The sequence below is a fragment of the Rhinoraja longicauda genome, chromosome 21 (genome assembly GCF_053455715.1).
Source record: "Rhinoraja longicauda isolate Sanriku21f chromosome 21, sRhiLon1.1, whole genome shotgun sequence".
Classification (NCBI taxonomy): domain Eukaryota; kingdom Metazoa; phylum Chordata; class Chondrichthyes; order Rajiformes; family Arhynchobatidae; genus Rhinoraja; species Rhinoraja longicauda.
In genome coordinates this window covers 36,120,576-36,239,425 of record NC_135973.1, presented here as the reverse complement: position 1 = coordinate 36,239,425, position 118,850 = coordinate 36,120,576, and the positions used below count along the sequence as shown (strand labels likewise).

Below are 118,850 nucleotides of genomic sequence, written 5' to 3'. Positions count from 1 at the left end.
AACACTCACAGCTCAACTACCTCTCCTCACAGCCTCTCCCTTGCATTCTTTCTCACAATTTCCCACTCTTCGGCATAAGATATATCCTCTTCAGGAAATATGGTTTCCTCCGCACACATGTCCCCTTCATTTCTGTGTGTAGGAAAGAACTCCAGATGCTGGTTTAAATCAAAGGTGGACACAAAATGCTGGAGTAACTCAGTGGGGCAGGCAGCATCTCTGGAGAGAAGGAATGGGTGTCGTTTCGTGTCGAGATCCTTCTTCAGTCTGAAGAAGGGTCTCAACCTGAAATGTCACCATTCCTTCTCTCCAGAGATGCTGTCGGCCCCGCTGAGTTACTCCAGCATTTTGTGTCCCCTTCATTTCTCACGGTTCTGCTCTCGTCCCTCTCTCTCCCCACGCCACAATACAACAATGATCAAATTCCGCACTGTAATTTCTTACCTTTCTACTCTACCAGCCACTGCATACAAAACGTAATTCTCTGACATTTCTGCCACCTTTAACGTGATCCCGTCAGTCTAGCATCATTCGACTCTGCCTCCTCTCTGGTACACTCGCATCTTTCTTTAGTCAGTTACCACATCTATATGCAACACTCAGGCTGTGGTTGATTCAATTATGTGCATAGTTCTAGCACAACCTTGTGTTTTAGATTTAGAGATACAGCGCGGAAACAGGCCCTTCGGCCCACCGAGTCCGCGCCGCCCAGCGATCCCCGCATAATAACACTATCCTACACACACTAGGGACAATTTTTACATTTACCCAGTCAATTAACCTACATACCTGTACGTCTTTGGAGTGTGGGAGGAAACCTGAAGATCTCGGAGAAAACCCACGCAGGTCACGGGGAGAACGTACAAACTCCGTACAGACGGCGCCCGTAGTCAGGATCGAACCTGAGTCTCTGGCACTACATTCGCTGTAAGGCAGCAACTCTACCGCTGCGCCACCGTGCCGCCCACTGTTCTACTCCTTGGTCTTATAAAGCTTCCCCAAATGCATTACCTCACATTTTCACCAGTGAAATAACATTTGCCACTTTCCTGCCTAAATGAACAAGACCAACTATATCCTCCCCCACTCCACATTCAACTGAACAGCCAGCTTTTGCATCATCCACAGCTATTTGGCCATTAATGGCCAACAAGAAAATCTATCAATAATAATAAAGAGTACTTGCATGTTTCTACAGATGCCTGGATAAACCTCTATAAAAGGATCATAATAGGCTCACTGAAGCTTATAAAGACATTGATCAGTGAATCTTTGCCAACTCAGAGTAGAATATTCCCGTGTAGGAAGGAACTGCAGATGCTGGTTTAAAACGAAGATAGACACAAAAAGCTGGAGTAAGTCAGCGGGACAGGCAGCATCTCTGGAGAAGGAATGGGTGACGTTTTGGGTCGAGACCCTTGTCTGAAGGGTCTCGACCCGAAACATCACCCACTCCTTCTCTCCAGATGCTGCCTGGCCCGCTGAGTTACTCCGGTTTTTTGTGTAGAACATTCCTCACTGGCTATCAAAGCTATTCTGTGAGTGTAACCAGCACCCTATGCTGAGACAACCCCAGAGCTGTCTAACTACTGGGAACCTCTGGGAGAACGAGTGCCATGCTGGAACAAGTAGCCTCAAGGGATCTTGAATCAACTGGGCTTTGCAACTATCTTAAAGGCTTCAACTCCACTGATAGCAGGTACCTAGAATGCCAAATCTATTTGCCATGTAAATGTCCCTTGCGGCTCAATCTTCCAGCATGTAGAAGTTTCATACGTGACAGAGAAAGGTACACATAAATAACAGATCACTTTCATTGTTGGGTTGGCAAGAGCCCGTTTCTGTGCTGTATACTTCGGTAATTCACGTTAAATGATGTTTCAGCATATTGGCTTGCACAGAATGTCACAATTCAGCTGCTGTGAGATTGCAGTAAGCAGGTGAAAATATACTTGCAAGACTGCAGTGAGAGCACATTTAAATTCAGATACCATAAACTTTATTATTCATTCATCATGATTTGAAAGATTTACATTTTACACAATTGTCAAAAATAAATGCAGTACCATAATATACCACATGTTTTGATGCCTTGCACCTATTTTTAAGGTTGTCATATTTATACTTACCATAAATACTTAAATAAGAAAGCAACAGTTCCTTAAAGAAAAATGTTCAAATCTACAAAATGAAGTATATGAAAATACTCATTTATACAAAACTCTTATAAACATATGCCAGGTGCCAACTTAAAAGGATTTTGCATTCAAGTTAAACAGTTTGTGTAACATCTCGAACTTGGGTGTAAACAGGGAAATAGAAATGAAGCTACAAGACACCAGAGTCCTTTGCCATTTTGTAGAAGCTTCCTTTTCTACGAATAAGATTTGGTATGGTATCAAACTCCACAATCTGGCCCCTGTCCAGAACCAGAACCCTGCAAAAACAAAAAGATAATGTTCAAAATCTCACAAAAACACAACCATTAAAACATTGCCAATTTCCCCACTTTTAGAGTTACCCAATGCAAACATAATTTCACATCTTCATATCAAACCTTAAACTGTATCCATATTTGTGAGACCGACACAAGAAAACCAAGACAAAAACAAAATGTTTCTTACTGTTACAAATATGGCTTAAGGATCACTCACTTACACACATGGGCTGTTAATCTGTGGAGAATCTCAACCTTAGCACCATCACACAGTCCCAAAGAGTCTGTGATTCAGCACTGGACAAACCATTGTGCTCAAAAAGGCCAGATTAGGAACTGCCGATGCTGGTTTAAACCAAAGATCAATACCAAACTCTGGAGTAACTCAGCAGGACAGGCAGCATCTCTGGAGACAAGGAATGGGTGACATTTCAATTCGTAACCCCGGCATTCCCTCTCTCCAACCCTCCCCCAGCAAAGTCGCACCAGCTTCTCGTTTTCACCCAACAAACAGCAATAAATGGCCTGTTTTATCACCATGACCTTTTTTGCATATCTTTAATTCATAATTCTTTATCTCTCGACATCATCGTTTTATCTTTCATTCCCCTTATCCCTAACTAGTCTGAATAAGGGACTTGACCCGATACGTCACCCATCCCTTCTCTCCAGAGATGCTACCTGTCTCGCTGAGTTACTCCTGTGTTTTGTGTCTATCTAAGATTAGTCCTGTGATGGGGAGGACAATATACCTGGGCTGTGGTGAGCACACTTCAGCACAAATGTGTTTTAATTGTCTAGAAATATTTTTAAAGTTGCAGTCTTTACACAAAGTTGAATGTGTTGAAACATCCTGAAACATTGTTTGAATAAATGTGGCTGTCAGGGGAATGACTAAGTCTGGAAGTTTTTTCACTCATCTTGCTAGTCCAACTTTATTGACATCCAGTTCTTCTTGCCAGTGGTTTTCTTGGAAGACTTGGATGGGAGAATCCTTCCAGGTATGGAGTGGGCATCACCAGTTTTTTTATACATCTTATAAACATTCATGTCAGAAGAGCAGAATTAGGCCATTTGTCCCATCAAATCTACTCTGCCATTCAATCACGGCTGATCATTATTTTATGTTTTAGAGATACAGCGCGGAAACATGCCCTTCGGCCCACCGGTTCCGCGCCAACCAGCTATCTCCGCACATTAACACTATCCTACACCCACTAGGGACAATTTTTACATTTACGAAGCCAATTAACCTACAAACCTGTACGTCTTTGGAGGGTGGGAGGAAACCGAAGATCTCGGAGAAAACCCACACAGGTCACAAACTCCGACAGACAGCACCCATAGTTTGGATCGAGCCCGGGTCTCCGGAACTGCATTCGCTGTAAGGCAGCAACTCTACCGCTGCGCCACCGTATCATTCCCTCTAAACCCTATTCTGTGTTTTCCCAATAACCCTTACTAATCAAGAATCTATCAATCTCCGCCTTATAAATACCCAATGCCGGCCTCCATAGCAGCTGGTGGAAATGAATTCCACAGATTCACCATCCCCTGACGACATGAATTCCTCTTCATCTCTTTTCTAAAGGTACATCCTTTTATTCTGAGGCTCTGCCCTCGGATCCTGGACTTTCCCGCTAGTGAAAACATTCTCTCCACATCCACTCTATCGAGGCCTTTCACTATTCATCAAGTTTCATTGAGGTCACCCTCATTCTTCTAAACCAGCAAACAGAGGCCCAGTGCCTTCAGACACTCATCATAACCTAATCATCCACGGGATCATTCTCGTAAACCTCCTCTGGACCCTCTCCAAAGCCAGCAAATCCTTCCTCGGATTAGCGGCCCATAACTGCACACAATACTCCAAATGCGGTCTGACCAGTGCCTTATAAAGCCTCAGCATTACATCCCTGTTTTTATATTCTAGTCCTCTCTAAATAAATGTTAACATTGCATTTGCCTTCTTCACTAGCGTTCTCCCCGTAACCTGCATGGGTTTCCTCTGAGATCTTCGGTTTCCTCCCACACTCCAAAAACGTACAGGTTTGTAGGATAATTGGCTTGGTAAATGTTTAAAAAAATGTCCCTAGTGGGTATAGGATAGTGTTAATGTGTGCTGTATCTCTAAACTAAATTAAACTTGCAAACTTTTGGGAATCTTGCACCAGCACTCCCAAGATCCTTTGCACCTCCAATAATAACTTACAGAATGAATCACTTGAAAAATCAATTCCACTTTTGAAAATAAAAGGGCTTTCTTCTTTTTCAAGTTGCCATAAAGATTTTAGTTAGAAATACAGCACAGAAACAGGCTCTTTGGCCCGCCGAGTCTGTGCTGACCAGTGATCCCCGTACACGAGCACTATCTTACACACTAGGGACAATTTACAATTTTTACCCAAGCCAATTAACCTACAAACCTGTACGTCTTTGGAGTGTGGGAGGAAATCGGACCAACTGGTGAAAACCCACGAGGTTTCAGCGAGAACGTACAAACTCCGTACAGACAGCACCCGTAGTCAGGATCAAACCCAGGTCTCTGGCGCTGTAAGGCAGCAACTCTACTGCTGCGTCACTGTGCCACCTAAATTAACGTTATATGCCTTTGTGATGACATTTTAAACAATCACTGGAGGCACAAAAGACTGCAGATGCTGGAATCTGGAGCATTAAAAAAATAGCTGGAGATACTCAGTGGGTCAGACAGCATCTGTGAAGGGAAATCTCTGGTCAATATTTTGGATCAAGGTCCTTCATCTGGACTGGACAATCACTGGATGCACAGACCATTGTCTTTTAACATCCCCATATTCTATCCTCGGGAGGTAGTATAAATGTGGTTGTACACAAGGACCAGTTTCTCCAACCTTCCCCGACAACATGGCTGAGATTCCAACAAGTCAATGGGAATATTGATGGCTTGAATTAACCCACTTTTCTGTTGACAAATTATTCAATAATTTGAATTAGTTATCTTCTAAGTAATTAAGAATTAAACAATGGGTATGATTTACCCTGATTAAGCCATGTTGATTTTGAGAATGTTACCAAAATTCGCTTAAGAAATGGAGTGAAATTTTTCCTCAAACTGATCTGCCAAGGTGGCACCGACTCCCATAGGTTGCAATCGCAACCTGTTCCTTCAGCAGGCATGAAGAACCTCACAAGAAAGCAGTATATTTCTTCAAATACAGGTACTCCCCAGATTACGATGGTTCGTCTTGCGATAGTTCGCCTTTGCGATGGTGCAAAGCCAGGAACCCGTAGCGAGCCGCCGCTCGCTTCCGGACACGTGATCGCGCGTTTTCAATGGATTTCGACTTACAATACTTTCGGTTTCTAATGGGTTTTTCTGAACGGAACCCCATCGGAAGCCGAGGAGTGAGTGCCTGTATGCAGCTAATTGCAGGTGATACATGGTGCTGAAGAGGACGTGTTCTTTATCCTGAATGACTTTATACTTCCCATCAAATTAGTCAAATTGGACAATATGCCATGTGCAATCACCCAGTACATAAAAATCACATCATGCTAAATTACCGTGTATAATCCATTATGGTGTTGATACGATGTGCTATTGTGAGGACAGTGCATTGATCAAACTGGTTTCTTATTGTTGACTGGATGAGTTTGTCAGTTTCCAGATCTACAGCAGCTGTGGCTTCATCAAGAACTAGGACTTTAGATTTCCGAAGGAGAGCTCGTGCTAAACAAATCAGCTGTCGTTGTCCAACACTGAAAACACAAAATAGTTAGATCTTTAACAGGAAAAAAAACTGCAGATGCTGGCTAAAATCAAAGGTAAACACAAAATGCTGGAGTAACTCAGCAGGTCAGGCAGCATCTCTGGAGAGAAGGAATGGGTGACATTTCGGATCGAGACCCTTCTTCAGACCTGAAGGGTCTTGAGCCGAAACATCACACATTCCTTCTCTCCGGAGATACTGCCTGACCCACTGAGTTACTCCAGCATTTTGTGTCTAGTTACTTTGCTTTTCGTTCCAGAGTCCCACAAAAAATAAATCAGTATTCCTAATCCTGAATTAGCCATACTTATATAACTGGTGCTAGACACAAAAAGCTGGAGTAACTAAGGCACAGGCAGCATCTCTGGAAAAAAGGAATGGAGAAACATTTCGGGTCGAGACCCTTCTTCAGACTGAGTCAGGGGAAAGGGAAACGAGAGATTTAGATGGTGATGTATGCGATGGCTGATGGGGTGAAGGGTGAGGACTAGGGGGACTCTGTCTCTGTTGTGACTAGGGGGAGGGGGAGCAAGAGCAGAGCTGTGGGGTACCGAGGAGACACGAGTGAGGGCCTCATCAATGATGGGAGAGGGGAACCCCCATTCCCTAAAGAATAAGAACATCTCAGATGTCCTGGTATGGAACACCTCATCTTGAGCACAAATGCGGCGTAGACGGAGGAATTGTGAGTAGGGGATAGAGTCTTTGCAGGAAGCAGGGTGGGAAGAAGTGTGGTCCAGATAGTTGTGGGAGTCAGTGGGTTTGAAATAGACATCAGTCGATTATACCTTTACAGCTAATGCAGCGCCGGAGACTCAGGTTCAATCCTGACTACGGGTGCTGCACTGTAAGGAGTTTGTACGTTCTCCCCGTGACCTGCGTGGGTTTTCTCCGAGATCTTCGGTTTCCTCCCACACTCCAAAGACGTACAGGTATGTAGGTTAATTGACTGGGTAAATGTAAAAATTGTCCCTAGTGTGTGTAGGATAGTGTTCATGTACGGGGATCGCTGGGCGGCGCGGACTTGGTGGGCCGAAAAGGCCTGTTTCCGAAGGTGGGCCGAAGGGCATGATATGATATGATATACAAATGGTGAGTATTGTCATGGCGTTGAACTCCCACAATTTATCCCACAGGGGATGGAAACAGGAGGTGTAGAAAAAAACTGCAGGTGGTGGTTTAAATCGAGGTAGACACAAAATGCTGGAGTAACTCAGCATCTGATGCTGCCTGACCTGCTGAGTTACTCCAGCATTTTGTGTCTACCTTTGATTGAAACAGGAGGGTCAAGTCAAGTCAAGTTTATTTGTCACATACACATAGAAGTTGTGCAGTGAAATGAAAGTGGCAATGCCTGCGGATTGTGCACAAAAAATTACAATTACAGCTTAAAAATTAAAATTAATACCGAAAAAAAAAATGTAGTCCCTGGAGTTATAATAGTTAACAGTCCTGATGGCCTGTGGGAAGAAACTCCGTCTCATCCTCTCCGTTTTCACAGCGTGACAGCGGAGGCGTTTGCCTGACCGTAGCAGCTGGAACAGTCCGTTGCTGGGGTGGCAGGGGTCCCCCAAAATCGTGCTTGCTCTTGATCTGCACCTCCTGATGTATAGGACCTGCAGGGGGCGAGTGTAGTTCCCATGGTGCGTTCTGCCGAACGCACTACTCTCTGCAGGGCCATCCTGTCCTGGGCAGAGCTGTTCCCAAACCAGACTGTGATGTTGCCGGACAGGATGCTCTCTACAACCCCAGAATAGAAGCATGAAGGATCCTCAGAGACACTGAATTTCCTCAGGTGGACATTAATTAGTGAAAGGGGCAGAAAGGGGGGGGGGGGGGGGGGGGGAGGGAGGGGGGCAGAGGGGAAGGAAGCAAAAAAAGAGCAGGGAAGTAAAACAGACTGGACAAAAGGGTTGAAATTGGAAAATCCAATGTTCATACAATATAGACCACATAATCAGAATAATGCCTGTATTAGAGGGTGTTAGCTACAGGGATAGTCTGGACAGCCTGGAACACACTATCAGGGGTAGTGGTTGATCTTCTTGGATAGGTAATTCCTCTGGGTGAAGAAATTTGTCATCCCTATCTGGAATCGCCAACCGCATATTTTGAGACTGTGACATTCGTGTCTTGGCAATCAGCCAGGGCAGCTGACAAATGTTGATTTCTTTAATTTCAAGTAACTCCTGCATTCCCTCCCCCATGTAAACTACCTAGATGGAACATGATGCGTACCTTCTTGGTTCCCCCCGACCCTAGTCGTCTTACTACGTAGTTCCAATGTTAGCATCCTTGTCTCCCTCCTGTTAGCAAATCTTTCCCAGCCAGGAATGAGCCATTATGGACCACCCCTCCTGAGGTCATCTGTTGCCAGCCCTGATTTATTCTGGCCTTTTCTCGCCTCCAGTTACCCCCCCCCCCCCCCCCCCCCCCCACCATCTTTCGTTCTGAAGAAGGGTTCCGACCCTAAACATCACCCATTCCTTCTCACCAGAGATGCTGCCTGACCCGTTACACTCAGCCTTTTGTACCCATCTTCAGTATGAACCAGCACCTGCAGTTCCTTCTTATACAAACATCCCCGTTTCTACGCTGTCAAGCTCAGAGTGATTTTGTACATTTCAATGTGATCAAGATTTATTTTGCCCTTTTTGCACCCCTCAACCCATTACCTCTTGACAGATTGATCCTAACTTGCTCAGTTTTGTTTACATCGTCCAAATTGATGAAATAATGAATCAGAAATTCCCGTTGTGTGTTGAAGCACAAGAAACAATGCTGCCTTCATCTCAAAATTGTTCCACAGGCGAGAGAATGATAGAAATCAGTCTTGGTGCAAAACACTGTTCAAAACCTCGTGATTGATAAGTCCACTTTCTGATCATTTTGGGGGCTTGAGTGGTGAAGCATAGGATTGCAGCAGATAGGATTCTCAGTAGGATGGACTGGTATTAACTGGGTGAAAGTGCAGGACCAATCTCGGCTGGAATCTAACCCATTCAGCTACGTTTAGCTCTCATGAAATCTGTGCTGCATCGTTGCACATCTTATGGAGTCAGACATGAAAGTGCGGACTTAATCACATTTTTCAAGTCTGACTGGGAAGGCTGCCCTCTGAGCCTACACCAGCTTAAATTGGCTTTAGACCACAACACTTTTTGATTTGAATGGAAAAGGGACTGCTATGAAGTACAATTTCCTTTTCTAATTCAGTTGATTTAAAGCTATTTAGCCACCTTGGATGTGTTAAAATATTATAAGCACCAGGCCAATTTAATCTGTGCCGAAATATTTTTGAAGTTGGGACATGTTTAAACCTTCAATTTAAATGCCAGCTCGTTGACTTGGGGCGGGGGGGCGGAGATGCTAGATTGTCTGAAGCACTCGAACACCTTGAGGTCCTGTACCACGCTGGGCCTCTCTGACCAGCTGCAAGCCAAGTTCTCAGCAGAAAACAATACCTGGGTGCCTGTTGCAAGGTTAAGTGTGTGCAAAGGGCATTCAACTAGTGAGCTCAAGGTCTGCAGAAGTTCTCAACCTACTCTCATTATCACAGCTGGTCACAAAATCCCACATTATTATCCATAATTATTTTTTAATTTAAAAAGCAGAATTAGCAAAGTGATTTGTTTGATGGTATTAACCGATTTTATGATTTTGCACATGCTTATTTTTTGTATTTTATTACCATTGCAATCATTTATATTTTACCTCAGGTTCTCTCCTCCTTCAGAGCATTCATGATTCAGTTTGTTTGGAAGACCAGACACAAATGTATTCAGGTGGGCCAGTTCCAGAGCGCTCCATATTTCCTCATCAGAGTACTTATCAAAGGGGTCCAAGTTCATTCGAAGTGAACCCGAGAACAATATTGGGTCCTGGCAATTAATTACATATGACACTTGATTACTGAAAACTCTATGGTATGACATTTTCAAATTTTAGATTGAAAACATAAACTCCAAAATGTTCAATTGCCTACCTGAGGTATAATCGTGATCTGAAACCTGAGATCATGTAGGCCTATTTGTGTAACGTCAATTCCATCAATGACTATTTTTCCTTCAGCTGGTTCAATTATTCTAAATAGACCAAGTGCAAAAGACGATTTCCCAGCTCCTGTTCTTCCTACTATTCCAATCTATTAGAAAAATATTTACAGGATAGTTAGTGAAATCAATAGCACATCTGGTCGCGAAGGCTAGAGTGACATACTGATCATATCATCATATATATACAGCCGGAAACAGGCCTTTTCGGCCCTCCAAGTCCGTGCCGCCCAGTGATCCCCGTACATTAACACTATCCTACACCCACTAGGGACAATTTTTACATTTACCCAGCCAATTAACCTACATACCCGTACGTCTTTGGAGTGTGGGAGGAAACCGAAGATCTCGGAGAAAACCCACGCAGGTCACGGGGAGAACGTACAAACTCCTTACAGTGCAGCACCCGTAGTCAGGATCGAACCTGAGTCTCCGGCGCTGCATTCGCTGTAAAGCAGCAACTCTACCGCTGCGCTACCGTGCCGCCCAATATTCTAATATTCTGATATTCTAATACTATCCCTGGACAATACAGCTCACTCCCTCCATGACACACTGGTCAACCTGAGGAGCACCTTCAGCAACAGACTGGTTCCACTAAGCAGCACAGAACGCCACAGGAGATCCTTCTTTCCTGTGGCTATCAAACGACAACTCCTCCCCCTTCTGTCGTGGGGTAGACTGACCCCCCCCTCCCACCCAATCTTTGCACATCCCCAATCCTTTCCACTCAGCACTTTAATTTCATGTTTCACATATCTTGTGTTTTATGACTGTTGGCAGATCAATTTCCCTCCTGGGATAATTAAAGTGCTATCGTATCATATTCTTAGCAGTAGCTCAATAAGGCAATGTTCACATTCAAAATACACGTTATGTATTTGCACTGAGATTGCATATTAGGCTCTTCATAACACAAAGTGACTGATTCTAACATGTGTCAGTTATGGTTTGAGTAGCACGGTGCAGAAACAGGCCCTGCAGCCTGCCAATGCAAACCAAGGAGCCCCATCTATACTAGTCCAACCTGCCCGCATTTGATCCATATCCCTCTAAACTTTTCCTATCCATGTAACTATCCAAATATCTTCTAAATATTGTTAGGGTACCCGCTTCAACTACCTTCTCTGGCAGCTCATTCCATATATCCACCACCCTCCGTGTAAAATTGTTGCCCCTCAATTCCTAGTAAATCTTTCCCCCTCACCTTAAACTTATGTCCTGCGTTTCTTGATTCCCCTACAACGAGTAAAAGACTCTGTGCATCTCCCCTATCTATTCCTCTCATGATCTTCAACCCTCTATAAAATCTCTTCTCATCCTCCTACATGTCTGTACGGAGTTTATACGTTCGCCATGACCACGTGGGTTTTCTCCAGTTTCCTCACATATTCCAAAGATGTACATATTGGTCAATTGGCTTCTGTAAATTGCCCTTGTGTAGGATGGAATTAGTGCATGGGTAATTGCTGGTCGAGTGGACTTGGTGGGCCAAAGGACCCGTTTCCACACTGTACCTCTAAACTAAACATCCTTGTAAATCTTCTCTGCATTCTTTCCAGCTTAACATCATCTTTCCTATAGCAGGGTAGCAAGGGCCTTAAACAGTTGTAACATAACATTCCAACTTCTATATTCAAAACCCTGACTGATTAAGGCCAATGTGCCAAAAGCCTTCTTGACCACCTTATCTACCAGTGATGCCCATTTCAAGAAACTATGTACCTGCATTCGTAGATTCCTCTGCTCTGCAACTCTCCCCAAAGCCCTGCCATTTACTGTGAAGGTCCTGCCCTGGTTAGATTTCCCAAAATGCTGCACCTCACAATATCAGCATCTCATTTTCACCAATATTTAGATAGCTTTAGATTTGTTATAATTTACAGGAATCAGCAAAAGGGCAAAATTAGTTGCCCGGGGAAAATTTATAACAAGAACAACATTTGACAAACATAATTAGAAAAGCTCTTCCAAGTAATTATACACATGAAAAAAAATTGCTAGTCATAGTCATCAATTGATAGCCTGCAGTTTGGTGACAATGAAATGACATCTACAATCAATGGAGAGTTCAGCATAAGCATCACCTCAGACAAATTTCACAATTACTTAGGTGTATTGGTTATAATTTTTGTTCTCACTAACCTTTTCTCCTCCATTTATAGATATAGTAATGTCCTTCAAGGCCAGGTCAAGATCGGTTCTGTACCGCAAGCCATAATTTAGAAATTCAATATTTCCTTCCGAAGGCCAGGCTTGAGGGGGACGATTACTTTTAATAATCCAATGTGCCTAAGTAGAATAAAACATATTTACTTGGACAGTTCCAACTGCAATATATATTCTTACGCAACATATTATTTCTGAAGAATCTCTGTGCAATAAAAACAGAAAATGCTGGAAACATTCAGCAGGTCAGGCAACAGGGAATCAAAGGGTGATACAGTGTGGAAACAGGCCCTTCGGCCCAACTTGCCCACACTGGGCAACATGTCCCAGCTACACTAGTCCCACTTGCCTGCGCTTGTGATGAGATGAGAGGTAGTCAAGGGTTCTGTGCACCGTGGCACAAGGGCAACCACGTGCAGAATGGCTCATCATTGGAGGAAATTACTTAGGAACTCAAAGAATAAACCGTGTCCTGACAGGAGGCAGGGCTTGAAGAAATGTAGTTGAGGTAATGTGAGAGGATGTGGGCTTTGAGTACACCCTCTAATTTGTTCTAACATGGGAAGGGGTGCCCATTTTGGGAGTCTGCTATAAGCCATGCAATGATTTTTCCCATCCACAGTTGCTGGCTGAGTGCAACCAGGGTCACACTACTGGAAATATTAGTCTGGGAGAGGACATTTGCATTGACTCAATGTCCTTCTGTGAATGTGGAGGATTTTGTGGACAACTGATGATATTTTGTCAGGCCCTTTGGCGGCCTTCGGGAGGTGGACCAGATTTCAGGAGCATGCAGGAGAGTGGGGATTACAGTCGCCTAGTAAGCCACAGGTTTTGTGCCAGGTCTGAGATCTTGAAACAGCCTTTTCCACAAGAGACCAAATGTTTTGCTGGCACAATGAGGGCACATTGATATGTGCTGCCGCCAGGAGGCAGCTGCCAAGGTATGGGAAGCAGTAAACATTCTGTAAGCAGACGATACCACCCGGATATCAAACAATGACAAGACCGACTGCAGAAAGGAGATCGAGAACCTTGCAACCTCGTACCAAGACAACCTCCTCTCCCTCAAATTCAGCAAAACAAAGGAGATTGTGATTGACTTCAGGAAGTGAAACTTTACATATACCCCCGTAAATGGTGATGGCACCAAAACAGAGATGATGGAAAGCTTCAAGTTCTTAGGAATAAATATCAACAGCAATTTGTCCTGGACCTGCCACATTCTAGCCATGGCCAAGAAAGCACACAGGCACCTCTACTTCCTTAGAAGGCTTAGGAAGTTCAACATGTCCCACCAACTACAGATGCGCTTTTATTGGGAAGCATCACAGCCTGGTTTGGGAACTGCTCCATCCAAGACCACAAGAAATTCCAGAGAGTCGTGGACGTAGCCCAGACCATCAAACAAATCAACCTCCCTTCCATGGAAGGCCACCAGCATAATCGAGGACCCATCTCACTGCAATCACTCCCTCTACTGTATCTCTTGCCTGATGGGAGAGGGGAGAAGTTTGAAAACTCATACCTCCAGCTGCAGGAATAGTTTCTTCCCAGCTAATAGGCAACCAAACAGTTCTCCCATCAGCTAGGGTGCAGTCCTGACCTCCCATCTACCTCAATAGAGACCTTTGACCAATCTTTAATCAGACTTTATCTTGCGCTAAAAGTGAGGAGGTATAAGGGCAGGTGTTGCATCTCCTGCGGTTGCAGGGGAATGTACCAGGAGAGGGGGTGGTTTGGGCGGGAAGGGATGAGTTGCGGAAGAAGTGGTCTCTGTGGAAGGCCGAATGAGGTGGGGATGTTTTGTGGGAGATATGATTTGTGGTGAGATCACGTTGGAGGTGACGGAAATGTCTGAGGACGAGGTGATGAATGCAGAGGCTGACGGGATGAAAGGCCAGGACCAGAGAAACTTTAACCTTTAACAAGTGTTCTGCGAGAGCAGAATTATAGGACACAGAGGAGACACGTGTGAGGGACCCATCTATGACAGAAGGGAGGGTGGGTGGAGGGAAGCAACGTTCACCGAAGAATGAGTTCATCTTGGATGTCCTCGTATGGGGAGTCTCATCTTGGGAGTAGATGTGGCAGAAATGGGGGGTTGAGAGCAACGGATAGCATCTTTGCACGAGGCAGAATGGGAAATTAGCCCAGTTATCTGAACACCATTTTTTCCCACTCTGCCTCTTGCAAAGACACTATCCCCCATCAGGGAACAACCAAAGGTCAACTATTGCTGGCCCTGATTTATCCTGTTCTTTTCTTGCTTCCCCCCTACAATCAGTCTGAAGAAGAGTCCAGACCCAAAACGTCACCTATCCATTTTCTCCAGAGATGTGACCTGACCCGCTGAACTATTCCAGCATTTTGTGTATATCTTTGTTATAAACCAGTATTTGCAGTTCATTTTTATTCTTTATTCTAAAGTAGGCCATCCCCTTGTTAATCCTTAGTGCACAAATTCATCCTCTGCTCCAATAGCAGCTAATTTGGTTTGCTCCATTCACAGAATTATTATATTACCTGATGTACATCTCAAATTCTTGATTTATACTCTGCCCGGTGTTTGTATTTCTGTTTGAAACCCACAAACAATTCCCACCATTTCATGTGTAGGAAAAAACTGCAGATGCTGGTTAAAATCAGCCTGAAGAAGGGTCTCGACCCAAAACGTCACCCATTCCTTCTCTCCCGAGACGCTGCCTGACCCGCTGAGTTACTCCAGCATTTTGTGTCCCACCATTTCATTTGATATTTTGCTGTTGCTCAACTCCACTCAGACAGATTCTACTGTACTTTCTTCAGATACAATCCCTCCTCTCTGCTACCTTTCCAATTCTTTAACATCTAAACTACTCCAACCTTTTATCATTTTGCTCCCCTCTTCCACACAAATCCTGGTATATTTCATGTCATTGGAGCAGAATTTGGCAATTCAGCCTGTCGAGTCTACTACGCCAATCAATCATGGCTGATCTATCTTTCCCTCAACTCCATTCTCTTGCCTTCTCCCCTATAAGGGCTATTAATCATACCTATTTCTTTCTATTTGATTCAGCAATTCACCCTACCACTCCTTATTACCATTTCCTTACGGCAACTCATTTTTATAAATCAAATGTTTGATGCATACATTAGATTCTCTCCCAAAAAATCTACAGGTATGTATTTTGTAAATGCAGATAACAGAATGAACGCAGGCTTGCTATCCACTCAAGCGTGACGCCAGGAGAACACGCAAAACATTTCTTATCTTTCAATTTTAATCTTACCTCTTTTGGAGTATCAAAATACTGTTGTACTCTTTCCACTGCAACAATATTAGTTTCCACTTCTGATGTCATGCGTACCAGCCAGTTTAATGTCGCAGTTATCTAAACAATAACGAGACAGGTTTAGGACTAGGAACAGTCATTCACCCACCAATTGACGCAATGGACAACCTGTACAGTTCCATTAATCCACTTGTATCTTGTATCTTGTGGTCATCACTTCCGAAGAGACCACCAGGGACTATATTGGAAGTATCCTATACCCACTAGGGACAGTTTTTAACACTATCCTACACACACTAGGGACAATTTTTACATTAACAAGCCAATTAACCTACATACCTGTACGTCTTTGGAGTGTGGGAGGAAACCGAAGCTCTCGGAGAAAACCCACGCAGGTCACGGGGAGAACGTGCAAACTCCGTACAGACAGAACCCATAGTCAGGTTGGAACTCGGGTCTCCAGCGCTGCATTCACTGTAAGGCAGCAACTCCACCGCTGTGCCACCGTGACCCCATTCCATATCCTTTGATACCCTCACAAAATGATAATCTATCAACGCTCATCTTTGAAGATTATTTTGGGAGAGTCCAAGATTTTACTTCGTTGCCATATAAATATTAAAGACCAGAAATATTTTTTTAAAACCATGTTTGAATACAAGACAATACAAAATGATAATGGCGTCAATACAGCAAACCATCGTGTTAATGGACCCCTTTATAATGGATTGTGGTTATAACAGCCGGACCTGTTGGCACGACCCCGGCTCGCAAGGTGCATCAGCGAGCTCTTCTTCACCGTCTGCACGGTCCAGTTGACGCAGCTGTTACAGCCCCTGGTGACAGCGCTTTCTGCAGGCTGCCATCACCAATAGGACACGCCCGGTCACCATGGGGTTCCCTCCCCTCTCACCAGATGCTACTTCTTCCCATTGCTCATCACTTTGTCCACCGGCCTCCATCCTCCCCACCTTCTCCCACCACTCTGTCCACCTGCACTCCTCCCTCCCCTGGAGTAGCCGACATCCGCCGCCTTGGAAGATGTCGGTGACGGCGGGGTACGAGGAGGATGCAGGGGGTAATGTGGGGCGTGGACAAAACGATGGGTGAAAGGGGAGGGGGCAGCCACGGTGACCAAGCGCATCCTGACTGTAGCGGTGGCCTGAACAGTGTCCTGTCGTGAGGCTACAACGTAACAGCCGTGTCACCCAGTGAAGGAGGACTTGCGAGTGCAGACCAGTGACATAGTTCTAGTTTTAAGGTAAAACGACACAAAGTGTTTTAGTTTTAGGGATACGGCATGGGAACAGGTCCTTCAGCCCACTGAGTCTGCACCGAACAACGATCACCTCTACACTAGTTCTATCGTACACCCTGGGACAATTTACAGAAGCCAATTAACCTACAAACCCGCATGTCTTTTGGATTTGGGAGAAAACGGAGCACCCAGAGAAAAGCCACGCAGTCACAGGGAGAACGTACAAATTCCGTACAGACAGTACCCACAGTGTTACAAGGGAACAGCTTCAAGGATCTGACTAGTAGAAAAAAGGAACACTCGACAGTTCAGTTACAAATCAGTTTTATTGGCACGAGAGAGAACAAAAGCAATACTTATCTCGGTATGCGCAGGGGGCCATTTTACAGCAGCACACCTCCCTCTCTCGGCCTTGGTGCCAACCCAGCCCATCGGTGAACCCCTCTCGTCAAGAACTAACTCATGACTTACTGACGCCTGCCTTTATACGGGCAGAAATCAGTCATTGAAATGACCGCAGGTAAGTCTTGGCCAATAGCGCTGCTTCCAAAATCAAACTACAACCAATGGCAGGGGACTGCATCCGAGCAAGGCACCCCCCCGGGAAACAAAGCGCTATCAGCTGCAGACTGGCGTATAAAGCAATACACAGTGCTACAGACTTGGCAGGTAAAGGTAATACACACGGCGCTGCTGGTTTGGCGCGCAAGGTTTTAAACAGAGCGTTGTCGGTTTAGCGCGTGGGAATTTAAACAAAGAGCTGTCGGCTGCAGCGCTATGGGCTTTAAACACAGCGCTATGGGCTTTAAACACAGCGCTATGGGCTTTATACACAGCGCTATGGGCTTTAAACACAGCGCTATGGGCTTTAAACACAGCGCTATGGGCTTTAAACACAGCGCTATGGGCTTTAAACACAGCGCTATGGGCTTTAGACACAGCGCTATGGGCTTTAAACACAGCGCTATGGGCTTTAAACTCAGCGCTATGGGCTTTAAACACAGCGCTATGGGCTTTAAACACAGCGTTATGGGCTTTAAACACAGCGCTATAGGCTTTAAACACAGCGCTATGGGCTTTAAACACAGCGCTATGGGCTTTAAACACAGCGCTATGGGCTTTAAACACAGCGCTATTGGCTTTAAACTCAGCGCTATGGGCTTTAAACACAGCGCTATGGGCTTTAAACACAGCGCTATGGGCTTTAAACACAGCGCTATGGGCTTTAAACACAGCGCTATGGGCTTTAAACACAGCGCTATGGGCTTTAAACTCAGCGCTATGGGCTTTAAACACAGCGCTATGGGCTTTAAAATTCTCGTATAACACAGTCAGGATCGAACCCATGTCTCTGGCACTGTAAGGCTGCAACTCTACCACTGTGGCACCAAAATGTGCTGGAGTAATTCAGCAGACGGATTCAGTCTGAAGAAGTGTTCCAAGGTCCATTATCCATGTTCTCTAGTGGTGCTGCCCAACCTGCTGAGTTACTCCAGCACTTGGTGCCCTTTTAATGTATTAATCATCTGCAGTTTTTGGTCCCACTATATATCTTACGCGATTATAGCAGACAATCAGCAATAACGAACACCATTCCCTTCCCCTCCTCCCCATGGTCAGTTGTACCGAGGGTTCACCGTATTACATACACCTCAAACACCTGTATTACAATTTCCAAACATCTGTATGACACAATTTCCAAACACCTGTATTACACAATTACTAGAATTTCCAAACACCTTACTCTCAATAAAACTAAATTACTAACAAGATATTGTAGACTATATAGTTAGGCAATAAAAAGATCTCTGTAATCTTTTGTTACTGAAAGTTTGTATGTGATCGTGTTTGATTACTAAGAGTCTATTTTCATTTTCCTACTTGCTGAAGTACATTAAATTAATTCTTTTCATTGCATATTAGGAACTCTAGATCCTTTCAAAAAATATTCTGACATTGCATAGTATCACGTTAATAGAACAGCAGTCTCCTTGTATTTTGCAAAGAATAGCTTGTCGTTGACATGACAACATTTGCATTATCCAAAAGGCTCATGTCAAAAGTGTAACAGAATAGTCTTTCTGGTGTTTTGAGTCCAAGAAATAAATCACCATCCAAAGCAAGGCAGGATCATCACGTACACTGTGGTTTATGTAAGACATTGTAGCTGGAGAGGCCAGTGTGTCCCTTGAGGCTGTTTCACCGTTCAAGCAAGGCTGATCTTCTAACTTTGCATATCTTTCATTCATTTGTCCTGTATCTCTCTATATCACCGTCTATATCTCTCATTTTCCTCTCCCCGACTCTCAGTCTGAAGAAGGGTCTCGACCCGAAACGTCACCTATTCCTGTTCTCCAGAGATGCTGTCTGACCTGCTGAGTTTCTCCAGCTTTTTATGGAAATATGACATTTAGCTCCCCCAACCAAATCATTGATAAAGACTGTACATATGAGTCATAGTGTGGAAACAGGCCCTTTGGCCCAACTTGCCCACACCGGCCAGCAATGTCCCAGCTACACTAATCCCACCTGCCTGCACTTGGTCCATATCCTTCCAAACCTGTGCTATCCATGTACCTGTCCAACTGTTTCTTAAATGTTGGGATAGTCCCAGCCTCAACTACCTCCTCTGGCAGCTTGTTCCACACACCCACCACCCTGCAGAACTTAGCCATAATCTGTCAAGGTTACATTCCATCGTCGAGAACAAGATCCCCTCTAAATCATTCAGCCACATGCTATTGGCAATTATAAATGGACTGCGCATGTGGCATTACCAACAGTGCCCAGAACCAATGAAAAATATAAGTATACAAGGCAACTTTTAAATTGTAACACATTTAAAAGTTTAAATGTGTTACAATTATGACCGAGGTATAACAATTTTAAGCAAGTCTACTTTTACTAACCTGTAAGGCATATGAAATGGATAGACCAACGATGCCTGGACTGACTGTGCTCCTGGAAGCCACAGCAAAAAGGGCAGCAAAAAATACAATGAAATTGCCAACCAATTCCAGTCTCACAGCCAACCACCTAGTGGGACAAGATAAGAACACTTAATGTAACTATTCATGGCATCCATTATACTAGCTTTGGTGGCCCCTCCCCAGAGACCTAGAACTTTCCATTGTGGGCAGTCAGTGCAATTGAGTATAATAAGAATCACTAACCCTCATAAAATTTGGTTTCAAAATCAAGACTAACTGAATTGAAGCATGCAAGGAGGGCCTCTCAATGATTACAAGTACTGACTTTCCAATAAAAGTATATTGCTGCAAATAAACCGAAAAGCTACATTGTTATACTACCTGTTAGCAACAATACTAGGGTAATATGCTTTTTGGTTTTCATCCACTCTGGAGTCATTACGGTCTATAAAACGATCTTCTTGTCCAAAAGCACGGATGACACTGACTCCAAGCAAGGTTTCATTGAAGTTTGAAAAAATGGGTGATCGGCTAGCTGACTCCAATCTCTTCAGCTGACGGGAAGTAGCAACATAGTATCTCTGAAGAAATAAAAAATGGTCAGGACTTAAATTTTTCTTTCCCAAACACAACAAACACCAATTCAACAAAGGCACACATTTAACCATATAACCATATAACAACTACAGCATGGAAACAGGCCTGTCCGGCCCTACCAGTCCACGCTGACCATTCTCCCTGACCTAGTCTCATCTACCTGCACTCAGACCATAACCCTCCAATCCCCTCCTATCCATATACCTATCCAATTTACTCTTAAATAATAAAATCGAGCCAGCCTCCACCACTTCCACCGGAAGCCCATTCCATACAGCCACCACCCTCTGAGTAAAGAATTTCCCCCTCATGTTACCCCTAAACTTTTGTCCCTCAATTCTAAAGCTATGTCCCCTTGTTGCAATCTTCCCCACTCTCAAGGGGAAAAGCCTACCCACGTGAACTCTGTCCGTCCCTCTTAAAATTTTAAAAACCTCTATCAAGTCCCCCCTCAACCTTCTACGCTCCAAAGAATAAAGACCCAACCTGTTCAACCTCTCTCTGTAGCCTAAGTGCTGAAACCCAGGCAACATTCTAGTAAATCTCCTCTATACCCTCTCCATTTTGTCGACATCCTTCCTATAATTTGGCGACCAGAACTGCACACCATACTCCAGATTCGGCCTCACCAATGCCCTGTACAATTTTAACATTACATCCCAACTTCTATACTCGATGCTCTGATTTATAAAGGCAAGCATACCAAACGCCTTCTTCACCACCCTATCCACATGAGATTCCACCTTCAGGGAACAATGCACAGTTATTCCCAGATCCCTCTGTTCCACTGCATTCCTCAATTCCCTACCATTTACCCTGTACGTCCTATTTTGATTTGTCCTACCAAAATGCAGCACCTCACACTTATCAGCATTAAACTCCATCTGCCATCTTTCAGCCCACCCTTCCAAAAGGCCCAAGTCTCTCTGTAGACTTTGAAAATCTACCTCACTATCAACTACTCCACCTATCTTAGTATCATCTGCATATTTACTAATCCAATTTGCCACACCATCATCCAGATCATTAATGTAAATGACAAACAACAGTGGACCCAACACAGATCCTTGGGGTACTCCACTAGACACTGGCCTCCAACCTGACATACAATTGTCAACCATTACCCTCTGGTCTCTCCCATTCAGCCATTGTTGAATCCATCTTGCAACCTCACTATTAATACCCAACGATTTAACCTTCTTAATCAACCTTCCATGTGGAACCTTGTCAAATGCCTTACTGAAGTCCATATAGACAACATCCACAGCCTTGCCCTTATCAATTTCCCTGGTAACCTCTTCAAAAATTTCAAAGAAGAAACTCTAATGGGGTAATGCCCATAGATCTTGCTTTAAAACATGGGATCTTCAAATGTTTCCTCACCAACACTCGTATAATATCGAGCAATATCCAGTTCTTACAATTTATAAAAATAGATTACAATGGTGTATGAAGGATCAAATGTTGTTAAAAGTTTGCCCTAAAACAACAGCATTGCTCAACTCCACATTTCAAAAATTTAAAAGAAATCTTGTGAAGGAATATGAGCGTTATTCAGTTCCTCAAACACGCCCCACTTGATACGCCGTGTTCCTCTCAAGCTTTCCACGTGCCTTTAAGAGCCACGATGCTTGTAATTCCCATAAAAGTGCACAAGAATGCCAAAACTCCAAGCTTCCTGACGAGAACACCAGCAATTTCCCACCTGCATTCTGCAGAAATCCTCATCATGACCGATAGTTGAGCAAACACTTCTAGCAATCCTTCAGCAGTTACACTAGGCAATGCAAGTGGGCAGTAACACCATCATTTCAAAAGGCGAGGAACAGCTAGTCTTAAGTAATTTGTAATTATATCAAGTTTGGTAGCTTTTACATTTTTTTTAAACATTTAAAATATCAGAAAATCCTGAAAGAATGCTCAATTTTCAGATTTTGACTGCTTCTGAATATTCACAATATAGACAAATTGTTTGACAATTGTCCGAGTAATACTCTTTATCTAGCTGTTAAACAAGTCACCCTACATTGTGAATAGCAATTATGTCAGCAGCCTATCCTAATCACTAATTATTCATAACTTGTTGCCAATAGAACAGCTTTCCAACCCTGAAAACACATTTCCAGCCATCAAAAAAAAAAATCTGAGGCTTTACATTAAAAATAAATTTGTACACACTACAGCTAATAAGTACTATACAATGCAATACTGAATGAATCTTGGAGATATACTCTGATGCAAACCAATATTACGCACAGCTTGTCATGAATACTAACCTGCACAATAATGTACAGAATCCCCAGTGGTGGGATGATCACTGCAGCTAATGGCGTGGCTATCAAAATCACCACACAAGCTGCGACAACATTGAACAGTGATCCCAGGAACATTTTGATCACCATTGGAAGCACCGTGTCTATTGTATCAATGTCTTTGGCGAAGCGGTTTACCAAGTTGCCACTCGGAGTTTGCTCGAAAAAGCTCATTGGTGACGTCAGCACATCATACAGCACATGAACATGGAGATAGCGAGAGGCTGTTATCCCTCCCATGCTCATCATCAACGAAGCAATTAGCACAAAAACACCTAGAAAGTTAATAAAAACTAGTTTGTTGCAAAACCAATATGCATATGGTGCTTATAACATAGATAACTTGCCACGGCTATTCAATATGAAAAGAAGCAAACAAACTCAATCCAAGGAAACATTAGGGAGAGGCAAAGTCTGATCAAACAGATTTTAAAAGGACAGGGAAATGGAAAAGCTGAAGAGATGATGGCAATAAATTCAGGAACAATGTCCAAGCCATGGTTAGAATGGCAAATTCAGGAACAAGGTCCAAGCCACGGTTAGAATGGCAAATTCAGGAACAAGGTCCAAGCCATGGTTGGAATGGCAAATTCAGGAACAAGGTCCAAGCCATGGTTGGAATGGCAAATTCAGGATTACAGAATTAAAAACCCCTACAAAATATTGACCACGATAGACATGATAAAATTATGGAGTATCTGAAATCTGAGGCACTGGCAGGTCATGGCCAAATGCAAAACAGCAAAGAGAAAGTTAACAGGGTCTTTGTACTGGGCAGGAATTCAGGTGTTTCTAGAGGGTGCAAGAGAGAGGCCAGTTGGTCGTTCCGGGCACCATGTTATAGGAAAGATGTTGTAAAACTGGAAAGGGTACAAAGAAGATTGACCAGTGTAGGCAAGTTGGGCTGAAGGGCCTGTTTCCACACTGTACCACTTTATGACTCTATGAGGAAGAAGCTGGAATGAGAATTTGTATAAGCAAATCAAAGGGCAAGTAGTTGGCAACTTGGGCGAACAGCCTGAACAAGATAAAAGATATACTAATTTACAAAATATGGTCGCTATTCTACCATGTAATCCAATTTTGCACAATACATTTCAAAAGCAAATAGTCAATGCACTGTTCACAATGATATAGAAAAAGTATTAATTTTTAATTCTGAATGTACTGAGCTACTTCAGGCTTTAAAGCACACTACACCTTTTTGGTTCCATGCAATAAATCCCTTTAAAAAGACATTTTCAAATAAAATTCATACCTTAGAAGCAACAATTCATCAAATCTCTATTTGTGGTGGTTGCAATAACCCACCTTCAATCCCAATGTTCTTTGATTACAATACATGACAAACCTCAAACTCTCAAAATGAATAACTTTCTGATGTTACTTCACATTATCACAAATCAAAGGTACATTACAAACCTTGAATTATTCCAAGTGCACCATACACTCCCAATCTGAGTGGGGTGCGCAGTTGGGTCCCATTAACAACTGGATCATCTGTCCATAAACTCAGCCAGTAGTTAGAGGACAAGGACGCTATATGTTGGCAGAGATAGAAAAGAACAATCCAGAAACAAATGCAGACTCCGATGGCTGTCACATAGGTCCAGAAAACTCTGAATTTTACCTGAATTTTAAATAAACATAGTCAACACATAGTACAAAATAATACAGCCATACTTACCAACCGACTTTCATTAGCAAACATATTACCCTCAGCCTCTTCACTCTAGTTATTAACATTAATTGTAAATAGATACAGTCCCAGCACTAATCCTTAAGAACACAATCTGAAAATGACCCATTAACCCCCACACCAGGTCTACCTTTTCCAAACCTAATAGTCTCTTCCTATGGTAATATGTCACTCTGAAACCCACAAGGCAACTTTTGCAGTAATATTTGTACCACCTTACTGGAGGACTTTTGAAAATTCAAGTTGAAAATATCCACAGGGTCCATTTTCTCACCTTGCTTGTTATATTTCCAAAAGAATGGTATCCTTATGCAAGACCTTGTTATCCCAATCCAAATCACATTGTTTTTTAAACAAAGTACTTTCTTATTAAAGTACTTTTTTTAAAGTACTTTAATAATGAAGGACTCACCCTAGAGTCAACGATATACAAAGGTACTCCCCATACTTCTTTTCTGAGGATAGTGACTAGGAAGTAGCTCCATTTTAGCTCGATTTTACAATACCAGAAAGTTGTACATTTATGTGCAGGATAGTTTTTTGCAGCAATACGTAGAGGTACCTACCAGAGAAGGGGCAGTGTTGGACCTCCTGTTGGGAAATGAGACGGGTCAGGTGACGGAGGTATGTGTTGAGGAGCACTTTGGGTCTAGTGATCACAATGCCATTAGTTTCAATATAATTATGGAGAAGGTCAAAACTGGACCAAGGGTTGAAATTTTGGATTGGAGAAAGACTAATTTTGAGGAGATGAGAAAGGATTTAAAAGGAGTGAAATGGGACATTTTGTTTTATGAAAAGGATATAATAGAGAAATGGAGGATATTTAAAGGTGAAATTTTGAGAGTACAGAGTCTTTATGTCCCTGTTCGGTGGAAAGGAAAGAATAATAATTTGAAAGAGCCGTGGTTTTCCAGGGAAATTGGAAACTTGGTTCGGAAAAAGAGGGAGATATACAATAAATATAAGCGGCAGGGAGTAAATGAGGTTCTTGAGGAATATAAAGAATGTAAAAGGAATCTTAAGAAGGAAATTAGAAAAGCGAAAAAAAGATATGAGGTTGCTTTGGCAAGTAATGTAAAAGTAAACCCCAAGGGGTTCTACAGATATGTCAATAGCAAAAGGATAGCGAGGGATAAAATTGGTCCATTAGAGAGTCAGAGTGGACAGCTATGTGCTGAGCCGGAAGAAATGGAGGAGATATTAAACAATTTCTTTTCTTCGGTATTCACCGAGGAGAAGGATATTGAATTATGTGAGGTAAGCGAAACAAGTAGAGTAGTGATGGAAATTATGAGGATTAAAGAAGAGGAGGTATGGACACTTTTGAAAAATATAAAAGTGGATAAGTCTCCAGGTCCTGATAGGATATTCCCTAGGACATTGAGGGAAGTTAGTGCAGAAATAGCAGGGGCTATGACGGAAATATTTCAAACGTCATTAGAAACGTGGATGGTGCCGGAAGATTGGCGCATTGCGCATGTTGTGCCTTTGTTTAAAAAAGGTTCTAAAAGTAAACCTAGCAATTATAGACCTGTTAGTTTGACGTCTGTGGTGGGAAAATTAATGGAAAAGATACTTAGGGACAATATATATAATTATATGGATAAACAAGGCCTGATTAGAAACAGTCAACATGGATTTGTGCCTGCAAGGTCATATTTGACTAATCTTCTTGAATTTTTTGAAGAGGTTACCAGGGAAATTGATAAGGGCAAGGCTGTGGATGTTGTCTATATGGACTTCAGTAAGGCATTTGACAAGGTTCCACATGGTAGGTTAAATCGTTGGGTATTAACAGTGAGGTTGCAAGATGGATTCAACAATGGCTGAATGGGAGATACCAGAGGGTAATGGTTGACAACTGTATGTCAGGTTGGAGGCCAGTGTCTAGTGGAGTACCCCAAGGATCTGTGTTGGGTCCACTGTTGTTTGTCATTTACATTAATGATCTGGATGATGGTGTGGCAAATTGGATTAGTAAATATGCAGATGATACTAAAATAGGTGGTGTAGTTAATAATGAAGTAGAGTTTCAAAGACTTGGGCCTTTTGGAAAGGTGGGCTGAAAGATGGCAGATGGAGTTTAATGCTGATAAGTGTGAGGTGCTGCATTTTGGTAGGACAAATCAAAATAGGACGTACAGGGTAAATGGTAGGGAATTGAGGAATGCAGTGGAACAGAGGGATCTGGGCATAACTGTGCATTGTTCCCTGAAGGTGGAATCTCATGTGGATAGGGTGGTGAAGAAGGCGTTTGGTATGCTTGCCTTTATAAATCAGAGCATCGAATATAGAAGTTGGGATGTAATGTTAAAATTGTACAGGGCATTGGTGAGGCCGAATCTGGAGTATGGTGTGCAGTTCTGGTCGCCAAATTATAGGAAGGATGTCGACAAAATGGAGAGGGTACAGAGGAGATTTACTAGAATGTTGCCTGGGTTTCAGCACTTAAGCTACAGAGAGAGGTTGAACAGGTTGGGTCTTTATTCTTTGGAGCGTAGAAGGTTGAGGGGGGACTTGATAGAGGTTTTTAAAATTTTAAGAGGGACGGACAGAGTTGACGTGGGTAGGCTTTTCCCCTTGAGAGTGGGGAAGATTCCAACAAGGGGACATAACTTTAGAATTGAGGGACAAAAGTTTAGGGGTAACATGAGGGGTAATTTCGTTACTCAGAGGGTGGTGGCTGTATGGAATGGGCTTCCGGTGGAAGTGGTGGAGGCAGGCTCGATTTTATTATTTAAGAGTAAATTGGATAGGTATATGGATGAGAGGGGATTGGAGGGTTATGGTCTGAGAGCAGGTAGATGAGACTAGGTCAGAGAGAGTGGTCGGCGTGGACTGGTAGGGCCGAACGGGCCTGTTTCCGTGCTGTAGTTGTTATATGGTTACTCCAAAATATTAACTGTCCGCAGATACTGGTTGAATAATTTAATGATTATCAATTATATTGTAAATTTCCAATATCCAACGATTGAATTACTATTCCAGTTTTTAGGCAATGGATTAAAATTGACTAATGTCAGACTGATTTGCTGATACTCATTTTCTTCCATGCTCCCTTTTTAAACACTAGCTCCTCTGATGGCAAGCCTATAACCAAATTTATTTTTTTAAGTACTACAGCTTGTTTTTTCCACCTCTGCTTCTCAGAATGTGGGATACATTATATCCAACTTTTAAACTTGCCAAACCCCTTAAAATGTCCCCTGAACATTTTGGGAAAAGAGATACAGCATGGAAACAGGCTCTTCGGCCCACCAAGTCAACACTATCCATCGACCTTCTACTCACGCTACTTCTACGTTATCCCACTTTCTCATTCACTTCTTATACTTGTTGTGAAAATTCCTTAATATCCATGGGCTTTGGAATTGGGAATTTTCTTTTAATAGGAACATTATTGTTCTGAACATGCAACAATATCCACCCTAACTTCCAGAGACCTCACGTACCACTGAGGCACCCATTTCCAATCCACTTCTGCTAAAACCTCTCAGTCTACCAAACTGGGACTTACGCCATTTAGTATGCCAACTGTTGATCTTTTTTTTTTTAAAGGGGTGCCATATCTAACAATTCTATGTACTGATTCCCAATATGCTCATCCACTGGGACTTGATTACATAAGGCATCTTGGTCATTACAGATGAGTTGGACCAAAGGGCCTGTTTCCATGCATGTAACTCTATCACCATGAGAGTATGGCTAAAGAACTGGTAGCTTTTTTGAAATAACCAAGTTTAGCGAGGGCATTGTTATGGACTTTAGTACAGCATTTGGCAAGGTCCTGTATAGTAGGTTGGTCCAGAAGGTGAAAGCACCTTGGTAACTGGAGGCAAAATTGGCTTGGTGACAGTAGGAAGAGGATGCTTTTCTGATTGGAAGTCCGTGACTAGTGGTGTACCGCAGGTATCAGTATTGAGACCCTCGTTGTTTGCGATTTATCTTAATATCATATCATATCATATCATATATATACAGCGCGGAAACAGGCCTTTTCGGCCCACCAAGTCCGCGCCGCCTAGCGATCCCCGCACACTAACACTATCCTACACCCACTAGGGACAATTTTTACATTTACCCAGCCAATTTACCTACATACCTTAACATTTGGAAGTGAATGCAAGAGATGTGTTTAGGTATTGTGGAATGCGAGGAAGTTTGCCTCAGGCTACATCAGGATAAACAATCGGATGGAGAATTGCCGACCATCGGCAGATTGAATTTAGTTCTGACAAGTAGGAGGTAAAGCATTTTAGGAAGTCAACTAGGTTAAAAAATATACAGTAAAAGTAGGGCACTAAGGAACGTTGTTGAATAGGGAGACAATGGGCTTCAAGCCCATTGTTTCCAAACGAGCCAACACAGGTAGATGGGGTGGTGAAGGCAGCAAATGGCACGCTTTCCTTCATAGGTGGAAGCATAGAAATTAAAAAAGAGACAGTGCTGGAGTAACTCATTGGGTCAGGCAGTATCTCTGGAGAACCTGGATGGGAGACGCCTCAGTCCTGGCACACAATACTCCACATGCAGTCCTGGTCACCACTCTTTTGGAAGGATGTGGCTGCACTGGAGAAAGTGCAGAAGAGATTCACCTGGATAGGCAAACTCGAATCACAAAGAGGAGAATGGATAGGCTGGGCTTGTTGCAGTGGAGCGAAGGAGGCAGAAAGGTGACCTGAGAGAGGTATACAAAATTATAAGAGGTATAGATACTGCACAAATAATCTTTTTCTCGTGGTAGGGGTATCAAAAGCAGAGGGAAGATCATTGAAAGGAAACTTTTTTGTTTACATAGTGGTTAATACTGGAGCACTACCATGGGAGGTTATGCAATCACTACAGTCAATTTAAATCGGCTCGCGTAGAGAAGGATGAATAAAGATGCTGGCATGGACATGTTGAGACGAAGGGTGCATTCCTGTGCTGTGTAGCTTCAGTACTACAGGATTTAAGTCAGTGTTACACAGCTATTCCTGACAAGCGACTTCATGATTTTTTCTTTCAATCATTCCATGCATCTGAACTAGATCACAACAGAAAACCAGCATATAAACCCACAATGTCACCCTTTCACCTTGTTTTTCCATCAGAGCCAGCTTAGATATGCAGAAATAGAAACCAGAGCTCTGCTGACAAATCCTCATAATGACAAACGAACATAAATGCAAACAAAGGAATAAAAGGGTGTCTTGTTACCACCATGTTATCCTCATAAAATAGAAAGGAAATACGATGGTTTCTAAATATTAAACTATTCTCGCCCCCCCCCCCCTTCAAGTGTAAAAAGTTCACAATGTTATCTTCATAAAACTTCAAGACCAAAGCGAACCTGGATATTTAGTGTTGGAAAGGATACCAATTGGTGGGGTTATTATTGACAACATGAAAAAGGAACTGAAGGCTGCAAGGATGAAGGAGGAAACAGAGAACAATTATAATTATGCCAAAATACTGATGTGACATTCGCAGGCCCAGTGGCACTTGCTTGGTGGATTTTCCAGACTATTGGATGTTGTTTTATTAATACCCCAACACATTTTAAATTTACTTTTTAAAAAGTATTACAGTAAAATTTATAGTGAGGCAGGTAAAAATCTAAAGGGACCAAACAAACTGCTGGAGGGACTCAGCGGGTGAGCAGCGTTGGATGGGGGAATGTAATTGTTGACCTTGAGTCAAGAACCTGCATCAGGGCTAAACCTGAAATTCGTTCTCCTCCACAGATGCCGTATGTTCCTGCTGAAATCCTCCAGAAGATCTTTTTGCTCAACATTCTGGCATCTGCGTCTCCGGTGTCTCTAAATTAAAGGTATACATGGGACACAGGGTCCCAGCGGGTGGGAAGGGAGCATGGTAAATGTGACTTGGTGAGCCACGTGCCAAAACATCCGGATTTCCGAATGGTTGGATAGCAGATTGTGTGGTAGATCTGAGGAAGTATGGGGGGGTTTCAGTTGTACAGTCAAAAATACCATTCAGGATTATTTGCAATATTCCATTCACTGTACACAGCAACATCAGTATAAGTTATAACCATTTCCTTACCCTACCAGTCAGAGCTTTGTCAGCCTCTGTTAGTTTCACAACAGCTACTTTTTTTTCTGTTTTTCCAGGGTCTTCCACTTTTAAATCATTTTGCTGCTCTGAATGTGTTGCTTCCTGATCATTAGACTGGATGGTTGATTTGCTACTGAAGGAATTAAGAGAGAAAGAAATAATTATACATTGAAGATGGAGTCTGAAGAAGGGTCCCCATCCAAAATAGCACTTATCCACATTCTCCAGAGATGCTGCCTGACCCACTGAGTCACTCCAGCATTTTGTCTCTTTTTTTGTAAATCAGCATCTGCAGTTCTTCGTTTATACAATGAAACCCTTGTGGCTATGTGTCACAAAATAAAAGAGGATTTGATTACATTTAATGGAATATGCAGTTGTGATTTTGAAGTTAAGATTTTGCAGTTAAGATTTTGAATCTTAACATATCGTATTGCTGGACAGTTACAATAGTCTCATATGCAAGGTCTGACAAACCATGGCTCATTGAAATGTATTCAGTCATAGAGTGATACAGAGTGGAAACAGGCCCTTCGGCCCCACTTGCCCACACCGGCCAACATGTCCCAGCTACACTAGTCCCACCTGCCTGCGCTTGGTCCATGTCCCTCCAAACCTGTCATATCCAGTCCTTTATTTCCTTTAGCTACACAACTGGCCTGCAGCAATATTTCACTATTTTTTTAACATTATGTATTAACTCGAATCAGTCACTTAGAATGCACCTTGCATTTGAAGAGCATCAGGTTAACATGTACCTTCAACTTCAGTGAGGCACAGTGCTCGTGTTTATGAAGCATAGAAAAATGAGATTTTAATCAAAATTTTACATACAATTTTAATTTCCTTCATGATTCCAAGGCATAATAGGGTAGATTTTTTTTTTTAAGAAAAGTGAAAAAGGGGTCTAGTAGACAGACAATCTTACTTTTTAAAAAAGGTGACAAATTCAGGAACAGAAGTCCGTGAATAGAACCATAGATATCCATGGTACAGATTTGACCTATGCTGGCCAAATGGGCCTTTTGGGTGCATGCCATGTCCTCGTTGAACAGGTTTGTGTTCTTTAAATGATGCCCCACTTCCTGCGTAAAATGATTGTCTATGCCTCCACCAGCCTCAGAGAAGGCAAGTTCCAAACCTCACTCAATAAAAGCAAAATGTCTTCCCCAATTTTCCCCACTAATCCTTCCACCATGTTAATTCATCATACTCCTTGGCTATTGACCGCTGCTAGAGGAAAGAAATGCTTTCCCTTTCTAGCTTCCCAAACATTATGCGTGTCAATTAAATTACCCATCAATCTATTTTATTTGAAACTCTCAGATTAACCAGTCTCTCTTCACAACTCGGGGCCTGCCCAAATCTTCTTCAAACCCTCCAGAACTACCGCAACTTTCCCGTGGTGAGCTGCCAAAACTATACGCCAGGGAAGTACTGGTTAAAATCTGTGCCAAGAATAATACTGACATTTTCACTGAAAATAATAATTGAAAACAATCTGAAAAACAATTTTGAAAAAAATCACATGATCAACTTTACTCGATCTTTTTGAAGTGCAGCAGTAGGGAAAAAAATAAGATGAAAGGAAGGCTTCAAAATAAGAGTGTGTAAAGATGCATGACAGCAGTCATGCAGTTGGATGGGTGGCAAACTGGGTCCAAAATAAAAACTGAGGCAGAAGTTAAGTGGTCATACACAATGCAAAAGATGGAAATGGCATTCCACACAATCAGTGCTAGGATCACCATCACTCACACTATATTTAATGATTTGGACCCAGCAATCAAAAGTACATATTCCATTTTTTGGATGTGCTGTGACAACTCACAATTAAGGCTGCAGAAAGTACATGCATCGCAAGTAAAAATCAACATAGAGAATGGCGAGATGGAACTTCTTGCTGGAAGACAAGGAAAACCACATACTACAAGGAAACTAACAGCTCCAGAGGAATATAAAACACAAAAGGATCTAGTGGCATATGTTTGCACATACCCTGTATAGAAAGCAAAGGTTGGCAAAGTCAGAAATAGTGCAAAGCTCATTTCTGAGAGTATCGCCCTCAAGGTCTGAACTTTGCAAATGCAGGAGAAAAATAAGAGTAGCAAGATTGCTAGTAGACAGACAATCGTATTTTGCTACCCCTCACGGGCTACTTGAGAAAATATGTTTTATATTGAAGGTGTATAAAGAAAAAAGGAATTGGCAGGTGCAAGGAGACATTGGAGGAAGCTTGTGTGGAGCACATACAGCATTATAAATATGATGGGCCAGATGCCCCGTTTAAAATCTTCAGATGCCTTGTTTGTATTCATCATTGCCCATGCTCCATTAATATTACATAATTTGTAACACTGATTATTGTGCAAGTATTTAAAGGAAGATGATGAATAAGTTAGACAGCAAATTAGGAAATTTCAAACAATTAAAAAGGATGTTACACTAAAATACAAATTTGAAATTAAGTTTATGTTCCGTATGGATTAATTACTAAAAATGCAACCATACCCGGAGAGGAAACTGAACAATGTCGATGGTATATTCGGCATCTTTAGTGCTGAGGCATCTAAGCAAGAGTATGAAAAAGGTAGAAAATTAAATATTAACCATCCTACTGTGAAACAACGGTGGAGATTATTATGATTTCATGCAGCTCAAAAACCATGTTGGTTTGTCATCAAATTAAAGTCTGAATCAATTACACCTTACAACATACTAAACGACTCAACTTTAGTGAGTTTATAAAGTTTACAAATAGGATTAGTTTTATAATCCCATCCTTCTCCTCCACCACATGTTTCTATGATCACTGGTCGACATAAACTCAGTGGGCCGAAGGGCTGTTTCCATGTTGTATCTCTAAACTGGGAGTGGATTCAATAGACAATAGGTGCAGGAGGAGGCCATTTGGCCCTTCAAGCCAGCACCACCATTCAATGTGATCATGGCTGATCATTCACAATCAGTACCCCGTTCCTGCCCTCTCCCCATACCCCCTGACTCCGCTATCATTAAGAGCTCTATCTAACTCCCTCTTGAAAGCATCCAGAGAACTGGCCTCCACTGCCTTCTGAGGCAGAGAGTTCCACAGATTTATAACTCTGACTGAAAGAGTTTTTCCTCATCTCCGTTCTAAATGGCCTACCCCTTATTCTTAAACTATGGCCCCTGGTTCTGGACTCCCCCAACATTGGGAACATGTTTCCTGCCTCTAGCGTGTCCAATCCCTTAATAATCTTATATACTTCAATAAGATCCCCTCTCATCCTTCTAAATTCCAGTGTATACAAGCCCAGTAGTTTACTGTCACGTGTACCTAGGTACAGTGAAAAGCTTTTTGCGTGTTAACCAGTCAGCAGAAAGACGATACATGATTACAACCAATCCATTTACAGTGCATAGATATATAAGGGAATAACGTTTAGGGCAAGGTGAAGCCAGCAAAGTCCGGTCAACGATAGTCCAAGGGTCATCAAAGAGGTAGATAGTAGTTCAGCACTGCTCTCTGGTTGTGGTAGGATGATTCAGTTGCCTGATAACAGCTGGGAAGAAACTGTCCCTGAATCCAGCGGTGTGCGTTTTCTCACTTCTATATCTTTTGCCTGATGGGAGAGGGGAGAAGAGGGAGTGGCCAGGGTGCGGCTCGTCCTTGATTATGCTGCTGGCCTTGCCGAGGCAGCGTGAGGTTTAAATGGAGTCAAAAGAAGGGAGGATGGTTTGTGTTGCGTCCACAATTTGCTGCAATTTCTTGCGGTCCTGGATGGAGCTGTTCCCAAACCAAGCTGTGATGCATCCTCATAAAATGCTTTCTATGGTGCATCTATTGCAATTGTAATATAACATCCCGACTTCCATACCCTGACTGGTGAAGGCCAATGTACCAAAAGCCTTCTTAACCACTCTACCCGTGACGTCACTTTCAAGGACCTAGGTACCTGCACTCCTAGGTCGCTCTGCTCTACGACATTCCCCAGGGCCCTGCCATTCACCTTGGAGATCCTGCCCTAGTTTGACTTCCCAAAATGCAACACCTCACACTTATCTGCATTAAACTCCATTAGCCGTTCCTCAGCCCACTTGCCCAACTGATCAATATCCTGCTGTAATTTTTGAATACAATCCTGGCTATCTGCGATACCATGCACTTTGGTGTCACCTGTAAATTTAGTAGCCATGCCTTGTACATTTTTGTCCATATTGTTGATACACAATACTAACAGTAATGGACTCAGCACAGATCTCCGAGGCACACAACTAGTGACAGGCCTCCAGTCTGAAAAACAACCGTCCACCATCACCCTCTGCTTTCATCTGTATTCAGTTGGCTAGCTCTCCCTGGATCCCATGCAATCTAACTTTCCAAGGCAGCTTACCATGCGGAACCTTAACATTAGGAATTAACGGGTCCCTTTTAGAATGGCAAGCAGTGACTAGTGGGGTGCCGCAAGGCTCAGTGCTGGGACCGCAGCTATTTACAATATATATTAATGATTTAGATGAAGGAATTAAAAGTAACATTAGCAAATTTGCAAATGACACAAAGCTGGGTGGCAGTGTGAACTGTGAAGAGGATGCTATGAGGATGCAGGGTGACTTGGACAGGTTGGGTGAGTGTGCAGATACATGGCAGATGCAGTATAATGTGGATAAATGGGAGGTTATCCCTTTGGTGCCAAGAACAAGGCGGCAGGTTATTATCTGAATGGTGTCAGATTATAAAAATGGGAAGGGCAACGAGATCCGGGTGTCCTTGTACATCAGTCACTGAAAGTGAGCATGCAGGTACAGCAGGCAGTGAAGAAAGATAATGGCATGTTGGCCTTCATAACGAGTACAGAAGAGGTCCTGCTGCAGTTGTACAGGGCCCTGGTGAGACCACACCTGGAGTATTGTGCATAGTTTTGGTCTCCAAATTTGAGGAAGGACATTCTTGCTATTGAGGGAGTGCAGCGTAGGTTCACCAGGTTAATTCCCGGGATGGCGGGACTGTCATATGATGAAAGAGTTACCACCAGGAGGTGCCACACGATGACTGCCTCACCAACGGTCTGTCTTCGCTTTTTTCCTTCTTTGTGTTTTTAGTTTGTTGTAAAGTGTATGTTTTAGTTTATCTTTAGTTTAGTATTATGTGTGGGGGGTGGTGGGGGAAACTTTTCTTATCTCTTTCCTCGACGGAGATGCGAGTTTTTCCTTGGGGTCGTATCTCCGCCTTCACTGCAGCCTAACATCGTGGAGTTAGCGGCCTCTTGTTTGGGACTTCTAGGGACTTTGGGACCGCGTAGCCTGCGGACTTTAGCATATTGGAGCGGGCGACCCCTTTGCCAGAGCTCGGCCTTTGGTGCTCCAACCTGCGGGAGCTGCGGACTTTAACATCATGGAGCTCGCAGTCCCTGGTTAGAGGCCGACATCGGGGACTCCAAGCCGCAGGAGGAGCTTCAACCGTCCCGATGCGGGAGCTTAGACTGCCCCGGCGTGGCTCAATCGCCGTCTGCGGATGGTTCGACTCGCACGACTGCAGGAGGGAAGAAGATAAGACTTTATTGCCTTCCATCACAGTGTGGAATAGGGAGGAGCCGCCGTGATGGATGTTTATGTCAAATTTTTATGTAGTTGTGTGTCGTGTTGCTTTTATGGTATGACGGTATGGCAAACCAAATTCCTCAGATGTTGCAAAACATACTTGGCTAATAAATTACGATTATGATTATGAAGAATGGAACAACTAGGCTTGTATTCACATGAATTTAGAAGGATGAGAGGGGATCTTACAGAATCATATAATTTTTTAAGGGATTGGACTCGCTAGATGCAGGAAACATGTTCCCGATGTTGGGGGAGTCCAGAACCAGGGGCCAAAGTTTAGAATAAGGGGTAGGCCATTTAGAACTGAGATGAGGAAAAACTTTTTCACACAGAATGTTGTGAATTTGTGGAATTCTCTGCCACAGAAGGCAGTGGGGGCCGATTCACTGGATGCATTCAAAAGAGAGTTAGAAAGAGCTCTGACGGCTAGCGGAATCAAGGGACATGGGGAGAAGGCAGGAATGGGGTACTGATTGTAGATGATCAGCCATGATCACATTGAATGGCGGCGCTAGCTCGAAGGGCTGAATGGCCTCTTCCTGTACCTATTTTCTATGTATCTATGTAAATGCCTTGCTGAAGTCCATATCAACAGCATCCATGGCTTTGCTTTTTGGTTACTTGTCAACCTTTTTGGTTACATCTTCAAAAGCTCAGAATACTAAAACATGATCTCTCATGTACAAAACCATGCTGACTAATCGGCAAAAGTAACTTGAGGCTGGTTGTTGCTTGCAACAATTATTTGATTATATTCACCTGGAATTTTGTGTGCAGTTTTGGTCTCCTAATTTGAGGAAGGACATTCTTGCTACTGAGGGAGCGCAGCGTAGGTTCACCAGGTTAATTCCCGGGATGGCGGGACTGACATATGATGAAAGAATGGATCAACTGGGCATATATTCACTAGAATTTAGAAGGATGAGAGGGGATCATATAGAAACATGTAACATTCTTAAGGGATTGGACAGGCTAGATGCAGGAAAAATGTTCCCAATGTTGGGAGAGTCCAGAACCAGGGGTCACAGTTTAAGAAGAAGGTATAGGCCATTTAGGACTGAGATGAGGAAAAACTTTTCCAACCAGAGAGTTGGGAATTTGTGGAATTCTCTGCCACAGGAGGCAGTGGAGGCCAATTTTCAGGATGTATTCAAGAGAGTGTTAGATATAGCTCTTGGGGGCTAACAGAATCAAGGGATATGGGGAGAAAGCAGGAACGGGGAACGGATTTTAGATGTAGACACAAAATGCTGGAGTAACTCAGCGGGTCAGGCAGCATCTCTGGAGAGAATGAATGATGTTTCAGGTCGAGACCCTTCATCAGACTGATGTCAGGGGAGGGGGCGGAACAAAGTTAGAATGTAGTCAGAGACAGAAAGGCGAGTGGGAGAACTGGCAGGGGGAGAACTGGCAGGGGGAAGGGATGGAGAGAGAAAGCAAGGGCTATCTGAAGTTAGAGAAGTCAATGTTCATACCGCTGGGGTGTAAACTGCCAAAGCGAAATATGAGGTGCTATTCGTCCAATTTGTGCTGGGCCTCACTCTGACAATGGAGGAGGCCCAGGAGAGAAAGGTTAGATTGGGAATGGGAGTGGGAGTTGAAGTGCTGAGCCACTGGGAGATCAGGTAGGTTAAGGCGGACTGAGCGGAGGTGTTCAGTGATACAATCGCTGAGCCTGCGCTTGGTCTCGCCGATGTAGAGAAGTTGACACCTGGAACAGCGGATACAGTAGATGAGGTTGGAGGAATGCAAGTGAACCTCTGCCTCACCTGGAAAGACTGTTTGGGTTCTTGGATAGAATCAAGGCGGAAGGTAAAGGGACAAGTGGTGCATCTCCTGCGGTTGCTGGGGAAAGTACCTGGGGAGGGGGTGGTTTGGGTGGGAAGGGACGAGTTGACCAGGGAGTTGTGGAGGGAATGGTCTTTGCTGAAAGTTGAAAGGGGTGGAGATGGGAAGATGTGGTCAGTGGTGGGATCCCGTTGGTGGCAGTGGAAATGTTGGAGGATAATTTGTTGTATGTGACGGCTGATGGGGTTTGGATTGTGTTCGATCTGAACTATCAAAAAGCTACAAGATATTTTATGATGCAAATCGTAAGTATAATCAAATCATTGAAGAACCAGCCTCAAATTACTTCTACTGAATGCATTGATATTTACAAGCAGTGATCTGTTTTGGAATCACAAGGTAAACAAAGATTACTCTTAACCAGAATAAGAGCGAAGATATAACACAGCAGGCTGCAACATCTGGTGATTGGAGGCTACATGTGGTCATGTATCAAAATTATCTATGACCCGATTGATCTATGGCACACAACAAACTAACACTGAGTCAAAGTACTTTTCAACAGATACTCAGAATGTTTTCAGGCCTGCTGTACAAGCACACTAGTTATTTTTTTTAAATATAGTAAAAATGACATACTTCATTGGAGCACTATCAAACAACATAATAATGTAATAAATCTTTCACACAAGTGCAGGAATATAATGCCACCCACTACCATGTAAAACCTCTCAGTTTCTCAAGGGAGATCTTGGAATTGTACCCTGCTGGACCCAGACTACATTTGTAAAACTTTCAAGAAAGGCAGTTTTGAAATGTTTTTGCACAACACAATGGACATTTGCAGCAACTCACTGTCATTCTCTGTTGGCACATGCATTTGCAGGAATTCTGAAAACGCTCCTTTTTGCTCTAAAAGTTCCTTGTAGGTGCCAGACTCCGAAATCTTCCCATCAACCATCACCAAAATCCTATCCATTTGAGGCAGGAAACTAATACCATGAGTCACAAGCACGCGGGTCTGTAAAATTAATGCGACCAATTTGCATTAAATAACTGGTGCCTTGGGGGAGGGAGTGGGATTTAAAGTGTTTACAATATGTTTCTGATGTTGCTTACCTTGCCATTCAGCAAACCTTTGGGTCCAATCACTTTATCAAAGATATGACGACCAACATGCGCATCAACAGCAGAGAGTGGATCATCCAAAAAATACACTGCATTATTATTGTAAACTGCTCGAGCAAGACTCACCCTCTGCTTCTGTCCCCCTGACAAATTTACACCCTATTGGAGGAAATAAATAATTCAATGCATTCAATTGATTTGATCTTATTTATACAGGTCCAGCAATGGTTAGACAAGAGTACACACATGATCATGGTTCTTCTATTGAACCAAACTGCAATTTCCCCAAAGTTTCCAATACACTTTTTTATTGGAAACAGGTTGCTTCAGAAAAGGTTAGACATAATTTAATCAATAAAAGCCCCGATCAAACCTTTCCATTCTCAGTTACATATAAAAAAATAATTAACATCAGCAGCTCCGACCCAAGGCCACACCAGGACAACGGGCTTTAAGGCCATGATTAGACGAGATTAAGAGCTTTAAAACATGGAAGGGTCAAGATGGCATCAGGAATGTGGTTACTGTCAGTGTAAGAGGAATCTACTATTCTCATACCACAATCATTACACTCTGGTACTTATGATTGTGCGATGTACAGTAAGATTTGACCGATTTGTGTGCAAAGGTTTCACTGTCTGACAATAAAGTACAATTTGACAATAAAGTATAATTGAACATTTCATCACATTCAGCATTTCAAAAAAATTAATCGAGTATTAAATAGAGCAAGAAGAAAACCTACATCAGAAATACTCAAAATAAAGACAATGCTCACATTATTCTCTACACGCTAAACCTTTCTGCCTCAAGTTCCCTGCAAATATGACATTTGATACACTTAAATAGATGGCAGTCTGTTCAATGCAAATTTCACTTCCTGTTGTGCTTCTGCTACCCTCCAAATAAGACAATTAAAATTTGATGCAGGATATGTGACAAAAGCAGGTACAAATTAATTTGCTCTGGTCAAGTATGGACATTTGAATGGAACAAATGTATCCATCAGCAGGTTTGAAGAGTTGAATGACCATTTCCTCATATATACATACAAAAATGATTGTCATAGAAGTTTCACAATATATTTCTTATCATTAAATATTTAGCAGATACAATCATAATCCATTAATATACAATTTCATGATGATGCAAAAGTGGTTTCCATCTGCAAATATTTTTTTACAGTGGACAATTTTAAATATGATTACCAATTTATAAAACAAATTGTGCATACTCGACCTTTTCTCCTATTTCGGTTTCATCTCCTGCAGGCAAAACCTCCAGGTCAGGCAGCAGTGCACAGCTCTCAACCACTATTTTGTACCACTCTTCCGCTAATTCCTCACCAAAGAGAATGTTGCGTTTTAAAGAAGCATTCTGAATCCAGGCTTGCTGTGGAACATAAGCCACTGACCCCTGCAAATAAACTAAATCATCAGTCATTTTCAACTTTTTTTTTCAGATTCCATGTAATCCATAAGAATTTTTTTTTTTAAATAGCAAATTAGTTTGAAAGATATGCTAGTTCAACAAGCTTGTTGGTTGATTCCATCCAAGATTTTACAGCCCTCTAAAAGGTCATTGATGGTGTATTGGAGGGTGTGGGGTGACCTTGCAGAAATCTCTCAAATCTAAATAGGTTTTAAATCTATATGCTGAAGGTGTGAGGGGAAAGATATGAAGGGGATCCAAAGGTCAACTTTTCCCCACTGGGAAAAGGGTGGTGCATACACAGAACTAGAGGCTCAGGAAAGTACAATTTTGATATTTAAGACTTTTATACAGGTACATGAATAGAATAGGTTTGGAGGGATATGGACCAAGCACAGGCAAATGTGACTAGCTTGGTTAAACAATTTGCTCGGCACAGAGGAGTTGGCCCAAAGGACCGTTGCCCTACTGCATAGCTCTATGACCAAGCATTGGAAAAGCTGAACGGTAAAAAAAAATCAATTAGTCCCAGATGCTCGTAAGCCATGCTTTGGTGAGAAAATGATTTAAAAACCAGTTAGCCAAGCTAAATAAAATTCTCGCTGAATGTGGTACAGGACAGATGATTGTCTTCATTCATGATCATAAATGATAGAAACATAGAAAATAGGTGCAGGAAGAGGCCACTTGGCCCTTCGAGCCAACACCGCATTCATTGTGATCATGGCTGATCATTCACAATCAGTAACCCGTGACTGCCTTTTCCCCAAATCCCTTGATTCCACTAGCCCCAAGATCTATCTAACTCTCTTTTAAATTCATCCAGTGATTTGGCCTCCACTGTGGCAGAGAATTCCACAAATTCCACGAATTCCACAAATTCACAGCTCTCTGGGTGAAAAAGTTTTTTCTCACCTCAGTTTTAAATGGCCTCCCCTTTATTCTTAGACTGTGGCCCCTGGTTCTGGACTCGCCCAACATTGGGAACATTTTTCCTGCATCTAGCTTGTCCAGTCCTTTTATAATTGTATATGTCTCTACAAGATCCCGTCTCATCCTTCTAAACTCCAGTGAATACAAGCCCAGTTTTTCCAATCTTTCCTCATACGATAGTCCCGCTATCCCGGGGATTAACCTCGTGAACCTATGCTGCACTGCCTCAATAGCAAGGATGTCCCTCCTCAAATTAGGAGACCAAAACTGCACACAATACTCCAGATGTGGTCTCACCAGGGCACTGCACAACTGCATAAGGACCTCTTTAACGCTGTGGTAAAAGCCAGCTTCTTCCAACTTCATACCATAGCTAAAATAAAACCTTTCCTCCAATTCGACGACACTGAAAAAATCATTCACACTTTCATTTCCTCCCGCCTAGACTACCGCAACTCCCTATACACTGGGATCAGCCAATCATCCCTGTCCCGCCTGCAACTGGTCCAAAACGCCGCAGCGAGACTCCTGACGGGTACCCGTAAAAGGGACCACATCACCCCGATTCTGGCCTCTCTCCACTGGCTCCCTGTACGGTACAGAATCAACTTCAAGCTCCTCCTATTCACATATAAAGCCCTAAATGGACATTCCCCTCCCTACATCAAAAATCTTCTAACCCACCTCTCTAACTCCAGGTCCCTCAGGTCGGCCGACTTGGGGCTACTCAATATCCCGCGGTCTAGGCTTAAGCTCAGGGGTGACCGCACTTTTGCGGTTGCAGCTCCTAGACTGTGGAACAGCATCCCTCTCCCCATCAGAACTGCCCCCTCCATCGACTCCTTTAAGTCCAGGCTCAAAACCTATTTCTACTCCCTAGCGTTTGAGGCCCATTGAGGAGGCGCTGTGAACTGTTTTGTATGTGCTGTTATGTTTGTGTGCTACTGTATGTTTCATTTTTTCCTTAGTACCTAAACAGATGTACAGCACTTTGGTCAACGTGGGTTGTTTTTAAATGTGCTATACAAATAAAATTGACTTGACTTGACTTGACTTGACTCCTACACTCAAATCCTCTCGTTATGATGGTCAACATACCATTCGCTTTCTTCACTGCCTGCTGTACCATATCATATCATATCATATCATATATATACAGCCGGAAACAGGCCTTTTCGGCCCACCAAGTCCGTGCCGCCCAGTGATCCCCGCACATTAACACTATCCTACACCCATTAGGGACAATTTTTATTTTTTTTTAACATTTACCCAGCCAATTAACCTACATACCTGTACGTCTTTGGAGTGTGGGAGGAAACCGAAGATCTCGGAGAAAACCCACGCAGGTCACGGGGAGAACGTACAAACTCCTTACAGTGCAGCACCCGTAGTCAGGATCGAACCTGAGTCTCCGGCGCTGCATTCGCTGTAAAGCAGCAACTCTACCGCTGCGCTACCGTGCCGCCATACCGTACCTGCATGTTTATTTTCAGTTACTGGTGTGCAAGGACACCCAGGTCTCGTTGCACTTGCCCTTTATCTAATCTGACACCATTGAGATAATAATCTGCCTCCTTGTTTTTGCTGACAAAGTGGACAACCTCACAAGTGGATAACCTCACATACTCAATAACCCACGTCTGTAGTCGCTTTTTTGCTCTGGTTTATTTTCACCCATATGTTTAGACCGTAATGGTGTATCCTTATTGTTTTGATGTGTTTATGCTCTATTCTTAATTATTAACTGTATGTTTGTGTTGTCATTTGTGAGTGGAGCACCAAGGCACATTCCTTGTATATGCATACTTGGCCAATAAACCTATTCATTCATTCATTTATCTATATTATACTCCATCTGCCATGCATCTGCCCACTCACTCAACCTGTCCAATTCACCCTGCAACCTCCGAACATCCTCTTTGCAGTTCACACTGCCACCGAGCTTTGTGTCATCTCCAAATTTGCTAGTGTTACTTTTAATTCCATCATCCAAATCATAAGTATATATTGTAAAAAGTTGCGGCCCCAGCACCAAGCCTTGCGGCACTCCACTCTCCACTGCCTGCCATTCTGAAAAAGACCAGTTTATTCCTACTCTTTGCTTCCTGTCTGCCAACCTATTCTCTATCCATGTCAATACCCTACCCCCAATACCATGTGCTCTAATTTTGCACACTAATTTCCTGTGTGGGACCTTATCAAAGACTTTCTGAAAGTCTAGATACACTACATCCACTGCCTCTCCTTCATCCATTTTACTTGTCACATCCTCAAAAAATTCCAGAAGATTAGTCAAGCAGGACTTCCCCTTCATAAATCCATGCTGACTTGGACCAATCCTTTTACTACTACCCAAATGTGCCACTATTACTTCTTTAATAATTGACTCCAGCATCTTCCCCACCACCGATGTCAGACTAACTAGTCTATAATTCCCTGTTTTCTCTCTCACTCCTTTCTTGAAAAGTGGGTAACATTAGCTACCCACCAATCCACAGGGAACTGATCCTGAATCTATAGAACATTGGAAAATGATCACCAATGCATCCACGATTTCCAGAGCCACATTCTTGAGTACCCTGGGATGCAGACCATCAGGCCCTGGGGATTTATGAGCCTTCAGTCCCATCAGTTTACCCAATACTATTTCTCACCTAATGCAAATTTCTTTCAGTTCCTCTGTCTCACTAGATCCTCTGTCCTCTAGCACATCTGGGAGATTGTTTGCGTCTTCATTAGTGAAGACAGAACCAAAGTACCTGTTCAACTCTTCTGTCATTTCCTTATTCCCCATAATAATTTCACCTATTTCTCCCTTCGAGGGACCCACATTTGCCTTTACTAATCTTTTCCTCTTAACATACCTAAAGAAGCTTTTACTATCCTGCTTTATATTCTTGGCCAGCCTACTCTTGTACTTCATCTTTTCAGCCCGTATTGCCCTTTTTGTTACCTTCTGTTGTCCTTTGAAAGTTCCCCAATCCTCTGGCTTCCTGCTCTTTGCTATGTTATACATCTTTTCTTTTAGTTTTATTCCATCCCTAACTTCCCTTGTCAGCCACGGTTGCCCCTTGCTCCCCTTAGAATCTTTCTTCCTCTTTGGAATGAAATGATTCTGCATCTCCTGGATTATGCCCAGAAATTCCTGCCATTATTTCCTCTTTGTCCACAGGCTTTTGAAATCTTTTGACAAAGTTACAGACTGAGAACAGAACGGAAAGGCAAGTTAAATAAAAGGAAGGTTTGAATGATGGAGAACACCGGGACCATTGCAATTCACAAATCTACAAGAATGATTTGCATTTAAGAGCATGAAACCCTAGCAATATCTGCAAATGAGAAAAGAAAACTCAAACAGTAACAATGCAGATGCAATTTTATACAAAAAATCTTGCAAACTGGGCAGTTAATTAATAGAATTGCAAGATGTATATATCAAATAGGAAAAAATAAAAATGCCACAGAAAGGGGCAAAAAAGGCAAATTACATAGAATAACAGGGATTGAAAGGAGTGAACAAAAAGGACCTGAGACATTTAAACTAATGAATGGATTGCACAGGGTAAATGTAGAGAAAGTCCTTCGAAAGATGGAAAAATGTTAAAAGCATGGGATCATTCAATGAAGATACGAATAAATCCAAAATGGAAATCATAATGTGTCAGAATATGGAACTTGTTACCCTAGGAAATATTGAATGAAACAACTTTGATGTTTTCCAAAGCAAATCACATGAGAACATGCTAAGAGGACTAAAGGAACATTGAAGATTATGATAACGTAGATTAAATGGGAGATTATGGTTTATGTGACACAGCACAGCAGAGTTTAGTTGCCTAACATGTTGATGTTTCACATGCTATCTAATTCTATTTGAAGGTATCCCAAACCAAAAATCAAATTTCCAATTGCAAAAAATGTTTGAAAATTCATGTAAAAAATAAAATGTATACACTAATAAAATAATAACAAATGCAGTTAATTCCGCTATTTTAACAGCAGGGGGTGAGAATTAATATTATAAAATTCAAACTGCACCCACAGCAACATGCTACGAATCTGTATTCTAGCCAAGTCAAGTCAATTTTATTTGTATAGCACATTTAAAAACAACCCACGTTGACCAAAGTGCTGTACATCAGTTCAGGTACTAAGAACGAACATACAATGGCACACAAACATAACAGCACATACATAAACAGTTATTCTTATTATTATCCTTCTAATGAGAGATTACTTGGTCAAAACACATCCCTCCACAATTATTGAATAAGCTCCATCTCCTGCCACTGAAAACATTAACTAGCCACCTCCAAGTTGTCTCACCCTGCCCCCACACAGGGTGAGTTCATCAAAATAGAAAGGTCCCACTTAGCCAACTTAGAACTTGGATGCAAAAATAGGAACCCAAGTATGTAGGGATTTCTGCTGAAGTTTTACTACTGCTAGAACAATAAACAGCCCTCTGCTTGTCCAGTCTTGTCGGTAACCAGGGGACCAGTACTTGTCGGTAACCAGCCAAGTCTTCAATGGCAGGTATACACTAATAACCATATAACAATTACAGCACGGAAACAGGCCAGTTTGGCCCTTCTAGTCCATGCCGAACACTTTCTCCGACCTAGTCCCATCTACCTGCTCTCAGACCATAACCCTCCAATCCCTTCCCATCCATATACCTATCTAATTTACTCTTAAATAATAAAATCGAGCCTGCCTCCACCACTTCCACCGGAAGCTCATTCCATACACCCTCTGAGTAAAAAAGTTACCCCTCATGTTACCCCTAAACCTTTGTCCCTTAATTCTGAAGTTATGTCCCCTTGTTTGAATCTTCCCCACTCTCAAAGGGAAAAGCTTACCCACGTCAACTCTGTCCGTCCCTCTTAAAATTTTAAAAACCTCTATCAAGTCCCCCCTTAACCTTCTGCGCTCCAAAGAATAAAGACCCAACCTATTCAATCTCTCTCTGTAGCTTAAGTGCTGAAACCCAGGCAACATTCCAGTAAATCTCCTCTGTACTCTCTCTATTTTGTTGACATCCTTCCTATAATTTGGCGACCAGAACTGCACACCATATTCCAGATTCGGCCTCACCAATGCCTTGTACAATTTTAACATTACGTCCCAACTTCTATATAATGAACCAATTATAAACCTGGTGGTGTGTACCTGGAGGGGTACATGTATAGGTTTTTCAGAATCAGCCATGACTTTACCCCGACTTTATAATGAACATATTATTTAGTTTTGTTTCGAGATACAAGGCGGAAACAGACCCTTCGGCCCATCGATTCCACGCCGACCAGCAATCACCCAGTACACTAGCACTATCCTACACATTAAGGAGAATTTACAAAAGCTGATTAACCTACAAACCTGTTTGCCTGGAGTTTGGGAGGAAACTGGAGCATCCAGAGAAAATCCACACAGGTCACAGGGAGAACGCACAAACTCCAAACAGTCAGCACCTGTAGTCAGGATTGAACCCAGGTCTCTGGTGCTGTAAGGCAGCAACTCTACCATGCCACCCCTTATCTTGCAGTTACTTCAGATCCAAAGAAAATGTGCATGTTTATCTTCCTAAATCAACTCCCATGAAAAGATTCACTCAAGTCTTGGGCAAATGACTGCAGAAGAGCAGTTATAAATTATTTTTAAAGTAATATTACATGAAGAGCAAATCATTTTCTTCTTGGGATTAAGGATGACTTGTTTCCCTTTGTGTTTTGGGGTTCTGAGGTGAACAGCGAGTCCAATGTGGAAACTGCAGATTTTTCCACAAATGAGGCAGGAGGCACTTAATGGGATGGACAAGTTGTTTGTTTGTGAGGTGATGTGCTCTTTCTACCAATGATGAAGGTATCGGATATGCTCCAGGTTCATGGCTTCAGGGATCTCAACATCTTGACTGTTCCTTCCCCACTTCGAGCAGTCAAGGAGTCAGTGGGGATGTTGCACTTTTTCTACGAAACGTTGAGCACATCCCTCAATGTTATTTTTTATCTGTTGATAAATACCCTCTAACAGTAGAGTTTGGCACTATGTATGCAAACACCATGGTCTGCAACTAGGTCCTCAATGTAGGGAACCTTTTACTTTTCTTGCAACTACCCGACCATATCAAGAGCATCCTCTGTAACCCACTGAATGGCAAAATTACCAGTTAAGAGCATAAAATCAATAATTGAAGCCTAATCCAACATATGTAGGCAACAAAACCAAATAACAGTCTCCATTCTAATATCCAGTCCTCAGGTTAAGATTATCTTTTCACTTTTCATTTTAGCCTCCTTTCCATTTGTAAATACAAATAGAATAGAATGACATTTTACCTTAACAGCAACATAGCCTTCCATTTTCTCCATTTCTCCGAGCAACGCCGAGAGTAGGGAAGATTTCCCACATCCAACAAGTCCAACAACAGCTATGAGAGTGCCTTCAGGAATTTCTACACTAATACTGTGGAATAGAGAATGGAAATAGAAGCTTATGAATTAAAAAACAAAAAGGTAATTACAGTGGCAAACAGTAAACTTGTCAAGTATATTTGATCCAAGCCTGTCCAATTAGTTTTCCTTGTTACAATTGACTGACTTAAATTTAATTCACAAATATAAAGGGGCAATCAGTTTCCCACCAGGAGGTAGTGCAGTGCAGTGGCACATCCAAACTCATGTTCAAACTCTTTGACAATGCCACTGCAGAGTTGTAGATGTAGCCTAGCCCATCACACAGACCAGACTTCCCACCATTGAATACAAATACATTACATGTTACCAAAAGCAGTCTACGGTTTGTACCTCCTGAATAAAATATGAATCAGGGTCAGTGTTTATAACTGTAATTGTTGGGAATGTTGCCCAACCCAATCAGATAATTTGAAAACAATTGATAGCAGTATTCAATGCAATTCAATCTTCACTAAGCAGCAATTTGAATGAATATAACTTTTGAATGCCATCTCTAATAAAACTTCAAATCATGTTGAAATGCTACATCTGAAGATGAAGTCCTTTCCCTGCAACCTCCCCCATCCTCCACCACCCATACACTGAAATCAAAATTACCGTACAAAGACTCCATTGTACTTTATGGTTGTTTAAGCACCAATTATTATGAAAGGCTAAAAGCATTTTTGTGTTTGAAGGAACATAGTGTAGTGCATGATCGCAATTGACAGTGTTGTCTGCCAAGCACTGTTCAGTTACACAATACTTAGAATAGTCTTAGGTTTCACCCCCAGCTATTATCTAAAAAGAGAGCATATCATTTATGTTTCAACTCCGCCAAGGTCAGAGTTGAACCTGACCTTGGCGGAGTTGAAACATAAATGATATGCTCTCTAAAAAACAAAAAAGTGATTACAGCGGCAAGCAGTAAACTTGTCATGTATATTTGATCCAAGCCTGTCCAATTAGTTTTCCTTGTTACAATTGACTGACTTAAATTTAATTCACAAATATAAAATTTGTGAATTATATTTTATATTCTCAAATAAAATATTTTTATCAATATAAAATAAAGGTCATACAGCAGTACAGATTATTCTAAGAAGATAAATACAGGAGTGTCCATTTGAACAATCTAAATTAATATGGATTATGAAACTCAGATTAACTTCCACAGAAGGAATGTAACGTTTCCTTGTTCAAGGTGACAGCTCGTCATGGATAATGTATACTGGTGTTGCCCACAATCACCTCATTCCAATAAAGTGAGTAATTAATTAAACCAAGGTTAGGGAAGTTTGTTACAAACGTACAGAGCTAAGTGAGGCCACAGTTGCAAGTACTTGCACAGTTCTGGTCTGCCTCCCCAGGTTAGCTGGAATAACATTAGAGGCAGTCCAAAGGGGATTCACCAGGCTAATTCTTGGGTTGGCCCATCAGGAGGGGCTAAACAGGTTGGGCCTGTATTCTTTAGTTTGGAAGAAAACTGGACAATCTTAAAGGAAATATATAAATCCTAAGAGGGCATGACAGGTAGATATAAAATGCTTTCACTGATGGGAGAAACTCAAACAAGGGTATAACGTCAAGATAAGGGGTTAGTTTAAAGCCAAGGTCTAGAGAAATGTCTTCTCAAGGTATCGGGTGAATCTCTAGAGTGGTGGAGAAATATTAGAAATATTGAAAGAGGAGGTTTACCTCTGCTTGTACTCCATTTTAAGATTTCATGCCAAATTTAAAAAACTCAGCAGCAACTTACATAGAAACAAAGATCCATTCTTTTATCAGATGGTTCCCTGGATAGGCCAAAAAGAGCAGTATTTGTCTCTCAACCACCTATTCCCAACACAATCTTCAATCCTCCTTGCACACTACCAACCCACCTAAAAACATAATTTCTTCAGCAAAATCTTTTACATAAATATTTTACACATAATTAAACACTCATTTGGAAAAGAAAACAATTGAATTGCAAAACCACAAATCTGGAAATCATTTTCAAAAAAATAATAACATTGCATTATCAAACAAAGTATTTTTGTTTCTTACTTATTAAGGCATGGAGGATCTTCTCTGGACCAACTGAAAGTTCCATTGTACACAATGATACTGTTCAATGCTATTTAGAATAAAATACAATTAATCTTTCATACAAATAATTTGTTACTCTTTAAGTCTTTCACTATGGTCTCATTTTGGATCTTGTTAATTTATATGCTGGCTTATTTTAGCCAGGACATTAATGACAATACAAACACTAAACCACTGTTTAGTTGATAAAAAAAGTAAAATATGCCAAATGTACAATCAAAATGGTTGACAATCTTATTATGGTATAGGAATTCTAGGAAAGCAGCTTTGGTTGTACATAATGGAGTTTACAGAGTACTATCTTTACATATCTGCTGTGCTGTTGCAGGTAAGAATTTAATTGTTCCATTTCAGGGCATATACATATCAGGGCACTCGTGAATCGTGATGTGAAATGAAACGACGTTACTTAAAAGATGTCGATTGATTAAAGCTCTTTAGAACATGGAGTACATAAATATACTGCGTAAAAAGCAAGTTCTCTCTTTTTAGATTAAACTTTTTATAAAGAAAAGATCAACTTTGGGAATAAGTCTTTTAACAAAAGGGTTTGCACACAATTTCTAGTCAAAGAGGATTATGCCATTTGATTTTTAACCTTAAAAGACATGACTCATTTATTCCAAAAATCATCAATAAAACATTTTTTTTCCATTTGCTTTGGGGAGAGTGCCAATAATAAAACAACTTCCTAAACTTGCACATCTAAATCATAAACACAAGATTAAAAAGCATGCGCAGGGATTTTTTTTTTTTTTTTTAAATCGCCATTTCTTACTGTATTATGTTTTCCAATTGTAAGTCCATGCAATTGGACCATTTAGCAGTTAAAATTGCAAAACTAATCTTGAATTGACAGGATAAATAAATAATTCATGTTCCTTGCATGTTCAAAAAAGGGAATGATCATTTTGAGCCAGCATTTTGCACATTTAATACTGGAACGTTGTAATAAAATTTGCAAGATGCCAAGCTGAGAGCCTTACTTCATTGTTCATATAGGATAGTCCCTTCCTACTTACAGCCTGGGTTGAATTGCCTGTCCACAGCATCTAGGTCCAGTTCGTCATGAGAGAGAAATGTCTCCAGACGGTCCAAGGAAACGCTTGCCTGAAAACAAAATAATGAAATAGATTTTACATGTACCAATTTGCAACTGTGAAAGATAGCTTTCATAGAAACATAGAAACATAGAAAATAGGTGCAGGAGTAGGCCATTCGGCCCTTCGAGCCTGCACCGCCATTCAATATGATCATGGCTGATCATCCAGCTCAGTAACCTGTACCTGCCTTCTCTCCATACCCCCTGATCCCTTTAGCAAAAAGGGCCACATTTAACTCCCTCTTAAATATAGCCAATGAACTGGCCTCAACTACCTTCTGTGGCAGAGAATTCCACAGACTCACCACTCTCTGTGTGAAGAAATGTTTTCTCATCTCGGTCCTAAAAGACTTCCCCCTTATCCTTAAGCTGTGATCCCTGGTTCTGGACTCCCCCAACATCGGGAACAATCTTCCCGCATCTAGCCTCTCCAACCTCTTAAGAATGTTATATGTTTCTATAAGATCCCCCCTCAGTCTTCTAAATTCCAGCGACTACAAGCCTAGTCTATCCAGTCTTTCTTCATATGAAAGTCCCGCCATCCCAGGGATCAACCTGGTGAACCTTCTCTGTACTCCCTCTAAGGCAAGAACGTCTTTCCTCAGATTAGGAGACCAAAACTGCACACAATACTCCAGGTGCGGTCTCACCAATGCCCTGTACAACTGCAGAAGAACGTCCCTGCTCCTAAACTCAAATCCTCTTGTTATGAATGCCAACATACCATTCGCTTTCTTCACTGCCTGCTGCACCTGTACGCTTGCTTTCAATGACTGGTGCACCATGACTCCCAGGTCACGTTGCATCTCCCCTTCTCCTAATCGGTCACCATTCAGGTAATACTCTGCTTTCCTGTTCTTGCCGCCAAAGTGGATAACCTCACATTTATCCACATTATATTGCATCTGCCATGCATTTGCCCACTCGCCTAATCTATCCAAGTCACTCTGCAGCCTCCTAGCATCCTCCTCGCATGTAACACTGCCACCCAGCTTCGTGTCATCTGCAAACTTAGAGATGTTGCATTCAATTCCCCCGTCCAAATCATTAATATACACTGTAAATAACTGGGGTCCCAGCACTGAGCCTTGCGGTACCCCACTAGTCACTGCCTGCCATTCCGAAAAGGACCCGTTTATTCCTACTCTTTGCTTCCTGTCCGCCAACCAATTTTCTATCCACCTCAACACTGAACCCTATGAAGCAAACTTTAATATAGCTCAACCACGTTTTAGCACAAATTAATAGGATTAATAGAAAGTCTGGAGTTGCATTTTCCACTCAAGAATCTTTTGAGAACTTCTCGCTTGAAAAACGCACAAGTGGAAAGTCGTGGGAATCTTAGACACACATCAGCCTGGATAGTGTCATTTAACTATTCAGTTTAGGTCTCAAAACATTTACGGGATTTAGAATGTAATTTCTTTGTAAAATGGGTGGAAATGAGATGTGTGCACTTGGATTATTTAAAAGGGTCATAAACATTTTCATTACACAAAATCATCATGAATCTATCTAGCTCACAGAGAAGCGATTCGAACGAAACTACACTTTCCAGATATTGGTCCACAAGCTTGTGTATAGTACTTCAAGTATATTATTCAATCATCACATCCAAGTACATTTTAAATACAAAGTTTATATCTATAATTATGCAATGAAACCCAGACTTCTATCAGTACCTGGGGAAAAATATGTTTTCCCAGTCCACATTATCCTAACCTATCCATTCTTGCTGCAGATAAAATTTGCCAACCATGTCATCCTGCTCAAGTCTGACTTTAGGAATTTTGCCAAGTTCTTAAAAAGTCAATGCTGGACCAGGAGAAACATTCACGAAAATCCTCTAAAAATCGGTGCCCTATTTGCAAATTTATCAACACAAAATATATTTACATTTATTATATATTTAATAGGTTTATAAATAATTATCTAATTATTCATATTAAAATATATTTATATTAGAAGGGTTTCAATCTACCTGTACCAAACTGCTAATGACCATGGGTAGCATGTTGAGCGGAAATCTGAGAATGTTAAAAAGCGCCAGAGAAACAAAAGCTTTCTGAGCATCCAACACATTCTTCTCATCGATAAGCACATATACTCCAAATGTACATAAAGCAACCTATTCAAAATGAAGAGAAAGCACATTGTAATCATTTTTTAAACGTATAACGCACAGAAGTAAAGAACCCAACTATGGAAAAAAATTAAATACAGGAATCATAGGCATGAATTTAATATAATGACAATCTAATATTGTCACAATAATATCAAACACTAGAATATTTCAAGTTAGAGTAAATTTTACTTCACTGCTTAGGATATCATGAGTTAAACCTTATTGCCATTTGTAATTGTTAGTCGACTTATGCAACTATACAATTACACTACATTGAAACCAGCAAACACTAATTTATGTTGTCCCTCCACTCTCCTGGTATGATACAGAAGTTTAGCCACAATGGCATGGCATTGGAAGGTTAAATATTTCACAATTCAGTGTGCAACATCCTCCATATGTCTTGTATCTGCAGTGTTGTCCCACTAATGCAAGCAAAAATCTGTGGTTACAGGCATTGAATATCTTTGCACAATGAACCCTTTCCACAGAATTAGCTAAAGAAATTAGTATTGCCATGCATTTCACTGCCTCGTTGTTTTAACCATGTGTGTTAGTGGCTATTTAATGCAGAGCTCTTATTTAAAACCTTTAAACAAATGTCGAACACTTCTCTCTATCGTGGAGTTAAAGCGCTGCCAAAAACTCTATTCATTTTTCAAAGATGGACTGTTAGACATAAAACAGAGCTCGAAGAACATTCAATTTGAAGATCAGGATTGACAGTCTGCTGCAAAATATAATCCACATTCAATGAGTAATGCCTTGCATTAAAAAAAATGTGGGATTCCTAGAGAGCAATTGAAAGAGGGCATTTTGTACCCTTTATTATTGTGCAAGAAGTGTTGTTATTTCATGAGCTGGGGAAATACATTACTCAATGAGAAAGCAAAAAAAGTGTAGAATTGTAGTATTGAACAATTTTGGTTGGATTTGTGGAATCCACTTTGATTTGAATATCAGTTTCAAAAGCAATAGCCTTGACAGAAGCTTAACATTGCAGAAAAAATAACTGACCTGTGGGACAATAACTAGTATTTCTATAAACATGACAGCTCGCCCGGTGCGGGAAAGCGCACAATGCAGATGCTTAGCAAGGACAAGTTCATGTTCAAGAATATTTTGTAACAGCACACATAAACCCCTAGTTCCATTAACAAATAATTTTCTCCCTCTCTCACTCGTTAACTTGAATATACCAATATGTTGGTAATCTTTCAATAATGAGAGAAAGCAAGGTTAATCACTAGAGCTGAATCTATGTGCAAAATACTAAATACTAAACAATGCACTGACACAGGAAATTACTCTGGAATCCCAGGTTTGTGTTTCAGTCAGTGAAGTGTTTTTTAGTCATTGATGATCCACTTCAAATAATTAAAAGAACTCAATTGAGTAAATTGCATTGGACAGTGAGTCTGTCTGGACTTCATCCGAGCTGAAAGCCAACACGCAAGTGCATACCGTTGTGGAACTCTTCAATTTTCATTTTTATTCTGCCATCTACTCTCTATCATATATACACTCTTAAAATAGGTCGAGAATTCTTTCCAGTCATAAATTCTTTCCTCAAGACAACACTGTACGCAGAATAATATACTGCAGGCAGCAATGCATCTCTCGTGGGCATTCTTTAACCTAATGTAGGCATAAAGTTACTGTAGCTCATATGCAGCACTTCCCTTTTCAGCTTTAAAACATAATATAACATTGAATAAAAATATTCTCTAATCTTGTTCCACTCCTTGGTTTCCCCTCCTCTGAATTTTATCACTTCTTTTTTACAGCTAACGCTTTTGTGGGGATTGTGTTAGGATTAACAAACTCATTGGGAAGGCCGACTCCGTTCTGGGGGCGAAGTTGGATTCATGGGAGGTGGTCTTGGAGGGGAGGATGCTCCTCAAACTGCAGAGCAATCTTGGACAACACAGGTCAAACCCTCTATGACGCACTGGTCAACCTGAAAACTACCTTCAGCAACAGACTGGTTCCACCAATATGCAGGACAGAACGCCACAGGAGATCCTTCTTCCCTGTGGCTATCAAACTGTAGAACTCCCCCCCCCCCCCCCCTTCTGTCATGGGGTGGGGTAGATCGACTCCCCCCCCACCGCCCCACCGAACTCCCCTCCCTCCCCAATCCTTTCCACTCATCACTTCATTTTCATGTTTCATATATTTTGTGTTTTATGACTGCTGGCAGATCAATTTCCCTCCTGGGATATATAAAGTTCTATCGTATCGTATGCACTTCGCTGCAAGATAGTCTTTGACATATTTCCCTATTACATGGACGTATAGGCCAATTTTGATAATGTTATAAATTATACGTAAATATATACTGTTCCAATACTTTTCTGAAAAAGTACAAAATATAAATGTGGTTATCAAACATTAAGTGTCATAGGATAATTCAACTTTTAGAATATCATTTTAGTGAAAGGTCATGATAGACAAATAAAATCTACAATGATAGAAAAATATTGCTCCTTCTATAAATATTTATGTTCAAATCAAATGTTTGCTGATAATAATGTTTCATACTATTTATAACACTTGTCTATGTAAAAACAGCATTGTCTCAATACTCAGCACTGCATTATATTATTAGATGGTTAATAAAATCATTAAATCTTTTATGCCAATGATCACCAGGGATCAATGGATTTTTGGAGTGAATGCCTTCCCTGTAATCCACAACATGGAAAATGGTCAGCAGTAGCTTAATCAAATAGGACTGCTGTCGATTTCTTGACATTGCGTTGTCCAGGAACTTTAGGTATAGCTAATCTCATTAGCACGTTAGTTACTTCGTTGATATTGACATATCCAATGAGACCATTGTACTGTTTAGGTACAAGTGGGTAAGTGGGCAAAGACTTTTGTAGCTTATTCATATTTAGGCTTCAGTGAGATGCAGTAGCATTTATCTAATTATTTAATACATGTTGACATGAAGGCTGTTGTAAGGAGTTATTATTCCAACAGCAATTATTCAAACAGCAACTTTAATGGTAGACTGTGCGTCTGCTAAATAGGCTTTTCCCTCTTTCAACAGGTTTTTCCTACGCCCCTCAAAAATGTTGGGGAAGGTCGGAAAAGCCCAGTTAGCAGACACATTTGGTGGCAGTGTATGACCAATGATTGAATTTCTTGGAGGCAACATAGAGAGCTGCTGGGGGAAGTGCATTTGATATGATGCACATAGATTTTAATGCATCATCTTTTTATGAAGTTTCACAGATCAGTAAAGCAAGGCTGAAGGAATCCAAAAAGGGGAAGGCTGGATTCATAATTGCCTCAATAGCAGACAACAAAAGGTGACATTCAAGGGAAGTTTTAACAACTGAACAACTCTGGGCAGGGAGCATCTGCAAGGGTTAGTGCCAGGTCTAATAAAGAATTATTCACATGAAACATGCCCTGCCTGATCCGTTTAGTGTCTCCAGCATTTTAAGTTTATATTTCAGAGTTTGTATATCCTTGCTTTTCATGGTATATTTTATGGCAATGATTTGGGTTTAAACACAAGACTCGTAGCAGAGTGAAGGAAATACACTGTGTCATGGGGTCTGGATGTCATGAACAGCTAGTTCCTAAAAATAGCAACGTCATAATAACCAGATTAATCTGTTTCATGTGCATTCAAAAATGTAATCTGCAAGGACATTCTAGCCAATTCCTCTTCGAGATTAGTGTTAAGAACCTTTTACATTTCACTCGAGACAGTTAACTGTGACCTGGTTTAATATTTCACCAAAATGCCTGCATTCCTTTACAAGCCCACACTGGAGTAACCTAAATGTTCCAATTTCTCCTGTGGGAAATAAACCGAGTTGTTGCTTCAAGTTCGGAAGCTAGTGTGCGATCAAAGCATGCTAGCTCAAATAAAGCTCCAGAGCGGTGGCGTGTCATGTACATGCTCGTCAATGTTTGATTCTATGTGATTGTAATCAAACGGTGAATAAATCTAAATGACCACGTGACGCTGAGAACCATGTTATATTATGAACATCCAAGGATTCAATTCTGAATGCCATCCACCTTTTAAACAGAAATATAGGGAGTGCTGAGTAACTCAGCGGGTCAGGCAGCATCTCTGGAGAACATGGATAGGTGACATTTTGTGACAGGGCCATTCTTTAGACTGATTGTGGGGGGCGGGTGGGGGAAATAAAGAGGAATGTTGGAGATTGGAAAAGGGGTCGTCACTGGAAGGTGAGAATTCCTTACCAGAGAAAAAGGGCCAGAGACTGAGGCGATGGAAGAAGAGGCGAAAGTCATTGAGGTGTGGGGGTAGGGATAAGGCAGCTGGTGAGATCTGTCCATTCTGCATTGGAAAGGGGGAGGTCAGGCGAGGTTGTGAAAACCCAACAGGGGTAAGGGCCAAGGGAGGGGCAGAAGGGTGGTATAGAGGTAGCAGAAATATGTTGATTAAAAGCTCCATTTACATAAAAATCCAAGGAAAGAATACATCCATTTTTATTTAGCGAGTTTATAAACTTTCGTTAATTTGTAGATTTTTTAACCAAAATAAATACATTTTTAGGTAGTTATTTTTTCCATTTATATTGCAGCCAGTAATTGAAGCTCAACAGTTGTGGATCAGTCCAGCAATAGTAAGAAAAAAAAAATCCCAGACATTTTTCAAAAGAGCTAAACTTTGCACATTCCCCAAATTCTACTTTCCTTACCAGAAATGGAGCACAGACCCAAGTGAATGTAGACACAGCTGCAAGATAGGCAGCACTTTTGAGCACTTTGAGCTCCTTCTCTCTAATGTCCAGCACCTTTTCCTTAAATGCCAGCTCCCAGGCATAGAGCTTAATAACCCTTATTCCATTGAGAACTTCATTCATCAGTTTGATACGGTTGTCTTTTTCCTTCATCTGTGTCACCTGCAATTAAAGGACCGTCCAATAGTACAACTTTCATTTGCAGGAACCATCCAACCAATTTTAACTAATTCATATATGAAAGCAACAATAACTGGGATTTCCACACTGTTATTCATAACCAAAATTGCAGCAATCTTTCACAAACTGCAGTATGTATGCTTCCCCTGGTAGTTGGCAGGAGAGGTTGGGAGAAGTGAAGCCCATTTACTTATTATAGTGTAATTAACGTTGAAGGTGGCTTCATTACACCAGAAAACAACATGGCATCTCAGCCCCCCCCCCCCCCCCCCCCCCACAAACATTAGAACTTTATTGCCCAGTTTTCTAGAGCCTCGTTACTCAATGTACTTTGAGACAAGGGAGATAGACTACTTGCTCAGTCTCTAAACTGTCGTTGCCACAAGCTAATTTTTTTTCTGCTGAAAAGCTAAGCTTTGGGGCAAAACTAACATCGTGATATTGTAGATCTGCGCATCCAATTATATTATGTTTCCTAAGAGAATATACGACAGTTCTAAATAAATTAGATGCAAAAACTTCTCTATCAATATGGGTCTGTTCAGGATATACAGGACAGCACAAGAGTGTGATTCAGCTGAACAACAACTAAAAGGAATGTATAACGCTACTCCATCAACCCTTGTGTGCTGTCATTTCTCCAATGTTTCACAGACTATTTTAAAATGCAGCATCTTTTTTTCTCATGAGTGGGTTTAGAAACCTATTAAGCAGATTTTTAGAAGTCTCCGACTTGTGGGCTTGAGAAAAAGAGAAAATTGGCTTCTTACCTAACTTTTCTTTTTATGACCAAATGTCTTTTACATGTTGTTATCGCACCTGCCACAATCACCCTCTATGTGAAGTGGTTGCCCCTCAGGTCCCTTTCAAATCTTTCCCTTCTCACCTAGTCCCTCCCGAGCCATCCTTTTACTCTTAATGTATTGTTTACATCTCTTAGGAATTTCCTTTACCTTGCCTGCCAGCTCCATTTCATGTCCACTTTTTCTGCCGTCTTAAGTGCACACTTATATTCGTTTGCTTGACTCCAACTACATTATGATGCCTCTTTTTCTTGATCAGACCCTCAATATTTCTAATCAACCAGGGATTCCTAAACCCATCAGCCTTGCTCTTGCGGTCACACTTTAGAAAGCCTACTGCTTATCCAACGTTTCTTTATTTGAAAACAATCTCACCCAGTCAACCTGAAAGTTCCAGTCCAATGTCTCAACAATTGGCCTTGTCCCAATTTAGGACCTTGACCGGTCACACCCTTCTCCACAACTATTTTAAAACTAATAGGATTGTGGTCACTAGTCCCAAAGTGCTACCCTACTGGCAAGTGCATACACTTGCCTTTCCTTGTTCCTCGAGAGGAGATCCATCATTGCATCCTCTCCAGTCGGGCCTGCTATGTATTGATTTATTGAACACATTGAACAAATTCCACCTCATTCAAGCCCTCTGCTCAGTGGGTGTCCCAGTCAATATTAAGGAAGTTAAAATCTCCCACTAATACTACTCTAATATTCTTACAGCTCCCTGCACATCTCCTCTAATACTTGCTGCCTGTTGGAGGTGGGGTGATTTGTTTACAATACAGTCCCATCCAAGGGATCGCACTTGTCCTCTTTCCAGTTCTACCATGTAGCCTCACCGAACAATCAACCAAAGAATATTCTCTCTAAGCAATGGTCCAACTTGGTTAAAAGGGCAACCCTTCCCCTCCTCTCTTACTTGTACCTCTACCCTGTCTGTCGCATCTGTACCCCGATACACTGAGCTGCCAGGCCTGCTATTCTCTCAGCCATGTTTCTGTTATGGCTAAAGTATCCCAATCCACCCTGAACTTGTCCACCTCTTAAGCCTTGAAATTAATGCTTTTTTAACTACCATCTTCCTTCTCTTTGACTTACTCCTTGTTATCCTATCTATTCTAATTTGTTCTATTTGTTTACCTTATTTGCCCCCAACCTCTCATCCTTTTTCTGCTCTTGCCCCTTTTCTGTTCTTAAACACACTTAGTTGTTTTCGTTTAAACCCTCCCAAGTGACACAAGGAAATCTCCCACCCAGGATAGTGCTCCCCCTCCAGTTCAGGTGTAACCCTTCCCTCTTGTACAGGTCACCTGTGTCCCATGTAAAATCCCAATACTCCAAGAACCTGAATCCCTGCACCATCATCTCAGCTCAGCTTGGCCTATTTTTTGGCCTCGCTGGCACATGGCACAGAAAGAATCCAGCAGGTTACTACCCTAGAGATCCTGCTTTTTAAACTTCTTTCCTAACTCTGTGCTCATCCTTTTTTCTATCCATGTCGTTGGTACAAATGTGCATAATGACCTCAGCCGTCCCCTCCCCCCCCCCCCCCTTGAAAATGTCTGCAACTGTTGAGTGACATCTTAGACCCTGGAACCTAAGAGGTAACACACCATCTTACAATTGGTAATATATTAGAAAATAGAAAATACACACATGTCCACATATTCCAAAAAGTGGACATTGGTTTCCGTAGTAATAGTACACTGAAATGATGATAATGGTTTGTTATCTCTGCACTTAACTATAAAATTAAAGTTGTCTCACAATAACTAAGCAGTGATTACCAGGCCTACTGCAGTCTCACTGGTATTGGAAATGATGCAACATAGATGCATTATTAACAAGAGAAAAGAGGAATCAAACTATTGCTTTTGGATTATTTACATCAAATATTTCAAAAGGCAATGTTTCAAATAATCCAAGTTCGTACAAAATTGGTTTTGAAGACATAACAATCAAAAGTATACAGGACAACATTGTATGTAATCACAGATTAGTACCTTGGAAGTTAATTTTCAATTTGTAATTTTACTGGCTTATCTTGCAGATTGCAGGAGTATTACAAACAATGCAAATTAAAAATAGGTTGATGTGAAAGTAATCAAAGATTAACATACCTGGAGGGTTCTTGTCTTCATTGCGATGACGCTATTGATTGGGACCAATAGAATCATGACAGCCACACCAGCTAACACCGAGGGACCCAGATTCTAAATAAGTGCAACAAAAATTTAATGTTTACAAACTATTACTGCAAAATTACCAATCTTGCACTAAATTATACAATGAGAATATTACAACCATTATACACAAGTTGGTTTGTGACAACAACATCTATGCCTCAAGATGGATAATACTAGAATAAAATATATAATAAAGATAAAAAGAACTATACGTGCTAGAATCCTCAGCAAATCACACGGTGCTGCAGGAACTCAGCGAGTTAGGCAGCATATATAGAGTGAATGGACAATGTTTTAGGGTTGGATCCCTTCCTTAAACTGATATGGTCGGTAAGAAAGCTGGAAGAGAAAAGGGTGGAGCAAAGCCTGCCAAGTGGTGTGGATACGGGCTTTCATTGGCAGGTGGGTGGAGCAAGTGACAAAGGTGGGAAGAAAAATGGAACAAAATTGTGTCAGATAAGGAGGCAACTAAAACGCAAGGGGAAGGGGGAAATGGGAAATGAGCGCATGGAGGAGGGGAAGGGAGCCGGGTGGCTGAGGGGAGGGGTGGTGGTTTGAGAAGTTCTGAGGAAGTCTTAAGATCTGAAAGATTAACATTTTCACTTTCCACCAATCTGTCTGTCCTGCTGGGTTTTTTCATGATTTTAGTTTTTGTTTCACATTTTTAAAGATTTTCTTCACTAACAGAAATCTTATTCTTTTAATTTGAACTCATCCCTGTAAGCTACTGATAAACCCATTACAAGGTTTTAGGTGAAATTTGTTTTTAGTTCCAAACTTCCTCCATTGTAACCAAACAGCAACCAAGAGGTCTTAGATAAAACTAATCTTATCAAGGGGTTTCTTACTGAGCTAGCTAACCTGTTCTCTATTCTTCCAGCAAAAATTTCAACAGGTCACTCAGGGATCCATTTAAAAACAAGACCCTCAAAACACAGAAAATCATTCTCAACTGAATTCAAAGTAGAAGGCAAGGGGCAAGATGTGCAGCAAGCAAATTGGAGACAAGCCGAAACAGGTCAAGAGCTTAAGGAGGAGCAAGCAGTAACAAGGTGCCTTCCAAATAACAAGTAGAACAGGCACAAGAAAGATCCAAATTCAGTAGTTTTGAGAATATCATGCAACACTATATAAAGTACAAAAACTACGTTAAATTACCAGTAGAGTAGCAAGATTGAGTACTGCCCTCAACTTATCTTTTCGCTAGAACATATGGCTGTCTTCCTGATGCATCTTTCAGGAACAAATCTTCTCCGTCACTATCTTCACAAACAGCACAATATACTACATCTCTTCACATTTTCATCATTCATGAAATCAGAATTGGTGTTCATGCTGGCCAAAAAACACTGTCCAGGTTAATCCCACCTTCTAGCCCTGCAGGTTAGAACTGGGGCGGCACAGTGGGGCAGTGGTAGATTTGCTGCCTTATAGCAGCAGAAGGACAGGTTCGATCCTGACTATGGGTGCTGTCTGTATGGATTACAAATGTTCTTTGTGACTACATGGGTTTTCTCAGAGTGCTCCAGTTTCATCCCGCATTCCAAAGATGCACAGGTTTGTATGTTAATTGGCTTCTGTAAATTGTCCCTAGTGTGTAGGATAGGACTAGTGTATGAGTGATCGATGGTCGGCAGGGACCTGGTGGGCTGAAGAATATTTTCATTCTGCATCTCTAAACTAAACTAAAATATTGCAGCACTTAGGTCACAAGAAATAGGAGTAAATGATTTGGCCCATTGTGCCTCCTTCACCATTAAATGAGAGAGCTAGATAGAGCTCTTAAGGATAGCGGAGTCAGGGGGTATGGGGAGAAGGCAGGAACGGGGTTTTGATTGAGAATGATCAGCCATGATCACATTGAATGGCGGTGCTGGCTCGAAGGGCCGAATGGCCTCCTCCTGCACCTATTGTCTATAATGAGATCATGGATAATCTTTTACTTCAATGTCACTTCCCTTCACTAACTCCACATCCCTCAATTTTCTTCATATCCAAATCTATTGGCCTGGGCCCAAAATATAATCAGCGGCTGAGCATTCAATCCTAGTACAAAATGAATTCAAAAATCACTACCATGTTGGTGAAAATATTTCTCCTCCTTTGAGCGATGTGAAAACCAAGACCAACTAGGAGAAATCAACTCCATATTGATGCAAATAAAAATAAGCTGGTCATTTGTAGGTAGCCTCTTGACACAAGAAATGGACAACAATAACCTATCCCAAAAATATGAATCATTTGATAGTAAAAATTTGAACCACTTGATGCATTGAGGGCAAAAGAGTTTTAAATATCAAATTACCTGCCACAAGAAATACATTGCAAGGATAACTTGAAGAGGCGCAGACCAAACCATATTTAAGTAGGTTATCAAATCCATGAACTTTTGTGCATCTACTGACATCAAATTTACAATTTCACCAACAGTGGATGTTTTTCTTGCAGCATTTGAAATAACAAGGGCCTTAGTGAAAAACAGTCAAAGAGTTATCAAGCATCGAAACAAACCCTTTGGCCCAAGTTGTCCTTACCGACAAAGTTGTTAATCTACTAACATTTGACAGAAATCGATATGTTTGGTCCATATCTTTTTAAACCTCTTCTAATCATGTACCTATCCAAATTGCTTTTAACCATGTGATTGTACCCACTGCTACAGTTTCCTCTAGGAGCCCCGCCACCTGCTATGTGAAAAAGTTACCCCTCAAGTCCCCTTTTAATCTTTTCCCCCTCATCTTAAACGTATGCCCTCGAATTTAGACTTCCGTACTCTGAAAAAGCACGTGATCATCCATCTTACATAGAACTCAAGCCCTCCAGTCCTGTTAACATCCCGAGAATCTTTTCTGCATTTTTTTCAGCTTAATGACATTCTTTCAATAGCTTGGTAACCAGGACTGTGCACGATACTTCAAATGTGATCTAATTACTCACCATATTGTTACTGTGGAATAGCATGCAGTTACATTATGTTCAATTACATTTGAACAATTTAAAGTAAAATAATATATTCAGTGTTTTCAACAATTACTTGAAAAAATACAGCAAATACTTGACAGACTTAATTTAAAATTTGATTTTTTAAAAAGGAAAAACATTTTCAATAAAATATTTTGTTTAAGCTCTGCACAAGAAGACAAAGTAGGACAGAACCAAAATAAAATTGACAGAATTTTTTTAAATGCTCATTTCCATAGTTAAAGTTAATTTCCCAAAAGGAAACAACACTTTTACATACATTGGAATCCACTTTCCATTTTAACAGTAATTTTTTTTTAATTACTTAAATCCATTATAGAAATTCCTGTTTTTGAAATCTACAATTTTACATGGCCCAATTAACAACATGCAGATATGCAACATTTCCTTCCCAGAGCACAATCAACCCGTTACTGAATATTGATTCTGTCCATATTTCCACATCTTTGCCTTTAAACATAAGAAACTTCAAAAAATATGTTGTGGCTAACTTTTCATGTTGTGTTACACTAAGTGGTTACCAGAATGAAACCATACCTTTCTATAAACTGCTCCGATAATAGCAGTTTTTAATCTCATTCCAGTGACAAAGCATATTTGGAAATATTGATGGAGGAAGAGAGTCTGTATAAATGCGCATATAAATAGAAGGAAAGCATAAAAGTAGCCTTGCCAGGCAGGAGCTTGATCATTATTCACAAACTGCAAAAGCAACCTGTTAACAGAAGAAAAAGAAATAATGCTTCGTTTTTTCAGATAAAACATGGAAACCGTACACCAACATTCACAGTAAATGAATGCGATTACACACCATGGCAGCGAACGAAGGAATCTGGGATTTTGTTTTTAAAAAAGGCATTGCACGTCATGGATTTTAAATGAACATTACAGTGGTCAAAACAAATTTTAATTTTTGTTCCCTTATTACTGCACAAACAAATTAATTTCAACCACTATCTCTGACCATAAGGCACAACAAACATCAGATGCAATATAGACTTTATGTTCAATCCTGAGATAAGCTTCAGACCCCAGTTCCTCTGCAACACCAGAACCACTTATTTCCACACAGATAACCATTCCTGTTCTCCATTTTTCCAAATAAAATGTGCAGAAATAAAATTTGCTATTCAAACTTTTGTCCTATTAAAATTTCTGATTTTAATACTTTCATACCTTCAACATTTTCCAGAATGTAAGCTATTCATCTTTTCGAAATAAAATACATATGTTTCCCAACCTCAAATGATCACATTCAACTTCTTTCGTGTCCTTTAAATTTCCTTTGCCTCGTAACTCTATTTTCACAGCACCAGCCACCTTAAATCCTGCCTCACTTTGAACTGAGATACTACTTTCGGCTTTGACACTAACATTTTGTAGCTACAAGAATAATTTGCTACTTGACAAAATATTATGGTATTGCGCATTTGAGGGGAAGTAAACAATACTGCTTCTTTCTGAAGCTATGCTGGTAAATTTTAACAGTGCAGTATCACTTACTAATGAAAGATGAAATTAGTTTTCCACAACTGTGACAAAAATGCATGTGGAATTAAATATATTAGATTGGACCATATACTACAAGATCTATAATTGTAGAAACAAGGAACTGCATATGGTTTACAAAAAAAGACGCCAAGTGCTGGAGTAGTTCAGCAGGTCAAGCAGTATCCCTGGAGAACATGGATAGGTGACATTGAGGTTGGGACCCTTCTTTAGACCGATTGTAGGGGTGGGAAGAAAGAAGGGGCAAGACAAAGCGTGGCAGGTAATAGGTACAATTGGTATACACCTCTAATTGTCCTGCAAAGAACAGAATTACTTTTATCTAATGGCTATTTTTCCAACATAATTGTTACTCACTTTAAAATTTCAGGACTTGCAAACATTAGCAAGTCATGGATCACTTTATAGAGGAAGCTTATCATAAAATATGGCCCAAAAACTTTACAAAGTGCTTTGAGTAATGAAGGCTTCAAATTTCCTTTCTTCTTCAAAATCAATACTTGTGCTTCATCAGCATCCTCTTGTTCCTTTTTGACCGAATTTCTCGATTGCTTTGGAGAAAACATCATCTCTTTTTGCCTATAAAGTTAAAAAACAGGTCAGTTGAGCATTCTGATAAATAATACAATTTATAGATTTAAAAAATCTGTGAAAGGATTTGCCATGAACAACATTTATAAATATCCCCCCTACTTTGTTATCATGGAACATTCCTTTCCCCATTCTTCAACTAGATGTGGTACAATCATTGTAGATTTATCCTTGGTATTTAAAGACCACAAATCTTCTGTCTGCAATGGTCGTTTATATCCCAAAACTGTCATTCTGAAGAAAGAATGCAAGAAAATACATCTTAATGCTTGGTTTTTTAGTTTGCTTAAAAGTTATTGAACAATAGCAAAGGTTCCAACTTTTGACAGAGCTAAATTACCAAAGTGACAAAGGCCCCCATTTAAAAAATCTAATTATTGGATTAGCATTATCTTCCAACTAAAGAACTTATTTATAAATCTTAAGTTTTATTTCAAAAAAGGATTTTGCAGAAGATTTCATTGGACATCTAGATCAGTGCTTCTTAAACTGGTGAATGGTTCACCCAAGGGTGAATGAAATTATTTTGGGGGTGAATGAAACTAGAGGGGTGAATGACTTAATTTATTCAGATATATATTTATTTTTTTTCCCATACTTAAAAAAGGCATTGCCATTAAAGTGGTTAGTAAGCTCTTATTGGTTTTAATGGCAGTGGAGCTGGAAATTTGATATGTTTTTTCTCTCTACCTATGGTTTTCTAATTTCCAAGTAGCAGGATATTTCCCAAATTTACTGTAATATAACCTTTTAGGGAAAACCAGACGAGCTAGTGGGATCATAAATTTATAAATGGCAACGCTGGAGGATCGCCATAGACAACTGTTGAACTGTAACTTTACTTTGTGTTGCCAATTTAGCTACTTTTCTGCTAGAACTAGAATTCTATATATATTTACTGTACTTCAAGCTACCAGCAATTATTTGCATCAAGCAACATGAATTCTAGCTATATTAAGAAGATTTGAACCCCGTTTTTAGGCAATCTAAAGTTAAATTGTGCCATTTTCTTGTAGTGATATTCTACATTTTCTATTCTAACGACTTCAGTATTTTGTGAGTTTGATTTGCAGATTAAGCCACTATGTCTTTGTAGAAGTACCTAAAGAAACCAGTTCGAGAGGAAGAGTGTGCAGGAGGAAGTAGTTCAATTCTGAAAGAAAGTGAAACGAACAGGACTCAAGAGGAGGTATGTTCAGGAGACAAGTCACTTGTGAAGGGTGACAAGGAAACCGAGGATAACAAACTTAAAAATGCAGTTACGTATATTACAGATCATTGCCTGTTAATGATACGGGCAAGGAAAAACTTAATCTTGAGAGAAAATACCAGGACCAAAGTACCCTCTCCTCGAAACTCAAGAAAAGAAAGTGGAACGAAGAATATATCAAGTATGGCTTTCTCCTTCCCCAAGATGAACTAACAAGCCCTACTCCCTCAACTCAGGGCATGTTTTGCAGTGTAAAATATAGCAACCAGTGCCTGGCTCCTTCAAAATTACAGATTCATTTAAGAACCATCACAATCATCAAAACAAGTCCATATAGTTTTTCAAAAACACTCGTGAGTATTTGTGGAAGCAGCAGAATTTCTTCCGGTCGATGGTAAGGAATGACACTGCGACTAAAAAACCTTTTCTTCTTGCCTCTCTTCAAATAGCACATGTGCTCATGAAAGAAAAAAAGCCCTACACAAAGTCTGAGAAAGTTGTCAAACCATGTTTGAAAATCGTTGCCAATTTACTACATGGTGGAAAGCAAGCAGTGGATAAAGTAGTGCAAATTCCTTTGTCCCATGACACAATGAAACTTCCATCTACTATGATCGTTAAAGATCTGAAGCATCAGCTGATGGCGAAACTGTTGGCAACACCATTTTTCGCTTTGCAATTTGATGAAACTACGGACATTAAAAACGATGCACAACTCATTGTGTATTGTCGTTTCCCGGATCAAAGCTTGGGAAAAATTGTCGAACATCATCTCTTTTGCTTGCCAATCGGAGAGCAAACCGCAGGTGAATTTATTTTCTCCAAGCTTGACGAATTCATGGAAAATTAAAATTTATCTTGGAGCAAATGTCTTGCTGTGACTACAGTCGGTGCTGCAGCCATGATGGAGAAACATAAAGGAGCCACCGCTCGCATCAAAAAAAAAAACCAGAATTGCACCTTTTGACATTGGTTTTTGGCTGCCAAGAAACTGAACACTTGTTGCAATGACCAGAAAAATGAGCTGGAAGAATTGTTGCACAATGTGGTGAAAATTGTCAATGCTATTCACCCACAAGCAAATAAATGTCGGCTGTTTTCAGAGCTATGCAAGGATATGTCTGCAGATCACATGATTCTCCTCCTGCATTCTGAGGTTCGATGATTGTCATGTGGAAGAGTCCTTGAAAGAGTACTGCCCCTGAAGAATGAACTGTGTATTTTTTACTGAGCAAGGTGACATGAAAGCAATGCATTTCAACAATGATTTTTGGCTGACCAAATTGTGTTCCATGACTTCTATTTTTGAACATTTGAATCGGCTCAACTCGTCACTTCAAGGTAAAGGAGGCAACATCTTCGATGTCCTTGGGAAAATAGAAGCTATGAAAATGAAGATTACCATGTGGCATATTAACATTCCGAAAGGCAATTTCTCCAATCTCCCACATTTGGAAAGTTTCCTCAAAGAGTGTGAGTGGGAAGAAAAGCAACCTGAACTGAAGAAAACACTGAAGGACATCATTTCTGACCATCTGCAGTTGCTGTCTAAAAATGTTGAAACATATTTTCCTCAGAAGCATCTTCAGAACTTGGAAAATCAGATGTGGATAGTTAATCCTTTTATCACCAGCCAGATCAAACGAGCAAATTTTGGGGAAATGTCAGAAGTGTTGATGGAGCTTCATTATGACTTCACTCAAAAATCATCTTTTGAGATGTACTCCTACAATGGAGACTATTGGATTGGATTTCTTGCTTTCCCCGAATACAAATCAATTGCCTTGAAGGCCCTTCAACCACTAGTAATGATGACAACAACTTTCTTCTCTGAACAAGGATTCAGAGACCTTGGTAGAATTGAAATCCAAAAAACTCAATTCACTTCAGTATGTTGATTTGGTAATGTGGGTTGCCTTGGAGAAGGAAATTGAACCTCTGTTTGAGAAGCTTGTCACAGTACAGGCACATCCTAGTCATTGATGATATGTGTAGAAGTGTACTGCTTGTCATTTATTTGTGGTAACATACACAATAAGAAAACATTGTTTCTAAGTATCTAATTCTAAGTTCTAAGACAGTTGTTTACTAACTATACTTTATGTAAACTAGAAAAATTCTGATAATTTTTCTGTTTTTCATTTTTTTTGTCACTCCTAGTTGTGAGGATTCAGAACTGAGCAACAGGCAATGTTGTGATGATGTTTTGAGCATGCATGTGACATATACATGTCAGTACACATACACAACTTTTAAAATATATGTGGATTTAGAAGAGCCAGTTTCTGGAGAGAAGTATACCAAATATGGCAAGTTGATATTTGGCGGTATGGTGAGCTTTCGTCTGGGAGAGTTATAGAAAGTTATATTAGTTGGATACTAATATATTAAATCACATGCTCGAATGGTTTGTTGAGCTAGTTTTCCAAGGAAAGATTACTTTTCCAAGTAATCGAAGCACGAACGGGTAGGATGGGGCTGAAGCCCAGCGTTTAGCGTTGGAATGTTTTTTTTATCATTCCAATAGTGGTAATCAAACTTCTTTTTTTTCACTCCTAGTTTTCTTTACATATTTTTAGGATGTTCAAAAATAAACACATAAGAAATGAGTTGATTTATGTTTTTTGCTCATGTGACAAAATAAATTATATATAAAATTACCAAAAAAAACAAGAAAATTTAGTTGAGGGTGAATGAAATTTTGTGATAAAGACTCAAGGGTGAATGACACTGAAATAGTTTAAGCAGCACTGATTTAGATTGACATAATCCACCGATAGGGATATATTTTGCAAAATTACGTATTTCTTTTGCTTGAAGGTAAAGTTCAGATTGGAGACAATTATCCAACAACAAAGATATTACACAACTGACTTAAAATGATATCAAATCCAATAAAGTTAAATTGTGAAAAGGCATATCCACTAAAAAAGTTCATTTAGCACCAGATGACATGTAAATATAATTGATAAATATATACATTATATAATATAATTATAGAATTTGCCACGTTCCAGGCCGCGCCGGACAGTGAAAGGTCCGCGGCGGGCCGACCCAAGCCCCGCAACTCGGGGCGGGCGAAGACGCTGCCGTTGCCGGAGCTCCCGATGTCGGCCCCCACCCCGGGGGCTGCGAGCTTCCGATGTCCAGATGGTAAGTCCGGTCCGCGGGCTCTGCGAATCAGAGCCCAGGTGGTCCCAGGTGGAGGCCATCAGCTCCAGGTGTTTGGCCGATGGTAGGCCGCAGCGGGAACGGAGACACCACCCAGAAAACAAAGGTCGGGTCTCCGTTCGGAAGAGACAATTTTACGGTTCCCCCCCCCCAACATAGTACACCAGCACAAAACACAACATCATATTTAAACACTACAATTAAGACAAAAAACACAAAAGACACAAAAGACAAACAGACTGCAGGCAAGCTGCAGCTGCCAGGGCAGCGCAGTATACATGTATAGATACATGTAAAAAATAGACCAAAGAAGTACAAGGGTGAATGGAATAGAGGCCCATTCCAATTGATTTAGATAATAAATGGCAGGAGTTGTTTTAACCAAAGCATAAATGCTTGCACAATCTAGCTCGGCTAAAATGCCACGTTTCTGTGCTTAGAAAGGCATGTTTAAATTATGAAGAGAGTTGGTGGGGTTGAGTTTGTTTTCCTTAGAAAGGTGGTTGAAGAGAAATCTGACAGAGATGTGCAACATTTTCAAAGGCATTGGAGGGGTAGATTGCAAGATCACCACAGCAGGCGGTCTCCAAGAGCAGAGGACGTAGGATTAAGGCGAGGGAGGGGGAAAAAAGGTTGCATGGGTCTGCGGAGGAATTATTTATCTCGGAGAGTGGTTCCAACCTGAAATGCACGGCCAGAGAAGGTGGTGGGGGCAGGTACGTTCAGAATATTTAAGAAGCATCTGGACTGGAATTGTGAATGCAGAGCAAGTTAGGGACAATATGCTGGAAAATGGGATTCGCATAGATAGGTACATGTTGGCCACCATGAAAATGATGGGCAGAAGGGCCTGTGTTGCAAGACTCTGTAAATTAATTACTACTGTAAAACTGAAGGCAGAACTCTACCACTCTGAAAAAGATTACTCTGAAAAAATGGTCAAAACTTAAAGATTGATCTAGAAAGGGCGCATTATGTCCAAGTGCAAAAAACATAAATTTTCTTTAAATTTTGTCCTCAAATACATGCATTAACAATTTAATTTCCTGTCACATTTAATGAACTACATGAGCTGATGTGCTGTTCAGAAGGCAAGTCTTATCGACATGCTCCCATCTGCTAAGGGTAACAATGAGGTGCTTGACAAATAAAAAATATTTAATTACAGAGTTTAATTGGCATCTAGTGAAGGAACTGCAGAGATAAGAGGAAAGGCTGGAATTGAGATGAGAACAAATACTGGGCATTTTCAGACTGGTATTAAACAGTTGGGTTTTCACCCTCTTCAGTTTCAGTTAACCCCAAGGCAAATGTCCAATGAGCAAAATGAACAATGGATGCAAGGTTTTAACATTTCATGGGGATTTCTCATGGCGGTTATGAAGAACAGTTTAACAAAAGTAATTTTCTGTGCAATGCACAAGTATACTACTGACATCGGAATTTTTACTTTGAGTAATATCTAACAATTGTTTAGAGAATAAAGATCAAAGTCAATACAATAATTTTTGTGACATTTCAAACAAGGAAGTGGAGGTTCAAAATTTTCTGCTAGTCAAGTTGGATCTCTGACACAAGTCAAACATTAAACAACTTTCATTGTTCTTTCCCAGACCCTATTTAACTTTAAAGAAAATCATGCATTTTACATATTACTGGTTTCTGCTTATTTGGAAAACATTTAAAAATATTCATTTCAAGAAGGGACCCAAAATACAACATACCCTGTAAACCACCAGAAGGTTAACTTTGACAGGAATGAAGCACTTAGCTCAGGACAAAGTTTCTAGATTTAAATAGGAAAAAAATAGTTTCAGCAACAAAAATCAACCTGAAACATTCAATGCATTGAAACTGGTCAAATGGCAAGTTCCTGAAACTTAACAATGGTAGAAGTTTACCAGATGTGCAGCAACAACATACAATGCATCTAGCTAGATATTAAAATAAGTGAATGTTGTTTTCAGTCAGATTGTAATAATAAGATCAGGAAGCCATTTGGCCCTTCTGTTCAGACAATACAATCATGGTTAACCCTTTACCTCATTGTCATAGTGCTGCACTTCTCCAGTATCTAATGATGTCTTGAAGTCTATTTATCTTATTCTTAAATACTTAAAAATACTTGCTTTCTGTAGAGATTTCCACCACCCACATTTGTCTTCTTAGTCCTAATAGTCATATCCCATATCCTGTAATAAAGCCCTCCTCATTTTAAACTACCCAGCTAAGGGAAACATTTTCCCACATTACCACTTTTTTAAAGCCCAAAGCCAGCATCCCGAATCCCTTTGAAATGATAACTATCAACACAGGACCATCGAGGATGTGCATTCAGTGCCCCTTCTCTTCTCCCTCTAAACCCATGGCTGTACAACCAAACATAGCTCCAATCCATCTTTAATTTCACTGACAATAATACCATAGTTGGCGGTAAAATGGGTAATGACGAGTTAGAGAACAGGATAGTTCTTGATAAGATGATTGAATGGTTCCAGAACAGTCATGCTCTCAACACAAGACCAAGGATCGGATTGTTCACTTTAGGAGGGAAACGGCAGGGATCCACAAACCCGTCTTTATCGACAGGACAGCAGTGGAGTCAATAGCTTCCAGTTCCCGGGTGTGCAGATCTGCAAATCTGAACCGAGCCTAGCACATCAATGCATTCCCAAAGAATGCTCATCAATGCCTGTCCTTCCTGATAAGATTGAGGAGATTCAGTGCGTCCACAAATAGTCCATGTGTGTGGTGGAGAGCATAATGACTGGTTGCTTCATGGCCTGGTTTGACATCTTGAACACCCAGGAATGAAGGAGATTACAGAGGGTGGAAGTCATTGCCCAGTCCTGACCCCTCACCATCATAGGAATCTCTAAGAGGAACTGCCTCAAAAAGGCATCCAATATCAAAGGCCCATAGCACCCTGGCCACGCTCGCACTTCATTACTATGATCAGGACAGTGAAAAGGGTAAAGGAGCTTGAAAACTGTGACCACCAAGTTCAAGAACACCTACTTCCCAACAAGCTCAAACACTCCATGTAATTAACCTCAGCAACCGTGATCTCCTATGGTTGCTGTCTTTTGTTGCACCAAGACTCCGGTTTTCACTCTTATGGTTACCCAATTGTGGTTATTATTGCCTTTATTTTATCTGCGATATCCCGATTATCGGCATATTAGCCGCAGCAATAAAGAATTTCAATGTTTTCTTCCTGGTACACATGACAATTAAACACTCTCGACTCGACTGATGATAAATGAGAGTCCTTTTAAAAGTCAAGCACATGGGTGGGTCAGGAATAATTTATATGCCTGACCAGGAAAGGATGGCACATCTCTGACCCAGATGGACAACAGCAAACCAAATAGGCTTTTACATTTTAGGCGCTACCATTTTTGAAAAATTTCCAGATTATTAACCAAAACTAAATTCCACAGCAAAATGTAATCTCAGGTATCTGGATTGTTAGTCCATCACAGGAAAACAAGGCACTCTCATTATAATAAACCCTCTCACTACAACCACATATATGACAATTTTATTTAAATCAATGTAATACTCACAGCATCCTTAACATATTCAGAGAAGAGAGGAGGCTGATCTGTTATGCAGCAAAGTATGAATTGTATTAATACCAGAATAAAATAGATATAAAAGGTAACTTCCCGAAAAACATCAGTCATATGTTGCTGAAAAAAGAAAGAAAATTACTTTACAGAAACTATTTTATTCACATTGTGAGCTGGTGAAAAATAGTATATTCACTGGACAAAACAAACAAAAACTGGAAAATTGATGCGGCCAAGAATAAATCTTAATTGTGTCCTAATTGTGTCCGGGTGGCACCATCAGCGATGGCAGCCTCGCCAACGGTCTGTCTTTTTTGTTATTTTTAGTGTGTTTTTAAAAGTTTGTGTTAATGTTCTCTGGTTTGTTTTATGTGGCGGGGGGGGGGGGGGGGGGTCGGGGGAACCTTTTCATCCCAATCTCTTACCTTGCCGGAGATGCGATTGTTTTCCGGATAGTCTCTCCGGTCGCTCTGCAGCCTAACATCATGGAGCTGGCGGCCTTGCTCGAGACTGACTTTGAGCCCCACCGCGGGGCCGTGGACTTACCATCGGGGCCTGCGATCCCTTGCCTGGGATTGGCGCTCTAACTGGGGCCTGCGGATTTCAACATTGAGCAGCTCGCAGTCTCGGGTAGAGACCGATGTCGGGAAGCTCCGAACGACACAGAAGGTTTCGACCAGTCCCGACACAGGGTCTGATCGCTCAGCGCGGGGGAACTGAGATCCCCCCCCGATGCGGGAGCTTGATCGCCCCGACGTGGAGGGCCCGACCACTGGCTACGAGAGCTAAGATCGTCCCGTCAACGGAAGTCTCGAGGCCCCCGACCGCGGGAGAATAGAGAAGGGAAGAGATTTAACTTTTTTTTTCGCCTTCCATCACAGTGAGGAATGTGGAGGAATCACTGTGGTGAATGTTTATGTTAAAATGTATTTTGCGTGTTTTGTTGCTTTTTATTGGTATGACTGTATGGCAAATCAAATTCCTCTTATGTTGCAAAACATACTTTGGCTGATAAAGTATGATTATGATAAAAGGCAGCAAAAATGCACAGCTCAATAATTTCAGCAATGATTTATGGGGCCAAGAAAATAGAATATGATGTTACACTATAACATATACTACAATGTATTTGAAACTAATCTCAAACAGGTTTTCATGACAGGAGTCTCTTTTACTCTATGAATTATTTGTCCCATATTTTTATGAAACAGCTGCCACCTATGTAGCCATTTTGTTAGACAAACACTTGCACAATGAAAATGTAGTGGCAGAAGGATGAGGAGTAAGATAGGACAATGGAAGAGAAGTTAAGGGTAAAGTGGATGAAAACATGGTCCCAATAGACTTTAAGATGATATTTTCAAGTGAAAACGAGCCAGTGCTTATATACAGGGTTACAGAAAGTGGAGTTGAAGGCCCTGATAACACCATTAAGGCAATAAAACAAAAACAAAGGACAGCAGGAAGTACAAAACACCAAATAATCAACAAGGCAAAGGCTCTTCGTGAATTTGAAATTAAAAATCAGGGACTTTAAAAAAATTAATAGTCTGAATGAGAGCAAGGGTGAGGGTGATGGGCAAGGGAAGACACGTGCCAGAGGTATTTGCCTGCATTTGGTCTAAATTAATATCAAATAAATTCTGGTGAAAAGTACACCACACAATTGACTTGGTATTAATTGCTGACCCTCCTTGAACTCAGTCAAAAGTGCCCACAAGCTTTGTTTTTCAGTTCACATATACAATATGACCACTTTACAAGTTATTGACTTGCAAGATTTCACGAAAGCAAGCTGTACAGTCAATGAGAGAAGCACAAATATAACCCAGCAGCTACCAACAGTAACCCTGGATCGGTACCTATTCAAGTACAACAGTGAGGGAAAAGTGCATTGCCTGCAATGCCATCTTTGATAATAATGCCATCTTTGATGATAATAAGGGTGACACAGTGACGCAGCAGTAGAGTTGCTGCCTTACAGCGAATGCAGCACCGGAGACCCAGGTTCGATCCCAACTACGGGTGCCGTCTGTATGGAGTTTGTATGTTCTCCCCGTGACCTGCTTGGGTTTTCTCCGAGGTCTTCGGTTTCCTCCCACACCCCAAAGACGTGCAGGTTTGTAGGTTAATTGGCTTGGTAAATGTTAAAAAAAAATTATTCCCAGTGGGTATAGGATGGTGTTAATGTGTGGGGATCGCTGGTCGGCGCAGACCTGGTGGGCCAAAAGGGCCTGTATCTCGAAACTAAACTAAACTAAATGATAATTCAGGTACCAAAATATTTATGTCTCAATTTTGAACTGGTTGTTACCCAATGTACTTGCCAACAATAGTCAATAGTCAATAGTCGTTTATTTGTTACATACACATAAATGTGTAGTAAAATGAAACATTACCCGCAGTTGAACAATAAGACCAATAAGATTAATCAATAAAAATGCAATAACACATACAATCACAACTAACACCAAACAAAAAGAAACATCCATCACAGTGAGTCTCCTCCAGTCCCTCCTCACTGTGATGGAAGGCCAGAATGTATTTGAAACTAATCTCAAACAGGTTTTCATGACAGGAGTCTCTTTTACTCTATGAATTATTTGTCCCATATTTTTATGAAACAGCTGCCACCTATGTAGCCATTTTGTTAGACAAACACTTGCACAATGAAAATGTAGTGGCAGAAGGATGAGGAGTAAGATAGGACAATGGAAGAGAAGTTAAGGGTAAAGTGGATGAAAACATGGTCCCAATAGACTTTAAGATGATATTTTCAAGTGAAAACGAGCCAGTGCTTATATACAGGGTTACAGAAAGTGGAGTTGAAGGCCCTGATAACACCATTAAGGCAATAAAACAAAAACAAAGGACAGCAGGAAGTACAAAACACCAAATAATCAACAAGGCAAAGGCTCTTCGTGAATTTGAAATTAAAAATCAGGGACTTTAAAAAAATTAATTAATCAATAGTTCCAGAACAGCTTGATCGTTATTAAGCAATGTTCAGAAACAACTTGATGTGCTCTCTCTTTGAAAGAATTTTATTGACTGAAAAATGTTTTGACAATTGATGTGAAACAAGGCGTTATAGCAAATTTATTAGACGGCGTCGTTTTTTGTCCTTCTTCCTAAAAGCCCAAATCATGTTAAGTGCCCCAGAACTAACCCACAGACAAATTCACATGACTCAATTCAGAAGCACACGCAAAGCAAAAAAACAAAAGCCACCAAGTTCCTGTAATTGGTTCTGTTAAAGCATTGCATGCAATTTTGAAACTTTGTTCTGAATGTTAAACACAATCCAATGTTGCAAATTAATCAAAACAGATGCAAGATGTTTGAGGGTCAGCGGCCAACCACTTGGAAGTGTACTTTGAACACAAAGTATATTCAATATTAAAAATGATGAATTCACCTTGCCATCTTATTGATCTCAATGGTCGTTAACAAAATTTCTGTGTTATAAAAAAAAAAGCTAAATTCCAGTACAGAAACTTGTGCAATAATTATGGATCTAACAAGTGTGCTTGAGGCTTAGACAGACGAGAACTAGGTTCAATTCTTAGTCAATATCAAATTTGCTCTCTCCAAAGATTAGGTGTTTATGCACAGCGACACATCAGAAAATCCTAATGGATGAAGACAGCATTATCAAGCCTATCAAGCCCTCCATCATTAAAATGGTCTTTTGCCACCATTGTTTGCTTTAGACAGAGGATGCAAGTGGGAAAGTAGCATTCAAGAAAACATACGCCAAATTTCAGAAATGAAAAGGAAGAAACAGATACAAGAAAAGCTTTTGAAACTAGACATTGAATAAATTAAATACAATTTAAAACCACCTTAACAACAGAAAATAATGCAATTATTCCTACCTTATATACAGAAGTCATTATATTTGTCCTCAATTTGGGAATGGCACATACCAATGTGAGCAGCCAATAGATCAAAAGGATAGCAGAGGATTGTTTCCCTTTCAATCTCTCATACTGAATAAGGAAAACTGCAACCAACTGAAGCATAAAAACATAAGGTTTAGTATCAGCATGGTCTAACTCTGAATACAGTTTTATGCTTCACACTTACTCCTTGTTCAAAGGACTGATGTAGTTGCTAGCAAACACCAATTTAAAAGTATATAACATCATTAACAATATATGACATCTTCAAACAGTTTAGCAAAACAGTCACAGTCTATGCTTGGTCTCACCGATGTAAAAGGAGGCCATATCAAAAGCACCAAATGAGGTTTGAAGAGGTACATGTGAAGGTTCACCAGATTGATCCCTGGGATGGCGGGACTTTCATATGAGGAAAGACTGGATAGACTGGGCTTGTACTCGCTGGAATTTAGAAGACTGAGGGGGGATCTTATAGAAACATATAAAATTCTTAAGGGGTTGGAGAGGCGAGATGCGGGAAGATTGTTCCCGATGTTGGGGGAGTCCAGAACCAGGGGTCACAGCTTAAGGATAAGGGGGATGTCTTTTAGGACCGAGATGAGAAAACATTTCTTCACACAGAGAGTGGTGAGTCTGTGGAATTCTCTGCCACAGAAGGTAGTTGAGGCCAGTTCATTGGCTATATTTAAGAGGGAGTTAAATGTGGCCCTTTTTGCTAAAGGGATCAGGGGGTATGGAGAGAAGGCAGGTACAGGATACTGAGCTGGATGATCAGCCATGATCATATTGAATGGCGGTGCAGGCTCGAAGGGCCGAATGGCCTACTCCTGCACCTATTTTCTATGTTTCTATGAACCTGTCTCACCTGGATGGGCTGCTGGGTCCCAGGATGGAGGTGAGGGAGGAGGTGCAGGGACAGGTGTTACATCTCCCAAGGTTATGGAGAAAGTACCTGGTGGTTTTGGGCAGTATGGGATGAGTGGACCTAGGAGTTGCAGAGGGAGTGGTCTCTTCAGAAAGTGGAAAAGGGTTGGGATGGGAAGATGTGACTGGTGGTGGGATCGCGTTGAAGGTGGCAGAAATGTCCGAAAATAATGTGTTGGATGCAGAGGCTGGGGAGGTGAAAGGCGATGGCCAGGGGAACACTATACTTGTGTTCGATCTGGTGGGGGGAGGGGGAACAAGAGCAGAGTTATTAGTTTTCAGATTCATTGACATCTCTAGTAGTACCTGATACTAGAGACATTAAGATAGAGGAAAAAATTAATATGTCACAGCTTACAGCCTAATTAGTATTAAACAAAATTAAATTAATTAAGTGCATAAAATGTGATTCATTTACACGATATGGCCAAAAAGCCATAATACTTGATCCAATCACCCTCAATTTACCTCATGGAAAAAACTGTTCTCATCACATGCAGCCCTTTTATAAAATGCAGACAAAAAGTCTCATGAGATCAGCAACCATGGAGTTTGTTCACACAAGTACCCAGTCACAAGATTATCAAAACTTGTTTCTAGTTTCAATTCTCCATTCGAAATAAGAAATAAATCAATGATTACAGCACAAAACAGTTCTGCAATAAATGCTTTGTAAAAAGTGCAAGTTAGACAACATTGCATTTTAATTTAGAAGAAAGGCAATTACCATTGTAACCCCAAGCACTGCAGGGCTTACAATGAACGCAGGAGCTCGTCCAAATCCAACACTTCTTTCCCAGAAACCATAGAAAAGGTCTGCCCAGCAGATTATCCATAACATAAACCCCAAACCCTGAAAAAAAAAAGCATATTTATTAATGTTAAGATCATTTTAATGTCCATTTGCTGTAGCATTAAAGATAGTGAACCAAAATTTATCATACTGTTAAATAAACAATACAAATCTCAATGATAATCTAATACTTTCCTTGAAATAGACTGCAGTGATGCAAAATGATTCAACCCATGCTGAAGATGTTATGCAAGAATAGAGTTCAATGTATTTCACTAACTTCAATCAAAATTTAATACCAGACTAATTTGAGAAAGTAAAGCATATTTAGCAACTTATTTCATTTGTCAGGAGTTCCATCATAAAGTGAAACATATCCATGCAATAAAAAGCTATTAACTTCTGAAGAAGGGTCTCGACCCGAAACGTCACCCATTCCTTCTCTCCTGAGATGCTGCCTGACCTGCTGAACTACTCCAGCATTTTGTGAAATAAAAACTTTCAATATTCCTTATCTGACCCAGAATGTTACACTAAAGAACAATGGCATTTAGGAGCAACCAATTCCCTGGGCTACACCTTCCAGGAACATTTTAAAGAAAATAGACAAGACATAACTTCTTCCAGTTCTTACAATTTAAGAATTCTCTCATTGGACTGTCATTCCTTTGATGCCCATTGACTTCAGTTTTACCAGGGCTCTTCAATGCCATACCTGATCAAATAGTGCCTTGATATCCAGAGCAATCACTCTTGCCTTACCTCTGGAATTCAGCATTCTGGTCTACATTAGGAGAAAGGCTGTGATGACATTCTGCGATCAGTTGTCCTGCCAAACCCCAAACTGAGCTTCAGTGACCAAGTGCTGCTTGAAGCACTGCTGAAGACATTCCATCGTCATATTGAATTGGGAGAGGACAATCCAGAGTGTAATTGCTGGATTGGAGTATCATGTTTTCATGGGCAACACATATCTGGGAAATATTCTGCATTGGCAACTGGATGTCAATGTTGCGACTATAATGAAGCAGCTTGGCTATAAACACAGTGAGTTATGGGGCAAGTCTTCAGTTGGATTATGCCTGATTCTATAGCCTTTACTGTATCTAATGCTCACAACTTTGATCACCAACTTGACATATTAAGTCTGAAGAAGGTCTCGACCTGAAACGTCACCCATTCCTTCTCTCCAGAGATGCTGCCTGTCCCGTTGAGTTACTCCAGCATTTTGTGTCTACCTTTGATATATTAAGCTTAGTGTACTAAAGTGAATGAAGGCTACCTTCTGTTGACAGTGGGGCCGTGGAAGAAAATCCACACCATCCTTCTTGCAGATGTTAGCAAGGGCTTCAGCCTCATCTCCAGCACTCACCTGCTGGGTCATTGAGGACAAGGATTTTCCTCGAACATAGTCCTCCTCCTTCGCCTTACACCACTATTATCTATATAGATGCGGCAGGATTAGCATGCATTGATCCATCAGTTGAGAGATCACTCGGCTCTACCTTTTGCATGCACGCAGTCCTGTACTTCAGAATTGCAACAGGCTCTGCAGCAGGTAAATCAGTACAGAGGAGGTCAAGCAATTTTATCCTGAGTGTTAGATCTGCAGTAGTGGTGAATTAACTATCAAGACAGCAAGCTCTTCAGGCACCATCGAGCTCAATCATTAGCGTTGTAACAAAATTATTCTCACTGGTAGAAAACAAAGTCCTCTAACCAGAACACATTCTATGCCCATGTAGCGCTGATGCTTCCAATTGTCGGTCCAAACTGCGAAGCACACATTCATCAGTTGAGGGGAAATGGGAAGTATTGCACAACTTTTAGTTTCCACCCTGTGCCTACACCAAAATACAAGCAATCGACCTAGTGGAAAAGCAGTTGAAGAGAACACAAACAAACCCGAAACATCTAGTGTAAGAAAATAACTGCAGATGCTGGTACAAAGCCCGAAACATCTCATCACAACCCACACCTGTAATAGAACAGGTACTAATCAACACTGATATTATAGTACAGGAAATAAATGGAAGGGCAAAGTGTGACTGGCTTGATAACAAACTGTCACGTTGTTTAAAGATGAAGTTCTGGAGAAAAAGATACTGAAAGGGAGGAGGAGACAGAAGGAGTCAATGAAAACTCAGTGACATGCACACAGGAAACCTACCAGATTATATTCATAATAGGAACAGAATTAGACCATTTAGCCCATCAAGTTCTACTCCGCCATTCAATCATGACTGATCTATCTCTCCCCCTCAATCACATTCTCCTCCCTTCTCCCCGTAATCCCTGACACTCTTATTAATCAAGAATCTATCAATCTACGCCTTAAAAATATCTACTGACGTGGCCTCCACAGCTAACTGTGGCAATGAATTACGCAGATTCACCACCCTCTGACTAAAGACATTTCTCCTCGTCGCCTTTCTAAAAGATATGTCCTTTTATTCTGAGGCTATGACCTCTGGTCCCAGACTCTCCCACTAGTGGAACCATCCTCCATTGTTCCATTCACTTTATCCAGGCCTTTCACTTTCAGTAAGTTTCAATGAGGTCTCCCTCATCCGTCTAAACTCCAGCAAGTACAGGCACAGAGCCATCACACGCCCCTCATATGTTAACCCAATCATTTCTGGGATCATTCTCATAAACCCCCTCTGCACTATTTCCATGGCCAGCACATCTTTTCTCAGATATGGGGCCCAAAACTGCTCACAGTACTCCAATTGCTGTCTGACCAGTGCCTTATAAAGCTTCCGTTTTTATATTCTAGTCCTCTCAAAATAAATGCTGTCCATGCATTTGCCTTCCTTTCTACCGATTCGACTTGCAAATTAACTTTTTGGGAATAGAATAATGGAGTCAGAGTGATACAGCATGGAAGGAGGCCCTTTGGACCAACTAGCCCACAACAGCCAACATGTCCCAGCTACACTAGTCCCACCTGCCTGCATTTGCCTGTATGCCTCCCATCCTGTCCTATTCATGTACCTGTCTAATTGTTTCTTAAACGATGGGATAGTCCCTGCCTCAACTACCTCCTCTGGCAGCTTGTTCCATGCACCCGCCACCCTTTGTGTGAAAAAGTTACCCCTCAGATTCCTATTAAATCTTTTCCACTTTCCCTTAAACCTATATCCTCTGTCCTCAATTCATCTACTCTGGGCAAGAGACTGTGCATCTACCTGATCTATTCCACTTATGATTTTATCCTCAGGAATCCTGCACCTGCACACCCAAGCCTCTTTGCACCTCCGATTTCTGAATTCTCTCCTCATTTAGAAAATAGTCTACACCTTTATTTCCTACTACCAAAATGCATGACTCCACACTTTATACACTGTATTCCCTCTCTCCTAACTTGGGACATGTTGGCCGATGTGGGCAAGTTAGGCCAAAGGGCCTGTTCCACACTGTACCACTCTTTGACTCTACCTGACCAAGTCCTTCTGCAGAGTCCCTGCTTTCTCTACACAACCTACCCATCCACCTACCTTCGTATCATCTGCAAACTTGGCCACAAAGCCTTCAGTCCCTCATCCAAATCATTAACATACATCATGAAGAGTAGTAGCCCCAGCACTGACCTGGTCGCTTGCTGCACTGCCAGTTACTGGCAGCCCACCAGGAAAAGCCTCCTATATTCATCCATGTCCCGCCTGCAATTGGTCCAAAACACCGCAGCGAGACTCCTGACGGGTACCCGTAAAAGGGACCACATCACCCCGATTCTGGCCTCTCTCCACTGGTTCCCAGTACAGTACAGAATCAACTTCAAGCTCCTCCTATTCACATACAAAGCCCTAAACGGCTCCCCCACCCCCCCCATATCAAACATCTTCTAACCCACCACTCTATCTTCAGGTCCCTCAGGTCGGCCGACTTGGGGCTACTGACTATCCCGCGGTCTAGGCTTAAGCTCAGGGGTGACCGCGCTTTTGCGGTTGCAGCTCCTAGACTGTGGAACAGCATCCCTCTCCCCATCAGAACTTCCCCCTCCATCGACTCCTTTAAGTCCAGGCTCAAAACCTATTTCTACTCCCTAGCATTTGAGGCCCTCTGAGGGGGCGCTGTGAACTGTTTATGTATGTGCTGTTATGTTTGTGTGCCATTGTATGTTCATTCTTAGTACCTGAACTAATGTACAGCGCTTTGGTCAACGTGGGTTGTTTTTAAATGTGCTATACAAATAAAATTGACTTGACTTGACTATATTGCCACTTTTTTCTTTCTCCCATTCAGCTAACCTGCTATCCATGGTACCATCTTCCCTCTGGTACCAGTGTGATAGTCCCCTAGACTTATCTATGAAATAATTCAAAGAACACAGAACTCAATTAAAACTTTTTACTTTAACACCAAGGTGGGAGAAGACACAGAGACCGACCGGAGTGTACTGTTGTTCACTCAAGCACCTGCTTCTGTCCTCTCAAAGAATACCCCGACTAAAGGCAATATTTATACAGCCCAAAGCAGCACAAAAAGCACATCCAGTAGTTTTCCACAGTTACATGACATAAGCTAGTCTTAACAATAACATAGTAGAGTTCCCATAGTATAGTTCCTTTAATTGTGTTAGGGAGTCAAACAGGAGTAAAGAGGAGTTGCATAGCTAAGATGATTAAAGAGGCACCGTTGTGCGATAAGGAGGCACCATACGATCTAGTTCAGAACACTGGAATGTCCAGTCCTCAATAAACCATGAGAAACAACTTCTAAACCCCGAGAAACAACTTCTTATCTGCAGGTGTCTGGTACCGTGAAGGCCGACTTCCCACGAGAGCATATTCAGCTTAAAATGTCTGCCATAGTTAACACAAAATGGTTTCCACAGTTTTAACCCTTACATTAGGCTCTCATCTCCTTTTGCAGCCTCACTTTAGCAGGGATTCTTAAAAGATCACAAATAATGCCTCCGCAATCTCTAAAACAACCCTTTCAGAACCCTGGGGTGCAGTCCATCCATCCATCCGGTCGGTCGGTCGGTCCTGGTGACTTATCCACCTGTAGACCTTTCAGCACCTTCTCCTTGGTAATATCCACTCCACTAACCTACACCCCTGACTTTTGAATTTCTGGCATGCTGCTGGTATTTTCCACTGTACAGACTGATGCAAAAAACATTAAATTAATCTGCCATTTCTTTATTCCCCATTATAACTTCCCCAACATCATTTTCCAACTCTCCAATGTCCACCCTTGCCTCTTTCTATATCTAAATAAACTTTTGCTATGCTTTTTTATATTACTGGCTAGCTTACCTTCAGAATTCATCTTTTCTCCCTATATTGACTTTTTAAGTTTCCTTCTGATGGTTTTTAAAAAGCTTCCCAATCCTCTAACTTCCCACTAATCTTTGCAATGTTATATGCATTTTCTTGTAGTTTTATACTATCCTTGACTTCCCTTGTCAGCCACGGTCGCCTCATTCTCCCCTTGGAATCTTTCTTCGTCTTTGGAATGAAAAGATCCTGCATCTTCAAAATTGTTCCCGGAAATTCCTACCATTGCATCGTCTTCGTCTTCCTTATCGGGTCCCATTCCAATCCACTTTAGCCAGCTCCTCCCTCATGCCTGTGGTCGCCTGGCTTTGCTCAAGAGTAACACCGACACATCCAAGTTCATCTTCTCCCTTCCAAATTGCAGGTTGAATTTTATCATATTATAGTCTCTCCCTCCTAGGGGTTCCTTTACCTTAAGCTCCCTAATCAAATCGGGTTTGTTATACAATACCAAATCCAGCATTGCTTTTCCCTGGTAGGCTCCACTACAAGCTGTTCTAAGAAACCATCTCGTAGGCACGCTACAAATTCCCGCTCTTGGGGTCCAGTACCAATCAGATTTTCCTAGTCTACTTACATATTGAAATCCCCCAATACTATTGCAACATTGTCTTGCTTACATGCTGATTGTTTCTCCTGATTTAATTTGTACCCTACTTCCTGGCTACTATTTGGAGGCCTGTAAATAACTCCCATCAGGGTCTTCTTACCCTTGCAATTTCATAGCTCTATCCAAAGGACTCTTCTACAACTTCTAATCCTGTGTAACCCCTTGCTAAGGACAATTGCATTCCTTACCAGGCGAGCTACACCACCCCCTTCTGCCCACCGTCTCTCTTTTCAATAGGACATGTAACCTTGGATATTCAGCTGCGATCCTCTCTCAGCCATGTCTCCATTTTACCCACAATGTCGTAACTACCAATTTCTATTTAGAAGAGGATTGACAACAGAAAAGGAAAATGGAGCAGGTGAAAGAGATAAACGAAAAAAGGAACAAAGAAAGTCTGACCAATAAAACGCGCACAAAAATAAAAGGATTTGAGACCATGAGCAAGAGCTTAAATATGGTCAATGCAAAAAGAAATAAATCTGAAGATTATGTATCAAGATCAAATAGATTTTAAAAAAACCTAAATTATACAGTATGAGACAGCATGTGATCCCAGAAACATCAACCCGTGATCCCAGAAACATCAACATAATGGAGATTGGCACACTGGATTATAATTACAAACTCTGACTCCAGAGCAAGCTTGAACATTTCTTAATCAAGCTGTATATGTACCATAACGTTTTAACATGTATCCCATGAAAGCATTAATTTAAACGGTATAATAAATGTATTTTCCTGATTTTAGTTAACAGAACTTTTTCTGACTTGCCACGCCAGAGATCCATTAGCTTTCCAAGAGACAATTCCGTCTCCGCGCTTTACACACCAAGTATTTCCTCAACTACCATACAACACCACTTTGCATTTTTGTAGCCAAAAAGTGCTGTGAATGTTATGTTCATGCTGTTTGATATAGCAAGACTTCTTCTATGCTGCAAGTATAGGTGCTATGTCATGCAAGAGTCAAAAATTGTTATTTGTACTGGGACCAAAACAATAAAATGCTTATTTGCTGCAGCTTTAGAGGTATATTAAAAACACATCAACAAAAATCATTAAATTATCAGTATTCTAATTGGATTTGCAACTGCTTCAATCTGCTGGGCCCAGGAGCCGGTCAGCACGTGCCAAGTACTTGCTGCTTTGATGCTCTCCACCAATGAAGTCCAGGTGCAGGGCCTCTCAGATTTCTATTCCCGGACAACAATCAGCACCGCCATTCAATGTGATCATGGCTGATCATTCTCAATCAGTACCCGTTCCTGCCTTCTCCCCATACCCCCTGACTCCGCTATCTTTAAGAGCTCTATCCAGCTCTCTCTTGAATGCATTCAGAGAATTGGCCTCCACTGCCTTCTGAGGCAGAGAATTCCACAGATTCACAACTCTCTGACTGATCTTTCTCCTCATCTCAGTTCTAAATGGCCTACCCCTTATTCTTAAACTGTGGCCCCTTGTTCTGGACTCCCCCAACATCGGGAACATGTTTCCTGCCTCTAACGTGTCCAACCCCTTAATAATCATACGTTTCAATAAGATCTCCTCTCATCCTTCTAAATTCCAGTGTATACAAGCCTAGTCGCTCCAGTCTTTCAACATATGATAGTCCCGCCATTCCGGGAATTAACCTAGTAAACCTACGCTGCACGCCCTCAATAGCAAGAATATCCTTCCTCAAATTTGGAGACCAAAACTGCACACAGCACACCAGGTGCGGTCTCACTAGGGCCCTATACAACTGCAGAAGGACCTCTTTGCTCCTATACTCAACTCCTCTTGTTATGAAGGCCAACATTCCATTGGCTTTCTTCACTGCCTGCTGTACCTGCATGCTTCCTTTCAGTGACTGATGCACTAGGACACCCAGATCTCGTTGTACGTCCCCTGTTCCTAACTTGACACCATTCAGATAATACTCTGCCTTCCTATTCTTACCACCAAAGTGGATAACCTCACACTTATCCACATTAAACTGCATCTGCCATGCATCCACCCACTCACACAACCTGTCCAAGTCACCCTGCAACCTCATAGCATCTTCCTCACAGTTCACACTACCACCCAGCTTTGTATCATCTGCAAATTTGCTAATGATACTTTTAATCCCTTCATCTAAGTCATTAATGTATATTGTAAATAGCTGCGGTCCCAGCACCGAGCCTTGCGGTACCCCACTAGTTACTGCCTGCCATTCTGAAAGGGACCCAATTTATCCCCACTCTTTGCTTTCTGTCTGTCAACTAATTTTCTATCCATGTCAGTACCCTACCTCCAATACCATGTGCTCTAATTTTGCCCACTAATCTCCTATGTGGAACTTTGTCAAAGGCTTTCTGAAAGTCAAGGTACACCACATCCACCGGCTCTCCCGTCAATTTTCCTGGTTGCATCCTCAAAGAATTCCAGAAGATTAGTCAAGCATGATTTCCCCTTCGTAAACCCATGCTGACTCGGAACAATCCTGTTACTACTATCCAAATGCTCCGCAATTTCATCTTTTATGATTGACTCCAGCATCTTCCCCACCACTGATGTCAGATTAACTGATCTATAATTTCCCGTTTTCTCTCTCCCTCCTTTCTTAAAAAGTGGGACAACATTGGCTACCCTCCAATCCACATGAACTGATCCTGAATCTATAGAACATTGGAAAATGATCACCAATGCGTCCACAATTTCTAACGCCACCTCCTTAAGTACTTTGGGATGCAGACCATCAGGCCCTGGGGATTTATCAGCCTTCAGTCCCATCAGTCTACCCAACACCATTTCCTGCCTAATGTGGATTTCCTTCAGTTCCTCCGTCACCCTAGGATCTCTGGCCACTAGAACATCTGGGAGATTGCTTGTATCATCCTTAGTGAAGACAGATTCAAAGTACAGGTTCAACTCGTCTGCCATTTCCTTGTTTCCCATAATAAATTCCCCCGCTTCTGTCTTCAAAGGACCCACATTTGCTTTGACTATTTTTTTCCTCTTTACATACCTAAAAAAAGCTTTTACTATCCTCCTTTATATTATTGGCTAGTTTACCCTCGTACCTCATCTTTTCTCCCCATATTGCCTTCTTAGTCACCTTCTGTTGCTCTTTAAAAGAGTCCCAATCCTCTGGCTTCCCACTCTTCTTTGCTTTGTTGTACCCCTTCTCTTTTATTTTTATGCTGTCCTTGACTTCCCTTGTCAGCCACGGGTGCCTCTTACTCCCCTTGGAATCTTTCCTCCTCTTTGGGATAAATTGATCCTGCAACTTCTGCATTATTCCAAGGAATACTTGCCATTGCTGTTCCACCGTCTTCCCTGCTAGGGCCTCCTTCCAGTCAATTCTGGCCAGCTCCTGCCTCATGCCTCTGTAATCCCCTTTGATGTACTGTAATACTGACACTTCCGATTTTCCCATCTCCCTCCCTCCCTGGCTTTCCCTCTCTGCAGAGATGCTGCCAGTCCCGCTGTTACTCCAGCATTTCGTGTCGATCTTCGATTTAAACCAGCATCTGCAGTTCCTTCCTACACACAAAATGAGCCATCTACAAAAAGAAAATACTGCCATTAAGAGATATTAGATATGCATTCCTTCGCAGCTAAGAGAATCACCTTGGAATCCATACATAGATCAGTTAAAAAGGCCACAGTATTGCAATTCCAGTGGGCCGTGCTGCTGAGAGGCCAGCACTCCAGATAGCTACTTGTTTACACTTATTTTTCCCTAATAGGAAGATATGTTAAGCATGTGACATTAAGTGTGCAAAACATCTAAATCTATGACAATCAAGTACAATAAAAATTGACCAGTCATCACTCTTACCGTTTTAGTTTTATTGAGCAATGACATCCGAATATAACCATGCCTGTTGTAACGAAGATAAAGGAAATAAAATGGAAAACATGTCCAGATGTAGATACAAGGGACCCATACTAGGATGGTTAACTGGAAGCAGTTTGTAAAGTCCGGATTTTCTGTATACCATGTTTTATTCAAATCCTGCAAAACATAAAGTGAAGATTTTAAGTTCTACAACAGAAAATACTGTTCTCTTTACAAAATTAAATGAATTTCAATGCATCTTTATGGCATGAATGTAACTGGTTCTTTGCATTCCAATAAAGCAGAAGAATCTTTAGCATGTTTCTAAGCAGAGATATTGCATGTCTGAATAATATTAACTTTGCTAGAGAAGAGAAGAGGGCAGATATCCATCTAGTGCAAGTCATTTTTATCATACCCAGCCCTCCAGTCATTGTTGAAATCAGTTCAGTTTACTGTCACATGTACCTAGCTAGGTACAGTGAAAAGTTTTTGTTGCGTGCTAACCACTCAGCAGAAAGACAATACATGATTACAATCCAGCCATTTACAGTATATAGATACATGGCAAGGGAATAACGTTTAGTGCACGGTAAAGCCAGCAAAGTCTGATCAAGGTTAGTCAGAGGATAATCTGCTTAAAGGAACATGCTAGTGTGGAAACAAAAATACTCGCGTATACAACTTCTTCAGAATTTGTAACGGAAAAATATTAAATCACGCAAAAAAAACTGGAAGAACAAAATATATTGAGAAAATATTACATTTTTCCACAGATCTATATAGATGGACATGACAATCAAACATGATTATGCAGCCACGTTTTAGATGTTGATGTCCACATTCAGATAGTGCTCAAAAGAAAGGCAAGATTCTCTATCAAAGTGAACTTGTTTGAAATAGTAGAGGTGGTCAAATTTAGAAATATCATAACAGGAATGGGTGTGTTGAAGAGATTAATAATAAATGCCAAGATTATATGTGCAAACAGAAAAAAATGGTTTAGCAAAGTAAACCTCTAGCTCTATTTGGTTTTCCAATCTAGAGACTGCACTGTTTAGCAAGAAAAATATTAAAAAGATCAAAAGAATAGATAATTTGAACCTCCCATATGGAAAGCACTATCATCAGAAGACATTGAAGAAACTCATAAACAGACGCATAATCCAGAGAAATGCTGTTGGTGGAAGAAAAATTATGGCTTGCGCCCCACATTGGTGAGGAATATACCATGTAATCTGGTTGGTTTACTTATTTAACTCTTCACCTATTGAATGAGCATCACAAACTGAATATTGCCTTTGATTAATATTGTCATGTACCTGTGTCAGATTTTTTTTTTAATGCAACATCATCAATTTTTACTGTATGCAAAACATATCCTTGCCGCTATTAGGTACCTATTTGGCCTGTGTTAGAGGTTAAAAGGTGCAATTATTGCTCCACCAGTCACCACAAGCAAAGCTAAAAGTGTCAATTCATTGCAGAACAATCCAAGCTCCAGAAAGGCAAGAGGATAACCAGTTCATATTATAACCAAAAATAAAACAAAAACTACAGAAGTCAGAAATCTGAAATTGGCTAATCCAAAGAACTTTGTACAAGCTTAAACAAATATCAGTACTTAATAGACCAAAATGAGTAGATAAAAACGAAGGAATTTCTTAGTAAAACACTTACATTCATCTGGTTCTTGGTTTATATTATATTTGGTTTAAAATCAATAATTTAGTTTAGTTTGGAGATACAGAGTGGAAATTTGCCCTTTGGTCCATCGAGTCTGTGCCGACCAGTGATCCCCATACACTGGCCCTATAGCTAGAAGCGTTCACTTTGTGGGGCTGGAAAGTGGAAGTATCCTGAGCTAACTCTGCTACCACCAAGCTTTTCAGCATGAGGGCCACATTTTTGCGGGCCATAGGAAAATATAAAGAAGTGTGAGTTTTATAAATTTAATGAACTCAAAAAGGTTTAGACTAGGTTACGTTAGATTAGATTAGAAAATGTCAAACTAGGTTAGGTTAGATTAGGTTAGTTTACATGAAGTTCATATGGCAACAAATAAATAATATTAAATTTTTTAAAAGAGCTTGAAATATTGGTATATACACTGTAGGTATACAATTATTTATAAAACAGCAAAAATACAGTGACCATCACTGGGGGAGAGAGAGAGAGGGGTAGAGGAGGGGGGGGAAGAGAAAGTGGGGGGGGGGGGGGGGAGAGAGAGTGGGGGGGTGGGGGGGGAGAGAGTGGGGTGGGTGGGGGGGGGGGGAGATATTCGGGGTAGGAGCAGCGGGTGAGAGCAGGAGCGTTGGGAGGGGGAGGGTGTCAGAGGGTCCAGTGAAGGAGCGCCACCACTTGCGGGGGCTGCTCCCTCCCTCTCTCTCCCCTCTCCCAGAGCCAGCGAGATCTGTGCCTCTGCTCCACTCTCCTCTCCGGCCCCGTCTCCCTCTAACGCAGCAAAATAAGAATAAACACAAGTGTAGTTGTTGTTCAGAAGCCCCGCATCCCTGGGGTGAGTGGCGGCGGCGAGGAGGGCAGTTTCACTTGTGTTTGTTCTTATTTTGCAGTGTTTGAGGGAGACGGGGCCGGGGAAGAGAGTGGAGAAGCGGCGCAGATCTCGCCGGCTCTTGGAGAGGGAGAGGGGAGAGAGAGGGAGGGAGCAGCCCCTGCAAGTGGTGGCGCTCCTTCACCGGACCCTGACACCCTCCTCCTCCCCATGCTCCCGCTCTCACCCGCTGCTCTCTCTATGCTCTCTCCCCCTCTCTCTCTCCCCGGGGTGAGTGGCGGCGGGGAGGAGGGAAGTTTCCTTGGGTTTGTTGTTTGCGAGGGGGCGCTGCGATCTCTCGCCTTGTCCCGGCTCTGGGTCGGTGGCGGTCCGCTCTCCAGTGAACCTTCACCGGCAGCTTTTGCCTCCAGTCCCCGCCGCCTAAGCGCTTGCTGCGGGCCAGATAAAATCTTGTGGCGGGCTGGATGTGGCCCGCGGGCCATAGTTTGGAGACCCCTGATCTATTGTAACAAGCGATGGGTCCCACTGACTGTCACCGGAAGCTTGCATCCTTTTCAGGACGGATGATGACAGTGATATCAACATTTGAAACATAGAAGATGGACACAAAAGAAGATGGACACAAAAGAAGATCCCCATACCCTACACTCATGGTACAATTTTTACGCAAGCCAATTAACCTACAAACCTGCACGTCTTTGAAGTGCAGGAGGAAACCAAAGCACCCAGGAAAGACCCACAAGGTCACGGGGAGAAAGTAAAACTCCGTACAGGCAAGCACCCGTAATCAGGATGGAACCGGGGTCTCTGGTGCTGTAAGGCCGCAACTCTACCAGAGCCCTACTGTGCCACCCTAATAAGAACGGTTAATATAACAGGGCAATGGAGCATGAATAAAAATAAGACATATAGAATACAAAACAGTAGAAAGTGCATTGCTGGAATCCATCCAAGTTCTCAAAGGTACTTTTTTGTATTGATGTGGAAGTTATTCAAGATGAGATAACATTATCTGAAATTACAGCCAATAAGTCTTAGTTAAGGGGAAAAACAAATAAAAAGTTGGTTAGTGAACAGCCTCTACCACTTAGCTGATGTTTGGGAGTAGACGGATCAAGTAGTAATTAGTCACCTTGGATATATACTTTGGCAATTTTCCGCCTTACAAACAGATGCCAGGGTTGTAACAGTAGGCTAGCACAGTGGCACAAGGTCACGGGGAGAAAGTAAAACTCCGTACAGGCAAGCACCCGTAATCAGGATGGAACCGGGGTCTCTGGTGCTGTAAGGCAGCAATAGACAATAGACAATAGACAATAGGTGCAGAAGGAGGCCATTCGGCCCTTCGAGCCAGCACCGCCATTCAATGTGATCATGGCTGATCATTCTCAATCAGTACCCCGTTCCTGCCTTCTCCCCATACCCCCTGACTCCGCTATCCTTAAGAGCTCTATCTAGCTCTCTCTTGAATAATAGACAATAGACAATACCTATCTCATAGTGCCAGAGACCCAGGTTCAATTGTAACCTCGGGTGCTGCCTGTGTGGAGTTTGTGTAATCCCCGTGACCATGCGGGTTTTCTCAAAGTGCTCCAGCTTCCTTCCACATCCCAAAGACTCTGGTAACTTATAATACTCTGTTAACAGTATTATTAACTGATTCAATATAACTTATTATTAACTATTATAGGTACAGAAACAGCTAGACCAGAGGTGTAGCTAACTTTGATGCAATCTTCAGTACTCAAAAACTGATGTACTGTCTGGTTTCATAACCAGTATGTATTCGACACTTGCATTTTTGGTTACTCGTACCAGAATCCAGCTGCAAAACAATACATTCTGCACTTAAAATTAGTAAAATCTTTAATCATTTTTTACACGTTGCATTAACATATAACATATAACATATAACAACTACAGCATGGAAACAGGCCTGTCCGGCCCTACCAGTCCACGCCGACCATTCTCCCTGACCTAGTCTCATCTACCTGCACTCAGACCATAACCCTCCAATCCCCTCCTATCCATATACCTATCCAATTTACTCTTAAATAATAAAATCGAGCCAGCCTCCACCACTTCCACCGGAAGCCCATTCCATACAGCCACAACCCTCTGAGTAAAGAAGTTCCCCCTCATGTTACCCCTAAACCTTTGTCCCTCAATTCTGAAGCTATGTCCCCTTGTTGGAATCTTCCCCACTCTCAAAGGGAAAAGCCTACCCACGTCAACTCTGTCCGTCCCTCTCATAATTTTAAAAACCTCTATCAAGTCCCCCCTCAACCTTCTACGCTCCAAAGAATAAAGACCCAACCTGTTCAACCTCTCTCTGTAGCCTAAGTGCTGAAACCCAGGCAACATTCTAGTAAATCTCCTCTGTACCCTCTCCATTTTGTCGACATCCTTCCTATAATTTGGAAGTTATTTTATTTTATTTGATGTTATTTTATTTCCTGTAAATTCTATAAGCATTTAACGATGATAATGAATACAAATGTGACTACTGCAAACTTGATTTTAAGAATTGTGTCCAAATTCTCCAGCAATTTACGTCAAGCTGAACCGCACAATTCAATAGACAGTAACAGACTGCCTTTGTATTCAGCTATCCTCAAGTATGTCAAACTTCAAGCACTGTTGTTCGTTGAAATCAACGTGTGGTAACTCAAGAATTTTAACCTCATCAAGAATACAGTTCCAATCAAAGCAAAGACAGGACTAGAACAATGAAAAAGCTTGGCCCAAGAACACTAACAGAACATTAATAGACAGTGAAACAGTAATTTATGCACAGAGAATATTTATCACAAACAAACTTCTCTCTTTATTCAGGATTTATAAACACATGGAAATGATACAGGACAAATTGATAGATCTTAAGACCGACAGGTCTTTGGGTTTGGATGGACTTCATCCGATGAAGTTTTTTTTTTAACGTGAGATAATTAGTCCATTGGTTTTAATTTTACAAACTTCAAGATTTAGAAATTGTTCCAATAGATTGGAAAATATGGAGACCATCAGTTAGCTTAACATTTGTCATAGAGAACACCATCCTTCGACCATCCAGTGAGCAGGACAGTCCTTTCAGGTTAGACAGAGGTTCACCTTCACATGCACCTCCTCTAACCTCATCTACTGCACCCAGTGTTACCGATGTGGGCACCTGTACATCTGCAAGACTAAACCTACTCGGCGACCGTTTCACTGAACACTTGCGCAAGGTCTGCCAAGGCCTATGAGATCTCTCGATTGCCAACCATTCCAACTCTCCATCCCATATTTCTGTCCTGGGCCTCCTCCATTGCCAGAATGAGGCCACATGCAAATTGGACGAATAGCACAGATTTTGCTTGGATAGCTTACAACCTAGCAGTACGAACATTGAATTATTAAATTTCAAATAACTTCTCCTTACATTCTCCTCCCCTCCCATCTTTCCCCGTTCCTCCACCCGAGTTATTTTACCAGTTCCACAGTTCTCTACTTTGTTTCCCTCTTGAGATTACATCTGCCCAAGATAAATTGTGGCAAGCCCCGATTGGTCCTAGTCTTTTCTCACCTCCAGACCTTTCCCCACCCACCTACTTATATAAGGCTGTGGTGCATTCTGCCTGTATTCTTGGTCTCCTTATTTAAGGGAGGTTGTTAATGCACGGGTTATATAAACTAGGCGATTATTCTCAGAGTTTGGAAGAGCAAGTTGAGACAATTGAAACATACAAGATCTTGAAGGGTTTTGACAGGGTAGATGTGTGTCTCGTGGGTGAATTTAGAACTCGGTCAGAGTTTAAAAATAACACATTTAAGACAGAGGTCAGGCAAACATTTGAGGAACACAATTGTTTGCAATACACTTTAAGGATGATGAAAGCAGTTACTGAATATTTTTTATTTAGCAAATATTTAATAGGCATGATTACAAAAAGTTAACAAGAAGCAATTGAATTTATAATCATAGCAGCCACAATTATTAAATAGCAACAAAGGTTTGTGTAGTCCATTCTTGTTCCAAAGAACAAATATGAAGATAAATTACCAATACAGCGAGAATTCATTTACGTGAACTATAATCAAATAAATCTGGCCAAGCCACAAATAACCAATGGAAGCAGCATATCAGAACAATCAGGGTCACAGAGTTGCCAGTTTCAGTCTGCATTAAGTGTCGGAAGGAACTGCAGATGCTAGTTTACACCTAAGATGCTGGAGTAACTCAGCGGGACAGGCTGGATAGAAGGAATGGGTAACATTTCGGGTTGAGAGGCTTCTTCAGATGAAGCGACCCAAAACGTCACCTTCCTTCTCTCCAAAGATGCTGCCTGTCCGCTGAGTTACTCCAGCATTTTGTGTCTATCTTCAGTCTGCAATAATTTTGACATGGCTTATCTGGGCAATTACCCATTGTCTACACAAAATTATCATCACAGGCAACATTTTACCAGAACAATTTTTAACACCACATCTCATTTCCAGTGTTAAATGTCACATTTAACAAATCATTAACAATCCTAGCAGAGAAAAACCTTCATAGTTTGATAAGTGCTTAGTAGTCCAGCCCCATGTTTTATACTTAGTTTAGTTTTAAATTCCAACCCAAGCCAGTTTGAGACCAAATAACTAAATGTAACATATTTAACTACTATAATGAAAAGGATAGAGTTATATAGTTAATTGCACGATCAATTGGATAATTTCTCAAAACTAAAGTATTTCAGCAAGTGGCACAAACCTGCTATGATTTAATTCTGTACACGATTGTATGAAATAATGAAAGATGCGAACAATGTCGGCAACAAAAATGGTGATATAGCATGACACCCCCCCCCCCCACCCCCCCCCCCACCCCCACCCCCCCCCCCCCCCCCACCCCCACCCCCCCCCCCCCCCAGTACCTTGCTAGTCACTTTGTTACTTTAACAACTTTTACAACTTCAGAAATATTTTTTTTAATGTTAAAATAGAAAAGTGAGACGAGACAAATTCATTACTTGTGTGGGGATCAGTGACTGGTATTTCTGGGCCTCCCAGATCCATTTCATTTGGCCTCCCTGCTCAGTTGTCATCATTTGGGGCTGAATGATAATGCAGTTTACACCCCAGCAGTATAAACATTAACTTCTCTAACTTTGTAATCCTTGCTTTTTTTTTGCTTTTTTTTTTTACATCAAAACCACATTCAGAGGTTACAAAACATCAAGTAATCATTATAATACAATGTTGCCTTCATTATTTACAATGCTCTCAACCCCCCGCGGTGACCAGCGCCCACGGAAGGCCTCCAGAATCCCCGTGGACACCGCGTGTTCCCTCTCTAGGGACACGCGCGCACGGACGTAGGCCTGGAAGAGGGGGAGGCGGCCGACTCTGGCAAGACCATCGACCGCCCGCTGCCCGGACCCGCGAATGGCCATCTTGGCCAGGCCCAAGAGCAAACCGACAGGGAGGTCCCACCCCCCCGAACGACCCTCCCCACTCCCTGCCTTGTGTCCAAACACTAGAATCGTAGGACTAAAGTGTAACCAAAACTTGAGGAACAACCCCTTCAGATATTGGTACAGGAGCAGTAACCTCTCACACTCCATATACGCGTGGAACACAGTCTCTTCCTCACCGAAGAAAATACAGGCGGCCGACGAGCCCGTGAACCGACTCAACAGTTTATTACACGCCACCGCTCTGTGCAACACTCTCCACCCCAGGTCCCCGACGTAAAGGGGAACGACTCCCTTGTAGAGAGACCCCCACTGAGGTCCGCCCCCGTCTTCAGGTGGTAACACAGACCGCCAAGATGTGTCAGGACGGTAGACGAAGACAAGGAGGTGCAGAATGTGCAGGAGCATTCTGTACAGTGTGCGTCTCTTCGCATCACGAAACGGCACGCTGGGCATCTTGGAGATAGAGGCGGAGCCGGTGCCCGAGAAAAATCCCGGAGCCTAGGCCCGATGAGCAAATCTGACGGAGCGGGGGTAAGCTCAGTCAGAACCACTCTAGGTGCACGCCTCTCCTCGACACCCGCCATGACAGGGTGAGGACCGGCCACTCCCGCAGCCACACCACCCCCTCCCCTTGAGGAGCAACACGTTGGCTGAAAACAACCCAATTCCTCACTCTAAGCACGTCACGATAGAAACTAGGCAGACCCCGTAAGGCGGGTCGACTGATGCCCACCACCGGGAGCCGCGAAACCCCCTCGTAGGCAACAACCGCGGCGGAAAAAATACGTGGCCAGAGCGTGCACCCTGGGGGGGTTCTCCGCTTAAATATACCTCCGCAGAGTCCTGAGACGGAGAGCCGCCATCTGGGTACGCACGCATACCAAGGACTGGCCGCCCTCCTCTAACGGGAGACTCAGGACCACTGCGGAAACCCAATGCTTCCTATTTCCCCAGAAGAAGTCCACCAGCCTCTTCTGTAAAGTAGTTGCAAAGATCGAGGGCGGGACAAGAGTAGCCAGCCGGTACCACAACATGGAGGCCACCAGCTGGTTTATGACCAGCACCCTCCCCTGAAAAGAAAGGACTCCAAGCAGGCCTGACCAGCGCCCCAGCCGAGCGACGACTTTCATCTCCAGCTCCTGCCAGTTCGCCGGCCAAGCATCCTCAGTGGGACTCAGGTACACCCCCAGATAGAGGAGGTGCGTGGTGCTCCACGCATACAACGCCATCTCCTCCGGCAGGGAGTCTACCTGCCACTGACCCACTAATAGTCCAGAACATTTACTACAGTTAATCCTGGCAGATGATGCAGCCGAGAAAATCTTCTGGCAGTCACGCATCCTCCGCAGGTCACCAGGGTCAGTGAACGTAAGGAGCACATCATCGGCATAAGCCGAAAGAACCACCTCCACCCCCGGTCCTGGTAGAGCCAGGCCTGTCAACCTCCTCCGAAGAAGACACAGGAATGGCTCCACACAGACCGAGTACAACTGACCAGACATGGGGCACCCCTGACGAACCCCCCTCCCAAAATGAATGGGAGCCAACAACACACCATTAACCTTCACAAGGCACTCCACTGCAGCGTACAAGAGCCGGACCCTGGCTACAAAATGCGGTCCAAATCCGAACGCTTGCAGCGTCCCGAGTAGGTAGTCGTGATCTACCCTGTCAAAAGCCTTCTCCTGATCAAGAGACAGAAAGGCGGCTGACTGACCAGTGCCCTGAGATAGATGAATCAGGTCCCTAACCAGGTGGATGTTATCCTGAATGGACCGACCAGGGACTGTATAGGACTGGTCAGGGTGAATCAGTTGAGACAGCACAGAGCCCAGGCGATTTGCCATTGCCCGTGCAAAGACTTTGTACTCTGTACAGAGGAGAGAGACCGGGCGCCAGTTCTTCAACAGGCGGAGTTCGCCCTTCTTGGGCAGTAGGACAACGACTGCCCTGCGCCACGAGAGGGGCATCTCCCCGGTCACCAGGCTCTCCCCCAGAACCTTCATGTAATCACCCCCCAGGACATCCCAGAAGGCTCTAACAAATTCTACCGTCAACCCATCCAGCCCAGGGGACTTGCCCCTCCTGAGCTGGTGCAGGGCACGTGTCAACTCCTCCAATGATAAGGAGTCATCCAGAATATCGGACCCTTCCCTATCTACAGTCGGTAGACCCTCCCACAGGACCCGCTGAGCCTCCCCGCTGCAACCATCTGCGGAGAACAGGGTCCCATAAAAGGACCAGACTAAAGCACTGATCCTATCTGGATCTGTGACAGAGGAGCCATCGTCCGCGAGCAGCTCGACGAGCTGTTTGCAGGCTCCTCGCCCTTTCTCCAGAGAGAGAAAGAAAGGTGAATCTCAGTCCAAATCGTGCAGCATCTGGACCCGCGACCTCACGTAAGCACCTCAAGCAGCAGGTTCCTCAAGGCTTCCTTCTTCCCCTGAAACTCTCCCCATTCACAGGAGTCCTCACCAATCCGACCCAGGCCAGACTCCGCCTCTAGTAGCTCCCTCTCGAGCCTCTCAACCGCTGAGTCCCGCCTTCCGGTCGACCCCCACGTATATTCCTTACAAAAGAGACGGATGTGAGCTTTCCCCACATCCCACCACTGCCCAAGGGAAGAAAAGCTCCCCTGCCTCCCTCTCCACTTCACCCAGCCCCGTCTGAATGACTCCCGGAAACACTGATCCTCCAGCAGCCTGTTATTGAAATGCCAGTAAGCAGACCCAGCCCGTGTGCGCCCCGGATTAAAGTCCACACGCACCAGTCAGTGGTCCGAGCACGGCACCAGCCGCATTGAGGCCGCTGAGACACGGGAGACAAACGCACCGGAGATGTACATAAGATCAATGTGGGAACCGCCCCCCTCAGTCCTCCGCGAGAAAGCGTTTGAGTCAGGGTGAAGGTTCCGCCATGCATCCAGTAGCTTAAAGGAATCAATCAAGCCTCTCAGTTTCTTTGCCACAGCAGGGGCACACTGAGTACCAGAACGATCTCGCACCTCAAGCATGCAGTTGAAATCTCCCCCCAGAAAGACACACTCTCCACTATCAATAGTGCTCAACAGAGCAGTCACCTCCTGAAGTAGGCAGGCCTGCATCGTGCCGGTACTGGGGGCATACACGTTAATAAAATGCAACGGCATGCCATCCAGGCTCACGGCCAGATAGAGCAAACGACCTGGCACAACTTCCTGCACCTTCAGGATCTCTGGCTGAAAAGTCGGGGCCAACAGAAAAGCCACCCCACTCGAATTTGTGCTGAGGTGGCTCATGTAAACCCCCCCTTCCCACTCCAGTCGCCAGGTGGGTTCGTCACTGACAACAGTGTGCGTCTCTTGAAGAAACCACACTGCATATTCCCCGTCTATTAAGGACTGATAAATGCTGAAATCTACGAAAGCTCGCTCTACTACCATTTAAATTTAATGTGGCTACTGTGAATGTGCAAACACACTAGAATTGTTTCCTCACATTCCTCGTGGACTCAGAAACTTTCCCCCTGAGGAAACTTAAGAAATCCCCAAACTGAAGCCTCTCAGACGCAGGAAGATCACTACCCTTGCTGCCAAGGATATTATCAAGATCCTTAATAAATCCTGGCAGATCTGCCCACCGCCTCCGCGACGCATCAATTTTAGTCTTGGGAGTCCTAGTTGTTTTTAGAAAGTCCGGAATCTCACAGATAATGGCTGCTCTAGACACAGCCCTGGAATCCGGGCACTCCGCCAACCCACTCGCACCTGGAACAGCAGCCTCCTCTGCACATCGCTCAAGGCCAATGTCAGAGTTCGTGGGACTACAGCTTGCTGAAAGCTCACTCACCCCACTGCACAGGCCGAGCCCATCACTCTCCCCCTCCTCCGGCATGACACCACCCCGCAGAACCAAAGCCGAGGGAGGGTCCCGATACTCTGACAGCAACAAGCTGTCCGGTGAAAGGCCAGGCTCCTGCACTCTCCCATCACCCCCCACGTCCAGGCCTGGGGAAGAAAAAACAAGAGGCACCCCCAGGGCCCCTGGTACGCAGGCACCCACGAGATCCAAAGGAGGGTCACAACCCATAACCGCCCCGCCCCCCACAGCACACAGAGTTGCCGCACTACTGGCAGCACCCAGAGAGTCTCCACCCTCCACCACCAGGGGAGCACCCTCACCAACAACCACTGAAAGAGCTGGTGTTTTTGGTCTCCCCTACTACCTCAACCGGTGAGGCAGCACACCCCACATCAACTCCACTGGCTCTAATAAGGAGCACAGAGTGGAACATTTGACCTCCCGAGCCTCCCCCCTCAGGCTGACTCTGCTCATCCCCCATCCCAGGGGACACATTTCCAGTCCCATCAACTGGCGTGCCAACACCCTCAGAAGGCCTCTGAAACGAGGGGACCTCCTCCGACCCAGAGGACACACTCCCAGGGGCACCAACCCCACTACCCAATGAGATGACTCCCTCGGAAGGCCCCTGAGACGAGGGGACCGCCACCGACCCAGAGGAAACAATTTCAGGGGAGTCGGTCCCAGTAACTGATCTGGTAGCACCTGCGGAAGGTCCCTGAACCAGAGGCCCATCCTCCGGCCCATAAGACACCAGTTCGTGGTCACCGACCTCGTCAGGGGTGGAAGGTCTCGAAATATCCTTCCCCTTAATTTGGCTCCACGATCCTGCTCTTCCTCGCCAAGCGCACGCCTTCTTTTTGTCCCGCTGACATGCGGAGGTACGGTGACCTCCATAAAGGAAGGGTCCTCCGCCTCCACAGCACCCGCTGCCCCCTTTCTACTCCCATGTTTGCCCCCTCCTGCCCCCTTCCGGTTCACCTCAGCTCCTTGCTGAGCCACACCAGGTGTGTCCTAGACCTCACTGGGCCCAACAGGCACCCCTTGGGTGGTCTCAGGTCTAGGCAAGGGCCCATCTGCTTGCGATGGACTCTCTTGGAGGGTCTTATTCTTCTTCTTATTATTATTCTTCCCCTTCTGCTTCTCCCAACCTTCCTACCCCCTTCGCCCTTCCCCTGCGCCTCGCCATCGACCACCTCCACAGGTTCAGGGCGTAGGGGGCGGGGGCCCTCACTGCTCCGGGTCAACAAGGCAGAACTTGCCGCCCCTGATGGATTGGCAATGCCGCCCCGGGTCACCGAGGCGGAGCTAGCAGCCCCAGCCGAGTCAGCAGTTCCACCCCGGGCCACCGAGGCATGGCGGGCCGCCCCGGACGGGCCAGCGCTGCATTCCTGGGCCCCTGCGTTAGAATTTCCAGCAGCGGCCCGGCTCTTAGGACACTTTCTACGGAGATGTCCAAACTCTCTGCACGCATGACACTGCGCCTCTCCCCAGCTCCAATTCACGCGATTGGGGAGACCCTTATGCTCCACAACGAAGCTCCATTAAGCACCCAACCCCGCTTCCACCTTCATGAAAACCCGCCTCTTGAAGCTCAAGACCCCTTTCTCATACGGGTCATTCCCAGGGTGCATAAGCCTAGTAAGCTTAGACCGCACCTCCCCAATCTTCACCAAATGTGGAAGGAGTTTTGCATCTCGGAGAAACGTGGGACAATTCCGCAGGAGAACCGGTTTCACATTGGACACCCACGGTTCCACCGGTAGATGGACCACCTGCACCGTGAGCCCCATCTCCAACACTAGGGCCACATCCTCCCGGGACTTTGGTATCAACTGAACCTTCCCTCCTGCACTCTCGGAAGAGGCGATAACATCCCTCTTGAAAAGATCGTGCAAGCCCTTTGCAATTGCAGCCCTGCTCCACACGAACCCGGTTTGAACCGAGGTCCCGTAAATATCCCAGTCCAAGTCAACATGAAGCTCATCCACGAGTGGCCTCGAAGCCGCCGTCGAAGCCACCGCTGCGTAACTCTGAACCTTAGGCCGAGCCCCCGCCATCTTGACAGTGGCACACACCAGCTCCAGGGACAGCAGCACCTCAGCTCAAAAGCGAATCTCAGCGACAGTCACAGTCTGGATAAGCAGCAGAAGCAGTTTCCTCCAGCCGAAGAAAGGAAAGTCCCCAAGCTCAACTCCACAGTCGAGAGCAGCTTTTGGAAGGCTCTTCAAAGCCCTGACGGAAGCGAAAGGTACCCTCTTCACATTAAGCCCAGGCAACTGTACTGTGCAAAACGGTATTGGGGCAGAGAGTCGGTGCTATAAATGTCAAAGACCGAAATCATTCCTACCCACGATCTCCAGGCACTCTTGGCAATCCGCCAGCCACGGCCGCTCCCACCGCGGTGCAGAAGAACTCAGGAATTCCACACTAAATGGAGAAATCCTTAAACAAAGGAAAGTTTACGCAGTCCGACGTTCGGTCAAACTATGAAATCTCACTGCATCTGTTCCTCTTCCTTCGACAAGAATCTTGAAAGGTTGCTTCAAAACTTCTCAGTCGCCGGAGCAGAGAGAAACACAACCTCTCTCTCTCTCTCTCTCTCCCCATCCTCTTCCCCAACCCAGTTCTACAACCAGGCTGACTACCCCAAATACATTTTATCTTTGTTTACTTCGTTGTCACCTTCTCCTAGCTTACAATGATCTATTGTACATTTTCCTTGACCCTCCTCCCTTTTGATGTCTCGTTTTCACACCTTACCCTTCCTTATCTCTGTGCCTCCGTCTCCCCTGACTGTCTGAAGAAGGGTCTTGACCCGAAATTGCACCCATTCCTTCTATTCAGAGATGCTGGTGGTTCCACTGAGTTACCCCAGCATTTTGTGTCAATGCGTCCCACACAATAGCTCCGCATTGTCATTGCTAGAGGATGTGATACATCATTGCAGGAGCAGAAACACATCTAGAGCAAAGCCTGGTCTAGATTTGTTTAGTAACACACTTATAGGCTTAAGAAAGGATACTACAAAGATAGACACAAAAAGCTAGGTCAGGCAACATCTCTGGAGAAAAGGAATAGGTGATGTTTCAGGTCATGTAAGCCAGATGTTGTAAGCCAGCATCTGCAGTTCATTCCTACACAAAGGATGCGACGATTGAGAGCCATTAATTTGCACAGTCAGTGGGATCATAGATCGTTTTTCCAAGAAGCAGGCTAATGAAAGTAGATTTGAAAGGAAAAACAGTGGAGGAAACTGAAGAGGAAACTGATTACATTATATAACATGTGTGAAGTTACACGATCAGCAATTCATTGAAATAGAGCTAAAGAGAAAACGAGCATTAGACATTCCTCGAATAGCTCCACTCAGACGTCAAGAGGCAAGATAGGAAAGAAACTAAAAAGCAAAGATTCAAGGCTAAAGCAAGAGATTGTGTGGGAGAAAGATTTTTTTTTAGCAAGATATAAAACATCAGGATGCAGCACAGGTTGATAATGAGAACTTGCATTTACGTGCCTTTTCTGTCCTAAAACATCAAGCAGTTTTCCCCACAATAGCAAACAAAATCAAAGATGAAATCACAAAAAATATAAGGGCAGATGACCAGGTGCTTGGCAAACAAATGGAATTAAAGGCCCAAAGAAAAGAAAGTGAGAGAGATTTGGAGGAAATCCTTAAACTCAGATCCACAGTCCCAACCCAAGCCACATGCACAAAAAAGTTAAATTATTCAGTCTTCCGAGTTTGTTTAATCGGATTCGTTTTATCAGAATGCATCCGAGTATAGTTTAGGAACAGTTCCATCCAAGACTGCAAGAAATTGCAGTGTTCTGGGCGTAGTCAGACCATCGCGCAAACCAACCTCCTTTCCATTGACTCCATCTTCACACAGCCTCGGGAAGCCCACCAGCATAATTAAGGACAAGTCTCTTTTCCCCTCTCCCAACCGACAGGAGGTACAGAAGTTTGAAAGTCAGCATTTTTGCCAGGGTTCGAAGATCCAACCGCGGGACCTGTGGACTTTAACATCGTAAAGCCCGCGGTCTCTGATAAGAAGAGGCCGTTTCGGGAGCTCCATGCCGTGGAGAGAATTTCAACCGCCCCAACGCGGGAGCTTTGATCACCCCGGCAGGGGCCTTGATCGTCAGCTGCGGGGGCTTTTATCACCCCGACTGCAGATGGTTTGACTGCCCCGACCGCGGGAGAACAAAGAGGAAGAAGGTGGAACTTTATTGCCTTCCATCACAGTGAGGAATATGGAATCCACTGTGATGGATGTTTGTTAACTTTTATGTGGTTGTGTGTCTTGTTGCTTTTCACTAAGTATGGCTGTATGGTGACTCCAATTTCACTGTCCCTTAACTGGCACATGTGACAATAAACTGACCTTGAAACTGAATATTGTACCCTTTATTCTATATCTGTACACTGTGGACGGCTTGTTTGTAATCATGTGTAGTCTCTTTAATTGGATAGCATGCAACAAAAGCTTTTCACTGACCCTCGGTACACAGGACAAGAATAAACTAAAAATAAACCTAAACTAGATTGGACACACTTGGATGTATTCTCTGAAATGCTGGAGGTTGAGGGGAGACCTGATCGAAGGGCCTGGAATGTGCTGCTGGGGATGGTGGTTGAGGCAGATACAATAGTGGCATTTAAGAGACTTTTAGATGCGCACATGGATATGCAGGGAATGGAGAGATGTGGATCATATAGACATACGATAACCAGAGGAGATTATTATAACCTGGCGACATGTTCAGCATATGGGCCGAAAGCTTATACCTGTTCTGTTGTGTTCTATGTTCGATTACACTTGTCTAGCAAAAATCTATAAAATCATCTTTAAAAATCATAAAGTATGTACTTTGTTTGCAGTATAGAATCCATCTACCCATCATCTTTTATGTTTTATTTTCCAACATCTCTTATGATTTGTAAAAGATTTATAACAGATAGCGAACATAAATGAGACATCCAAATAAATCAGATTGATATAACATTAGTAAGAAAAGTACTCAGAGTTGCTAAAATGAATGCATATGATTACAAAAGTATCCCTATTATCTCCCGTCATTTCACTTTGTAGCTAAAACATTTGAAGTAAAGAAGAGAATGTTCTCACTTTTGTATCAAGTGGACCTGCTTTACATACAGAATTAGAATGGCATACAGATTAAAGAGCAAAATATGGGAATTCTACACTAGAAAACAAAATGGTGGAAACATTGGCTGCTCATTCAGCGTATAGAGTAGATGTTTAAGGTACACAATCATGGAGTCAATAGTGTCACACAGCATGGAAACAAGCCCTTCAGCCCAATTTGCCCATGCTGACCAAGATGCCTTCTTCTTCTGTCGTATGTCTTTTAGACCTGCAGCTCCGTTGAGGCAAGCCAGGCCAACGTGTCATCGTCCAGACCGCAAAACCAAGATGCCGCATCAACACTAGTCCCACCTGCCTGTGTTTGGCCCATATCCCTCTAAACTTTTCCTATCCATGCACCTACCTCCTCTTGCAGGTAGTATAAGTAAATAACTGCAGACTCGAAGGTATTTATTCACAAAATGCTGGAGTAACTCAGCAGGTCAGGCAGCATCTCAGGAGAGAAGGAATGGGTGACGTTTCGGGTCGAGACCCTTCTTTAGACTGATGTCAGGAGGGCGGGACAAAGGAAGGATATAGGTGGAGACAGGAAGATAGAGGGAGATCTGGGAAGGAGGAGGGGAAGAGAGGGACACCTCTCACCTATCTGCATTAAACTCCATTAACCATTCTTAAGCCTACCTGATCCAAGATCATGCTGTAATTTTTGATAACCATCTACAATACGACCCAGGCACCCACCACCCTCTTTCCAAAAAATTTTTTTTTAATTGCCCTGTACGTCTCCTTTAAACTTTGCTCCTCTCAACCTTAAACCTATGCACTCTAGTCTTTCAAATTTACCAAATATCATTCTTTAGTTCTCACCCTAATAAACCCTCAACCCATTTTTGTATCCATGCAAACGTTTTTCAGGATCTCCGTTTACTCCATTTCCTTTGATTTCTCACAGGCCCGCTCTTTCCCCTCCATTAAAAGAACATTCCACTGTGGTATGCCAGTTTCTAGGCATAAATGATATTCAACCCCATATGTCATAGATGTGCCCACTCATTTATCCATCTCCATAATTTAACGTGCCACAATAAAGGATGCCATCAGTAAGCTGGAGTGTAACATTTCTTCATCTAATTCATTGTTATGTGGCAGAAAGTTTATATACACTGGCAGAATTGGCACCATTGTCAATTCTTACTTTATTTACCATCTCCACCGCTGACATCTATATATCCCCACTTTAAGTCTGTCACCTTGTTCCATTACTCTCACACTTCCTTCAAAATGTTACTTCAACATAGAACAGTACAGTATAGCACAGGAACAGGTCATTCAACTCAGGAAACCCGTGACGTGCATGGGTTTTCCCTGAGATCTTCCGTTTCCTTCCACACTCCAAAGAAGTACAGGTTTGTAGGTTAATTGGTTTGGTATAAATGTAAAATTGTCCCTAGTGTGCATAGGGTGGTATTAATGTGTGGGGGTCGCTGGTCGGTGCGGACTCGGTGGGTCGAAGGGCCTGTTTCTACACTATATCTCTAAACTAAACTAAGCTTTTCTCCAGAGATTCTGTCTGACCCGCTGAGTTACTCCAGCTTTTTGTCTCACAACTAAACTCACAATGTCTATGCCAAACATGATGCCATGATAAACTACATCTGCCGACATGATCAATATCTTCCCATTCCTTTCATATCCATATGGCTCTCGTATCTACTCCACCACTCACGCTGGCAGTGTATTCCAGGCATCTACCACCCTCTGTGCAAAACAACTTGCCCTGTACATCTTCTTTAAACTTTGCCCCTCTGAACCTTAAAGCTATGCCCTCTTGGCTTTGAAATTCTCAAAATATTGTCCCCTCCTTTTTCACCTTGATAATTTCAACCTTCAACTCACCTTCCCTTTACTCCCAAATTCATTACCTTCCAATTCCCTCCACATTAACTCCGCCTACCCTTTCACTTACTCATTTTGCATACATGTCTCTATCATCACGATCGCAATGCAAATAACCACAAATAATTTCCTCGGATGCCTCTCTAGTTACATCCCTCTTCAAATCCAATTCCTTTCCAGACTGAAATAAATATTCAATCGGAGCAGCTATTTCCATTCCACATTTATCTGGCCTTTAACCTTTAAATGAACACAGTATTTTGCCGCCTTCTACTCTGCCCAGAGACTGGGACACACCTTGAAGATTTATAAGTGGCCATCCGATTTAGACCTTTCATCGTCTCAATATAAGCGACGAGAGGGCTCAACAAAGCAGCTCAATATTCCTAAAGATAGACATATCTTCCTAAATACAAATATTCATAAATCCGTTTCCATTCTCCACCAGCAAACGTTGAGTAATTTCCTTCCCCCAAAATAGATTCAGCCCAACGATGAGCGACCGAGTGGTTGTGAGCAGAGTAAGCAGCCCAGGGCAGCCCAGCCCAGGGCAGCCCAGCCCAGGGCAGCCCAGCCCAGGGCAGCCCAGCCCAGCCCAGCCCAGGGCAGCCCAGCCCAGGGCAGCCCAGCCCAGCCCAGGGCAGCCCAGCCCAGGGCAGCCCAGCCCAGGGCAGCCCAGCCCAGGGCAGCCCAGCCCAGGGCAGCCCAGCCCAGCCCAGGGCAGCCCAGCCCAGGGCAGCCCAGCCCAGGGCAGCCCAGCCCAGCCCAGGGCAGCCCAGCCCAGGGCAGCCCAGCCCAGCCCAGCCCAGGGCAGCCCAGCCCAGGGCAGCCCAGCCCAGCCCAGCCCAGCCCAGGGCAGCCCAGCCCAGCCCAGCCCAGGGCAGGGCAGGGTGTGATTATGTTGTCCATGAGGTAGGTAGGTAGGTAGGTCCTGACCTGGTCCTCACGTCCATCCTATTTCCAGTCTGAGGAAGGGTCTCGACCCGAAACGTCACCCATTCCTTCTCTCCTAAGATGCTGCCTGACCTGCTGAGTTACTCCAGCATTTTGTGAATAAACACCTTCGATCTGTACCAGCATCTGCAGTTATTTTCTTACCCTATTTAGCCGGGTCTGACTATGCCGGCTACCTGCACTTGACAGGGAACAAATCCTATTTTCGTTCTGTTAACGCAGATTAGATGAGTTGACCATTCGCGCCCCACCCCACCGCCTTTGTTTGTGCTCCCAGCCCAGCCCCAGGCCAGGGTGTTGAGGCCCAGTGGACCCCCCCCCCCCCCCCAGCAACTGGTCCCAAAGCTGCTGCAGTGGGCCGAGCGGGGCCGAGCGAGGCCGAGCCGGCGACAAAAGCCTGAACTAGTCTAAGATGAAAGAAAGCGGCCGGCCGGCCGGCGTGCGAGCTGGTTACTTCAGCAACCAAACCCGACCACTAAACCACACAGATAACACGGTGAAAAAGGGAACGGCGCCTCACCCAAAGGACATCTTTGTGATGCTTGCTGCAGAAAGCGTCCATGCCGCCGCCGCCGCCGCCGCCGCCTTCCTCTGAAGGGATTAGCACCTCCCCTCAAGGCAAGGCAAGGCAATGCAAGGGCTGTGCGCTCACTCCATGCCGTCTCCACTCATCAGCCGCAGCGCAGGGGTTAATCCTGGTCCTGGGGGAGAAGACACGCACCAAAACTGCAGCCCAAGCTGCCTGCACTAGAAGATAACAACGCCCATTAATTATTTCACATTAGCATAGGCGTGCAAGCACATTCCAACCACCTTCTGAGACCTCTTCACATCTCTGAAACACCGTCACAATTGTTTAATGTGGCACCACGCCTCTCAGCCCACTTCTACCAGTTATGTACCAGGAAACAGTATAAGAAAATAACTGCAGATGCTGGTACAAATCGATGTATTCACAAAATGCTGGAGTAACTCAGCAGGTCAGGCAGCATCTCGGGAGAGAAGGAATGGGTGACGTTTCGGGTCGAGACCCTTCTTCAGACCTGTCTTCTTAGGCAGTCCTTCAGAGTTCAGAACAATTTCTTTCCATTCCAGTTTTGAGGATCCTGAAGTGACTGATGAAGGATCCTGAAGTGACCAGATGTGTAGTAGGTTAGGTTTATTGTTGTCACGTGTACTGAGATGCAGTGAAAATCCTTATTTTGTATGCTATCCATACAAATCAGATAATTCTATACCTATACAATCACTGTCAACTCAAGTATAATAGGTAGTGTAAATTGAAAGATAGAGTGTAGAACATGGTTCAAAGTATATTTCTCAGCATTGTAGTGGAAAAACTAGAAATTGTGCTAAAGATAGAAACAAAACTCTGGACTAACTCAGCGGGACAGGCAGCATCTCTCAGGAGAAGGAATGGATGATGTTTTAGGTCTAGACCCTTTTTCAGATCCAGACTGGATCTGAAGAAGGGTTTCGACCCGAAACGTCATCTATTCCTTCTCTCCAGTGATGCTGCCTGTCCCGCTGAGTTACTCCAGCATTTTGTGTCTACCTTCAGTGTAAACCAGCATCTGCAGTTCCTTCCTAGAAATTGTGCCAGATTTACAGGTAGAAAAGAGTTTAAATGAGTAGAGCAATTCTATATGATGATAGTAGATCCTCCTCTGGGATCAGCACGCAAAGAATCGCCATGCATTGGCACCATCTCAACAGTCACAAGGGTCTATAGCAAAGATTATAGAGCGGAGCAAGATGGACCACTCCGTCGAAATCACCTATACTTTTTTTTCTCTCTCTCTCTCTCATATATCATCAGTGATGCACACATTTCTCAGCACATGTTTCTCCCTATCATGATCACTTCTCTCATATACATTTCACTAGGGCCTACCCATACACATTCGCAATCAGTGACATCAAACTTATTCACAAAATGCTGGAGTAACTCAGCAGGTCAGGCAGCATCTCGGGAGAGAAGGAATGGGTGACGTTTCGGGTCGAGACCCTTCTTCAGACTGATGTCAGGGGGGCGGGACAAAGGAAGGATATAGGTGGAGACAGGAAGATAGAGGGAGATCTGGGAAGGAGGAGGGGAAGGCAGGAACAGAGGAACTATCTAAAGTTGGAGGTCGATGTTCATACCACTTGGCTGCAAACTGCTCAAGCGAAATATGAGGTGCTGTTCCTCCAATTTCCGGTGGGCCTCACTATGGCACTGGAGGAGGCCCATGACAGAAAGGTCAGACTGGGAATGGGAGGGGGAGTTGAAGTGCTCGGCCACCGGGAGATCAGTTTGGTTAATGTGGACCGAGCGCAGGTGTTCAGCGAAGCGATCGTCGAGCCTGCGCTTGGTTTCGCCGATGTAAATAAGTTGACAGCGGATGCAATAGGTGAGGTTGGAGGAGGTGCAGGTGAACCTTTGTCTCACCTGGAAAGACTGTTTGGGTCCTTGGATGGAGTTGAGGGGGGAGGTAAAGGGACAGGTGTTGCATCTCGTGCAGTTGCAGGGGAATGTGCCCGGGGTTGGGGTGGTTTGGGTAGGAAGGGACGAGTGGACCAGGGAGTTACGGAGGGAACGGTCTCTGCGGAACGCAGAGAGGGGAGGGGATGGGAAAATATGGCCAGTGGTGGGGGTCCCGTTGTAGGTGACGGAAATGTTGGCGGATGATTTGTTGGATCCGCTGGCTGGTGGGGTGGAAGGTGAGAACGAGGGGCATTCTGTCCTTGTTGCGAGAGGGGGGAGGGGGAGCAAGAGCGGAGCTGCGGGATGTAGAAGAGACCCTAGTGAGAGCCTCATCTATAATGGAGGAGGGGAAGCCCCGTTTCCTGAAGAACGAGGACATCTCGGAAGCCCTAGTGTGAAACACCTCATCCCGGGCGCAGATGCGGCGTAGAGTCCGGGGATGGGGCCAGTGTACGTCTGGAACAGGGATTGTTCGACATACCCGACAAAGAGGCAGGCGTAGCTAGGGCACATGCGAGTGCCCATAGCTACGCCTCTGGTTTGGAGGAAGTGGGAGGAGTCAAAGGAGAAGTTGTTGAGGGTAAGAACCAGCTCTGCTAGGCGGAAGAGAGTGTTGGTCGATGGGGATTGGCTGGTTCTACGGTCGAGGAAGAAACGGAGGGCTTCGAGACCATCCTTGTGGGGGATGGAAGTGTAGAGTGACTGGACATCCATGGTGAAGATGAGGGAGTGGGGGCCTGGGAACCGGAAGTTATCGAGGAGATGGAGAGCGTGTGAGGTGTCTTGGACGTAGGTAGGGAGGGATTTAACCAGGGGGGGATAGGATGGAGTCGAGGTAGGTAGAGATAAGTTCGGTGGGGCATGAGCAGGCAGAGACAATGGGTCTGCCGGGACAGTTCTGTTTGTGGATTTTGGGTAGGAGGTAGAATCGGGCCGTGCGGGGCTGGGGAACTATGAGATTGGAGGCACTGGGGGGTAGATCGCCGGAGATGATGAGGTCCGTGATGGTGCTGCTGATAAAGGTCTGGTGTTTATCGGTGGGGTCAACTTCTCCTTTGACTCCTCCCACTTCCTCCAAACCAGAGGCGTAGCTATGGGCACTCGCATGGGCCCTAGCTATGCCTGCCTCTGTCGGGTACGTCGAACAATCCCTGTTCCAGACGTACACTGGCCCCATCCCCGAACTCTACTTCCGCTACATCGACGACTGCATTGGTGCTACCTCTTGCACCCATGCAGAACTCACTGACTTCATACACTTCACCTCCAATTTCCATCCTGCCCTTAAATATACCTGGACTATCTCAATAGACAATAGACAATAGGTGCAGGAGTAGGCCATTCAGCCCTTCGAGCCAGCACCGCCATTCAATGCGATCATGGCTGATCACTCTCAATCAGTACCCCGTTCCTGCCTTCTCCCCATACCCCCTCACTCCGCTATCCTTAAGAGCTCTATCCAGCTCTCTCTTGAAAGCATCCAACGAACTGGCCTCCACTGCCTTCTGAGGCAGAGAATTCCACACCTTCACCACCCTCTGACTGAAAAAGTTCTTCCTCATCTCCGTTCTAAATGGCCTACCCCTTATTCTCAAACTGTGGCCCCTTGTTCTGGACTCCCCCAACATTGGGAACATGTTATCTGCCTCTAATGTGTCCAATCCCCTAATTATCTTATATGTTTCAATAAGATCCCCCCTCATCCTTCTAAATTCCAGTGTATACAAGCCCAATCGCTCCAGCCTTTCAACATACGACAGTCCCGCCATTCCGGGAATTAACCTAGTGAACCTACGCTGCACGCCCTCCATAGCAAGAATATCCTTCCTCAAATTTGGAGACCAAAACTGCACACAGTACTCCAGGTGCGGTCTCACCAGGGCCCGGTACAACTGTAGAAGGACCTCTTTGCTCCTATACTCAACTCCTCTTGTTACGAAGGCCAACATTCCATTGGCTTTCTTCACTGCCTGCTGAACCTGCACGCTTCCTTTCATTGACTGATGCACTAGGACACCCAGATCTCGTTGAACTCCCCCTCCTCCTAACTTGACACCATTCAGATAATAATCTGCCTTTCTATTCTTACTTCCAAAGTGAATAACCTCACACTTACCTACATTAAACTGCATCTGCCATGTATCCGCCCACTCACACAACCTGTCCAAGTCACCCTGCAGCCTTATTGCATCTTCCTCACAATTCACACTACCCCCCAACTTAGTATCATCTGCAAATTTGCTAATGGTACTTTTAATCCCTTCGTCTAAGTCATTAATGTATATCGTAAATAGCTGACATCTCCCTCCCGTTTCTGGACCTCACCATCTCCATCACAGGAGACAGACTAGTGACGGACATTTACTATAAACCCACTGACTGGCACAGCTATCTGGACTACACCTCTTCCCACCTGGTCCCCTGCAAAAAGTCTATCCCCTACTCCCAATTCCTCCGTCTACGCCGTATCTGCGCCCTCCCTTCCCCTCCTCCTTCCCAGATCTCCCTTTGTCCCGCCCCCCTGACATCAGTCTGAAGAAGGGTCTCGACCCGAAATGTCACCCATTCCATCTCTCCCGAGATGCTGCCTGACCTGCTGAGTTACTCCGGCATTTTGTGAATAAATCGATTTGTACCAGCATCTGCAGTTATTTTCTTATACATCAAACTTATTTCCTGATATCCTAATATTCACAATCACAATAAAACTTTATTAGCCAAGTATGTTTTGCGACATACGAGGAACTTCATTTGTGAATAAAATAACTATGAACGCATGCCAAGATATTTTTTCATTCTTTTCTTTCTATTAGTGTAATAAAATGTAATGCATACATACCTACACTGATACAGAAGTCCTAGCTTTAGACATGTATAATGTACGTTGCTACCATAGTTTAGTTTTGAATTTAACATATAATTGAGGGGGTCGGTGCAATATAGTGATAACCCTCACTTTTGTGAAAAATTAGTTAGATGCATTAACACGATCCTTAGCCACTACCCTACAACCTGTAAAAATTTCATATTTAAATTCAACCGATAAGTTGGTCAAATAACAGAGGCACCTTCTTGTTTTTTTTGTTGTGATTTATGCATTTTTCAAATGTGAATATCTCATAACGACACATTTGTGGGTTAGCATAATATTGCACCAACCTCCCTCAATTTAAAATCATTCAAAATTGAACTTCATAAATAAGGATAACACTTTTTATTTCTGTCATTCATGGTATGATTTACATCATTTTGTGTGTGAGATATACAAGGTTGCACTGTTTCGCATATCAGCTAACCAATGAAAAGATCAGGTCCTGATTTATACCAGCTCTTCACCTTCCCCCCCCCCCTTGTCTGAAGAAGGGTCCCAACTTAAACATCACCTATCCTTTTTCTCCAAAGATGCTGCCTGATTTACTCCACCACTGTGTCTATTTGATTTGGATTCATGCTTCTGTACCACGTCAGGCATCATTGGTCATTTTAGTGGCTGTCAAGGGTTTTTAACTATCAATTCACCAATTCAAATTTTCTTGGCTCTAAGTATTAAGTTAAATGTCTTTTTGCTTCTTGCAATTGGAGATGCAGGCATCGATAAATCAATTGGCCTGATACAGACCGAGTGGATCTCTAGTGCATATATTCAATCAGTAACATCCAAAGTTTAAAGATCACGAAGCAGCAACTCTTCAAGAAATAGTTATAAATGTCAACTGTCAACTTATCCAAGAAGTTGAACAAAAATAATTGTTTGTAAACATTTTATGTACGAAGAAATCACAAAGAGTTGTGAACACTGCCCAGTCTCGCACACAGAATCTGCTTACTAAAGTGGCGCTGAAATTTACCCATGACCTACTACGGTTTTTAGGGTCGAGTGTTCTAACTTGGTCTATTATCTTTGGTCTAAAGTGTTGGACCTGCAGACCCTGCCACTGCTAATGCAGAAGTGCTTCTTGGGATGTGTAGATGGGTAATTTGAAAGGTGGTGTATTCCTTAAAACGCAAAAAAAGCTGCAGGTGCTGCTGAGCTCCAGGAAAGGATTTTTTTTATGACGAGGACCATTCTGGCCCTCAGTACTGAATACTGAGTTCATAAGTCATAGGAGCAGAATTTGGCCATTCGGCCCATGGAGTCTACTCCACCATTTAATCATGGCTGATCTATCTTTCCATCTCCACCCCATTCTCCCGCCTTCTCCCCGTACCCTTTGACACCCTTACCAATCAAGAACCTGTCAATCTCTGCTTTCAAAATACTCAATTATGGCCTCCACAGCTGTCTTTGGCAAAGAATTCCACAGATTCAGCATCCTCTGACTAAATAAATTACTCCTCGTCTCCTTTCTGAAGGTACATCCTTTTATTCTGAGTTCAACAATTTCAGATAACCAGCATCTCCAGTTAGAGTCATAGAACAGGTTTGTTCTGATGGCAAATCACCCAACAGTAACAATACCACTGGGCTGTAAGTTGCCCAAGCGGAATATGAGATGCTGTTCCTCCAATTTGCACTTAGCCTCACTCTGACAATGGAGGAGACCCAGGACAGAAAAGTTTGTGTAGGAATGGGAAGCAATCGGGAAATCGGGTTGGTTCATGCGGGCTAAGCGAAGGTGTCGGAACGCACCTTCAGACTGATGAATTAGAGGGAAGATAGCTGGTGAGGGTATGGTACACTTCTATCACTTACCAACAAGAGTTGCTAAGTGATAGAAGGATCCAGGTGAGGAGAGGCTGATTTGCAAATGAGTCAGGCAGGGAGGGAAGGGTGGAAATAGTAACCGAGGGTGGAGGTAGAAGAGACCTAATGATGTATCTGTGGAATCTGATGAGAAAGTCAGTGGGGGAGAGGGGGGGGGGGGGGGGTGGTGGATAGAAGGGACTGGAGGGGAGAAAATTGGGGTACCCTGTAGGGAGGGGTGGCCAATGAGTGGATGAATGATATGGGGAAGGAATTGGGTAGTGGGGGCAAGGGAGTGGAAAGAAAGGTATGCATGGGCACAAGAGGGAAGCTGGGTATATAAGAAATGGGAGCCAGTTATCTGAAATTGGAAATTTCAATAGTCAAGCTTTTAGGTCGTAAGCTGCCCAAGCAGGATATGAAGTACTGTTTTTCCATTTTGCATTGTCTCACTTTAGGCTTTACTCTAGACTTTAGAGATACAGCGTAGAAACACGCCCTGGCTTTGGCCAACCAGCGATCACCCCGCACACTACCACTATCCTACACACCACAGGCAATGTACAATGTTACCCAAGCCAATTAACCTACAAACCTGTACATCTTTGGAGCGTGGGAGCACCCGGAGAAAACACACGTAAGTCATGGGGAGACAGAGCACCCATAGTCAGGATGGAGCCCAGGTCTCTGGCGCTGTTAGGCAGCTCCACCATTACGCCACTGTGCTGCGGTGCTGCCCCCTATGCCACAGTGCCAGCATTCTGATAATAAAGGAGACCAAGGCCAAACAACTTGGTATTGGAATGGGAAGGGGAATAATAAAAGCTAGCTACCAGGAGCTCCAGCTGGCACTGGAGGACAGAGCGCAAATGATCAGCTAAGCAGTCGTCTCAATGAAGTAGAGGTGGCAACATCAGGAGCACCAAATGCAACAGACAAGGTTGGAGGAAGAGCATGATTCACCTAAATGAGCTGTTCGGGTTACTGAATGGAGGTGAGGGAGGAGTCTAGGGACATCTGCTGTAGTTACAAGGTTCCTGGGAAGGGGGAGCGATGGGTGGAGAGGGATGAGCGAACCAAGGAGTCACGTTGAGAGCTTTTTCTACAGAAAGCAAAATTGGGTGGGAACAGGAGGTTGTGACTGCTGTTGGGATTCCAATGAAGTGGGTGGAAATGTCGGAGATTGATGTGTTGGATGCAGAGGCTGGTGGGGCAAGAGGGGAGGAGATGAAGTAAGGACTGCCCAACTGCACGTCCGGGCTCTGATGCTGCTGATGCTACAACCTCCAGTCTGCTTGAGGGGAAGATTTAGATTCACCACCTTCTGACTAAATAAATTCCACCTCCTCCTTATTAAAGATGTCTTTTTATTCTGAGGCAGAACCCTCTAGTCTTAGACTCTCACACTAGTAGAATCATCCTCTCCACAACCACTCTATCCTGGCCTTTCACTATTCAGTAAGATTGAATAAGGTCCCCTCTCATCCTTCTAAACTCCAGCAAGTACAGGCCCAGTGCCGTCAAACACTCATCATAGGTTAACCTGAAATCCCCTGGATCAGTCTCATAATCCCCCTCTAGATAACTATAAAAGTACACAGTGGTGTAATAGTAGATTTTGCCGCCACATTGAGTCGCCACATCTCTAGTGCCAATAAAGTTTTAAACTTCTTATGAGTGCAGTCTTATCTTAGCCTTAAAGGCCCGTTGTCCTGGTGACCGCGATCCTCCTCTCTGACCACCGCCATCCTGAAAATGGCTCTTTGTCCAACATCTACGGTTGGAAGGTGTAGATAAGCAAACCAAGGAGTCATGTTGACAGTGATTTCTACAAAAAACAAAAATGGGTAGGAACAGGAAGACATGATCGCTGGTGGGATTCCATTGAAGAAGAGGGAAATATCACAGCTTGATGTGCTGGATGCAGAGGCTGATGGGGAAAGAGGGGAGGAGATGAAGTGAGGAGAAGAGGTAACTGCCCAGCTGCCAGTCCGGCTTCCAATGCTGCTACCGCTCCTACTCCAGACTGCTTGAGGGCAAGCTCAGCCCGGCCTGGTGAGCTACCGCCTAGTAGCGAGGCACGTGCTCGCAGTGGTGGCCAATGTAAGAGGGAGGTGGCAACCTGCAGAGGATCAACTTCAACCCACGAGGCCAGAGGCCACAACAATGAGTTTGAAGTATCGCTAGAGTAGACCACTGGAGGTTCTCCAGCAGCTGGGAGAATACTGAGATTAAATGTTGCTGGATGTTCCACAGAAGTGGAAAAGAACGTAGATTGGAGACGGCTTGAAGCAGCTATTCTTGCTGGTTTGCTTTCTCAGTTATCTTTGTGTTTGATCAGACTGTACAAATAAAACAACCAATAACGTGTCTTAGATAAAAATATTTGGCATATTCAAATCAAATATCACTAGCTGCTGCATTGTTTCTCAATATCTTGAAACAATCTGCAAGTTTGGGTGTGGTAGAATTTTATATAACCCCAGTAT

At 42.8% G+C, this 118,850-nt stretch overlaps 1 protein-coding gene across 1 annotated transcript; it reads right to left on the bottom strand.

The window, feature by feature from the left end:
* Positions 1-2,003: 2,003 nt before the first annotated feature.
* On the bottom strand, positions 2,004-109,814 carry abcc1 (ATP binding cassette subfamily C member 1 (ABCC1 blood group)). The gene is made up of 31 exons (XM_078418355.1): positions 109,731-109,814; positions 89,452-89,628; positions 79,680-79,805; positions 78,002-78,139; positions 74,118-74,243; positions 72,273-72,334; positions 66,270-66,401; positions 65,934-66,155; positions 64,605-64,782; positions 63,391-63,552; positions 61,020-61,112; positions 57,878-58,081; positions 53,040-53,186; positions 50,979-51,066; positions 49,915-49,984; positions 47,749-47,875; positions 40,289-40,465; positions 39,041-39,208; positions 38,777-38,942; positions 33,059-33,116; positions 30,536-30,680; positions 24,208-24,415; positions 22,750-23,060; positions 20,258-20,457; positions 19,856-19,982; positions 15,686-15,787; positions 12,387-12,533; positions 10,175-10,333; positions 9,904-10,070; positions 5,984-6,178; positions 2,004-2,437 (listed from the first exon to the last, which is right to left on the bottom strand). Exons 1-31 carry the CDS (start codon positions 109,770-109,772, stop codon positions 2,329-2,331), a joined length of 4,533 nt encoding a protein of 1,510 aa, XP_078274481.1. The 5' UTR covers positions 109,773-109,814; the 3' UTR covers positions 2,004-2,328.
* Positions 109,815-118,850: the final 9,036 nt, after the last annotated feature.

What these genes read in the sequence shown, in the direction of transcription:
- abcc1 (XM_078418355.1), bottom strand. Translation starts at nt 109,772, where the DNA reads ATGGACGCTTTCTGCAGCAAGCATCACAAAGATGTCCTTTGG. An exon ending in TGCACTTGGAATAATTCAAG is followed by an intron (nt 23,061 to 24,207) that starts GTTTGTAATGTA and finishes TTAACTTTCTAG; the next exon opens with GTGTTTTTGTGCTAATTGCT. An exon ending in ACCATAATGGATTATACACG is followed by an intron (nt 2,438 to 5,983) that starts GTAATTTAGCAT and finishes TTGTTTTTGCAG; the next exon opens with GGTTCTGGTTCTGGACAGGG.